Below are 127230 nucleotides of genomic sequence, written 5' to 3'. Positions count from 1 at the left end.
ACCATCTTTGTTGGGTTAATTTGCATAGTCACTCTGATTGGCTGGTGGGCATAGCGGAGTGACACCAATTTGCATGTTTCTCTTTTATTAGTGTAGATCGTAATGATTTAAACAACTGAATACAGCATTTCTGCAAACATGTACATACATCCATTCATATATACCTTTGTGTCTGTAAGAAAAATCCCTGAAGTGTGCTAGGTTAAAGGGTCTGTACATTGGTAATACTGATAACTATTGTCAAATTTCCCCTCATGGACTTTGTGTTAATTATTCACTCCTACTTGTAATGCATGAGAACACTTGTTTCCTTACAACCTCACTAACCAAATATATTATAAAGCTTTTATATTTTTACCAATCTGATAGATAAAAATAGTATTTCATTATGGTTTTATTTTTTATTTCTCTAATATAACTAAAGGTGAGCATGCTTTTATATGTTTAGGAGACATTTGTGTTTCCTTTTCTATAAATCCATGTCCCCATTTTTCCATTGGGTTTTGATCTTTTTCTTATTGAGTTGTTGGAGATCTTCATATATTAGGGATATTCGTCTATTGTTTGTGATGTTGTAAAATGTCTCCCCAGCTTGTCATTTGCTCTTAATAGCTTTCTAAAATTATTATATTGTGTTCATTATATCTTGAATAATACTTAGTGGCTTAAAGCAACTATAATCGTTTAGTATCTCTCACATTTTCTGTGGGGTGGGAATTCAGGCAGGGCAAGCAGAGATGGCTTGTTTCTGCTCCATAATGTCTGGGGTTTCAGAAGGAAGACCCAAAAGCTAGGGGGCGGGAGAGTCTGAAGGCATCATCTGGTGGTTGGTGCTGAAGCTGCCAGCTGGGAACCTAGGTAAGGCTCTTGACCAAAATACCCACCCGTGCCCTGAACTTCCTCACACCATGGCCGCTGGGTTCCAGGAGAGAGCCAGGCTTGGGCTGCGTTTCTGCTATGACCTGGCCTTGGAAGTTATGCAGCAGCACCTCCACCTCATTCTATCAGTTGGGAATGTTGCAAAGCTCCACCAGGAGCATAGACTCGACCTTCTGGCGAAGGAGGGTCAGCTTCCGAAGAGTGTCTCCTTCTGGCATTGACTGGCTGTGAGGCTGCAGACCTGCTGCAGGCATTTTGCCTAGAGCAAGATTCGCCTGAGGTCATCCCACAGAGAGGAAAGGGCAGAGGAGCCTGAGCCATGCACTAGTCCACCCTGAAGCGTGCTCTATTCTGGCTCTCCACCAGGTGAGCTGATACCTACCCTTATTGCCAACACCCCGTTTATGTTGGTTTGTCTATTTTCTGCAGCCAAATGCATCTTAATTTATGTGTCCAGACAATTTAACTGCACTGAATTATTTTCAACCTCATGGCAATGCTGAAATATGGGTATTACTTTTCCCATTATACAGATGACGAAATTGAAGCCTAGAGGGCCAGAGTAACTTGCTCAAGGTCAAATGGCTAATTGATGACTAGGTCAGAATTTGAACCCAGTTTTGTCTGTTGCGAATATTCTTTTCTGTATGCCAAGCCAAACTGCCTTATGGGCAGAAATGTGGGGAGCCCTTGGGAGGTTGGGAGGTAAGGCCTTGGGAGCAATAGCTCATGTACAGTTTTATTTGCTCTCTTTTGATCTGTTTTAACCATAATATTTCATATAAATGCTCAAAAGGATGCTGACAAATGGAGGAGGGAATAATAAAAGTAAAGGAAAAACTGCCTTCCGGACAAAGCCAGCCCACATTGCCAGAGTGCAAACAGTGAACCCGGACCATAAAAGTCTCATTAAAATGTCATTGTTACATCTTTGTACTTCAACACTGAATAGGAAATCACGCATGCCCCATTATTTATGGCTCATCAATAATACATTAGCTCGGCTCCCAGTAAAGCTCACATTCAGGCGAGGACAGACGTTTTTGTTTGGTTTATTGAGCAGCTGACAGGGCAGAGCAAGTTCATTTCGTTGGTAGAGCCACTCGGTAAAGGCCTTAAACCAGGGACAGCCAACTCCTCACTCCAATGCTCTCCCCCTTCCCACCCCAAATCAACCCCTTCAGCTCATTTATTACGTTCCCTGGAAGCCTTCCTTAAGTGTATGTCAGGGCTCTTTCTGTTACCAGTGACAGAATGGATTCAAAAGTGGGCAAAAAATTTTTTAAAAATAATCTATCATCTATTGAGAGAGGATTTAGCCACAGCTGCATCTAGGTGACAGGTGATGAGTTCAAGATCTGGTCTCTCTTTGTTTCCTGGTTCTCTCACTCTGTGTTGCCTCCATTCTTAGCCAGAATCTCTTCATGCGATGGAAAGGCTGTCATCTTGCTCCCAACTTGAGCTTAGTGCCAACACATACTGTTTTTGTTGCTGCTGTGTCATCCCCATTGGCCCGGCTTCAGTCATGTGCCCATTCTTGAGCCAATCACTGTGGTTAGTTGGTGAGGTGACTCTCCTCCTCCAGGCCAGGGTCATGTGCTCACTCCTGGGCTATTGGTGGTGAAAGCCCCACCCAAGCTTCCGTGGTCTGAGAGCGGGGAAAGGGGTCTTGTATCAAAAAAAAAGGGAATAAAGTCTGGCCAGACACAACCAAACGACTGTTAGGTTGAACCTTATAAAATTGTCAATATTCATGTATTTTACCTAAAATACTGTGATCGATATGACCCAACCTAAGACATTACCAGGCTTGTTCTGGTCCCTCAGTACATGCTCCCATAGAATTTATCAGTTTAAGCATCATCCACCATACGTTCTGCAGTTGCTTATTCCATCCAACCGATAGATTTGTTCAATGTGTGCCTATAATAGCCTCTGAAGTTTTAACCACCAGCCTCAGTCATCTTTCCAGGGCTCCCAGGAGGGGGCCCAATCATAGCACCTCTGGCTTTGTGCTTGGGGCTGAGGTTACCAAGGGCAACTTCCCCAGGCCGCTATCATCCTGCACACAGCAGAGTAGGTACTCCATAAATATTCATTGAATGAATGTGCTTATTTCGTTTTCTAACGCTGTTTATTGCTATTGGAAATATGCCAAAAAAAAAAAAAAATGACATGACTTCTTGTTGGAAAAATAATTAAAAACAAAATCTCCTGCAAACCAGATGAATCCTCTCCACAAAATGAAGAACAAACCAGTTTTATTATTGGATAAGTGTTAAACTAGACTGGGAAGCACATCACCAGCAATCCACAAAAGAGATTGCAAAGACAAATAAAAATCTTACCCTTTTATATAGCCAGGCAGATACAATCCATGGCACGCATTTGCTAATTGCCTTTGTCTAAAGGAAAAAGAGGAACTTCGCATAGCTCTTCCACAAGCGGGAAATTACAACTTGGAACTGCATGCCTGGGCCACTCTCCCACAGTGAGAGGGGAACGGAGCTCCATCTTCCTCAGGCTCACATTTCACAGAGGTGACAAGGCCTTCGAGAAGAATGCCCGGGTGCAAAACTGGCAAGAGGCTTAATCAGCTTTTAACAAGATTTGCATGGGAAAGGGAAAGCATTTCTAATGGCAGTTTTCTAAAGAAAATGCTGAAAGAAAATGGAGAGGAGAAAAGATGTCTTTCCCTTTTGACAACAAGGAAATTTTTAGTTTTTGAGGGAATTTGTATTACAGAAGAGGAAAAATCTCCCCACCTCACCCCCTGCTCTCCCAGGTTCAATGGTGGAGGGGAAGAGGGTTGGGGAGAGGGCTGTAACAGAGAGATAGGGAAGGAGGGCTGAAGAGCCCCCAGCTGCTCCAGCCCCAGACATAGGAGTCTTTCTGGCCAGGCTCAGATATTTGAGAGACCATATCTTGGGGTGACTCTGGTCCCAGCCACCATCTACGTAACTGTGTGAGAGAAACCAAGTGAGAACTACCTGGCTAAGCCCAGTCAACCCCTAGAACTGGGACATGATTAAAAACAATAGCTGGTTTTTCATTGCTGGACTTGGGGTTAATGGGTATAGGAGTGATGGAAACAACTTATGTCTGGGAATCAAAAGCCCCAAGTTTTAGTACTAGCAGTCCTACCGCTCAGCTGTGTAATCTTGAGTTACAGATTCATCAAATCTCAGTTTCTTCATCTATTAAATGGGTGTAATGATATTTCCAAGTAGGGTTATTCTCTGTTTGCCTCATCCCTCCCAAACCCATTTTCAACCTTCTCCACCCAGGAGATTAAACTCTGTGGAAGTTTCTTCCTGTGGCTTCACTCCCCATCTGCCTGCCTTGTCTCTGGGTTTAGGTTGGGTCAGCTCTTGGAAGACATTGCTGGGAGACCAGTGGACAGGGGAAGAGCGAGTTCAGGGTATTTACCCCACCACTGGATGCCCTTGCCAGGCTGCATTTTTGACAGTGGCTACATTTCTCCATGGTTAAGCTCATATGGGTGGCTCCTCTCCTGAGGGCAGTTCTTGCCAGCTTCTGAGAACACTGCTTTCTCTCCCTGCCCTTTATTAAAAAAAAAAAAAAAAGGCCTGCCCATGTGGCTCATTGGTTGAGCAAAGACCTATGAACTAGGAGGTCACAGTTCAATTCTTGGCTGGGGCACATGCCCTGGTTGTGGGCTCAATCCCAAGTAGGGGGCATGCAGGAAGCTGCCAATCAATGATTCTCTCTTATCATTGACATTTCTATCTCTCTCTCCCTCTCCCTTTCTTTCTGAAATCAATATTATATATATATGAAAAGAACATTATTCTGACACTTGATAAAATGTAAGATTTTATTCCAAAATTTAATAAAGGAACATTTTATTCAAGACTATTGCAATAGGGGAGAAAGATTGAACTCAGCTTGAAATACAAGAAAGGACGAATGGGGATTTATAGAAAAGAAGTAGGTAAGGAGTCAGTGGATGGAGGATGACTAAGAGGAGACATCAAGCATCAAGAATAGGGGGGTTCTTGCCCTAACCGGTTTGGCTCAGCGGATAGAGTGTCTGCCTGTGGACTGAAGGGTCCCAGGGTCGATTCCGGTCAAGGGCATGTACCTGGGTTGCGGGCACATCCCCAGTAGGGGGCGTGCAAGAGGTAGCTGAATCGATGTTTCTCTCTCATCGATGTTTCTAACTCTGTATCCCTCTCCCTCTCCCTTCCTCTCTGTAAAAAATCAATAAAATATATTTTTAAAAAAAGAATAGGGGGGTTCTTGATAAACTGACAAGATTTAGGCATGAAAGGTGAGGGATGAGGAACTTGATCAGATATGAAGGGTGATCAGATATCAGGAGTAGGGGGATTCTCACAAAACTGATGGCAGGGCTCTTACTGAGACCCGGCTAGGCAGGCCAAAGACAGACAGCGCCAAGGCAGAGACTGAGTCAGAAGAGGACTCAGAGAACTGGAGTGAAATTTGGTCAAGAGAGTGTCTTTGTCAGCCGCAGGCCCATTGTTGCTAATCCCTGGCTCCTCGGCTCCCTGTTGGTTCTCTTAACCTCGCCCACACCTCTGCACACAGTCCGGTTCTTGAACTCTCTGAGCAATGGTTGCTCCCTCTCCTGCCAGCACTGACTGCTGGGCCCTACCTAACCCACAGACTTGCTTTGAGGACCACATGAGATGACGTGTGCAAAACAACTATGGAAGGCCAGCATTAAGGGAGTCATCTTCATGATTGAGAGGAATCCTAGTACAGTGGTCTGTCCTGTGTTCAAATCTTGGACTTGCCCCTTTTTATTTGTGTTGTTGGAGGCTAGTGCTTATCTTCCTCAAGCCTAAATTTTTATCCTCCTAGTCAAAGGAAGGATTCTCTCTCTTGTAGTCTTGGAGGATCCAGTATGACAACACACCCTAAATTCCTACAAGCCTCCCGCACACATGACAGGTATTAAGTATGGTGTTCGTTCCCTACCTCTTCCCCCAACCCATTATGAAATTGTTTTCTCAGTGGGTTTTACAAAGCCACTGATGCATCCCAGGCTTCTAAAAGGGCTTCTCACACAGCACTTCAGACCCTTTTCTCAATGCTCTGAGAGCAGAGCCTCCCGTTATGGAAGAACCAAGGCTTGCCACAGGCCAGGAATTTATTGAATTGCCCCAAACAAATGTTGTTTTGCTTTTTCACTGAAGATCATGAGGTTCTGGTATAGCACACTAATTGCATTTTTGTGTTGTTTTCTTTTTATCTCTTTCCATAAAAAAGAACAGATACATACAGTGGTTACAGAAAATATTCGAGCAACAGAGAAGTCTATACAGTAAAAATTGCAAGTCCGTACCTCATGCACTTTCTGATGCACATTTAGGGTGTTGGAGTAACAGTTTTCTTTCCAGTCTAAATGTCAAACCAATTGAGAAATTAGATGAAGACAGACGGGACCAAACATCACTTTTATTAGCAATGATGTCGGCCTTGGAGAATGTGGTTGACAGTCGTGGGCAAGTGAACCCCAGAATCAGATAGACCACCACCCTGTCACTGATGTTATTCGATCAACACAGTCAGAGTCTTGGCCACCAAGGACAGCCTGGCCCAAGGCAACTCAGCTACGGGCTGTCTGCAGGTCGGAGTGCTGTCAAAGGAAGGCGAGATTTGGGGTCAGAACTTCATGCCCGTCCTTATCCCAAATGCATCCGTCATGTAAAGCTGGCCTCACATGTGTGTGTGTGTGTGTGTGTGTGTGTGTGTGTGTGTGTGTGTGTGTGTGTTGGGAGGAGGGGGATTAATGAGATGGGTAGAGAGAGGCCAGGAGGGTTATACTCATGGCTGTTCTCCATGAGGAAGGAAACTTCAAGGAGGGCCAGTGCTCCCCTTCCACATGCATTATCTCCCGTTTTCTGCTCCTGCGATGGTGCTCCCACAGACATCCGCGTGCATCTTCCACTGGGCGCTCGGGTGAGCATTTCTGTAGTGAAAGTTCCTAAAAGTGAGATATGTAAACTTTAGATGGACATGTACTAAGTACTGACTGTGGATCTGGGAGCTGAAAGTGGATTTCCCCCTTTTTTTTCCTCTGTAGTTTACCAAGTCCGCCATACCTGTTGCCTCTTCATGCAGGACGGCTGCTGAGGCTGCAGCATCTTCCTTGAACAGCGGTTTAGCCATCTGACCAGAGGCCAGTCACCGAGTCGGGTCAGCAGAGCCAGGCTGTCCCATCTCACCTTCTGAGTCGCATGTATCTGGACATGTCACTGATCCTCCTCCACCCTCCATGTCCTCCTCTGTAAAACCGATATAATATCACCAAAGGGTTTCGGGGGGGAATTAAATGAGTTGATGTATAAAGTGCCTGGGGAAAGGCCAAGATGGAAAGAGAGAGAAGAGGAAAGGGAGTGGACACAGTGCAGAGGGAGTAAAAATCGGGTGTACAAGAGCCTTTTGAGGGTACCTTACACGGAGAGGCCAAAGGCCATCCTTGGGAACATCTGCGCACTCGGACTCGGGTTGAGCAGCTCCTGGGAAAACCTGCCTGGTGTTTAATAGCCTCCAGCAGCGCCTGGAAGCAGCAGCCTTCCAGGTGGCTCATCTTCAGCGCAGCCCCAAGTGCCCCGGTGGCCCACAGGGTCCTCCTTGGTCCACCTGACATCAAAGGCTTCTTTCCAGAACGGGCCAGTGTAGCTTTAATAGTAAGAAGAGTAGAGTGAGAACCAGAAATGCAAGGTGCCTGCCCCAGGGCCTCAATGCAAGAGCCACTGACAGCACCTGTTGGTCACGGGCACTAGCACAGCCTTCTCTCTCCCGAGGTGGGTATTAGCACAGGTGCCCTTAGGCAGGGGAACCGAGGTTCTGGAGGTGGCTGGGTTGCTCATTCGTGCGCAGCAAGGTTGTGGCCGGGCTGAGCGCTCTTTCCGGAACTGGGGGTGTTGCTAAGCCCTGGTGCCCTCTCCCGGTCTCCTCCGCCTGCGGGAGCCAGCTTCGGGCTCTCACCCTCCCTCCCTCCCTCCGCCTCCTCCCCTGCCAGCCCGGGTGCCTGCCCGCGGCCAGTGAGGCTGGGTGGAGGGCGGAGGAGTGCGGGCAGCGCGCGCCTTTCTCAATGGGCAGGGCGGCTTAGCGCGCCGCTCCCTCTCCGAGAAGGCGCAGCTCGGGGCTTTCGCGGGGTGCGGGGCCCGTCATGCCTCCTCGGGGCGCAGCGGCCGGCCGGGACCCGGGACCCCCCAGAGGGCGCTGAGCTGCGGCGCGGGCGGTGCGCTGGGAGGGCAGCCGTCGGGGCGCTCGCTCGCGGAGAGCCGCCGGCACCATGCGCCCCTGTCCGGCGCTGTGGCTGCTGCTCGCCGGCGCCGCGCACACCGTGAGTACCGCGCCCTTCCGCGGGCGGGGGGCCGATTCGGGGACAGGCGGGATGGGAGGAGCGGGGAACCCCCAGATCTTCCCCTCAGGATAAAACTGTGTGCGCCACGAGAAGGCAGCTCTCAGATGAGCCCCTGCCCCGACCGCACCCCTTCCTGAGGACCCCCGCACTGCGCCCCAAGGCCCCTGGACGGAGATTCGGGCGCCGTCGCCGCGGTGCTATTGGGTGCCGGGCGCTTGGCTTCCGTTATTTTATGGAAATCTCACAACCTCCTTACGAGGTGGATATATCAGCCTCACTTTACAGACAAGGAAACGGAGACTTGGGAAGACCAAAAATATTGTCCCAAGTGCAGACAAATGGAACCCACATCCGTCTGCCTGAAGCCTTGACATTTTCACACACACAGGCTGCGGGTGGGAAAACCTCAGAAAGCTCGGAAAGGCAGCTTCCGGGGCTGAGACGGGACGGCGCTGTGACGGGACCTGCGGCTCCCTGCCCCTCTCCTGGGGATTTGGCTCCCTAATGTCTGCGTGCCTGGGGGACTCCTGGGAGCAGCTGCTCTCCCCAAACCAAGTCCAGGGAGGAGCTGAAAGGAAAGCAGAAGGCCGCAGAGTGGGTAGCTGGTTGTTCTTTCCCACAGAAACTCCTGGGAATCGCAGAGGCTCTCCCTGTGGGATTTGTGAAGGAGAGAGTGGCTGCACCCAGACTGGTGGAAGGAATGGGGAGGCGGAGGGGTAGAGGTAGGGGTGAGGGGGCCAGATTTCAGAGCTATTTCTTTCCACCAACATTCCAGACTGGCCTCCAAGGCGTCTGTCCCAAGAAATTCCCCAGGGACAGCACTTGGGGACCCCGTTTAGACTCTCTAATCTCTGTCCTGGGCTAGTCCTTGCTGGTGCCCAATGACCTTGCCCTCTTGTAGTCCTCTCCTGTTGGATCCTACGGAAAACCCCAGCTCCCTGAGCGCTGGGAGTGCTGACAAGCCATAGATGCCACCTTTCTGCAGGCCCCTGGCATCCCAGCAGTGGAAGTTGGGAGGAGTGGAATTTGGGGATTTTGTCCCCATCTCCCTGGTAACCTGGAGCCTCAGCTAGAGCAACAGCACCCACTCCTTGTCTGAACTACAAATTTGGGCACTGGGGACAATTCAAAGCCAAGTGCAACTGAGAGGGGTGTTGCTGGGCAGCGCCCCGGGTGGGAGAGGCCTCTAGTTTCCCCTTTGCGACCCTCCCAGCCTCCTTCTTAAGTATTTGCAGTAACGTTGAGGTTATTCCCCAAAATCAGCAGGTCTGGGGTTCAACCTACATTTTAATCTCAAGGGGACCCCCCCACATTATCTCAAGAATAAGCAGGGGGGTGGGGAGTGAGAGCCCTCACTTGGTTCAAGTATTCAGTGAGCCTTGGGAGGATGCTCCATTGTGCTCTAGCCCAATTCCCTCCCTTTACAGAGGAGCAAACTGAGACTGCAGAGAGAAGGGACCTGCCCCAGATCTTCAAGTTAGTGGTAGGACTGGGACTAGAACCACCCCGGGCTCTGCCCATTACAGCCCTTGTCCTTACATGTCTTTTTCATACACTCACTGGCACTGCCTAGTATTATTACCAGATAGCTCCCTGGAAGTTTTGGCCCTCTGGTTATTTTATGGGCTTATTCAGACCTAAGGTAGAGAACTTTTTGGTAGAGAACTCCTTTAATAAATAAGAGTGGAATTGACATACATTGATTGGCATATTTCCCCGTCTATGAAATTCTATTTTTCTTCTGTGTGACTGAGTGGTTAGGTACTTGATTTTGAGATGGAAGGGTATTCAAACAATTCTTCATTCATTTGGGTCTCTCCTTTGAATAAGAGCACAGACACCTTCCTAATGGGAGGTCATTAAGGCCAAATTGCTTGTTATGACCCCCTCCCCCACCCTTGCCTTTCCAGAGGTGCCAAGAAGGAACCTTGCAAGTGGAAACCAAAAACCTTGCCACAGGAAACCCTGAGCACACCTCCCTTTGCTCCCCCTGCTCCCATGTATCTATCTCATGAGGACAGTGTTGTAATTGTTCACTAGCACAGCTGTCCTCCCCTCGTCCCCAATACGTACACTTTGAACTTGAGCACGGAGACTTAGTTTTCTTCACCCTTTATCCCTAGACCCCATCACAGTGTAAGAGGGAGCTCAATGATTTGTATTGAATGAATGAATGAATGAATGAATGAAATGATGATGATATCCACAGGGACTGTCTTAAACTGTGGCAGTTTCATACAGGAACAAGTAATGAAGAATGACATCTTGAAAGCAATCACTGCTTACAGACTTGTACATAAATGTATCAGGCAAAGGAGAATTAGTCATTCAAGGTAGGGTGTTTAATCCAGGGCATATGGCAAGCTGCCAGTTTGATAATCTTAGTGAGTTAAGTGGGTGTGGGGGACTCCTTTTTCCTTCAATCGCAGTTTCTTAACTTTGACACTGTAATCTTGGATCTTTTACCTGGGATTTCAGTGTGCGGTGCCAGAAAGAGAGCGATGGCCTCCCTTGGCCTGGGTGGAATGGGGCGGGGATGGTGGGTGGAGAGAGGGCAGTTGGATGATTCTTTGTTGTGTGTCCTGTGCATTGTGTGATGCTCAGCAGCATCCCTGGCCTCTACCCGCTAGCATCCCTCCAAGGTGTGATAACAGAAACGTCTTCAGACATTTCCAGAGCTCCTGGGAGACAGGGAGGGCAAAATTGCCCCTGGCTGAGAACCATTGCCTTAAAGGCTGTCAGGTTTCTGGGGCGATGCATTGACAGGAATAATCGTAGGTGTCACTTGCACGTTGGACTCCGGGCAGTGGGGTTGGTGACAGGGAATCTGAGTTGGAGGACGGAAGCAGGTACACCTACTGAACTCCATGTCGAAGCCAGAAAAAAAAGCTTCAGCGGGCCTTTTACTCCTTCCCTTCCCACTTTCCCCTCCTCTGTCTATCCCTCTCCAGTTGACAGCTCAGAAACATAAAAACTCCAAGTCTGGTTCTGGCATAGAAGCCTCCGGCGCATGGTGGTCCTGCCTCTTCCTGTGGTGCCTCTGGACCTGGAGGCGGACAGCTCTGTGGGGGTCTGGGAGAGGGTTTTAGGAAGCCTGCCCAGGCCACCTGAGGGCTGGCTCTTGAGAACTCTCCAAAGGAGGGTACCTGGGGTTTTGTGTACCTGAAGAATCACTTTCTGAATTTCTGAGGAAGTACTGTAGATTTCTATTAAGAGTTTTACTCTCCCTAAAATTACTGTGAATGATGATGCTGGTAAAGGCTTCCCTTGTTGGGCACTTACTTCACACTTAGTAGGTAGTCTGCTAAGTCCTTCCCAGCTCTCCCTGATTTAATGCTCACTTCCAGCACTAGGACCCCCAGGCCAGTGCAGCGAGGACGCTGAAGCCATTTGCTCAGGTCGCCCCGCTGGACGCAGTGAGAGGACTCACACCGTGTGCTGAACCAGCGCTGCGCCTGCTCCCCAGAGAGGCTGCTCTGCTCCCTGGTGCCCAAGGAGCTGTTGTACAATCCTGTCCCCAGCCTCAAAATGACATTAAATTCACTTTAATCTAATCTATAATAATAAAAAGGTAATATACTAATTAGACCAATTGTCCTTTTGGATGTCTTTCCGGACGACCTTCCGGATGAAGCCGGGGCTGTGAGGGAAGCCTGGGTCCCGGGTACCTGCTGGTGGCTGGAGGGAAGCCTAGGTCCCGGGTGCCAGAGGGAAGCTGGTGCAGGCAGCTGGGGGAAGGAAGGCCTACTCTTGCATGAATTTTGTGCATCGGGCCTCTAGTTGCTTTATAAAACATAAAACAAATACTGAAACACACACAACATTTTATTGAGGGAGCCAGAGAGGAGCTTGGGGTCACCAAATCAACAAGCAGGAGGTATACTTCCTGGACTGTTTAGGGGAGTCCTCTTGGCTTTGGCATCACCTTTTTGGGGCTCCTTTCCCTCCTCCTTGTCCCCTTAGACTCATCCCATTATTACCTCCCTTGACCAGGGAGGCACAGCCCTCTTCCTGGCACTCCTGTGGAAAGCCCAGATTTAACATTCAGGATTAGAGCTCCATGACCAGATCGGCCGCCTCCAGTGACCCCTGACTTGGTCCCTGCTTCCCTGCCCTTAGCAAGCTGGAGTTTCTCACCACTGACCTTCACTCAGGCTCTGGGACAGCCTGCAGCCCAAGGTAAAAGCCACAACACCCAGATCCTATCTACTTGCTTACTACAAACAGAGGACTGCTCAACCTTTGTGTGGACCTGAGAGAATGAGAGTATCCTGGGCCCACCCAGCCTCACTGTTCTGTGGCTGACAGATTCCAAGGGGCAAATGGGGTAGGGACGCCCCTGGTTGATGGCCTTCTGCAATCAGCTCATGTGCTGCCAAGACTCCAAGTTTCCCACGTCTTCAGAATCCCCACACGTCCAGCGTCAGTTCCCTCACCCCTGGCTCTCTGAGGTGGTGTCTATGTGTCTTTTCAAGTTCTTGACCTTATCACCTCCCCTTTCATTTTCAACACACAGGTTTGCCTCCCATTTCCTGAGAGTCTAGACCAGTGATGGCGAACCTTTTGAGCTCGGCGTGTCAGCATTTTGTAAAACGCTAACTTAACTCTGGTGCCGTGTCACATATAGAAATTTTTTGATATTTGCAACCATAGTAAAACAAAGACTTATATTTTTGGTATTTATTTTATATATTTAAATGCCATTTAACAAAGAAAAATCAACCAAAAAAGTGAGTTCGCTTGTCACCTCTGACACACGTGTCATAGGTTCGCCATCACTGGTCTAGATCAAGCATGTCAAACTCAAAGGCTAACATGGGCCAAATAAACAAGGTTTAAGTTTATGTGGCCGCAAAAAAAATGAAAGTTTCAATTTTCATAGAAACGTAGGTTTATTTCGATAGGGACATGCTGAATACAAAGAGCTGAAATAAAAGAGCAATCGTTAACATAAAATAATAGAACATTTTAATAAAAATTAATATTTGTTCTTGGACATTAGCTTACCAGACACTGAATAACTGCACAAATTAATAAGTGTAATGCAAATAAACCTATTTTTCTTGTTCTCCAAAAGCAAAATATTTCCTGATGCACGCACCAAACAAGTCAGTCCAAGACTAATGATGTGGCCATCGGCTGCTAAAATATTTGCTGCTAGTATTAGTGGAGAGAAATGGTGCGCCTGCACATAAGGTGCGTAAGGGAAATGAATGCAACACGATTATAGTAATCAGTCATTAACGAATGCTGTACTAGTTCCTTATTAATAATTATGTATAAAAGGATATTGTAAAAATTGAGTTACGAAATTTTTATTAAAATGTTTCTTACATACATTTTGTAATATTGGCTGGGACGCAAAAATATTTGTTGTGGGCCGATGCGGCCAATGGTCCGCGAGTTTGACATTCTTGGTCTAGACCAGTGGTTGGCAAACTCATTAGTCAATAGAGCCAAATATCAACAGTACAACGATTGAAATTTCTTTTGAGAGCCAAATTTTTTAAACTTAAACTATATAGGTAGGTACATTGTTATTAACTTAATTAGGGTACTCTTAAGGCTTAGGAAGAGCCACACTCAAGGGGCCAAAGAGCCGCATGTGGCTCACGAGCCACAGTTTGCCGACCACGGGTCTAGTCTATGTGGATGAACTTCCTCTGACCAATATCTTATAGGTGTGTCTAAATTATACCCCCTGTTCTCTTCCTTCTGTTAGCTTTCTAACCCCCTATTAGCTTTCTCAGTCAGCTTGGGCTGCCATAACAAACACCACAGACTAGGGGCCTGGAACAGACACATTTCTCACAGTTCTGGACACTGGAAGTCTGAGATCCAGGGCCAGCATGGTGAGATTCTGGGGAGAGCCCGATTCCCTGCTTGCAGATTGCTGCTTTGTGCTCACATGGCCTTTCCCTTGAGCAGCTGCAGACAGAGAGATAGAGAGTGAGCTCTCTGCTGTCTCTTAGGACACAAATCCCATAAAATTAGAGCCCCACTCATATGACCTCATTTAACCTTAATTACCTCCTTATAGGTTCCATCTCTGAATACAGCCATGCTCGGTGTTAGAACTTCAATATATGAATTTTGGGGAGACACAAACATTCCACTTATAACATCATCTGAGTGAAATAGATACTCTACTCCTGCCCAGGGCCAATCCCCACACCTGTGCTCCTGATCCCTGCCCCCACCACCTTAGCTACTTCTGTTCTGAGATGACACAATGCGGCCATTGTGCCCAGTCTTTACCAGCTTCTTCGTGACTGGCTTTTGCCATCAGCTGGTCAACTTGCCCAGGTCTGTCCAGCCCAGGTGGTAGAGAGCCTTCCCTCTGCACGCTGGGCCTTTCTAGCCACAGTTCCACCTCTGCCCCCTCATGGCCAGCTTCTTGGAAGTAGCGTCCCTGATCATTGCTCCAATGTTTACTCCCTCTGCAATCGGGTTTCCATCCCACCTGAAGTCAGTCTCACAGTGGCCTTCATTGCGCCATATTCATGATAAACGTTTCAGTCCCGGTCCTACCTCATGTGATCACGTGATTTATGAGAGGGATGCAACATTATGAATAATGACAATGGGACAGCAGGCATCCGTGTAGACTCTACTCCATGGGTAATGTGCAGCATGGGACCCGACCTCTTGGAGGCATTGGGTGCCAGGACCCTCCTTCCTTTCCTCTTTCCCCTCCTTCGGCTTCTGCTTTTTGCAGTCTCCTAGTTCCCACCCTGCCTCTCGTGTTGTCCCTCAGTCTCCTTAGCCTCTGAGGCTCACTTCCCCAGGCTCTGTCTTTTGCCCTTGCTCTCTGCATTCTGCTTGCTCTTACCCTGTGATCTTCCATGGCAGTCCTACCATGTCATGAATCCCATCTTCCTTTAACCAAAGTTAGCTCACCCCAACCCCCAGGTCTGTTTGTTTTCCCTATTCTTCAAACTATCGAGGCACCCAAACCAGACTCATGGGAGCCACACTGTCCACTGCTCTCACCCCCACATTCAATCCACCTCCTACAGAATCTGCCTACTCTCTGGGCTCTCTTCCTTAGGGGTGTTGCTACTCTGAGTACAACAGTTCTTCCTCACTTCTTGCCTAAATGGTGGAGCCACCTCCTAGGAATCCCCTGCTGCCACTTTTGGTCCATCGTGATCTGGCCATTGCCTTCCCCATGCACTCGGCTATTGGCCTCCTGGACCCCCTTGGAGACCATGAGCTTCAAAGGCAGGAGCCATGTCCCTTTTACTTTTGTGTCCCCAATGCTGAGCAGATGGCTGGGCACATAGTAGGTATCCAATAAAAGTTTGCTGAAATTTTGTGTTTGAACTGGTTGTAGGATAATGAGTTCCTTCTTCTTATTTTTCATTGTAGGGACTAAACTAGTATTCCTTGTTTTTCTAGATGCCAGTTAACTTTATTAAAAAAAATTTTTTTAACCACAAAGTAAAATTCTTTCCAGTCTTACGTTGGCAAGCAAGTAATTATATTATAAAATGTGATAAGCAAAGTGATGTTGAATCTCTTCACCTTCTTCAGAATTCAATAGGTTTTTATTTTATCTCCTCCCAGATTTACCTTTTCAGATTTGAGTCCAAAATTGAACTCTAAAATAGCTTCCAGAACTGTCTTTTGACATCTTTCTTCTCTCACTTTGGGGTTTGCTTCATTATTCTCTCTCTCGTTCAGCAGACTGGAGTTTTCTGTTGCTTTATTTAGGACAGACTATAGCTGCCCCATAGCTTCGAAGCTTCACACGCTTCAGGAATTGGAGAGATAGACGTTACTCCCAATTCCAATAGCAAATATCCGAGAGGAAAGCAGACTGTTTCTGAGTGGGTGGGGTTGTCTCTCTTGGTCTGATCGGTGATATGGGACCTCACAGCATAAACCAACCTACTTGGCGATGGAAGGGTCTTGCCTGGATGGGAGTGGGCAGAGTTGTTGGCTGAAGGGCTAAGAAGACATCTCAAAGTATGTTAACCATCTAAGCACATCCCCCAAAGAGAGGGACAGTGGGAGCAGTGGGCCAGCCATGACTGGGTGCTGAGTGAGAAAACAAAGGGTGACACTTCCTACCAGAGACACTATTAGACAAACAACATCTTAGAAGGTTTAGAACACACGTGCCTTTTCTGAAAAACAACAACTGTAGGTTATGCCCTAGCAAAGCTGAAGCTGAACCTATAATATAGGATGCAGGAGTGGAATTCACCCAGGATGGCCATAGGCAGGTATCCGTTCCATGGTTCTGCAACAGACCAAAGAGGATTTCGTTTGGAAAGTCAAAAGGCTCCTTGGGGCAAGTCTCAGAGAAGCTAGTTGTCAACATTGCCTGGTGGTGTTCTGTTCAGAGCCTGGGAGTACAACGAGGACACGTAAATTGATGTGGTGAAGGCCTATGAATTTTGTGATCAACAAGAAGAAAGAAGGTCAACTTAAAGCACCAGAAAAAGACAAAAGTTATAGAAAACTTTTGTGGTCCAAGTATTTTAAAAACTTTGACATGACTTTAGCAATATTTTAAAAACTCTAGATATAAGGATGGCTTGGACTCAAACTCTGAAACTGAAGAGGAGCATTGCTGTATGTTTTTATTTGGTTAATTTTTAAAAATAAAGAAAAGCACCAGTTAGTAATTTTTTCTGACACTCACTTTTTAAACCTAAGGGGAGTATATATTTTCAAAGATTCTTAGGGCTGAGGTTCTGTTTTTACTACCTAACAGCATCTCCTTCTTCATACCAACTACTTTGGTATTTTTTGCTCAGAACATGTCACAATTACACCAAATAGATGAGGTGACTGACAGCTAATTCTTCACCCTTCCGGACACCAGCGAGGTGTCCTACAATTTAACTCAATTCCGAAACTAACTACCTGGAGTTACACAGACCCCACAGGTAAGGACTCGGTCCCATGAGATGACTCCTGCTTCAGACACTGATTCCAGGTCTGGACCGCCCATATTTCTGACCGACTGGCTATATATCGGGGTTCCCATGACCTCCTCCTTGGGTTCAATAATTTGCTAGAATGACTCACAGAACTCAGAAAAGCACTTTACTTACTAATACTGGTTTATTTTAAAGGTTACAACTCAGGGACAGCCAAGTGGGAGAGATGCCTAGGGCGAGGAAGGGCCACCTGGAGCTCCCTCCCAGCAGCTCGATGTGTCCACCCACCTGAGAGCCCTCTAAACCCTATTGTGTAGGGTATTTATGGAGGTTTCATCACACAGGAATGACTGATGAGATCATTGCCCAATGCTGATCAACTCAGTCTCCAGTCATCTCTCCTCTCAAGTGGTTGGGAGGATGGGGCTGAAAGTTCCAACCTTCTACCATAGGCTGGTCTTTCTGGTGACCAGCCCGCAAACTCTCTAGGGCAGGGGTCCTCAAACTTTTTAAACAGGGGGCCAGTTCACTGTCCCTCAGACCGTTGGAGGGCCGGACTATAGTTTAAAAAAAAAACACAACTATGAACAAATTCCTATGCACACTGCACATATCTTATTTTGAAGTAAAAAACCAAAACGGGAACAAATACAATATTTGTATTTTCATGTGGCCCGCGGGCCGTAGTTTGAGGACCCCTGCTCTAGGATCTCAGCCACCAGTCATCTTATTAACATCAGTTGTCACTTTGGAGATCCCAAGGGTCTTAGAAGCTCTTATATCAGGATCTGGGGGTTAAGAACAAATATTCAATAAAAGATGCTCCTCTCACCCCATCACTCAGAAAATTACAAGGCTTGCCCTACCCGGTGTGGCTCAGTGGACAGAGCATCGGCCTACAGGCTGGAAGGTCCTGGATTCCATTCCAGTCATGGGCACATGCCTGGGTTGTTTACTGGTTCCCCAGCAGAGGGCGTGCATGAGGCGGTCGGTCAGTGATTCTCATCATTGGTGTTTCTGCTTTTCTCTCCCTCTCCTTTCCTCTCTGAAATCAATACAAATATATCTTTTAAAAAAAGAAAATTATAAGGCTTTTTGGAGCACTGTGTCAGAAACCAGGAACAGAGACCAAATAGATATTTTTATTTTATCACAATGTCACATTAGGACATCCAGTTTAAAATGGCAGATCAACCACATGTGTTAATCCATGCCCAGGTTTCAGGCTCTATGCCCAGTAGAGGGTGTGCAGAAGACAACCAGTCAATGATTCTCTCTCATCACTGATGTTTCTATCTCTCTATCCCTCTCTCTGAAGTCACTAAAAACATATTTTTTAAAAAGTGACAGTAAAGGGATCAGAAGACAAGAGACAAGGAAGCAGAGATTTCAAGAAATCTTTGGGAAATGGAAAGCGACTGAAGTAGCGGTGGCCATAGGGAAGAAGAACAGCCTAAATGCCTGCAGTGGGTGTCGAGGGCATTGATGAGAAACTGTCCGGTTGGCCTGCAGCACCCAGGAAAGGCCCAGCCACGGGGGAGAAACCCTCCATAGCTGGCAATGCGGTCCTTCCCCATCTGGTTTTTTTCAGAGAAGGCCACCAGTCAACAAAGGGTTCAGGCCCAGCGTGGTTCCAAAGGCCACTTTAGTGTCTCAAGCCTAAATATGACACGGAGGGGCCTCCAACATGGGAGCCAACAAATTGGGGACAGGAACTTAGAGGAAACAGAGACCACGAAAAGAGGAGGAAAAACTTCAAACACAAGGTGAGAGCCAATATCCTGTTCTTTTAAAGATCTTTAAAAAGGGTGCTGGAGCCAGGAAGAGGAGGATGGAGCCAGAACAGAGGATGCTATGGAAAAGGATTCATCAGAGAATAAGAAAGCCTGTCTGGAAATTAAATGTATGAAGAATTAAACAGAAGAATTATGTAGACAAAACGGTGGAAGCGTAGAGAAAGGTGAAGATTAGGGGGTCCATCCAGGCTGTTCACTGTTCAACCTACATGAATCCCAGGAAGGCAGAATAGAGAAGAGGATTCGGGAAGTAAAATAAATAACAATATTGTTTAAATTCCCAGAAATTAAGAACACACATCTTCAGATAGAAATGCCCACTGAATATCTAACTAAGAGGTAAAAAAGGAACCATTTCCTCACAAAGTTTTAACATAACTAAAAACAAAGAAAAATCCTAAATATTTCTAGAAAGAAAAAAGAGCCATATACAAATGATTTAGAATCAGAAATAAATTTCTTAACAACACAGAAGAGAGAAGGGTGAAAGCCTTGAAAATTTAGAAGAAGAGTTATTTTCAACCTGGCGTTCTCTCAAACAAGATTCAAAAGTTCACCTCCTATGTACACTTTCTTAGGATGTTGCCTGAGAATGTGTTTCTATCAAAAAAGGAAGCAAAGCCAGAAAAAGACATGGGATCTAGGAAACAGAGCTCCTGCCAGGAGAGATGGGGAGACGATACCCCAAGTCATGGCCAGGTATCAGGCCCAGACTGAAGCAAGAGGGAGAGGGAGTGTAGGAGAGGTCTCCAGAGGTAAAACAAAGAACCGCGGATTGCCGTCTCACAGACCGGTTGGAGTACTTGGAAATTTAGCCATACAAAGGAAACTAATCAAATGAAAACACAAAGTAGTTATTGACCTCAGGAAAGACAAAATGTACAAGAAGAGACATAATCACTTTACAGACTAGACTCAGCAGTGGACCATATTTCACAGTCAAAAGAAATCACTGGAAATACAGATCATGCATTTAGAAATTAGGTCAAAAGGAGGATATGTAATGCATGGGAGAGAGAAGTATATGTGGGGAGATTGAAAAACATCTAAATCTTTACCTCTCATAAAAGACAGTTTGGGATAATGCCTTAAATTAGTAAACCAAGAAATAGCTGTATAGGAATATATTTTTGAAGTAAGGAAATACAAATGAGAATCAACAGCTCAAAAGCATTGAAAGTGACTGCTGGGAGCAGGTAGGGTTAGGGAAGGGAACAGCTATTTTTCATTAGAAATACTTTGATACTAGTACAAGCAAAATTTTTAGAGTATTTACACAAACTTGATATTTAAAAAAAATGATTTAAAATCAACTAATGACAAATGCTGGCAAGGATGTGGAGAAAAGGGAACCCTAGTACTGGCAGGAATGCCGACTGGTGCAGCCATTATGGAAAACAATATGGAGTTTCCTAAAAAAATTAAATATGGAACCGCCATTTGACCTAGTGATCCCACTTCTAGGAATATAACCTAAGACACCTGAAACACCAATCAGAAAGAATGTATGCACCCCTATGTTCATAGCAGCACAATTTACAATAGCTAAGATCTGGAACAGCCCAAGTGCCCATCAGTAGATGAGTGGATAAAAAAGCTGTGGTACATTTACACCATGAAATACTATGCAGCAGTAAAAGAGAAGGATCTCTTACCCTTTGAGACAGCATGCAGGGACCTGGAGAGTATCATGCTAAGTGAAATGAGTCAGTCAGAGAAAGACAAATATCACATGATCTCACTCATATGTAGAATCTAATGAACAAAATAAACTGATGAACAGAGTGGATCCAGAGACATGGAAGCATGGGGGGAAGGCAGGGAGGGTGGGTGGGTGGGAGGTAATCAACCAAAGACCTTGTATGCACATATATGAATAACCCATGGACACAGACAATAGGGTCATAAAGGCCTGGGGTGGGAGGTGAGGGTGGGCTGGAGGGGGTCAATGGAGGAAAAAAGGGGACATGTAATGCTTTCAACAATAAAGAATTATTTTTAAAAAATGGTTTAAAAAGAGCTTTTAAGGCAGTGGTTCTCAATCTTCCTGATGCCGAGACCCTTTAATACAGTTCCTCATGTTGTGGTGACCCCCAATTTCATTGTTACAAATTGAACATAATTAAAGCATAGTGATTAATCACAAAAACAATATGTAATTATATATGTGTTTTCTGATGGTCTTAGGCGACCCCTGTGAAAGGGTCATTCGACCCCCAAAGGGGTCCCGACCCACAGGTTGAGAACTGCTGTTAAGGGCTAATAGCACTTGTTTTGAGGAAATTTTAAAATAAATTTTAGCAATTCTGCAAATTTTAAATAAAATTATATTTCTTTTAAATTTAATAAGTATATAGAATTACTGGTATATGCATAAATGTACACATGGCTGCTAAATGTCAGTTTCTCTTTCCCCTCTGGCACTTAATTTAGATCATAAGGAGGCTTCTTCCCATGCATTCTCCAATCCAGGCATCTACCAGGTGGTTGCTCCATTGAACACACCATCTTGCTAGCCACTCCCAGGAACTCTGAGGTCCTCTTTCCTCCACTGCTGGTCCCCATTGGGAAACCGTGGACTCAGTCTTTTCAGGAGAATACCGTTGCTGCCACATATCAAGGGACCCACACACTTCTTTAGTTGGAATACCACTGCACAAAATTATCTTGATTTATTATTTTTTAATGGAAGGATCAAGAGTAATAGAGATGTGGGCTGTTATTAACACAGAAAAATAACCCGGGTAGATGAGGATGTAAAGAAATTGAAACCCTTGTACCCTGCTGGTGGGAATGTAAAATGGTGTAGCTGCTGTAGGCAACAGTTTGGTGGTTCCTTAAAAAAAGTAAACAGAAAAAAAAGTATAATGATATTACCTTATGATCAAGCAATTTCACTTCTGGGCATACCCCCAAAAGAATTGAAACAGGGACTCAAAGAGATATTTGTATACCCATGTTTATAGCAGCATTATTCACAACTAGTAGCCCTGTGCATGAATCCGTGCACCAGTAGCTCACCACCACCCTCCTGTAGCTCCCCACCCCCTCCCTCATAGCTTGCTGCCCTGCCCCTCCTGAAGCTCTCCGCTGCCTGCTTGTAGCCAGTAGCTCCCTGCTGCCCTACTGTAGCTGCCTCGGCCCCCCTGCCCCCCCTCATAGCTTCCTGCCCTGCCCCCTCTTGTAGCTCTCCGCCACCCACTTGTAGCTCACTGCCCACCCTCCTGCTGATCCGTGATCCTGTCGTTATGTGGTCGGTTGTTACGCTTTACGGTGTAACAAACATTTGCATATTACATCATTATTATATAGGACAGCCAAAAGTGTAAACAACTCAAGTGTCTATAAACAGATGACTGGATAAACAAAATGTGACATATACATGCAATGAATATTATTCAGCCTTAAATGGGGATGAAATTCAGATAGATGCTTCAACATGAGAGTGAAATAAGCCAGACTCAAAGGAATAAATAGTGTATGATTCCATTTATATGAATGATTTAGAATAGGCAAATTTATAGATTTAGAAAGTAGAACAGAGGTTACCAGGAGCTGGGGGGAGGAGCAATGGGGAGTTAATGGTTAATGGAGACAGAGTTTCTGCTGGGATGTTGAAAAAGTTTTGGAGATGGATAGTGATGATGGCTGTATAACATTGTAAATGTACTAATGCCACTGAACTGTATATCTAAACATGGTAAAATGGTAAATTTTGTCACATATTTTTATTACAACTTTAAAAGAAGAAATGTAAGACGAGAACTTTTCCTGGAGGAGGTGGTTCCCATTGTAGGTGTTCTCTCATTTCTAATCTTCTTCACTGCTTTCAAGAGACTTCTTTGTGGAATGCCCCCTTTCTTCAGTCTCCAGCAGTGCAAATTGCCACTCACTTTGGGGAAACTTCACACCCTCTTTACTCACCTTGCTGCTGCATAATCTACTTCCCACCCTGTCAGTCAGTGATGCTGTGTAACAAAAATCCCAGTGGCATACAGCAACAGATGCCACTTCTCTCTTAGTGTTTGTAAGAGAGCAAGAGTTTGATTGATCAACCATAATATTGACAGTGATACAGTCAAGGGACAGAACATTTCTATTATCTAAGGTTCCTCATGGTGCTCTATTATGGTCACACACACTTCTTTCCCATTCTCACCCTTTCCTTAACCCCTGACAACTGCTAATATGTTTCCTATTTCTATGATTATGTCATTTCAATAACATCATATAAATGTAAGCATGAAGCATGAAACCTTTTGGGATTGGCTTTTTTTTTCATTCAGCATACTTCTTTGGAGATTAATCTAGACTGATGCATGTACCAATAATTTGTTCAGCATCTTGGATCTTTAAATTTATGTCTCTTGGTGAATTTGGGAAGTTTTCAGCTCCACCCTCTTTCTTTTCTCTTTATCAACTTGTGAGCATTAGTGTAGTGTTAACAAGAAGGTATAAAACCTGGTCCTTCACTGTTGGAAGGGTTGCTTCTGAAATGGAGAGATTCCTGGGTGAACAACCTTGGTCACATCCACTAATCACCATGGACCTTGGTTTCCTTTTCTGTTTTTTTTTTTTCCATAGGGCTGTTTTTATTTTAAGTTTATTATTTATAAAGTTTATTATTCATTTCAAGTGGATAGAATAATGATTAAACATTTATATAATTTATGAAGTGACCCCCCCCTTAAGTCTAGTACCCACCTTGCACCATCCATAGTTATTATAGTATTATTAACTATACTAGAGGCCCGGTGCACAAAAATTTGTGCACTCGGGGTGGGGGAAGAGGGGGGTCCCTCAGCCTGGCCTGTGCCCTCTTGCAGTCTGGGACCCCTTGGGAGATAATGACCTGCTGGCTTAGTCCTGCTCCCAGGTGGCAGAGGGCAGGCCTAATCCCTAGGTGCAGCCCCTGGTTGGGCTCAGAGCAGGGTCGACTGGGGAGTTGGGGCGCCGCCCCCTGTCATGCACAGAGCAGGGCGGATTGGGAGGTTGTGATGCCACCCTCAGTCACACTCAGGGTAGGGCCGATTGGGGGGTTGGGGCACCGCTCCCTGTCACACTCAAGGCAGAGTCGATGGGGAGGTTGTGGTGCCACCCCCTGTCACACACAGAGCAGGGTCAATCAGGGGGTTGGGGCGCTGCCCCCTGTCACGCACAGAGCAGGGCCCATCAGGGGGTTGGGGAGCTCCCCCCTGTCACGCACAGAGCAGGGCCCATCAGGGGGTTGAGGAGCTCCCCCCTGTCACTCACAGAGTGGGGCCAATAAGGGAGTTGGCGCACTGACCCCTATCACACACAGAGCAGGGCGGATCAGGGGGTTGGGGCGCCACCCTCTATCACCCACAGAGCAGGGCCGATCAGGGGGTTGGGGCACCGCCACTCTCACACTCAGGGCAGGGCCGATGGGGAAGTTATGGCTCTACCCCGTCACACACAGAGCAGGGCCTGTGGGGGGGGGGGGGTTGAGGCACCGCACCCTGTCACACACAGAGCAGGGCCAATCAGGGGGTTGGGGTGCCGCACCCTGTCACACACAGAGCTGCAGGGTGATCAGGGGGTTGGGGAGCTCCCCCTATCAGGCACAGAGCAGGGCTGATCAGGGGGTTGGGGCGCCTTCACCTGTCACGAACAGAGCAGGGCCGATAGGGAGGTTGTGGCCCCACCCCCTGTCACACACAGAGCCACAGGGCGATCAGCGGGTTTGGGCGCTGCCCCCTGTCACGCTGATCCTGGTGCCGGGAGGCCTCTCAGCTCTGCTGATCCCAGTGCTGGGAGGCATATTACGCTTTTACTATATAGAGTAGAGGCCTGGTGGATAGATGGGGGCTGGCTGGTTTGCCCTGAAGGGTGTCCTGGATCAGGGTGGGGGTCCCCACTGGGGTGCCTGGCCAGTCTGGGTGAGGGGCTGAAGACTGTTTTCAGGCTGGGACTGAAGCTCCCAACTGCTCCTTTTTTTATTTTATTTTTTTATTTTTTTATTCTGGGCCAGTTTTAGCTCTGAGGCTCCAGCTCTTAGGCCTCCACTCCTGAAAGCAGGTATCTGGTTTGTTTAGGTTCTATAATCGAAACTCTGTATCAACTCCAGCTCTGAGATCCCAGCTGGCTGAAAGCAGGTTTCTGGGGTTTTGTTTAGCATCTATATTTGTTACAATGTTTGAAACTGCAGGCTCAGAGGCCTGCAGTGGCAGGCGGGGAACATTGGAGTCCTCTGTCACTGAAGCGAGCAAGCCTCATGTTAGTTTCAAGCTGCCTGGCTGCCGGGCTGGCAGTTAATTTGCATATCTCGCTGATTAGCCAATGGGAAGGGTAGCGGTTGTACGCCAATTACCATGTTTCTCTTTTATTAGATAGGATTTCCTATACTTTACATACAGTGACTGTTTTATAACTACCAATTTGTATTTCTTAATCCCTTCAAATTTTTCACCCAATCCCCATACTCCCCTCGCATCTGGCAGCTATCAGTTTGTTCTCTGCATCCATAAATCTGTCTCTGTTTTGTTTGTTCATTTATTTTGTTCTTTATATTCCATATATAAGTGAAATCATATGGTATTTGTCTTTTTCTGTCTTAATTCACTCAGCACAATACCCTCTCAGGATCAGTTTGTTCTCTGCATCCATAAATCTGTCTCTGTTGTGTTTGTGCATTTATTCTGTTCTTTGTATTCCACATAGAAGTGAAATCTTATATGGTATTTGTCTTTCTCTGTCTTATTTGACTCAGCACAATAATACCCTTTGGATCCATCCATGTTGCAATAGTAAGATTTCATCCTTTTTTATGGCTGAGTCATATTCATATAACATCTTTATCCAGTTGTCTACTGATAGGCACTTAGATTGCTTGCATATCTTGGCTATTGTAAACAATGCTGCAATAAACACAGGGGTGCATATATCCTTTTGAAACAGTGTTGTGGATTTCTTCAGATAAATATCCAGAAGTGGAATTGCTGGGTCATAAGGTAGTTCTATTTTTAATTTTTTTGAGGATCCCCCATGCTGTTTTCCACAGTGGCTGCACCAATTTGCAAGCTCACCAACAAGGCATGAGGGTTCCCTTTACTCCAAATCCTCACTAACACTTGTTGTTTGTTGATGTATTGATAATAGCCATTCTGACAGGTGTGAGTTTTAATTCTCATTGTGGTTTTAATTTGCGTTTCTCTGATGATTTGTCTCATCTGTATGCCTCTCTTTAGAGAAGTATCTATTCAGGTCTTTTGCCCATTTTTAAATAAGTTTGTTTGGGGGTTTGGGGGTATTAAAATGTATTAGTTCTTTATAAATTTTGGTTTTTAACTTTTTATCAGGTGTATTATTGGTGAATATCTTCTCCCAATTGGTAGGTTCTCTTTGCATTTTGCTGTGCAAAACCTTTTCAGTTTGATGTAGTCCCATTTGTTTATTTTCTCTTTTGTTTCCCTTGCCTGTATATCAGAAAAAATGTTGCTATGAGAGATGTCTGAGATTTGACTGCTTATGTCCGTGGTCGGCAAACAGCGGCTCGTGAGCCACATGAGGCTCTTTGGCCCCTTGAGTGTGGCTTTTCCACAAAATACCACATGCGGGCATGCACGTACAGTGTGATTGAAACTTCGTGGCCCATGCGCAGAAGTCGGTATTTTGTGGGAGAGCCGGCATTTTGTGGAAGATCCACACTCAAGGGGCCAAAGACCCGCATGTGACTCGCAAGTCGTGGTTTGCCAAGCTGCAGTTTGCCGACCATTGGCCTATGTTTATTTTTTTCTTCGAGGAGTTTTATGGTTTCCAGTCTTACATTTAAATCTTTAATCCATTTTGAGTTTATTTTTGTATATAGTGTAAGAAGGTAGTCTAGTTTCATTTTTTTGCATGTATTTGTCCAATTTTCCCAACACTATTTACTGAATAGACTGTCTTTACTCCATTGTATGTTCTTGCCTTCTTTGCATTGACCATATTAATTGACCATATAGGTGTGGGTTCATTTCTGGGCTCTCTAATCTATATGTCTGTTTTTATACCGGTACCATGCTATTTTGATGACTGTAGCCTTGAGGTATAGTTTGATAACAGGTAGTATGGTACCTCCAATTTTGTTCTTTCTCAATATTGCTGTGGCTGTTTGGGGTCTTTTGTGGTTCCGTATTTTAGGATTATTTGTTTGAGTTCTGTGAAACATACCATTGATAGGAATTGCACTTAATCTATAGATTGCTTTGGGTAGTATAGACATTTTACCAATGTTAATTTTTCCTATCCATGAGCCCAATATAAGCTTTTATTTATTTGCATTTTCTTCAATTTCTTTCCTCAATGTCTTAAAATTTTCTGACTATGGGTCTTTTATCTCCTTGGTTAAATTTAATCCTAGATTTTTTTTTTTAATACAATTGTAAATAGGATTGTTTTTTTAATTTCTCTTTCTGATAGTTTGTTATTGGTGTGTAAAAATGAAACCAATTTCGGATTATTACTTTGTATTCTGCTACTTTACTGAATTCATGATCAGTTTTAATAGGTTTTTGGTAGAATCTTTAGGCTTTTTTCTATGTAGTATCATGTCATCTGCAAATAATGACCATTTTACTTCTTCCTTTCCAATTTAGATGCTCTTTATTTCTTTTCCTTGTCTGGGTGCTGTGGCTGGGACTTTTAATACTATGTTGAATAAAAGTGATGAAAGTGAATATTCTTGTCTTGTTCCTGACCTTAAGGGCCACACTTTTAGCTCTTCACCATTAAGTATGGTGTCAAACATGGCCTTTATTATGTTGAGGTATGTTCTCTCTATTCCCACTTTGCTGAGAGTTTTATAGGGTTTTGTTTTGTTTTGAGGATTGAATAAGCCAATGTATATGAAAGGAATCTGTAATATTATAATTGTATACTCTGTAAAAAATGAAGTAGGAGTTTGATTTAGCTATCTGTTTAGTTGTTCATTCATTCACATATTTTTTTAAGTCTCAGGTACAAATGAAAGAATGAAGCCTTGCTTTGGAAATTCACTCTAGGAAGAGCTAGGAAGCCAGGACTGTGTGACAATTGTTCCTCAGCCCTCCCGTTCAACTCCTCCCTGAAGTCAGCTTTCAAAACCTGAAAAATAAACACAGTTGGAGTGGAATACGTGAAGTCCTACAGAATAATAGTGAGGTGCCCAGAGAGCAAATAGCTTGTTGGACTGGAAGCCTTTATAAATTTAAGGGCAAGATTTGCAGTGGACAAGCTGCAGATTGCTGTTCTGAACTCCTTCCTAGAAGTGGCTGCCTGTACCTCACTATGGACTAGGACAGTGATGGCGAAACTTTTGAGCTCGGGGTGTCAGCATTTTGAAAAACCCTAACTTAACTCTGGTGCCGTGTCACATATAGAAAATTTTTGATATTTGCAACAATAGTAAAACAAAGACTTATATTTTTGATATTTATTTTATATATTTAAATGCCATTTAACAAAGAAAAATCAACCAAAAAATGAGTTCACGTGTCACCTCTGACACGTGTGTCATAGGTTCGCCATCACTGGACTAGGAGATTCTTGTGGGCAGGGCTTTGTCTCCCTGAATTTGAATCCCATTGTCTAGCACCATTCTTGCTCACAGTAAGTCCTTATGGGGTAGAACCAACTTAGCTGCAACGATGAGCATTCTTGGTTTTGGACTTGCAGGTTGGAGCCCTCCCTCGACTGTGCGATGTGCTGCGGGTGCTGCGGGAGGAGCGGGACCAGTGCCTGCGAGAACTCTCTGGAGAGAGGACAGGAGACCGTGGCACGGTGCCGCCAGCCCCAGGTGCGTAGCCCACCTTAGTCCACTGTGTCAGCGGAAGCTGGGCCTCAGGGCCAGGATGGGGATGTAGGGGCTGGGCCAGCTGTATTCAATCAGGTAATCAGCTCGTGATTAGTGTATGCGAATCCCAAAGCCAGATTACCACCATTCTTTCTTTCTCTGGGCTTGTGCACATAGCCAAGGTTTTTGTACCATTAACGTCTGCGTGATAATTTCACCAAGTTTGGTAAGAATTCCTTGTCAAGGCATATACCTCTCGTCCATTCTTTCACCTCCAATGCTAGTTTGATGAGTAAGGTAGTCAGAATGGCAGGGTTGGGTCAGAAAAACCTGGGGTCTCTAGTGTGCGACCGTGGACACATTATTTAACCATCTGGGCCACAGATTCCTGGTCTATAAAGTGGTTGTCTACTTCAGAATTATAATGATACACGAGAGAAAATATGTCAAATTTATCAATTTAAATATTAATTCTTATTACTAATCAAGACTTTAAATATTATTAATTTGATATTTAAATGTTAATTTTATTTCCAGTCCCTTCCTTAACATATCTTCTTTGCTTTCCCTCATCTAAGGACAAGGAAGGGTTGCATTAAGAAAACAATCCAATCCTGCCGAAACCAGTTTGGCTCAGTGGATAGAGCGTCAGCCTGCGGACTGAAAGGTCCCAGGTTCGATTCTGGTCAAGGGCATGTACGTGGGTTGCAGGCACATCCCCAATAGGAGATGTGCAGGAGGCAGCTGATCGATGTTTCTCTCTCATCGATGTTTCTAACTCTCTCTATCTCTCTCCCTTCCTCTCTGTAAAAAATCAATAAAATATATATAAAAAAAGAAAATCCATTACAGGTATTCAAATAAAAACTTGTACACGTGTGTTCATAGTAACACTAGTCTAGAGATGGAAACAATCCAAGTGTCTGTCAGCTGATGAATGATAAACAAAATGCATGTATGTCCAATGGAATATTATTGGGTCTTAAAAAGGAATGAAGTACTGATACATACTACGGCATGGATGAATATTAAAACATGTTAAGTAAAGAAGCCAGTTATAAAAGATCATGTATTGCATGTTTCTATTTTTTATGATATGTCAACTTAAGGTAAATGTGTAGAGACAGAAATCAGACTTACATTTAAGTATTTAATCCATTTCAAGTTTATCCTTGTGTCTGATGTAAGTTGGTGGACTAGTTTCATTTTTTTGCATGTACCTGTCTAATTTTCCCAACATCATTTATTGAAGAGATTGTCTTTATTCCATTGTATGCTCCTGCCTCCTTTGTCAAATATTAATTGACCATAAAGGTGTGGGTTTATTTCTGGGCTTTCTGTTTTGTTCCATTGATTTATATTCCTGCTCTTGTGTCAATACCAGGCTGTTTTGATTATAGTGGCTTTGTAGTATAGTTTGACATCTGGTATTGTGATTCCTCCAACTTTGTTCTTCTTTCTCAAGATTGTTGAGGCTATTTGGGGTCTTTTTTTATTCCATATAATATTTTTTCTAGATCTGTGAGATATTCCATTGGTATTTTAATAGGAATTTCACTGAATCTATAGATTGATTTGGGTAATATGGACATTTTAATGATGTTAATTCTTCCAATCCATGAACACAGTATATGTCTCCACATATTTGTATCATCTTCAGTTTCTTTCCTCAATATCTTATAATTTTCCAAGTACAGGTCTTTTACCTCCTTGGTCAAATTTACTAGTATTCCTAGGTACTCTATTCTTTGTTGTTGTTGCTATTTTCTTAATTTCTCTTTCTGATAGTTCATTATTGGTGTATAAAAATGCCACCAATTTCTGAATATTAATTTTTTATCCTGCTACTATGGCAAATTCATTTATTAGACCTAGGAATTTTTAGGAGTTTCTATGTACAATATCATGTTATCTGTGAATAATGACAGTTTTACTTCCTCCTTTCCAACACAGTACTTCCAGTACCATGTTGAACAAGAGTGGTGAAAGAGGACATCCCTGTCTTGTCCTGATCTTAAGGGGAATGCTTTTAGATTTTGCCCATTGAGTATGATGTTGGCTGTGGGTTTGTCATATATGGACTTTATTATGTTGAGGTATGATCCCTCTATCCCTACATTGCTGCGAGTTTTTATCATTAATGGGTTTTAATTAAATTCTTTTTATTGCATTTATTGACAACATCATGTGATTTTAATTTTAAATTTTGTTTATGTGATGTATCATGTTTATTGATTTGCAAATATTGCACCAACCTTGCATTTCTGGAATAAATCCCACTTGATCATGTTGTATGTTCTTTTTAATGTATTGCTGGATCTGCTTTGCTAATATTTTGTTGAAGATTTTAGCATCTATGTTCTTTAGGGATGTTGGCCTAAACTTTCCTTTCTATTCAAGTCCGTTGCCCATTTTTAAATAGGGTTGTTCAGTTTTTTGTTGAGTTGTAGGAGTTCTTTATATATTCTGGATATTAGCCCCTTGTAAAATATATGATTCTCATATTGTGTAGATTGCCTTCTTACTGTGTTGAGTGTGTCCTTTGATTCACAGAAGTGTGTAAGTTTGCTGTAGCCCCATGTATCTGTTTTTACTTTCATTGTCTGTTCTTTTGGTGGTGTCATATCCAAGAAAGCATTGCCACATCCAAGCTCACTAAGATTTCCCCCTATGTTTTCTTTTAAGAATTTTGTAGTTTTAGCTCTTATAGGTTCTTGGTCCATGCTGAGTTAATTTTTGTATATGGTGTGAGGTAAGAGTCCAACTTCATCCTTTTGCAAGTGGATATCTAGTTTTTCCAGCACCATTTATTGAAAGACTATACTTTTCCATGGAATAGTCTTGGCAAATCTGTCAAAATTCACTTGACCATATATGTGAGGGTCTATTTCTTGGCCTTCTTTTCTATTCCATAGGTCTTCATGTCTCCCTTTATGCCAATACCACATTAATTTGAATACTGTGGCTTTAGTAAGTTTTGAAATCAGGAAATGTGCGATTTCAACCTTGTTATTTTTTTCTTCAAGATTTTTCTGGCTATTTCCAGGTCCCTTGAAATTCCATAAAAATTTTAAGGTGGATTTTTCTATTTCTGTAAATAATATTAACTAAATATTAAATGAATAAATATTAAGTAAAATATTTCTATCACTGGGATTTTGATAGAGATTGCTAAATCTGTCAATCACTTGGGTAGTATTGACATATCTAGCAATATTCAGTCATCAAACCCATAAGCCCAGATATCTTTACATTTATTGCATCTTCTTTAATTTCTTTCGGCAACATTTTATAATATTCACACGGGTTAGTTTATTCCTAAGTATTTTATTCTTTTGGAAACCATTATAAGTTGGATTTGTTGCCTTTTTAAAATGTTGTTTCACACTGCTTTACTTAGGGGGTTCTGTTTTCACTCCTCAATAGGTTTTATGTATTTCTCACACTTCTTCATGCCTTGGCTCATCTGGTTCTGAAAGTTATTCAGTGTCATCTTGATCAGCCAACCATCTTCATGACAAGATTTGTTGACAAGCCCAAGATTTTCTGCACGAGCTTCATTCATTCCAGTTACTTCTGATAAAGGAGAATAGAGTTCACTAGCAGCTTTCACACTTTCCAAAGCACCAAACTCATCTTGTTTGTTCAATTATGTCCCAATTTCAGGCAGACTTCATGAAACAACATTTCCCAAAGTTTCCTGTGCAAAAATTGCTGATTCCCACTGTTCCAGGGCTATTTTCTGTTGCTACCCATTCATGTTTCTCTGTGAATTTGCTCACTTAGAGCAGACTGGGGCCCCTGGACAGCATCCAGATGGTGCTCGCCCTCAGGCCCCAGGGCTGGGGGGCAGGAGCAGTGGGCGCTGCCTAGGTGGTGTGCAGGCTGCAGACCACGACCTGCACACCCCACGCTGCTTGCAGCTCTTTGTTTGCTGGAGTGTGGGAGTCACTGCACAACTCCCTGGCCACCCGAGCCATTGGGGGTGGAGGTGAGTTGGCTCCTTGAATCTGTTTTTTAATTTCCTTTTCAGGTTGTTTCTCATTAGTGTATAGAAATGCAACTGATTTTTGTATGTTGATTTGATATCTATCCTGCAACTTTGCCGAATCCATGTATTAGTTCTAACAGTTTCTTTTGTAGAATATTGAGGGTTTTCTACATATAAGATCATGTCATCTGCAAACAGAGGTAATTTTACTTCTTTCCTTCCAATTCAGATGCCTTTTATTTCTTCTTCTTGCCTAATTGCTATAGCTAGTACTTCCAGTACTTCCAGTACTTCCAGAAAACAAAAGCCCAAAGCAGGCATTCTTGTCTTGTTCCTGGTCTTACAGGAAAAGCTTTCAGTCTTTTACCACTGAGTATGCTGTTTGCTCTGGGCTTTTCATATGTGGCCTATTTCTAGCTTAAGTTTTGTTTGTTTTTTTCTTTTTATCATGAAAAGGTATTAAATCTTGTCAAATGCTTTCTCTGCATCTGAGATGATCATGTGATTTTTGTCTTTCATTCTGTTAATATGGTGCATTACATTGAATGATTTTCATATGCTGAATCACTCTCACATTGCAGGAATACTTTTCAATTCAATTCAGTTTTCTAGTATTTTGTTGAGGATTTTTGTATCAATGTTTATCAGTGATGTTGGTCTGTAGTTTTCTTGTAGACTCTGTGTGGCTTTGGTATAGAGTAATGCTGGTCTCATAGAGTGATTCTGAGAGTGTTTCTCCTTTTCAGTTTTTTTTTTTTTGGAAGAGTTTGAGGAGGATTAGTGCTGCTAATTCTTATTTAAATGTTTGGTAGAGTTCATTAGTGAAGTCATCTGGGCTTTTCTTTTTCGGAAGATTTTTGTTGTTACAGATTCAACTTCCTTACTGATTAGCAGCCTGCTCAAATTTTCTATTTGTTCATGCTTCCATCTTGGTAAATTGTGTGTTTCTAGGAATTTATCTATTTCGTCTAGGTTGTCCAGTTCGTTGGTATATAGGCCACACGTATCTTTTTGCAATACTCTTCTCTCCAAGTCATGACCTTTGTTCTTCAAATTCTTGAGCTGTTGGTTGTCGGGTTTCCCATTGTCCACCACGGCCAGTCTCATGACTCCTTCCCTGGCTCCAACCACGGCACTGTGCCAGCACTTCCAAGAACGTGGTCACTGTGCCCACGGTGCCACTGTGCCTCCCTCCTTTCCCCTGCCTCTGCAGAGCCTTGTCCTCTACCTGCTGCCCTGCTTCAGCAGCTCAGGGGAAGACTACTGCCTGACCGGAAATGTGCTGTAGCTGGAAGGGAGAAAGAGCTTTGATCTCTTATGTGAATTTTACCCCATTTTTAAAAAGAAAGAAAGAGGACGAGGAGGGTAGAGAAGGGGTTCAGCCCTTTAAATTATACAGGCTGTGTGATCTTGAACAAGTTGCTTGATGTGTCTGGATCTCATCTATTTTATGGGGCTAGTGTGAAATTAAAAGCATTCATTCAAAATATACTTAGTGCTTACTTTTATGAGGTAAGTATGGTGAGAATAAAGGATACAATGGTGAGAAAAAAGGAACATAGACTCAGCTCTTATCACTTAGGAATGTATTTACTGCCTATGACAGATTAGCTTTATCAAAAAGGAGCTGATTTTTTGTACTTTACAAAAATCCAGAACTGGTGCAAAGTTCCAGGATGTCATCAGATTCCAGATTCCTTCTGTCCTTCTGCTTCATGTGTAGCATTTACCTAATGGTCAGATGATGGCTGCTATACTGCCAGAGAGGAGAGGAGAGCACCTGTTTTTTCTGACAGGAAGAAGAAGGTACAAGAAGGAAAGGTGAGATATACTGGAAGCCAAACTTCCCTAAAGCTCTCCAGGTGGCTTTTGTTTATACTTCATCAGCCAGAACCGGACTGCATGGCCACCTCGCTATGCAACAGAGGCTGGAGACTGAGATTGTTAGCTGTGCATGTGGCCACCTTGAAGGAGGTCTTGTTCTTTTAGTGAGAAAGGAGAATGGGCAAGGGACCATCTCTGCCTCAGCCACTGTAACTCTGGTGAGGTAGACATTGGCACACAGCCTGGGGATGTGAGCTCAAAAAGCGGCAGGATCACAGCACAGAGGACCTCATTGAACATGTGGAGGACTTTTATCCTGATCCTAAGAGCAATGGAAAGACCTGGCAAGTCTTAAAGGGGAGTGATGTGGAAGGTGCATTGGAGTAAAATCAGAGACCCACTGTGAGGTCTGCACAATATATAATGGTCACTGGGACTAGAAAGACTGTATTCCTTTGAATTACCCAGAAACACGCCCTGAGAGAAGGATTCAAATATGAGTAGCTTGGCTTCTAGCAAGCTTGATAGCAGCATAGGTAAACACTATACTCGCCTCCTTCCACAACCACATCAGAATTATAACTAAACTACAAAAAACCCTCATGCAGAACCCCCTGAAGCCTAGCTGAACAGCAATGCTGAAAGTAAGGATGTACAGAAGTCACGCTAAGGCTGGTCAGAGGGGTGGAGATGCAGAATGGGCTGGTCCCACATGCGTGTGTGGTGGATAAAAATGTGGAGGGATATCTCAGTTTTGAAGGTCCCCCTGAGGAGCCAGGGGTCCCAGCCCCACAACAGATTCCCCAGCCCAGGGTTCCAGTGCTGAGAAGAGAAGTTCCCGTAACTTCTGGCTGTAAAAAACAGCAGGAATTGTAGCTGAGTGAGATCGAAAGCTACTAGAGTCCCAGACATTCCTCTTAAAGGGCCCACACATGGATCCTTGGATTCACTCTCTGTGAGTTCCAGTGCTGGGGCAGCAACTCAAAGGTGCCAATGATATACCAGGAAAAACTGGAGTATCTGGCATGAGGGTATGAGCTGAGGGGCAGCTTTCTCCCAGATGGCAGAGGCCATTGTTCCTTTGCTGAGCCCACACCCTGCAGTACAAGCAGGTGCCATATCTGAGTCTCCATCAACCTGACTAACACTGTTCACCCCACCCTAGAGATTCCCTGAGACCCTGCCTCACCTATCTTGTAGGCCCACCCAGGCCACTTCCAGTGACTTCTTTATAAATGGCCTGTCTTGGCTCATGCTGCAGACTTTCCTAAAATCTCTCAAAAGTTCACAAACTCTAAACAAGCAGAACCTGGCCTTGGCATGCCCTCTACCTCTTGCTAAGTGGCCTTGAGCCTGGTACTAGCAGCAGCCAGCCTCAATTCACAGCTTAGCTTTTCCCAGGCACCTCCGAGCCCAGCCCAAGTGGCAAATATCTGCAGATCACTTCGTAGCTCAGACTGAGTGGCCCTGGGCAATGGATGATCTTGGCCTGCAGCTCCCACAAGCTGGGGTAGCAGTGCTTATGCCAGCTAAGGCTCAAGAAGCAACATATCTGGTGGCCAGCTCTAGAGCACCACCTAACCACCTCCACAAACCACACACCCACAGGACAAACTTGGCAGCCACCAGAGTCTTGATAAAGGGAATCCTGCTCTGTAGGGTCAGCCTCTGATAACAGCTGTAGTCACGACCAGTTCTCATAACCAATCAGCCTGAGAGTCAATCCCTCCCATTGAAGTGCCAACAGCACTCAAGGCTGAACTACAACAGGAAAGCACACACTACCCAAACAAGGGACATACCTGGAGCACCTAGTTCAGAGCGACTGTACCACTGAGCCCCATAGGATGCTTACTACATAAAACCACTCTACAAGACCTAATTCATAGAAACAAACAGAGAAGGCCATAATAAGGAGACAAAAAAATATGTCCCCAATGAAAGAACAGAATAAAACTCCAGAAAAAGAACAAAACAAAGTGGAGACCAGCAATCTACCAGATGCAGTGATCAAAACACTTACTAGTTATAAGGATACTCAATGATCTTAGTGAGATCTTCAACAAAGAGATAGAAAACATAAAAATGGAGATAGAAAACATAACGAAGGGTAAGAAATGAATATAATAACTGAAATGAAGAATACTGGTACATTAAAGGAAATTTATTGGGTAGTAGATTAAATGACTCAAAGGATTAAATCAGTGATTTGGAAGATAAGAAAGCATCCAAACAGAGCAGCAAAAAGAGAAAGGAATTTTTAAAAATAAGGATAGTTTAAGGAGCTTCTGGGGAAACATGAAGTGTACCAATATTCGTATCATAGGGGTACCAGAAGGAGAAGAGAAAGAACAAGGAATTGAAAACTTATTTGAAAAAATAATAACAGAGAACTTCCCTAACCTGAAGAAGGAAATAGACATACAGGAAGTGCAGAGAGTCCCATACAATATGAACCCGAGGAGGCCCACAACAAGACACATAATAATTAAAATGCCAAAGGTTAAAGACTAAGAGAGAATCTTAAAAGCAGCAAGAGAAAGAGATACCTACAAGGGAGCTCCCATAAGACTGTCAGCTGATTTCTCAACAGACCAGAAGAGAGTGGCAAGAAATATTCAGTGATGGAAAGCAAGGGCCTACAGCTAAGATTCTTCTACCTAGCAAGGCTATCATTCAGAATTAAAGGACAGATAAAGAGCTTCCTAGACAAGAAAAAGCTAAAGGAGTTCATCACCATCAAACCAATATTACATAAAATGTTAAAGGGACTTCCAGAAGAAGAAGAAGAAGAAGATGAAGAAGAAGAGGAGGAAGTAGAAGAAGAAGAAGAAGAAGAAGGAGGAGGAAGAGGAGGAGGAGGAGGAGGAGGATGAGGAGGAGGAGGAGGAGAAAAAAATATAAATAGTAATTTGGCAATGACTAAATATCTGTCAACAATTATTTTAAATGTAAATGAATTAAAAGCTCCAACAAAATACATGGGGTGGCTGAATGGATAAGAAAACAAGACCAATACATATGCTGTCTATAAGAGACTCAATTCAGATTGAAAGACATACACAGGCTAAAAGTAACGGGATGGAAAAAATATATTTCATGAAAATGGAAACAAACAAAAAAGCTGGGGTAGCAATACTTATACCAGACAAAATAGACTTTAAAACCAAAGCTATAACAAGAGACAAAAAAGGATCTAGCAACTCCACTTCTGGGTATTTTCCCAAAGAAACCCAAAACACTAAATAAAAAAGACATATACATCCATATGTTCATTGCAGCATTATTTACAGTAACTAAGATATGCAAGTAACCCAAGTGCCCATCAATAGATGAATGGATAAAGAAGTGGTGATATATACAATGGAATATGATTCAACCATAAGAAAGAATGAAATCATGCCATCTGCAATACCATGGAAGGACCTAGAGGGTATTGTGCTAAGTGAAAGAAGTCAGACAGAAAGACAGATGCCAGATGATTTCGTGTATATGTGGAATCTAAACAACAAAATAAACAAACAAACAAAATGGAAACAAACTTATAGACACAGAGAACATTTTGATGGTTGCCAGATGTGAGAGAGGTTGGGGAATGGGTGAAAAAGGTGAAAGAATTAAGAAGTACAAGTTGAGCCCTAGCTAGTTTGGCTCAGTGGATGGAGCATTGGCCTATGGACTGAAGGTTTCCGGGTTCGATTTCAGTCAAGGGCACATGCCTGGGTTGCAGTTTCGATCCCCAGTAGGGGTGTGCAGGAGGCAGCTGAACAATGATTCTCTCTCATCACTGATGTTTCTCTCTCTCTCTCTCCCTCTCCCTTCTTCTCTGAAATCAATAAAAATATATTTTAAAAAAAGAAGTACAAGTTGATAGTTACAAATCAGTATAGGGAATATAATCAGTAATATTGTAATAACTATGTATGGGGAGATGTGGGCAAGGCCCTGACCACACCCCTCTCATCTGGATTTCCCTTTCCTCGTGTGAGAAAAGGGCTGTGCTGGACTTGCAAGGTTTGAGACTGTGGGTGGCAGGGTGGCCAGGCTGGCCCCACCCGCCACACCTGGCTCAGGCCACTTGGACGTGCTTTGCATGTTGGCCTTTGCAATTTTCGTCTAGGAGAGGGGTCTGTTGCTTTGAAAACCTGGTTCACAAGTCCCTGAGGCAGAGGATGCCCGGCCGCTGGGAAAGGCTTCAGGCTGCTCTGCTGAGAAGTTGGGAGGCAGAGCCAAGCACCCAGCATGGAGTTTAGAACAGATGTGAGGGGAAATTCCAAAGACAGAAGGGAGCAGAGCACTGGCAAAGGGGCAGAGCCGTGGGGCGGGCACGCCCACCGTGTCCACATCAGAACCCAGCTGGTGGCAGCCCAGCAGCCCCCGAGGAGCAGGACCCCTGGAGTCCAGGGCCACCGCTGCCCAGCCCACAGGACCGCCGTGCTCAGCAAGGTCTGCCCGGCACCTACGGCGGAGAGGGCTGGTGGCCTCTTCCTTGGGGCACGGGGTTAATGGTTAAACTCCTGGTCCTCTCTGGGGAGGAAGTTAATGTTTGAACACCAGACGAGTCACAGGAAATGCCACTCATGGAACTGTCACCAAGCTCAGCAACTTATCACAAATAAAAAATTAACTCTCCGGCTATTCCGGGTTCCGCAGCCAAGGCCTTCACAGCGTGCTGTGGGAATGTTTCAGGGTCACCCTGCTAGCCGCACGCCTGCTCTCCCGAGCTATTTATTGCTCTGTTTACAGAAGCCGATGCCCCTCAGAGCTGGCTGGCGGGAGGCCTTTGGCTCTCCTGAGGGAAGAATGTTCCAGAGAGACGGTGCGGTGGCAGGACAGATGTGGGCTTGGCAGTCAGACAGATCTGGGCGTGTGGATGGCTGTCACGTAGAGGCCTGTGACCTTGAGCAAGACACGATCCTCCTTGGACCTTCGTGTCCTCGCCTTTAAGATGGGGACATGCCGTCCCCTTTTGTTTTTTGCCTTTGCCAGCTGGTCGTTCACTCCCAAGGACCATGGGCAGGAAGGAATGGCTGGCTATTTTTGGGGGGAAGGGGGAGACTTTTTCTCTTGAGGTAAAATTCACATACATTTAGAGTGAGCAATTAAAGGCATTTAGTTAATTGTAAATATTAAACCCAGTATGTTGCATTACATTCAATTTTTACATGTGATTAACCAGTGTTTAATTCTTTCATTTTATGAATGTGATTTAAGCAATCTTCATTTATGGTCAAATGACGTTTTCTATATTGTTTCTTTTTTAAAAAGAATATTTTTATTGATTTCATAGAGGAAGGAAGAGGGAGAGAGAAACAGAAACATCAATGATGAGAGAGAATCATTGATCAGCTGCCTCCTGCATACCCCCCACTGGGGATCGAGCCCACTACCCGGGTGTGTGCCCTGACCGGGAATCGAACCCTGACCTCCTGGCTCATAGGTTGACGCTCAACCACTGCGCCACGCCGGCTAGGCTCTACATTTTTTCTTAAAAAACAAGTATTACTTAGGTTTTGATATCAGTTGCATACTTACAAGTATTATTAGGTTGTATGTTTCATTAACCGAGAAGAGGATCTGTTAAAATATCCCATTCTGGAGGTCTAACACATTTGTATAATTGTGTCAATATTCTGTATATGTTCCGGTGTAATAGTGCTAAATACATACACCTTTAGACAAAAAAAAAATAATAATGCTGGAGTTAACATTCACAATACCATGTAGCTACCACCCTATCTAGTTCCAAAACTTTTCATCACCCCAAAATAAAACCCCATACCCGTGAAGTAATCACTCCCCACCCTCCCCTCTCCCCTGGCCCTGATAACCACTAATCCACTTTCTCTCTCTATGCATTTGCTGACTCTGGGCATTTCATATAGACGGGATCCTACAGTATTTGACCTGTTGTGTCTGCCTCCTTCCACTGAGCATACTGTTTTTGAGGTTCGTCCATGTTGTAGCATGTTTCAGTATTTCATACGTGCTAGCTTTAAATGCACTTTTCTCTAACAAACATTCCCGGGTCCTTTTCTTGATTCTTCTTCTGGCTCCTGGTGTCTTTGTGCAGCCGAACCCTTCCCCTGCCCGGGGACATCCCCTGACCTGCCCACAGCGCACTCTCCACCCTTTCCTTGGCACAGCTGATCTTGGCTCCTTCTTCAGAAACAAGTAACTTACGTTTGTATAACATTTTAGACATTTTCTTGTTTACTTCTTAGACCAAGCTGCACAGTCAGTACCACTATCCCCATTTCACAGATGAGGATGGAGGCTCTGAGAGGCCCGGGAGCACTCAGAGCTGAAACAGGACTCTCAGCCCAAATCTTTTGGCTCTGAATCCTGAGGATTTTCTAGTTCACAATCCAGACCAAGACGGCCTTACCCTCCCAAGAAGGGATTTGCTTCAGAAAAAGAAGGGACTGTCGATACCAATTAATCTTTCATTGGTGTGACAGGTACACGAGGCTAAGAGCTTAGGTCTGGTGAGGACGAGTTCTCGGGCCAGAGGAGGAGGTGTGGGGCCGGGAACAGTGTGTGCAGATCCTGGGTGGGAAGGGCTCAGCACACGTGTTCAGAGCTCGCCTGCCTCACCTGGAGCTGGCCTCCTGGAGGGAGATTCGCGGGGGGGCCCCAGAACCAGCCTCGGCCTCGGCCTCCGGTTGGAAGGTCCTTTATCTCATTTAGTGCAGCCTCCATTCACTGCCGCCAGCCTTTCCCAGCCTCCTCATTCCGTGACCCTTTCGGCTGTGCTTCTTGGTTTAAAGAGAAGTACACCCCCGCCCCCCAATACCGTTCCTCCTGTGCTTTGCTTTTAAGTGCCCAGGAAACCCCCAGGCTGCTCCTTGGATGTGTAGGGACGGGCTGTGGGCGCTGAGAAGGGTGAGGGGAGACAAGAAGCAAGAAACCAGGGCTGCGCAGGAGCAGGAGCACCTCCTGAACTGCCGTGGGTCCGGGGAAAAGGGTGTGTGGGGGTGAGGGGGTCCTGAAGGTGCTAGAAGATGGATATGGCAGCTCTAGGCAGGGGATGGCGTTAACACTGACAGGGGCAGATCCTGGCCCCACCTCGCTGGGTCACTGCAGCCTGACACATTGCTCCTGAAATAGTCCAGATGATGGTCAGGCCATCCGAGCTTGTTTATAAATAAACCAAGGACTGCAGACGGAGCCCACGGTGGCGAACGCAGGGCAGACTTGTAGTGCACGCCCGGCACCCGGCTGGGGGCATCGAGAGACTGGCACTGGCCTTTGCCCTGTCCCAGCCCCTGCCCACGGCCAGCCCTGCCTCTGGGGCCACCTCTTTTTCTCAGGATGGTGGCAGGACAGAGGGACCCAATGTTCTCTGGGCCTGGCCCAGTGACAGGGGCTTCACACGTATGAAGGAAACAGTCCTTGTCCATAAACTCCAATGGGAAAAAATAGAACGTTCTCCGTTTTCTAGAACTTTAATTCTGGCCCCATTCTCCTGGGATGGCAGGAACCTTCCCCACCGAGATCCACGTGGCACATGTCTGAGGAGCCCAGAGCGGTGGCTGACAGCCTGCCCCAGGCCCGGCCACACCTGGCTTCTCAGGAGGCGTGGGCTCTGCAGCTGCCCGTGTGCTGCTCATGTGGACGTGACTCACAGCCATCTCGCCTCTCAACTACTCCTGTAGGTGGGCAGGCACCAGGGCGCTCAGCCTCTTTCTGGAACCTTCTATGTCCTGCTCATCACTTCCGTTCCCCGTCTCCCCAGTCTGAGGAAAGTCTTGCTCCTTTTGTGTCCTCCCAAGCATTTGGATTACACCTCTCATCCCGCCTCCCGGCCCTTTGGGGTTGCAGCCAGGAAGACTGTAGGTTTTCCTGCCGCCCGCACAGCTTGTGAACCAGTAATCTGAGGAGGAAGAGAGAGAGAAAGGGGAAGAAATACCAGGAGACAAAAAAGGAACAAAGGTTAATATATTTAAAAATATTGCACTGCACACATAAATCACTTATAATTCTCACTAAAATCCTGGGGTGTTACTATGCCCATTTTATAGACAAGGAAACTGAGGCTGAAAGGGGTAAGGGGCAAGGCCTAGGTGGATTGGGGTCCCAAGCTCACCCTAGCTCCACCACACCACCTGCCTCAAGCCAGTATCCCATGCTGAGCACTCGGGCCCGGGCACTCCGCAGGCACCGCTGCTCTCACAGATGGCATTTGTGGTCCGATGCCGTCTTTTCTTGTGTCCCCACTTAGACTTCCCCAGCCATTCATCCCACCCCCTCCAGCCAGGCAGGCATGATGACAGGTGACCATTAGGAATGGCGGGGAAGGTGGGGGTGGGAGGTGTGCCCTCACCTGCCCTGGGCCCTCCGCTCTCACAGCAGCTGATTTCTGTCTGTTTCAGCCCTGCCTCCCAGAGGAAGTGAGCCCCCCTGGTGGCTCAGTAGCAGTGGCCCTGTTTACAAAGCTCTCCCATCAGATGGTCCTCACCCCCAACTCGGCGTCCGGCTTTGCCACCATGTTCCTAAAACTACCAGGACCCCACAGTGGCCTGAATCCTTCACATTGTCCCTTCCTTCCAGAGCTCCCGGGGAGACTAGGACAGGACGCCCTCCGCCCTCCCCCAGCCCAGAGCAGGAGCTGGTTGGGGATGGAGCCTGAGACCCTCCCTCAAACCCTGGAGCTAAGGCGGTCCCTGCAAGCAGCCAGAGGTGCACAGAGCTCCCTGCTCCCCGCCCACCACACACACACCTTAACCCCCCCCCCTCGCCATCCCCCACCCAGCTGCAGCCGCTCCACCTGTGCTGGGATTTCCTTAGTGATTTTCCCTTTAAAACAATGGACTTTCCCCGCATCGTGCTGCACATGAGATCTTAGACTGACTCATCCTAGTAACCGCAGCTTGGCCTTTGCCCCAGCTCCCCCCATTTCTCCCACCCAGCCCCTGGACCACCCTTCTACGCTCTGGTCTATGACTCTGCAGTCTTTGGGCTCCACAGATGGGTGAGGTCACGTGGTATTTGTCTTTCTGTGTCGGGCCTATTTCATTTAGCGTAATGTCCTCCAGGTTCACCCATGCTATCACAAGTGGCTGGATTTCCCTCCCTTTAAGGCTGAGTAGTATTTACTGTAATTTTCTCTACCCGTTCGTCCTTCCATGGATAGTAGGTTGTTTTCCTTTCTTGGACATTGTGAACATGCTGCAGGGAATGCAGGGGCTACAGCTATCTCTTTAAGGTACTTACTTCTTTCCTTTAGAAAAATACCCGGAAGTGGAATTGTTGGATTATATGATAATTCCACAATTAACTTTTTGAGGAGCCTCCATACTGTTTGCCGCAGTGGCTACACCAGCTCACATTCCCACCAACAGTGCATGAGGGCTCCCTTTTCTCCAAATGACTTTTTACTAACTTAACCTCATCATAAACAATAGTAGCTATAAAACCACAAATGTGATATGCTAGTTCTATAACTTTTGGACACACATTTAAAATTCTCTTTAAGAATGTGTCACTGTTAAAAGTAAAGTGTTCTACCACGTCCCAGCTAACAGTGCTCGCCACGCAGGAGGTGTCCCTGACGCTGGGCGCCTGGTCTGACCCACACCGTTCGTGACCAGACGGGGAAGCCGAGGCTGGGAGCGAGTGTGGCATGTCGTGTGCTCAGGACATGAGTGATGTGTGTGGAGTTAGCATCCAGGTCTGCTGCCACTAAGGGTAGCCCAGCAGGTGGGGTCCGAGTTGCACCCTTATAAGCTCTGTCACCTGCACATGTCACTTTACCCCTGGAGCCTGGTTTTGTCCTCTCTGCTGTGTGGCAGTGACCCTGCCTGACCCCTACAGGCTCCACAGTGTCTGATCGTGTCCAGAACAGGCCAGATGGCCCCTTCCCCTCCCTTTTCTCTCTCCAGGGCTGCTGTGGAGGGCGTGGCAGTGAACCGCTGGCCGGGGACCCCACAGGGGAGTCTGCCCCCCTTTCTTCCTCACCTCTCACACCACCATTTCTACCCTGCCTTTTGCCAGTACCAGGCCACTGTCCCTGCGGGCCCAGCCTGGCATGACCCGGGTCAGGAAGCCTGCCAGAGGCCCTGGCACCCTCTGCATCTGTCTGGCCAGCCGGACATGGGTAGTCCAGCCTCGTGGACTGGAGCTGTGGGCCAGTGTCCTGCTGACCTGGTCAGCCCAGCCCTGGTCCATTTCTCCCAAAGTGAGGGAAGAGGCTCCTGCATTCTTTATAGCCGGGAAGGACGCCCTGCTTCTGATCCAGGCAATGCTGCGGAGCTGGCAGGGAGGCTGTGTCCTGGCTGAGGGCTGCACCTCCGGGGTCTCTGCAGGAGCGGGGGTGAGGGGCCAGCTCCGCCTCCAGGCTTCACTCGTGGTCATAGGTGAAGAGCCCTCCCAGGGGAATCTGGGGAGGCCAGAGCCCCGGGGCCTGCGAGCTCCAGGGCTCCTGCCAGGCCTGGTGAGTGGCGTCCACAGCTGGAGTCGAGGCAGCCAGTAGCCGGGCCAGTGCGGGGTTCTGGGGCAGTTCCAGAGGGAGAGGGGCTCCGCCCTCCTCAGCTGGGCTCCCTGTGAGAGCGGGGTGAAGGTTCAGGAATATCTAAGGGGCTCTCATCCCCCACATTCCTCAAAGGACAGACACGTGGCTCTTGGGTCCCATAGATGCGTTGACAGTCCTGTGGGAGCCACACCCAAACCTGCCTCTGTCCATGGCCTCTCCCTCCCTTCCCACACCTCCCTCCCGGGACCACAACCTGTCCTGTCATCCTGGGGCTGCTTTACCTCCAGAGCCCTCAGCCTGCATCCTGATCCAGGCCTGGCCTCCTTCCCGCTCCCCGCCTCTCCCGCCTCCCTCTGGGGGCTGGTCCTACTGCCTCCCCTTCCCAACCCTCCAGTCCCCTCCCTGCATCCTCCCCAGCCCACACCATTTCTCCTCTACCTCCTGGCCTCTCCCAGCATCCTCAGCCTGGCTCCCGTGGGGAGGGCTCTAGGAAGCTGGCATTGGTGCCACCTGGAGACAGGGCACGTGGGCAGAGCCTGTGCCGTGGCACCAAGCAGGGCGGCTAGCCGGTCCTGGCCTCCATTTCCTGGCTCGGTGACTCCAGGAAGCCTCTGGCTGCGCTGCCATGGATTGAATGAGCTCCCAGGTGTAACCCAAGCAGAGCTGGCAGGCAGAGGATGGAGGCCAGGGCCTGAACATGGAGTTTAGGTCAAGTGTGCTCAGTGCCTATGCTGTGCCCAGCCCGTTGCAGGTGCAGGCCTGCAGCAGTGGGGCCTCACACAGGCTCAGCTCTCACGGGGTCTCCGCCCTATGCAGGGAGCCGCCTGCACCCAGGCACCAGGTGGAGCTGCCCTGGGCAGGACCTCGCTGGTCCTGGGGAGGCTGCCTGTCTCACTATCTCAGTTTGCTGGTGGATCTGAGCACAGAAATAGGGGCCCCACGGAGGGGAGGGGAGATTGTCAAAGCAAGGCCGGCTGAGCACAGGCAGCAGATCTCTGGGGAGTTGCTGCGGCACATTCCCGGGTCCCAGAATGCCGCTAGCCTCTCCTGGGGGCGGCCGAGAGATCTGCAGTTAGACTGGGTGATCCTGGAGGACCAGCACCTCTGCGTGGGCCAGGCCTCCGGGGACCTTCACTTAGAGGAGACACGGGTCTCAATGACATTGATGCTTTGGGCTTGGTTGTATTCATGCCTGAGAAAAGACTCTGACTCTTTACAAAAGCCGGGTTTTGCCCTCCGGCTACAGGCCACACCCACCTCCCAGTCCCTGCGGCTGAAATTGCCCTGCAGGTCAGAGCCAGCCGGGCGGGCGCCTCCTGGTACCAGAATGAGACTGGAAGGAGCCTGGGAAGGACGGTGGCGGCTGCCTTTCATCTGACCCGCTGTGTGGGGTTGCTCTCTTCTTCTCGACAACCTGGGAAGAAGGCACTCTCCCACCCCGCCCCCCACGCCCCTGCCCCAAGGAAGAGAAATGGGCTGGGGAAGCTCCTGGGTGGTGAGGCAGGATGGAACCCAGGCCTGTGGGACTCAGAAACCGGGCTCTCCCTGGGGGTCCTGGGCTCTGGTGGAGAGGTCTGCGCTCTGTTCCCCAAACTGGATGAGGGCCGACTCTTCTCATGAAGCCACCTCAGCCCCATTCCCAGCCCCTCCTAACGCCGCCATGCTGCGGTCTCAGGGACCGGCCGGGGCCCCAGAAGCCCGGCACCGGAGCCCTTTCCCTGCGTTACTTTCCCTGCAGCCAACGCTGAGAGAATCGGTGGCTGGTGACGTTGAATGATAACTTTTAAAAGAGAGTACAGTCATAACTCACAAATCTAAAGTGAACACCTGCCAAACATTGTACTTCATTAATGAGAGAACCAGTACGATGTTGCCACTGGCTTGTAGGAAAATTCAAAGCACCTGACACAGAAGGCTGAATGGTGAAATGGATTTACAAACAGATGCAGAACTGGCTGAACACAATTTTGCCCAGTTGAAACCCAACTGGACAAAACTCATTGCATGCCTGTGGACAAGGATCATTTGCATTGCTATCGGGTATCGACAACTCAGAATTGCATGGTAGCTCAAGGACAACAAAAGTCCCCTAAGACAAGAAAAGTTGGGAGACCGTAGCATCAGATCACCCGGAAGGCTGGCTTAGAAGTGTCTTATTTTGCATTGAAGACACCAGCAATCTTCTGACTCCTTTCAAAGTCCTTCATCTACCAGATTTGGGCCACAAACGTGGCTCTGAGCTTCCTGGCAGCCAAGTCACAGAGGAAAACAGCGTCTCTAAGGACAGCTGTGTCGTAGTTGTTCACCATACGCTCAGTGTCTCCTTGCCTTGGGACCAGGTCCGTCTTCCAGGAGGGGCCTCGTAAAGGAAACCCGGTGAGAAGGAAGTCTTTCAGCAACATTCCCACGACAGAGGCAGTGGCCACACCGCTGCAGCTTCCAGGGGCCGCGCAGTGGCTCTCAGCGTGTCCCCGGCCAGCAGCAGCAGCCTCACCTGGGCACTTGTTCGAAAGGCAAGTTCCCAGGTCCACCGAGACTCTGGGGTGGGGCTCAGCTAGCTGTGTTGCAACAAGCCTTCCGAATGATTCCGATGCGAGCTGGAATTTGAGAACCCTGGGTACAGATTCTCAACCCCGCCATCTCTTTGGAACGACCTGGAAAGCTTGTCCACAACATTATGGCTGGGACCACCCCAGACCAATTAAATCAGGAAGGCTGGTGTAGGGCCCAGTTATGTGTATTTTTAAAGCTCCCCGTAGGGTTATACTGGTGGCCAGGATGGAGGCTCACTGCCATTGAGTCATTTAATGAGAGCCGAGGGCTGGAGATGTCTCTGCTCTAGAGAAAGCCAGACCTACACTAATGAACCTCCCTCCCTCCCATCCTCCCTCCCTCCTTCCCTGTAGTCAATACAGAGCTCATCTATGGCAGAGCCCAGGGCCCTGATGAAAAGACACTCAGAAAGGCAGTCCCTAATGGGAGCTCCCAGCAGCCAGGGTGTTGGGGATGACGGCAGGGCAGCGGGGTAGCCCTTGGCCCACGCTCCATCCCTGTCTGATGTTGCTGCTCTTCTTGGCAGGCTGCCCGCGGCTGTGGGAGAACATGAGCTGCTGGCCCTCCTCTGAGCCCGGACAGACGGTGGAAGTGGAGTGTCCGCGATTCCTCTGGATGTTCACGGGCAGAAACGGTAACCATCAGCCCCTGGGCTGGTGGAGAGGTGGTGGGTGGCCTCTGAGCGGGGCCTCAGCCCGGACCCATGAGGCCAAGGAAACTTCTCTGGGGACAAAACATGAGTGGAACGATGGGGGTGGGTCCTTGCTAGGGATTGGAAACCTTTCTTGGGTTGGGTGCGGGGAGTTGATCCTTAGGGTCCCAAGCAAGGGGGCAGGAGGCAGTGGACTGGGGACATGCTGAAGGAGTGTAGGCTTGGCTCCGCTCCTTCCTCCTATGCTCCTGCCCCTCAGGAACCAGGACCCTTGCTCCAGCACCGTGCTGGGTCCCAGCCGGGCACAGCCTGGCCTTCCAGGACACTTGCTTCCTGTGCCCCTTCTGCCAGGCCCTGCTGAGCAGCTGGCCTCCTGGGGTCTCTTGCCTGAGGAAAGCTACTTTTACAAGGACTTTCTCAATCTCAGGCAGGGAGGCGAGGAGCTGCTCAGATGGACGCTCAGGGACTAACGCTGGCTACAGCGCCATATGTGCCAGCATTGAGTCATCACAACCCCCTGCACATCACAGGCCTTGCCCCCATCTCTCTCCCCCCCGCCCTGCACATCACAGGCCTCGACCCCATCTCTCTCCCCCCATCCCCCCCCACCACCCCGCACTTGGCCCATCAAGAGTGATAATAGCAGACAGAGGGGTTTAGCAGTTCGCCAAAGGTTCACAGCTAGGAGATGGGGAAACCAGGACTCAAACCCAGATTTCTCCGACTTCACAACTGGAGCTCTGTTTGAGGCCGTGGTCAAGGTAGGCCGGGGCCCCAGTGGGGCTCACCTGGGTGGAGGCCTTTGGCCTGTTTGCTCAGTGGGCTCATTTAAAGCCTAAAGCCTGGCCTGGCCCTGCCACCCCTCCCCTCATCCTTGAGGGGCAGGAAAAGCTGCCCGATGCGGCCCTTAACAAGAATGAGCTCAAAACGGTGATTTAACACTAAAACCCACCAGCCTTCCACAGTCAGGACACTATGAACGGCACATGCCAAGGCTGCATGGGGGGCAGGAGTGTGCGTGCTGCACACCACGATTCTCAAGTGCACACACACATGCATATGCGCACACGCACGTGTCCACACACCAAGACTGCATGCAGGGCAGGGGTGTACATGCTGCACACCATGATTCTCTAGTGCACACGCACATGCGCACACACCGAGACTGCATGAGGGACAGGGGTGTACATGCTGCACACCGTGATGCTCTAGTGCACATGCAAGTGCCCACACACCAAAACTGCATGCGGGCAGGAGTGTACATGCTGCACACCGTGATGCTCTATTGCACACGCACGTGTCCACACACAGATTTGGGGAACAGGCTGCTGTAGTCACTGTTCCTCTCAGCCTCACTTGACGCCCCCGATACAGAAAGTGGAGGGGCCCAGGGAGTCCAGCTTGAACCCCACCCCTCTGTTTACTGCATGGGCAATGCTAGCTGTTGAAACAGACAACCCGGATCTTGCAGCCTCCTCCAGTGCCGTCTGCCGAGTCCCCAGCAGGTGCTTCCAGGGGCAGGAGGCTCCCTCCGCCGGGGCCTGGCATCCGGGCACCTTCCTGCTGGGTGCTGGCATGCAGCTTGCGGCTGACTGGGGAGATTTTGGTACCAGGCCTGAAAGGCATACCACTTCTGCCCATGTTGCTTCTGCCAGAGCTCAGTCATGTGGCGACTCCTAGTTGCAAGGGATGTGGGAAATGGGTACCAGCCTCTGCCTATTGGGTACCAGCCTCTGCCTTTGGGCCCAAGTTCCTCAAATGGTCCCTGAGCTTCCGGGTTCTCACCTGTAAAATGGGGAGAGCAAATAACACCAGCCCTGTGAGGCTGTGCTTGGAAATAACTTTTAAATACTTCCTTCGTCTCTTCTTTTCCCCTCATACCCCTTCTTGTCCTTCCTTTCTTCCCTGAAGTCCCACCACAGGCACACACACAGCAGCAAACTCCTCTACAGCCGTTATTTCCTGCATCCCTGCTCCTTGTCTGTCTCTGGGACACAGAAGGTTAATCCAGGCCTGACCTTGAGTAACTTGCTGGTCAGGTGCAAGGCCAGGACCAGACCCTGGTCTCAGAGGACTCCCTGTCCAGTGCTCCTCTCTGGCTGGCCGCGTTCTCCCGTTGGAGGAAGCTCTCCTCTTTTCCAGCCCTCCTGTCACAGCCCTCTCAGAGCCACTGTGCCTCTGCCTCCCCACCCTCCCACTGGCACTTCTGTAGAGGTGCCAGGCAGAGTGGGGCTCATGGCCACGTCCCTCCCCAAACAACTGCTGGAACCCCTGCATGCCTCGTAACTACAGTCCAACTGTCTCCTTCTTAAGGCTCCTCAATCTTAATTGCTCAAGACCCACCGGGGATCACCCATGGGGTGCAGTTCCAGGCCTGCTTGCTGAGGGAAGGAAGCAGGGTTCCTATGCCGACCTCTGCTGCAGTTTCTTCTTGCTGCCACCTGGTGTCGCTGTAGGGCTACAGGACGGACCCGCTGGCCACACTGAGGCTCTGCCTGCTGGGTGCTAAGCATCGGCCCCCAGGGGGTGGGGTGGGATGTCTCACCTGCGGGGAATATTGTGCTCATACCCAGCCCCAGGCCCAAGGCATGGGCCAGTCCCAGAGCAAGGTCAGGCCCAGTCCAGCCTCCCACCTCCCACGACTACCTTCCCTCCCCACAGATCCATGGGGTCCTGTTAGGTCCCAGCCCCTGTGTCTCCTCTTAGGAGAGAAGGCTTCCCTCACTGATCTCCCACAGGTTTCCAGGGCTCCCCACCCCGACCCAGGAAGGGTGCCCAGTGAGGACAAGCCGGTGTTCTGGAGCCCTCTTTCATTTATTTATTTGTTTATTTTTTAAAATATATTTTTATTTTCAGATTGGAAGGGAGAGGGAGAGAGAGATAGAAACATCAATAATGAGAGAGAATCATTGATCTGGGGGCCAGGCTGGAAGGCAATACAGTGATGGGACATGTCCTGGCTGGGCACTGTTACCCCATTCTGAGCTTTGGTTTTCTCATCTGTAAAATGGCCAGCAGCGCCTGCCTCACTGGGCCCTCTGACGATTAGATCAGCATCCGCACGTTCGCATTGGCTGGTCCTGGAAATACTAGTTAGTACACTCGTATTTCTCCAGCTCAGTGGAATCTGCTAGAGCCTAAACCCTGAGAGCCAGTGAGCCAAACCTGGAGCTTGTCAGAAGGCACATGCCAGCCCAGCTGGGGGGCTTCAGGGGCCCCCGGACAGGGTACAGATGAGAGCAAAAGCAGTGTCAGGGCTGTGGTCAGCTCCCTGCACCCCTGCAGCACCCAACCAGCCAGACCCGGGGACCGGAACTCAGCCCTCTTGGCAGCCAGAGTGGCGATGCAGCTGAGCCTGTTGTCCCAAGGAGGGAAGCTCCTGGTGGCTCTCCAAGGCCCCCCCTTGGCTGGCAGCTCCCCTCCCCCAGTGCTCCAGCTCCTGCTCTACAGGCTCTTGGTGGGCAAGGTCTCCCCTCTCCCCCATGGAGAGCTCAGAGCAGGCTCTTCACCCCTCATCTGCTTCTCCAGCCAGCCAGCCAATGTTTGGAGACCAGGGACTCTGGGCTGGCGCGAGGAGCCCTCAGAAATCACCTGCTAGGGGAGGCAGGGAAGCCACTGCACCCCATGTAAGGACATGGGGTACAGCCTGTGCTGGAGCTGGGCAGGGAGCTCCAGATGCCAGTGGTGCAGGTCAGCCAGCGGCGGGGGGAAGGCAGACAGAGGAAGTGAGCATTGAGGGACCTTGGAGCTGAGTTTGGGGCCTGCGGAGGGAAGGGTGAGGGGGCAGGTGGGAGTGAACAGGGGTCTCAGAGAGCCTTGGAGTGGGCTGGCCCCGGAGCAGGGACCCTGAAGGCTGCTGTGGCCGGGACACCTGGGGCCTGGCTCTGGTTGAGTTGTTGTTGGGGCCACTGAGTGCTGCGCCCTGGCCAGTCCCTCCTCGTGCACCCTGGTGCCTGGCACAGTGGCCGTGAGTGTGGGTGAGGCGGTGGGAGGAAGACAAGTGGTGACTGGAGGCTGGGAGGGATGTTTGCTAATTTGTAGATCAAGTGTCAGGGATCAGCAGCTCTCTCTCTCTCTTTCTCTCTCTCTCTCTCTCTCTCTCACACACACACACACACACACACACACACACACACACACACACACACACCAGGTCTTTGCCCCTTCTAGGCCCAGCTGCCTACTAGCTCTCCCTCCACTTCTACTGACGGACAGACCTATGTATCCTTCAAGGATCAATTGAGCCAACTGGAGTGGACTCTGGTTCAGAGCAAGGCAGCTGGGGACAAAGTGGCAGAGGAAGCTGGTCCCCACGGCTCACACATAGCATGCTTGGCATCCACAGGTTCCATGTTTCGAAACTGCACGCCGGGCGGCTGGTCAGAAATCTTCCCCAGGCCTGACCTGGCCTGTGGGGTTAATGTGAATGACTCGTTCAAGGAGACTGATGAGAAGCGGGTAAGCCTGTCAACCTCCCTGGAAGGGCCCTACAGGGGGAGAGGTCCCAGCACCCGGCCAAGGACAGTGACCTGGGCTGCGGCTCCCACCCACTTTTGTCTGGCACATCACCTGGGTCTCTGTGGGCCATGGCACAGGTGGACTGCCATATGCTGCCATGAGTCGGGGGATTTGGTCATGAAACCAAAAGAGAAGCTATCTGGTGGCTACACGCTCAGACCAGGCTGGTGAGTCTCAGCCCTGGCCTGTGACCTTGGTGGGGGTGTGGGCGACTTTACTCCTCTGTGCCTCATTTCTTCATCAGGGAAATGGGGTTAATAATCATTCTGACTTCACAGGCTTGCCCAGAGAACTAAATGAGTTAATCCATGGAAGTGGTGAGCTGGGTGCCTGTCCATAGTAAGTGCTCAATCAATGTTCGCTCTCAAAAGAGAGAGCCCAGCCCCAGTGTAGTCAGTCCTGGGTTGAGAGAGGACACTGTGAGCCATGGGCTGAACTTCTCCGGGTGCCTCCTGAAGGAGCTGTCAGTTTCAGAGAACCCTTCCCTCCTCGCTTTTCCTGACTGGCTCGTACACAACCTTTAAAACTCCACTCCAGAGCATCAACCCCAGAAAGCTGCTGCTGCCTGTCCCCCAGGAGGGGCTCCCTGACCGTGTTAGCCTCCAGCCATTACCATACTCTATGAAGTCATCAGCATGTCCATGGGCACCCTTCTCGCTCACTAAAATATGAGCTCCTCAAAAGCCTCCATTCAATACTTGACAAACATTTGGGCAAGGCCCGGGGCTAAGCATGGAAACACAGATTGCAAAGAGTCATTTCCCGGCCCCATCGCCCAGCACGATGCCTGGCCCCTATCAGGTGCCCACTAATGCTCAGTGTTGGGCTGAACATCCACCTCGTGCCAGCTGCTTACTGCACAATCACCTTAATGCTGAAAAGCGTTCGGTGTAAGTGCATCATGTGAGGAAACTGAGGCGGAAAGGGGTTAATGCAAAGTTGGACTTACCCAGACAGTGATTGTCCAGAAATAGTGGAAAGGAGACCTACTTGGCTTCAGCTCACATTAAGAAAAAATAAAAAGCTCCTAAGATTGGAAGGGTTCCAGACCATATGACTCACAATGGCCCATAAATGCTGGTCCACAAATCAGCACACAATTTCTTTTATTCTGAGATTTGAACCATCCTTCTTATTTATTTATTTATTTATTTATTTATTTATTTATTTATTTATTTATTTATTTTTAATCCTCTCAGGATGATATGTGTTTTTTCCCATTAGATTTAGCAAAAGAGGAAGGGTTTTATTTTCCTTCTTTTTAATCCTCACCCAATGGTATATTTTGCCTATTGATTTTTGGATAGAATGGAAGGGAGGGAGAGAGAAACATTGATGTGAGTCAGACACATCAATTGGTTGCCTCCTGCACGTGTCCAGACTGGGCATCAAACCCCCAACCTGGGTATGTGCCATGACCGGGAATCAAACCTGCAATCTTTTTGGTGTACAGGACAACTCTCTAACCAACTGAGTCACCCAACCAGGGCTGATCATCCCATTTATTATTGCTGAAATTCTTTTTTCTTTTAATCAAATGATGGTGAAAGTCTGGATTTGTTGGTTTTCTCTTAACTTCCTTACTTGGCACACACCTCTCTGTTATTGACAAATATTATTGACAGAGTGGACTCAGACTGGCAGAAAGACCAGGCAAAGATATCACTTGAAAAAATAAGATGGGATTTGCTTACCTACAGCAGAGGTTGGCAAGCTACAGCCCTTGGGCCAAATTGGATCCACCACCTGCTTTTGCAAATAAAGTTTTATTGAAACACAGCCACATCCATTTGCACTACAAGGATAGAATTGAGTTAGTTGCAAAAGAGATCTTATGGCACCCAAAGCCTAAAATATTTACTACTTGCCCTGTATGGGAAAAGCCTGGTGACCCCAATCTAGAGGATGCAGAAGGAAGGTGGCCCAGTCAGAATACAAAGCAGAGCGATAGGTAACTTGACCCTTGATGGACAGCAGTGAGGATCCTGGACCCGCGTTCTCTGGCAGGCGGTGCAGTAGTTGCAGAGACACTGAGGTTGCATCAGGCCACCTGGGGACAGGACTCTTTCTGGGTCAGACCTTAAAGACACAGGGCAGGACCAGGTCTGCATGAGAGCTGGCCCATGTGTCCTGAGGGTCAGAGGTGGACAATGACCCCAGTCACAGGCCAGTACAGAATACTCAGCCTGAACACTGCACTGTCACCTGGGCCTCCTCATGCTGCCATAGGCTGCCCCAAACTGCTCCTGAACTGAGGGCTGTGAAACCAGGCGTCCCCGAGGGTGAGGCCAACACCCTCCGCTATGGGGCTCGTGTGGGTCCTCCAATGTTTTGATACTTCACTGCTCTCTGATTAAAGGTCTAGGAACCATTAATCTGATGCAACCTACTGCCCTTCTGGCTCTCTGCCTTGTGCCTCTAAGGTGGCTCCTGGCTCCTGGGACTGCAGTGGCATCAGTGGGGAAGCTCGATGTCACAAGGCAGCCATCCTGTCAGAGGTCACCTCTTGCTGCCAGAAAGTTTTTGGTCACTCGGAGTCAAACCTGCTTTCTGGTAACGTGCCCCCACCAGAGCTCACACATTAGGTCTTACTCTGCTTCTACTGCCCATCGACCTGAGAGTGTCCTCCCCGGGGTTTGTTTATCCCTCTGGCTGTAGTGTACGCAGTGTGATCATGTGCTCTTCAGGTGACAAGATCAGCCTTCTCTGGGAATACTCCAGTTTATTAATGTGCCTCTTAAAATAACACGCCCAGACTGGACCAAACACGCCAGATGTCCCAATGTGGCCGGCTGCTCCCCAGCACTCCGCTGTGTAACCGGGAGCAGGCAGGGTTTTTCCAGCAGCTACCTCATACCTCATACTCCGTAACATAACCTCGAACAGCACTTGCACAGTGCTGGGTCATGTTGAAGGGTGGATGATGGGGGTGGAGGGTGGAGGTGGGGAAAATTAACATGCCCCGCCTGTCTTCTAAGTGCCAGCCATTGTCTATTCTAGACACTATACCTGATACCTTATTTGTTCTTCCAACAAGGTAGATATTATTCCCATTTTGCAGATGAGGAATCTGAGGCTCAGAGAAGTTAAGTAATTTGCCCAGGGTCACACAGCTGGTAAGAGTCCTGAGTTTGGAACCCTTGTTTCTGGCTCTGAAGCCTGTGTTCTTTCTGCAGGACACTTCCCTAGCACTTGAAGCTTTGGCCATTCGGCCTCAAGGTCATTTTCATATGAATAGCTGTCAGCCAGCCGGTTTCCCCAATACTATTCCTGCGCCTGTTTTGTTTTTAAATCAAATACCCCTTTTCTTCCGGTTACAAAGTATGACTGACCCACTGTAGCAAAATGAAGGGTGTAGAAAAACACAACTGAAAACAACAGCGCTATCCACCAACTTATTACCCAAAGCGAACCGGTATTGACCTCTAACACATCTCCTAACTATCTCCTTTCTAAACACGTGTGAGATTGGACTACATGAAACGTCCGTATTTAGTCATTTTTTATCTACAACAAGGGGCGATTTCATGTAACTTGACATAACACTTTTTTGCAGAGAGGGTATCTACTGTCATGTGAATTGTATTCTGTCTTTCCCATGACATTACGGTCTTAGCATGTCCTGACATCTTTTCAAACTCTTGGTAAACAGCATTTTAGTGGTGGCCTAACATTAAAATAATTTGGATTTAAAATAATTTAGTTTAAAGAATAAAATAATTAGTTAACTATTCTATTGTTGGGCATTTGAATGTTTTTCATCAAAATAGTTCTGATAAATATATTTATATATAAATATGCATTATATGTCTGATTAATTCTTAGAATTAATTCCTGTTGGTAGAAGTAAAGCCTATTTCAAAGGTTCTTAGTCCCTGATACTTTCCAGAGAGACTGAACAATTTCCACTCCCACCGTACCTTCACCAGCACAGAATATGATTACTTCCAAATATTTCTTAATTTGGTTGATTAAAAAATGGTATAGTATTATTTTTTAAATTTTTACTTCCTTGATTATTTTTAAGGCTGTTGTACAATTTTTTTTTAACCTAAATGCAGGTCTTTACATGTATCTCTATATGTCCATTTATTCTATTCCATTGAGATCTTTTTGAATCAAAGATGAACCAAGAGTGTGAAGTGGCTACTGGACAAGTAAGTGCCTGCTTGGTCACATTAACAGGAGTGCAGTGTGTAGATCAGGGGAGGTGATGGTCCCATTCTACTGCTTCCTGGTGAGAGGATACCTCTGGAGCTTTTTAGCTATCTAGTTCTGGGTATTTTATTTAATAAGGACATTGACAAATTGGAGCATATTAATTGAGCAAAATGGTGAAGGAGGTGGAAAAAGATTAAAGACACAGGGAACATTTAATGCTGAGAAGATAAGTGAGTTACAGATTGGTGGAATAGCTGTATTATAAATGACAGGCCTCTCCGTAAGGTCTTCATAACTTTTCTGTTATACTAAAACTATTCTAAACTGAAAAGCTTATTTTCTAAAAATAAGGACAGGCCTTGGGTACAGTTTATTTTAAATGGTTTAAGAAACAATAAGTGCAATTCAAAAGATAATAGGTTTTTGCTTTAGATGAGAAAAAATACCTAGTATTTTGCACTGCTGTATACCAAACGACTTCCTTATTCCTTGGAAGGCAGTGAGCACCTCGTCCCTAGAGGTATTCAAGCAGAGCCTTTAAATTCAGGGTGAGGTAAGAGGGATATAAGTTTGAGTTCCAAAGCCAAGATGTTGTGAGTCTATGAATTGGTGCCCTTGGCAGTTTGGGTTGAAGGGATTCAAGCAGCCTGAGGCAGGTGCACTGCGAGGCAGAAGAGAGCAGAGCCAGCCAGGTGGGCGGGTGGGGCTGACACATGCCTCTCTCTGCAGCACGAGTACCTGCTGAAGCTGAAGGTCATGTACACCGTGGGCTATAGCTCCTCCCTGGTGATGCTCCTGGTTGCCCTTGGCATCCTCTGTTCTTTCAGGTGAGAACACGTGAGCAGCTCTCCATCTCCCCAGCCTTCCCTGGACACAGACTTTGCATCTCTTTTAACTGCTCGGGCCAGAGGGTGGGCCACTTTGTCACCTCTTGATCTAAGCGGACCTGTGGCAGGCGTTCCTGTGACTGACCTTCCTGTGAAGTTTGTGACCCTGTTCATTCCTTTATTCACTCAACATTTACTGAGCATTGCTAGGAACTTACCATATCAGTTGCTTTACACGTTGTTATCTCTAATGTTCACTCAATGCTATTGCCCTAACTTTACAGGTATGTTAGCCAGACTCTTGGTTGCAAGAAACAGAAACCTTCAAACAAAGGTGACCTGACACACATAATTGACAAGTTCAGGGGCATCTGGCTGAATCTAGGCGCCCAAGGGTATTGGCACAACTAGGTTGGTCTCCCTCCATTTTTCCACTTGCACTGGCCTCATCCTGGGGTAGACTTTCTGCAGGGGAGCAGAGACAGCCACCAGCAGCTGCAGGGGTACATTCTATCATTCTGCAACACCAGCACAAAGAACGTCTCTTCCCCATTAGATGCAATGAAAGTCCTGGGGGAATTCTCATAGGCCCAACTTGGGTCACATGCCCAACCCTGAGCCAATCACTGTGGCCAGGATTGGAGAGCTTCAATTGGTCAGGTCTGTCATGAGGGTGGAAGGGTGGAGTCAAACCCACAAGAGTTGGAGTGGGTTCCCCCTAAGAAAGCCTGGTCTGGTACCTGGCCAATGGGAACAAGTAACAGACCTCTGTCCCTGACAGCAGAATAGGAAACAGGCTATGGAAGTGAAAAGACTAGCTCCAGGTCATATAACTAGGAAGGCTAGCTCCAGGTCATATAACTAGGAAGGCTAGTTCCAGGTCATATAACTAGGAAGGCTAGCTCCAGGTCATATAACTAGGAAGGCTAGTTCCAGGTCATATAACTAGGAAGGCTAGCTCCAGGTCATATAACTCATAAGATTAGCTCCAGGTCATATAATTCACAAGGCTAGCTCCAGGTCATATAATTCACAAGGCTAGCTCCAGGTCATATAACTGACAAGTCTAGCTCCAGGTTATATAACTGACAAGGCTAGCTCCAGGTCATGTAACTCACAAGACTAGCTCCAGGTCATACAACTGACAGCGGCAGAGCCCAGGTCTGTCTTCTCCCTGAAGCCTGTGTTCTCTCTGTGCTGCTCTCCTCTTGGACCCCTCTCCCCCATCCCTTCTGAACAATTCTAGAAGCTAGAGATGCTTAGGTCAAGGAAGAATATAATGCTGCCCCTGTGACCCAGCTTTTGTTAATATTATTATTACAGCATGAGACAGAGTAGACTGAGCACCTGGGGACCTGGGTTCTTATGCAGATTGTACTAACAAAGCAATACAGAGAAATGTGTCACCTGGGAAGAACTGTGTCCAGGACCTGGTTACCCTGAGCACTGGGGGAGGGGTGGGCCTGCTGCACCCTGGCTCCTCCCAGCTCAGGCCCCTATGGCCCTGCTTTCTCTCCCTCCAGGAGGCTCCACTGCACCCGCAACTACATCCACATGCACCTGTTCGTGTCCTTCATCCTGCGTGCCCTGTCCAACTTCATCAAGGATGCTGTGCTCTTCTCAGACGATGATGACCACTGTGAAACCCACAGGGTAATGTGCCTCCGTGCCCCAGCGCTTGGCTCACTTTGGAGAGGGTGGTAGCCTTGTTCCTCCCAGAGTCCCTGCTGAGGCTGCACTAATGCCCATGGTAGAGGGCCAAGAGCTGGGGCCGGGTCAGGAGATGCAGGGAGAGCTCCACGCCCCCACATGCAGGCTGGGTCCTGTATGAGCTCGGCTTATGGGGAAGCCACTGGGGGTTGCCACTCACCTCCCAGGTCCGGGATTAGACCCTCTGAGGCTGAGATATATAGCAAGGATCCTCCTTTCCCTACTCTTGCCAAGTCCCGCTGTAGACAGATGGCTAAGTCTAGAGAGGGTTGGGTTGGTTGTAGAAAGAAGGGGGAAGCATATGCCTGTATGTCTGCACACACAGGTCTGCAGTGAAACCATCATGCTTGGTTCAATCTAACCCTCTTCCTCTTCTGAATGTGCTCAGATGCGTCTTTATTCATTGTTGTATCACTTTGTGCCCATGGGAACCCCTTTAGTGCACGTAACAGAAAATTATCCACCCGTGGCCTAGACAGGGGGGTTGTTCCCCACGTACACAGTCCATAGATGGGCAACCCAGGGCTGGACGGTGGCTCCATGACGCCATGAAGGACACAGTCCTTGTCCCTCTTTGTGCTCTGCCATTCTTGATCCCATGTTTATACCACGTTAGCATATGGCTCCTGCAACCCCAGGCCCACATCCACGTTCCAGACAAAAAGGAGTTAAGTCGAAGGTTAAACCCTTTTTCTCTTTGGGAGGCTTTGACTTTTTGTTTGGGAAAGAACACCCTCCCCAAGACTCCTACCTACCTCTTACTGACTAGAACTGGGTTGGGTGACCATACTTAACAGCAAAGGAAGCTGGGGGATTGAGTTTTTTACTAGTACAGTCTCCAAAGCAGACACAAGTGAGGGAGAAGGGGTTTGGAAACTGAGATTGGTTCAGTCACCTGTCTGCCACTTTCCAGCATTCACATCTGGAATTCCTTATTGACCTGTTAGGTTTGTGTTTATAGTTTTTGTGTGTGTGCTTGTGTGTGTGTGTGTGTGTGTGTGTGTTTCTGACTCAAACTACGAGGTCCCTAAAGTGGGAACCATGACTCTCAGAGAGGTCTCCAGGATGAAGTAACAGTAGCAGACTGGGGGTCAAGACTCATCCAGGCCACCCCCTCATCCCTGACCAGCAGCGGAGAAGTCCAGCTGTGCCCAGCAGGGAAGCTTCTTGAATTCTGCTAACATCAGACTTTTGAGCCAACCATGAGCCACACCTGGAATCAGAGCCTCTGGGAGGCCACAGGGCGAAACCACAGATGGCCTGCAGTGCAGCAGTGGGAACGCCTGCTCTCTGGACTTGACCTTGCAGCAGTCCATGCAGCAGCCCTCAGGCCAGCCCAGGAGCTGTCCTGTCCCTAGGGGACAGCTCAGTGAGAGGAAAGGGGACCCTCATGAGATGCGTATAGGAGCCATGCTGGCCTAGAACCCCACAATCCCACAGGCATAGCTCCCAGGGATCCCTCAAGGGCCATGCTTGCTGTAAGAGTCACTGCATCAAGCAAGGCCAACACTGTGGCAGCCTCATCAGGTGTTAGAGGGCTCCGGTCCGGATTGCATGTACCAGCCAGGGGCTGTTTTCACTATAATCAATGTTGCCCCATCATACTTGGCATGTCCCTTCTTCATCCATTTCCAGGGATACTGAGCTCGGAAGGATTTTAACCCTTTAAATGTGCCTTTTCCTCTCTAGTTCAGTTTCCTCATCTGAAAAATGAGGGAGTTAGGGGTTGGGCAATATCTGACACAATTTTACAGCTGGTAGCCAATTCCAAAATGTGAATGCAGTTCCTGCTTCCACGATGCCGTCGTGACTGAGCCTGCCAACTGTGGTCTTCTGATAGTGGGAGGCCACAGGGGATGGCCGTGAGGCCCAGGGCTCACTCTGTGGCCTGGCCCCTGACCCCTACCATACCTTGGCACTGCCTGTGAGGCGGCCACCAGAGGACAGCCCACACTCGCCCATCCTGGGACTCACCTGCCTCTCTCTGTCCAGGTGGGCTGCAAGCTGGTCATGGTCTTCTTCCAGTACTGCATCCTGGCCAACTACGCCTGGCTGCTGGCGGAGGGCCTCTACCTTCACACCCTCCTCGCTGTCTCCTTCTTCTCAGAAAGGAAGTGCCTCCAGGGCTGTGTCGCCCTCGGATGGGGTATGTTTCTCTGTGGGGACAGTGGCCGAGTGGTATGTGGGAAAGGGCGCTGAGTCAGAAGAAGTTGGTTTCTAGTTCCAGCTCCACATTTAAAGTTAATTAACTTGTATAATCTTAGGTAAGTTACTTGCTGTTTAACCATCAGGCCTCAGTTTACTTATCTGTCAAATGGGAAATATTGGCTAAAATTTAGCCCACTTTCGGGCACCCGAAGCCGTTTACAATTTGATACTACTACCAAACACTTGTTGCCTCATCTTCCTTAGACATTCCATATAGATGTCCTCATTTTTGCTTCCTTTCTATATCGGTCAGGGTGCTTTTGACTGTAGATATCATCAAATCTGGCTTATATAGGATTTAAATATAAAAGAAATTAATTGGCTCACGTAACTGAGAAGCCCAGGGGTCACTAACTTCAGGTGAGGCAGAATTCAGCAGCTCAGCAGCGTTTCTTTGTGTCTTTCTGCTTGGCTTCCTGGTAGTGCTCCCAGCTTCTGGGCTACCGGCTTTCTTGTTACATCTAACGGGGCACAGCATCTCCACTTGCTGGGAATGCTATGTCCTAGCATTCCCAGCAAATTTCCTGAGGTTCTGATTGGACCAGTTAAAGTCTCATACACATCCTTGCACCAATCACAGAGGCCTGGGGGAATGGAATACACTGATTGTCTTAAGCTATTCAAATCACATAGCTTCTCAAAGGAAATCAGGATTAGAGAGAGACACATCAATTGGTTGCCTCCAGTACAGGCCCCGACCAGCGTAACCGAAGCATGTGCCCTTGACCAGAATCGAACCAGGAACCTTTCAGTCCAAGGGCTAACACTCTATCCACTGAGCCAAACTGGCTAGGGCACAGCTCTCATTTCTTGAGCACTTACAATGATGAGAGAGAACCATTCAACAGCTGCCTCCTGCACACCCTCTACTGGGGATCGAGCCTGCAACCTGGGAATGTGCCCTTGACCGGAATCGAACCCAGGACCCTTCAGTCCGCAGTCCAATGCTCTACCCATGGAGCCAAACCAGCCAGGGCGAGCTCAGCACTTTTCATGCATTATTTTATCATCAGAGTCCTCTCAGAGAAACCTTGGCTTAGAGATGTGACATAAAGTGCTCAACTCACACTGTAGACATGGGCAGATCCAGGACTCAAACATGGCCTATTTTTAAAGCCTCTTCTATCCTGCCGTTAATGAACATCCATCCATCCATCCATCCATCCATCCATCCATCATCAGTTTTTCATTTGATAAACATATGTAAGTTGCCTACTGGGCTCTGCAGAGAGAACCAGGTTCCTAGGGGTGACTCACAGGCTTACAAGGATAGTCCTGTGTACCAGCCACTAGCTTCCCCTTCTTTCTTCTTGGTGCTTGTAATTAAGAAGTGCCCCAACCAGGAATGCCCTGCACTTCTTTTCTGCTTGTCTAAATCCTACAGGGAAGGGCCCTGTCTCCTTATCAGACTGTCAGGGAAGTCCTCCTGCTTCGGAACAGAATGCTGCCCGATTAGCCCATGACGCTTGGCTGGCAGCGGCTGTGGGGCTCTGTGATCTCTGAATATCCTCATGGGCCACTAGTCCTGGAGTGCCCGGGGAGCCAGGACTTGTCCGCTGCAGCTGACTCTGCCAATAGAACACCCAGCTTGGAGCCCAACTCACGGAGCCTTGACGCCAGATCTGCCAGGATTTCGCTGTATGGACATGGGCAGTTTCATCCTCTATAATATCAGGAGCATAATTTATTCATTTTCTTCAAGCACTTCTTTATGCTCAGAGGGGCTTACAGAGATTACAAAAACAAAAACAAAACCATTTCCACAGCTTAGAGGGTTGGTCATCTAGCAGGAAGACAAACTCGCATTGTGGTATCTCCTACAGGTTTCTAGGAGGTTTAAATGAGATAATGAGAGCCTTCCTTTCTTTCTCAAATATTTAGTGAGCATCTTCTATGTGCCAGGCCTAGGGACAGAGCAGCACATGAAACAGAAGCGGTGTTCTCTCCGGGCTCTCTGCCTACACAGCCCCAGGAGAGCGTGCAGGAAGGCCTGCAGTTCTCCATCTGTGACATGCCTTTCTCTTGCAAAAGCAGCGGCCCCTCCTCAATTTGTACTCAACTTGTTTCCACAGAGACAGGTTGTTTAACTCTCGTGCCCACTGTAAAACTTTGCAAAAAAATTTTTTTAAGCAGAAAAAAATGTACCCTAGGCCCATCTATTGAACATTTTCTGGGGTTTTCTTCCAGGCAGTTCTTCCTCTTCCCAGTTTCCACCACACAGTTGTGGTCATTCTGCAAGTAGAATTGTGAGCCTTGCTTCTTTCCATTAACACACAAGCATGCTCTGTGTTCTTCCAACTCTTCCATAAACACCTTTCCTTCTCTGTGGATGTATTTAACCAAATACCTATGATTTGGACATTTAAGTTGTTTATAAATTTTCACTATTAAAAATAACATACTGATGAATGGGCAAAGTTTATTCCATGTGTTATACAGAATTCTAGAAGTGGGTCACTGAGTCAGAAGGAATGAACACTGTGGAGGTGCTTAATACTTATCCACTCTACAAGGTGGCTGGGGTATCAGCCTGTACCCAGAGAAGAGTGACACGTCTGGCTTTTAAGGGCATGAACCAAGTTCCCACTCCTCAGTGAACTTAGGCTGGTGGGGCTGCAGCTGGGGCTGGCACCAGAGTCACGTGGAGGGCATGTTGAAGGCGTTCAGAACAGGCTCCCCAAGATGAGCCACTCTGACATGTGGATTATTTTGAGCTGAAGGCAATCAAGATGCTGTGGGCTCATAAGGAATTTTTATCTCTCTCAAATTTAAATTTGGGGCCTTGCCCATAATAAGAGTTATTATCAGAAATAACTTTTTATGACCTGTTTACAGGGCAGGGCAAACTTCTAATTACTGAATCTCTGCTCTTTCTATCATCTTGCAGTGACTTCCTCCCCTCTGAAGCTCCAAGACACCTTGCCTCATCTTTGTCTCTGACTGCCATATGTACCCCAGCTCCCTTTCTGTCTCGGAGCCTCTCATGCATGTGGTGTCTCTGACTCCCATGTCTGTGGGGTTTCTATCTGTAATTAAATTTGGTATTTTCTGTTGCTGATCTGACTTAGGTCGATTTGATTATTACACCAGCTGGAAGAGCCAAGAAGGATAGAGGAAAATTTCTTCCTCCTCCTCAGTGTCAAACCCAACTGGCCCCAGAGTCTGAGCCAGCGGCCAGCGGTGGAGCCTGAGACGCTGCATTTATAACACTGCTGGTCCAGGGACCACACTGAGCCCTCACTCGAGCCATTGTTACTTTTTCCCTTTCCCACCATCTCTCTATTGAAGATGGAAGACAATGAACAGGTGGTCCCCAAAATCCATACTTTGCCCAGAGCCCCCCCAAATGGAGGCCGGGAATTTTTGAAATTGCTATTTTTATCAAAGTATATATGTTCTTGGTTTAAAGAATTACAAAGGACTACAAGGCTTATAATAATAATAACGAAAAAGCAGTCTCCTGCCCTCACTTCTCCATCCTTCAACTCTACAACTGTTCCTCTTATTATGTACTCTCTTGCTTTTAACAATAATCTACTATTTTTTAAATTTATCCACATGAAGCATTATTTATTGGCTCCTGATGATAGAAGATAAGGATATAAAACGTCTTCATCCATTACCTCTATCCCACCATTAGAGCTTTTCACAGTTTTTGGTTAAATCATATTCAACGCAAACATCATTTATCTATGTAAATATTGTTTATCACTGAGCCAAGTGGTGTACAATATTTTCCAATATTTAGCTATTTATTTTTCATGGAGTAATTTTTCATTTACTTATTTGTTTTATATTGCTGTACTCATTCTTCCAAATTGTCCAACAGAACTGGAAAATTCTCCAGTGCTATTTCCCAAACCATCAAATTCAACACCACATCTATTAGTTCGCACCTGTTTGTTTTTGTCCTGTTGTATTGGTTTCCTAGGGCTGTTGTAACAAACTGCCACAAACTTGGAGGTGTAAAACAACAGGGGTTTATTCTCTCACAGTCCTGGAGACCAGAAGTTCTCAGGCACCAAGGTTTTCACCAAGGATTCCTCCTGAGGGCTCTGAGGAATGATACGCTCCATCCCTCTCTCCTCGCTTCTGGGGATTGCTCGCATCCTTGGTGTTCGCTGGCTTGTAGCTGCATTATTCCAGTTTCTGCCTCCATCATTACATGGTCTCCTTCCCTCGATGTCTCCTCTCTTTCTGTGTCTCTTGTGGTCTTCATATAAGGATGCCAGTCATGTTGGATCAAGGTCCCAATATGATTGACATTCTTATAAGGTTGACCTCATTTTACATAATTACACCTGCAAAGACCCTCTTTCCAAATAGGTTCTAAGGTTCTGAGTAGATATGAGCTTCGAGAGCACACTATTCAACCAAATACACTCACTGTTAAAGAACAAAATTCAATGGATTCAAAATGGAAGGTTTTTATAGGCAGAAAGAAGGTGGGCAAGAACTTTAAGAGTGGATTATTTCAGGCAAGGTCGCCTTCTCTTGGGGCAGGGATGGGGAACATTTTTCCTGCCAAGGGCCATTTGGATATTTAGAACATCATTCACGGCCATACAAAATTATCAACTTAAAAATTAGCCTGCTCTATTTGGTCAAACATTTAATTAACTCACCCCTAATGCCTGGGCAGGGCCAGACCCAATGATTTTGGGCCATATATACCCCACCCCTCAGGTCTTATCAGGCAGATGACCTCACTAGTGTTGACCAGGGAATTTCAGATTGACTGGCTTAAAATTTCACTTGTGGGAGAGGCTGACACTGTAATTAGTTTAGGAATTAAGTCTTGGTGGGGCCTAGCAAAAAGGACTCCATTTTAGGTCTGTTCTGTCTTTTTTTTTTTTTTTTAATATATTTTATTGATTTTTTACAGAGAGGAAGGGAGAGAGATAGAGAGTTAGAAACATCGGTGAGAGAGAAACATCGATCAGCTGCCTCCTGCACATCTCCTATTGGGGATGTGCCCGCAACCCAGGTATATGCCCTTGACCGGAATCGAACCTGGGACCCTTCAGTCCGCAGGCCGACACTCTATCCAAACCGGTTTCGGCTGTTCTGTCTTTTTAACTTCACCAATGTTCTTTCTAGAGACTTCTGCCTTCCTGCTCTATTTGGGCTGTTTTTTCCCTAGATTTGCTCAACTCCCTTAACTTCTATGCTGAGAATCTCCTTCATTTTCCTCCACAACTTTTATCCCTTTATTTCTTGAAGCCCTCTCTTTGGTTTACTCTCTGGTTGTGTTGGAGCACAGCCTCCAGTATCTGCCTAAGAAAGAGTTCATGGGGGGGAAAAAGAAAGAAAGAGTTCATGGAAAGTATATTTTTTTGCATTGCATATCTGATAATACCTTTGTTTAATTTTCACACCTAATTGTAGTTTTACTGAACATAGAAATTAGATTGAAAGATCATTTTCACCCAGAATTTTCAAGGCTTCTGTTTTGGCATCCGGTGTTAGGGACGTACCATGTCATTCATTTCTTGAGCCTTTTTATACATCTCTCTATATATATGAGCAGAGGGATCATCTCTCTGTAGGACCAGACCTCCAGCAGCTGGTCCTACCTGCTCAGCTGTCACCTCTATCCCAGGCAGGAGGCTGACGGGTTCTTCTCTGGAGGTGAATGGATTCGAAATGGAAGGTTCTGATTGGCAGAAAGAAGGTGGGCAAGAACGTGAAGAGTGGATTATTTCAGACAAGGTCACCTTCTCTTGGGGCAGGGATGGGGAACCTTTTTCAAAATGTCACAGGGAGGTGTTCATCCTTTTTGCTGGCATCTGGTGGCTCTTCCGTCTGGAAACTCACATCCTTCATTTCTTAAGCAGTATTCCTACATTATCTATTTGACCGTTTTTCCCCCTCTGGTTTTTATCCTCTTACTGACACTTTTAATCCGAGAATGCATATCCTAGAATCAACCTCTAATGTTCTCATTGTTTCTTCCTACTTTTAATTTCACTCTTTGTGTCCTGCTTTCTGGGCAATTCCTAGTCTTTATCCAACCCATCTATGAATTTTTTAAAAATCTTGGTTATCCTATATTTCATTTCTGAGCCCTCTTCCTTGTTCTCTGCATGCTCCCTGCTTTCAGCATCCTGTTTGTGTCTTGCAGACGTAATCTTTTATCTCTCTGATGATATTCCTGAGGGTTCTTTGTTCAACTTCCTCCCGCCTCCTCTATGGTCTGTTTCCTCTGAGTTCCTTTTCTCTGATTGTTTTGGTCCTTGTCTTTTATGTCACCAGCTTTCCTCAGATGCCAGTGGCCTTGCCTTTTCATATGTAAGCATGAGTCACTTCAGAGCTGACTGAACGCCATTGTCGGGGGGCATATGTCTCTAAGGAGACTGGGCTAGGAGCGGCCACTGTACTGGAGGGTTGCCAGCATCACTCTCTATAGGCCCTTTGTCTGCGGCTATGTGGTTCCTCAGCCTCCTGCCTGGGGTAGAGGTGACAGCTGAGCAGGTAGGACCAGCTGCTGGAGGTCCTACACGGAGCAGCCCAGGGTGGGGCACCTAGACAAGCATGTCCACTCGAAATAGCATCAGAGCCACACACGTAACGTAAAATTCTCTAGTAGCCACAGTAAACACAGTAAAAAGAAATACACGAAATTAATGTTAACAATATGCTTCCTTTCAACCCAATACAACCAAAATATTATTGTTTTAACATATAATTAATATAAAAACTGTGAATAACATATTTTACCTTCTTTGGTTTGTACTAACTCTTCAAACTCTGGTATCTATCTTGCACCTCCCGCACCAACACATCTCCATGGGACCAGCCACACATCAAGCTCTCAATAGCCACATGTGGTGAGAGGCCACTGTCCTGAACCACACAGGCGTCGGCCATCACTTTGTCCCCTCTCTTCTCTGAGAGGCCCTCCAGGGTCTGGCCCAGGCTCCTGGGAGACCGCAAGCCTCTCGTGGCTTCAGGATCCGTCTGATCCTGCCCATTCCCGGAACACCCCTGGTTCCCGCAAGCCTGAGGCTGCACATCGGTGCAGGACGGATTGCCAAGCGGGTTTCCATGGCACTTGCTCCTACTGGGGCTGGGTGCCTGATTGTCCTGTTCTTCATACGGGCCCCCCTTTGTTTCCCACCCTCAGGCTCCCCGGCCATTTTCGTTGCTTCGTGGGCTCTCACCAGGCACTTTCTGGAGGATGCTGGGTAAGCTGTTTGAAGGAGAGGCAACGAGAATGCACTTCCTATCGTCCAGGTCTTCAGGCAGGGTGGGCATTTCTTGGAACTTTCTAGGCGAGGCCTGTTCCTCACACTGGGGCCACAGGGGTCCTGCAGTGCCAGGCTGCCCAGGGCCCCGCCCTCAAGGCCCCTCCCTGCTGCCGGCCCCAGCAGCTCTGTGCTTGGGTCCCTGCCAGACAAGAGCTTCACAGCTGCCGGTCGGTGCTGCCCAGGGAGGAAGCTGTAAGGGCCAACGCCGCTCTTCCTCCCTCCTGGGCCCCCTCCGCTCCTCCCTCTCTACTTACTCCACCTGGGAGAGTCCTCCGCAGCTGCTGCTGGGGACAAGGAGACCGAGTCCTGTTCTCTGAAGGCGGGAGGCGGCGGGAGGCGCCGGGAGGGAGATGAGCCGGCGGCCTGGCCTTCGGGACGGGGACAAGGCACAGGAAAGGAAGCTGACAGGAGCCAGGGAGGAGGCGAGGCGGCGGGACAAGGTGGGCCGGTCCTCACTGTCACAGCGACACCCAGGCCAGCACGTGGACCAGGTCGGCTGGGCTTACAAGGGTCTTGCAGTCCAAAATCGGCCCCAAATAGTGGTTTCAAAATACATTTTTTTATTGGGTAGATTCATTAAAAAATCTGGATTTTCAGCTCCTTTAGAAAAAAATAGGAAGTTCTATTAACATTTCCACTTCCTTTTATGACAAACCAGCTGGAACAGAGTGTGGCTGCCTTAGACCAGGCATATCCCCTCCAGTTTGCCAAGTATCTGCCACACCGACATCCCTGGGGTCCTAGGTCACATGTCAGTCACCCAGCCCCTTCCCTCATGCATGTCACCTGCCTGGCTACTGTTGGCAGTTGAGTTTTGAGATCTGGAACCTCTGGCTCCCAGTTCCACACCTGTCTGCTCCCCCAACACTGACCAGGCATGCGCGGAGACGGCGCTAATGCCTCAGCCCCAGCAGTGCTCCCGGGCAGCAGGAGGGGCAGCAGGAGGGGCAGCAGGAGGGGCAGCAGGAGAGGCAGCAGGAGGGGCAGCAGGAGGGGCAGCAGGAGAGGCAGCAGGAGGGGCAGCAGGAGGAGGAGCAGGAGGGGCAGCAGGAGAGGCAGCAGGAGGGGCAGCAGGAGAGGCAGCAGGAGGGGCAGCAGGAGAGGAGCAGCAGGAGGGGCAGCAGGAGGGGCAGTAGGAGGGGCAGCAGGAGGGGCAGCAGGAGGGGCAGCAGGAGAGGGGCAGCAGGAGGGGCAGCAGGAGGAGCAGCAGGAGAGTAGCAGCAGGAGGGGCAGCAGGAGGGGCAGCAGAATGGGCAGCAGGAGGGGCAGCAGGAGGGGCAGCAGAATGGGCAGCAGGAGGGGCAGCAGGAGGGGCAGCAGGAGGGGCAGCAGGAGAGTAGCAGCAGGAGGGGCAGCAGGAGGGGCAGCAGAATGGGCAGCAGGAGGGGCAGCAGGAGGGGCAGCCGGTTAGGGCCGGTTCCCATGTGCTGAGCACCCAGCCACAGGAGCAGGACCAGGAGTATGGCTCCTTCACACGAAGGGCACCTCGGGGAATGAGTCTTGTCTGGTCAGCCAGCTCCTCACTCCTAGCGATGCCTGGCTGTGCCTCTGTAGGTGCTGGGACATCAATGCCAACGCATCCGTCTGGTGGGTCATCCGAGGGCCTGTGATCCTCTCCATCCTGGTGAGTGGCCCTCCTCCCCTGCTCTGGGCTTAAGGAAGAGAGACCGAACAGTGACTGGCCTGTAGGGACAGAGGAGACAGGGCTAGCCCCCCCCCCCCTACCCCCCCGGCCCCCTCCAGGTGCCGGAGCAATGAAGCTCAGAGCTGCCGGAGGTCTGGCCTGCAGCAGGGCGGCTGGAAGCCCCCCTAGAGAGTGGTGAGGGCAGTGGGGCCAGGGACAGGCGGAGGCGCAAGAGCTCCTATGACTCATCTTGCCCGTGTGTAGGCGCTGCAGGCACTGCGATGCGGTGAGCAGAGCTCCTTGCCCCAAACTGGCTGGCCCCATGGCGGCCTCAACTCCACCTTCACCGCTTCAGCTTCGGGTCCTGGTCACCTGGAAGCCTCCTCTTGTTAAAAGGGAAGAATCGCTGAGCTGGGATGGTGAGGGAGGGGGCGGGTTGTGGCTGGGAGGCTGTGGGCCTGGGCACTCGTCTTAACTCTAAGGTGCTTCTGCTGAGCGGGATGTGGACAGGAATACGGGACAGAGGAAGGGATTCATGGGGGGATGCACTGGGGTTTTCTTGTGACTGAACCAGCCCCTCAGCTGCGCACAGTGCTCAGAGGGAGGCCAAGGCTGCAGGACCAGCTGATAGAAAGTGCCTCCCGCGGCCTCGCTGGAGCGGGGAGAGGGCGAAGGACATGCAGGAGCCCACTCCTCTCCCGCTGGCTACTGGGCGGCCTCCGGGGGAGTGGGAGGAGGTGGCCATCCCATGGCTTTCTTCTCTTTTAAAAAAAAAAAGAAATTGTATTGATTTTTACAGAGAGGAAGGGAGAGAGATAGAGAGTTAGACATCGATGAGAGAGAAACATCATCAGCTGCCTCCTGCACACCCCCCACTGGGGATGTGCCTGCAACCCAGGTACATGCCCTTGACTGGAATCGAACCTGGGACCTTTCAGTCTGCAGGCCGACGCTCTATCCACTGAGCCAAACTGGTTACGGCGGCTTTCTTCTCTTTTTTTGGAAAATGATAGAATGTGTATTTAAAAAAATAGGAAGACACAAAATATATTTTTTAAAAGGGAATAAAATCACCCGTAAATCACCCTTTAGCATCTAGATACACATTATGAATACACATGCTTTTCCTTATCTCATTTGACATTTTTATTTGATTGTTTTTTGAGAGGAAGAGAGAGAGACAGAGAGAGAGTCATCAATTTGTTGCCCCACTTATTTTTTTGAAATATATTTTTATTTATTTCAGAGAGGAAGGGAGAGGGAGAGAGAGATAGAAACATCAATGATGAGAGAGAAACATTGATTGACTGCCTCCCGCACACACCCTGCTGGGGCTTGAGCCTGCAACCCGGACATGTGCCCTTGACCGGAATCGAACTTCAGTCTGCAGGCTGGTACTCTATCCACTGAGCCAAACCGGCTAGGGCTGCCCCACTTATTGATGCATTCATTGGTTTCTTGTAAGTGCCCTGACCAGGGAGTGAACCCATAACCTTGGGGTATCAGGACGACTTTCTAACCATCTGAGCTAACCGGCCAGGGCTCCTTCCTATCTTTTCTCTGAGCACGCGTCCTTCCCCCACCCCAAATGCGGAATAAGGTTCTGTGGCCTCGTTTGTTTGTTTCGCTTAGCAGTAGATGTGAGCTCTCCCGGGTCCCTTGAAGCTATTTGACCAACCAGTGGCCACGGCTGCATAGTGCTCCCCCAGGAGGAGGTTTCCTCACTCAGTCAAGCGGTTTCCTTTCTGGGACTCTGGGACTCTGACAGCCCCGCCCGGTGGACCCCAGCTGAGGGGCGACCAGCCCCAGTGTCCAGGCTGACTTCACAGGACTGCGGTCTTTCGTGGTTAAGGGATGTGGAATGAGCATTCCTGATGCAAATAACTCCCTCCCAGCCTGTCACGCAGCCTAGAATTACATCATTTACGTCTCATTCTTGGGATCTTAAGATTTTGTTTCTTTTGCCTACAGTGCTCCCTATTAAATTAAATACAACTCCAAGACAACAAAATAAAATGAAATCGAGAGCCTTTCTTTGGTCACCCCATGCACAGCCAGCTCAGAGCAAGATGCATAACAATCCGAGAAGCAGTGTCCCAGAGCAGCAGTGCTGGGCGAGGAGTCCTAGATGGGCCACTAGTCCTGTGTATTGTGGCAAGTGTCCCCAGGCCCCAGGCTATTTGTACGAAAAAGAGGGTGCCTCGCTGGGTGATCCTACTCATCTCTGCTTCTGGAAATGGTGCTGGAGCTGGTGATGAGCGGGGAGGAGAGGTGCCACCACGTGGGCAACTTCATCATGTTCTGGCGCTGGGCACCAGGGTTGGGGAAGGGGCACCAAAGAAGCGAAGCAACTCCATTCCTGTCCTTTAGGAAGTGATGATCGAGTTGGCAGACAGTGGACAAGCATACAACTTGGACAGATGCATGCATTTGGCCCCTCTCAAATATGCAAGTGCTCTTATGCAGTAGCATGACCCCTACTACAGTGCATTAGGAAAGGGAGGTGATCAAGGATGGCTTCCTGGAGCTGGTGGTTGAGCTGCCCAGTGACCACAAGGCCCTGAAGCAGTTCTGTGTGATCCCTACACCAGCAGCTTCAGCATCGCCTGGGAGCTTGAAAAATGCAAATTCTTGGGCCGTACCCAGATGCAGCAGTCTGCACTCTAAACTTTGAGAACCTGTCTGTAACGGTTCTACTCAAAGCGTAGCCCAAGGGCCAGCTTTAGCATTCCGGCAGCCGGTTGGAAATGCTGGGTCTCAGGCCCACCAGACCTGCACTTGAACAAGCTCCCAGGGGTTCCATGGCTCCGGGTGTGAGGAGTCCTGCCGTGGCTGAGCCGACCTTAGGCTCCTGCAGCGCTGGGCAGGAGTGCTGGGCTGCACGGCTCCACACAGCGTTTCACCAGGGCGAGGTGGGGGTAGCAGGGGAGCAGTGATGTGTCATCCTGGGGCGATCCTGGGTGTGGTCTGCAGTGCCATCTCTGCCTTCAGTTCCAGGGGCAGGGCCAGGAGAGGTGATGGGGATGTAAATCACCTTAAACACCCCTCTGTCTTGTCTTTTACAGATTAATTTCATACTTTTTGTAAACATTCTAAGAATCCTGATGAGAAAACTAAGAACCCAAGAAACAAGAGGAAATGAAGTAAACCATTATAAGTGAGTGGGGGCAAAGTCTTAGGCAAGCTCAGCCAGCACACATTTACTGAGCACCTACTCTTCACCAGCTGGTGCTAGGCACCACTGGACACAGGGGAGAAGGGAAAACCGTGACTTAATTCCAGGGAGTTTATATTATAAATGGGGGCAGGGGAACAGGTCTGGGGTGAGGAGATAGGAAATCCCAGCAGGACCCAGGAGTCAGGGATTTCACCCTTGGGAAAAGGCTAGGTGGGTGTATTTTTCAGGGAGAGTGACCTCAACTTCCATCAAATTTTTAAGATGTGTAATCCAAGAATACTTTAAAACTGTTGAGATGTTAAAGAGAGATGCTGTATTAGTTTGCTAGGGCTGCCATAAAAGTCTGAACAAGGGATATGAAATTTCTCACAGTTGTGGAGGCTGGAAGTCCAAGATGAAGGTGTCGGCAGGTTTGATTTCAACGGAGGCCTCTCTCCTTGGCTTGTAGGCAGCTGCCTTCTAGCTGTGTCCTCATATGAACTTTTTCCTGTGCTCACATAAGCCCCACACTAATGACCTCAACTTAATCACCTCTTATAGGCCCTATTTGAAAATACTATAGTCATATTCTGAGGTCCTGCAGGTTAGAGCTTGAACTTGTGAATTTGGGCGGGGACACAAGTCAACCCATGACAGATATTAAAGGCAAAACAGTGTCTCCCAGAGACTTTCTCTGCTGTGTTCACAGTGTTAAGAAGCTCGCAGCAGCCCGGATTGCTTGTTAACAGATTCCTTAGAATGTCCGCAGGGCAGTGGGCTCCAAAGCAGGGTGGAGCTGGGCATTCAGGATAAAATGGCCGGATAAGCCCAGGCTGCTCAGTTCAATTTGAATTTTGGATAAACAACAAATAGTATTTTTAGTACTTACACCCCCCCCAAAATCCATTGTTTATTTGAAATTCAAATTAAACTGGGCATCCTGTATTTTTTTTTGCTAAATTTGGTCAATCTAATCTGGGAAGAAAATGAAAGAATTTCACCTTATTATCAAACAAATGTGAATGCTGGCCTTGCTGATACTATATTAGGCCTAGAGTGGCAGTCATAATTGCACATCATTACGAGTAAATAGTTATTTGAGCGGGCCCATGTTCTGATTTCTTTACTGGTGGGATGCCTGGTCAGGAAGTTTTGGGACTGGCCATGTGTCGGTAAGTGTTGTGTCTCAGTGATGGGTACATGAGAGTTGAAAATTTTCCAAAGTAAAAACAAAAAGTTTGGGGACACTGCTGCTATGCCTCCTGCAAAAGGCGAGACGGGGTGTGCAGAGCGGGGCGCCCACGGGCGGGCGAGGGACAGAGACTGCAGCGTGTCCCTGCGTCCGCAGGCGCCTGGCCAAGTCCACCCTCCTGCTGATCCCTCTCTTCGGCGCCCACTATATCATCTTCGCCTTCTCGCCGGATGATGCCATGGAGATCCAGCTGTTTTTTGAACTGGCCCTGGGCTCATTCCAGGTAAGTTCAGGCCTGTGACTTTCAGGCGAAAAGAGTAGCTAGCTCCCTGTTTCCTGAGAGCAGCATGCAGGCCTAGACTGCAAGCCCGGCCTTCCGGAAGGGCTGAGCTGTGCGCTTGGGGAAGGTGGGTGCCATGGCAGAGACCCAAGAAAAGCAGGGGCAGGACCCCACTGTGCTGTGTGACCCTAAGGGGACCCAAGTCCCCACCAGTCAAGTGGGGGTGGGAGTAAGACTAAGGAGAGAGAGACCAATTCCAGGAAACAAAAGGGAAAAGTAACCCTAACACGCAATATTGTGCAACTTTCAGCCTCCACACAGTCAGTGGTGTGAGCCCCGAGGGCTATGGCTGAGCCATCAAAAAGTGGGGCAGGATGTTGAGCATTGCGGGAGGGTGTTTGAAAGAATAATATCCTCATATTCATATTGGGAAGTCCATAGAAATGCCCCAAACCGAGAAGCCAGAAGTAGCAGCATCAGCATATTGTTTAGAATCAGTTAAGAGTTCCAGCAGTTGCCCCTGAGGAACAGGAAATGGGGGCAGGGGTGTCAGCAGGCTGCTGTTATGTGTGACTAGAATCATTTGACTCTGAAACCATGAGCATACACAACTTATTGAAAATAAAAACCAACTTAAAAGGGAAAACAATGAAGGGAGAAATTGCCTACCTACGAATTCAACATAGGTTGTGAGGTTAAAGAAAATAGTAACCATGTTTGGCAGCAGAGGCCCCCAGTTTCACAGGTCACTTGCTTATCTGCTCACAGTTGTATCCTTCCACAAACAATGTGGTGTAGCTTTCAGGGAAAACAGACAGAGGGCAAAAAATAAGTCATGAGGGGTCAGCGAAAAAAGAAAATCAAGCCAAAAGAGTTCATACAGAAGCAAGCTCCATTAAGTCCTGTAAAGGTGGGACAGGTGGGTCAGAAACTTGGTCTGGAGCTCCCCAGGAGCCAAAGCAAAGACAGAAACACAATTTGTTTCAAGATTTACAGTATCCACAGATGAAAACGAGCGAGTGCCCTGGAAAGGCCTCTGGACTACAGGCTTTGGGGCCTGAGGGGAATTGTTCCGTGGGTTTTCCTAGAGAAGCCAGCCTGTTCCCAGCAGGCTCCAGCAGGCCTCCGTCCTCTTCCCCGGCTGGCCAGGGCCGGCGAGGGGCTCAGAGCCGCCTCACTCCCAGGTTCTGTGCAGGGCCATCCTTCTGTCACTCTCAGGTTCAGGAGGACACGTCACTGGGAGCACATGATGGAGTGGAGTCAAGTCTTGCCCTGAGCCACGCCCTCAGACACCCCCCCCCTCCAGCCCCCACCCCCCGCAGGGCTGTCCCCTCTGCCCTACCCTGAGCCTGCCTCTGCCCACAGCACACAGCAGCACGCTGGATCTCCAGGGAACCCAGTCTCTTGAAACCCAGGCCAGAAGTGCTGAGCCCACTGTTCTTGGAATGTATGGGAGGCCCATTTAGCAGATGGGGGGTTCCCAGGTCCAGGCAGATGGAAGGCCTGACCCAGCTGAGAGGGGTAGTGGCCTCTCTGAGAGCACAGACCCAGGTGGCCCCCTGCGTGGACAGGGACTCCCTGCCCTTGGGTGCTGGGGCTTGTAGTTGGGGCTGTGGACACCCAGGAAAAGGCTCTTCTCTGGGGAAATGACTTGTCCAGAGAAAACCAAGAGCATTTTCTGCATTCCATAGAAATGCTTACAAAGAAAAAGGATCTTGAGTGGTTTGTTTTTTTTTTAACAGAACCTTTGTTTATATACAAACATATATCATTGTATCATGCATTATGCATTTATTATATAACATATTTTTTAAATTTGTATTATGGAAAATTTCTCCAATATGTATATAAAAGTGAAGAAAATAGTGAACCCCACATGGCCATTGCCAGTGGCATATCCCGTTTCATCCCCAGCCCTATCCACTCCCTCCACCCACCCCGCCCCCAGCATCTTAAGCAAATCCAAGACATCATTTTATTTCAAATGTAATTATTTTAGTATGTATTTCTAAAAGATGGAATTAAGAACACACACAGGACCACAATACTATTACCCCTGTCAATGTTTTTAAAAACCAAAGTTTATTCGCTCTTTCCAATTGTAGAAATAATACTTGCTTATTGGAGGAAATTTGGAAAGTAAGGAAAAGTTGAAAGAAAAATTCATTCATAAGCTCAGAACCCACAGATGACCTCTCTTGAGGTGTGGGTGCTTACTTCTCAGTGTCTTTTCTGTGCAGGAAGACACACACGGGTGAACCCCCAGACCCCTGTATTTGGGATCAAGCCGTGTTTTTGTATCCTGCTTGTTTGCTTAGTTCTCTACCAGGCCCATCATGAACAGTTCCCCACGTCATTAAGTCTTTAAAGACTCCCTTTTGAATGACTTCAGAATTTCTCACAGTGGCTGGCTGTGCAAGGCCTGCCTTATTTGTACCTGGAGCACATCTAACTTTCCCTGGCCCAGGGCTCCTGCCCTCACCTGTGAAAACGTGTCTCTGGATCTTTGGGGCCCAGACAGGTGAAGCCAGGCAACCCTGGGCCCAGGGAGGTGGGCAGCAGCCTCAGCCGGCAGCCTGACTGCCCCCTCTGGGCCAAGCACACACAGCTGTCATCCTGCCTGAACCCCCGAGGCCCAGATCACTCACCTGCAAAGGGGATCCTCCCACCCACCTCCTAGAGCTTTGGCAAGGATTCAGTGAAGCACCTGGCACCCAGAAGCCCACAGTTGTGCAGGCCAAGCTGTGCTCAAAGCTGCTTTATCTCGGCCTGCCTTTCATGCCCCCTGGCAGTGGTTCCTAAATGATGCCCACCTCAACCACCTGGGGATTGTTCAAAGCTGCTGATGGCCCACTCCCAGACATTCAGATTTGGGGCGCAGGGTAAAACCTGAGCAGGGCTCCCAGGTGTTCTAATGTGCAGCACAATTTCTGCTTTGGGTAAGTGTTCACCAACCCCCCAGCCCCAAGTTGTCCCCATTCTAGGCAGCAGTCATTGATGCCTGAAAATCTAAAGCAAGTCCCCCTAATTTTGTCACTAAGCCTGGTTAAATGCCAACACCCCAGAGCAGTCGTGGGATTAAGCCCACTATCGACGGGCTGGTTTCTTGCTCTTTGGGGTCCTTTCCAATGTAGTAAGTAGCTAAGGGCAGGCCTCGCTGGAATTGGGGAAGAGGCCTTGGCCACTGAGGTCAGAGCTGTGACACCTGGGCCTCGGGCAGGGCTTGTAATGGAAGGAAGAGCAGGGCGGCCCGAGGTGGGTCCCTGAGGTGAGCAGGGAATTTGCACTGCAGAGACCTTGCTCATGGCTCATGGTTCTCCGCACACCTATTAGGCTCAAATCCTGCATCAAGGCTGTAGTCCCTACCCTGGCAGGGCTCCATGCCCGGATCCCAGGGGGCACCATTGGGCAAACAGGAGATCCTGATAGCGGGAGGCATAGGCCGCACCACACCAGGGAACACGAATCGGATGTGGAGGCCCCCGCCCCAGGAGATGCATTCACCTGTCCCTTAGCAGGGAGGTCACGCCCACGGCTGGCTGAGTGCACACAGGCTTATTCTGACCACACATCGGCACACTTATTTTTCAGTTTGAATAGTTGGCCATGTTTAAACATCTCCAGCTTATCTTTTTTTTCCTTTAAATATTTCTTTGGGGGAGGGACACCACTCTTCTACTCAATTGAAAACAACATTTTGAACAGAACAAAGGTCTTTTGTTTCTTTACACCTGTCATGCCATGAGCTCCCAGGTAGGGGGCTCCCTCGGCCCAGGCTCCCTTGTGTTGGTTCTCACCGGGAGCTGCTCTGGGCGGAGCAGCCACCTCAGTTGAGCCCAGGCACCTTTTTGTTTGGCTTCCTTCTTGTTCTGAACATTTTCCTTTACGTTTCAGGAAGCTCTCTCGCTCTTGGAGGCTTGATATGCTCAACTCCTACTTTCATTCTCTTGCCCTTGTGTGTTTGCAATGCCCACGCTTGCTGGGTGATGCTGCAACCCTTCTTTTTGCCCTGGGAACATCCGTGGGGCATCCTTTTTGAACAGTGCCCTTGAAGGCAGCAGCATCACCTTTCTCATAGATTCGCATGTATGTGGCCCAAGGAGCAACTTCGTGTTTTCTAAGAGAACGTGTAGCAGGGCCTCTCTTTCCCTTTGTGTTAGTCATTTTGGCGAGTTACGGGAAGATGGCGGTTCCGGTCGGAAGGCCCAGCTTGTCTTGAACTTGAGCCCACTCAGGGCCCAGGGTGTCACATGAATGGCCCCAAGCCCTCCTCCAAGTGCTACTACCCCCTGCTTCTCCCAGGTGGCCCCCCTGACTAATCAGGTGGCTGGCCTTCCCCATGCCCTGTGAGAGCCCTTACTTCAGTGTCACTGATACCACATGTGCAAGGTCTACGCTAGACACTGGGGACAACAAATGAAAGGAACCCTGTCCTTGCCCCCAAGGAGCTGTCTGTGCTGGTGACACAGCACAGACAGAAGAGGCAGCCCATCCCCCTTGCGGTGAGGGGTGTGAGAAGGCTCTGGAGCACTCCGGGGGGGGGGGGGGGAGATGGGGGGAGCCTGGGCTGGTGATGGAAGAGCTGAGGAAGAGGTCAGAGGGAGGCGAGTGCTGGGCACTAACCTGCTGCCCTGTCCCTCCGCAGGGCCTGGTGGTGGCCGTCCTCTACTGCTTCCTCAACGGGGAGGTGAGTGCTCGGGCTGCCTAGCGCCTGGAGGGGGCTGCCAGTCACTGGATTCCAGGTCAGAGCGAGCTGCCTGGAAAGGGTGGTGGGGTGTGGGCAGGGCAGGCTGGGGTGTCCGGACTTGGGCCTGTCTTCACGAGTCTGAGTCACTTTATGGGAGCAACAGAATCACCTGGAAGGCTTGGTAAACAATTGCTGGGCCCTACCCCCAGTTTCCAGTCAGCAAAAATGGCCTGGGTTGGAGCCTGGGATGCTTTTAACAAGCATTACAGCGGATGCTTATCCTGGGAAAGTCAGGAAGTGGAGGAGAGTGCAGGCACCCCCCTGAAGCCGGGCTCCAGGCTGGACGATGACCTGTCACTGCCTCACTGAGCTTCAGTCTTCCCATCTGTAAAATGAGTAACTCAAATGACACTTCTGCCAACTCAAAGGCTCCCAGTGGCTATTGACTCCTTGGGGCCTGCTCGCGTACCTTGAGGCCTGTGCCCTGACCCAGCATTTGGGTCAGGACATGAGGTTCCTGGCACACAGAAGCTGGTAATCACTAGTGAACACGGCATGGCACGCAAGTCAGGCCTTTCTGTGACTGCTGGCCATCTGTCTGCTTTGCACACTCTAATGGGGATAACTTCCGGCGTTTCCCCAGAATGAGCCACCAAGCCCAGCCTCAAAGATTCGGCTGCTACAGTGGGTTCATGGGGGAAATTTCCAGAGCAGCTCTCTGTCCCTCAGATTAGCTCTGAGCTAGGGTGGCTTCCTGGGAACGTGTCCTGTTCCGTGGGATGATGTGGATGTTGGTGTCCTGGAGCTAGTGTGACAACGACAAGCCCTTCAGGACATTTGTAGTGAGATGGCAGGTGATCGTGCCCAGGGAAGGGCCCTTAGTACCCCCTGGACATCGGGGTTGGAGCTGGTCAATCTGAGTGGCCTGCAGGAGGTGGGGAGGCATGACTCCTGGGCAGGAGTAGCAGGACCGTGCAGAGGCCCCAGGGGGTGAGCAGGACTCTAGGCCCCCGGCCCTTCTTGCTGTTCCCTCCTGGGCTGATGGCTGGTCTCCGGGACAGGTGCAGCTGGAGATTCAGAAGAAGTGGCGGCAGTGGCACCTGCGTGAGCGTCCACTGCGCCCCATGGCCCTCAGCAACTCCTCTAGCATCGGCACCAGCAGCCTCACCCACAGCACCAAGGCCAGCCCCTCGGAGCCGAGCCGGGGCACCTGCAGGGCCAGCGTCATCTGAGAGGTCGGAGCAGGGCCACCGCGGACATAGGCCACGCTGGGTCCTGAGAGAGCAGGACACTGCTTCAGGACCGCCCACCTCCCCCCAGGCAGCATATGCTTTCTCCTGCGACTAGTGACCTCTTCTCCAGGCCCTGGGGTGGAGGGTGAGAGTCCCTCAGAACGCAACAGAAGGAACCTGGGCAGCATGGGACAGGGAGTGGGAGAGCAGCTCAGCGGTCTGAGAAGGGAGGAGGAAAATAAATGGGAACCGAGGTGAGGTTTGGTGTGGTCAGTCTCCTTGTCCTTGAGACAGGTGAGGGAGGATGCTCTGGTCCACTCCCTACTGCTTCCTGGAGGAGGGGCTTCCCTGGTCCCCTGCTCGTTTTCAGGGACAAACTTAGAAGCTCCGGAAACATGAGACATCACGGTCCTTGGCCCCAGGTGGACCCTCCCTGCCCCTCACCTGTTCAGGATCTCTCATCCTAGAGCAGTGGTTCTCAACCTTGGCTGCACATTAGAAGCACCTGGGAATCTTTTTAAAATCCTGATTTCTGGGCCTCATCCTCCAGAAATTCTGTTTCTTTGTTACTAATGTTGTGGCCCCACCCCATAACAAACAGAATTTCCGGAGGATGAGGCCCAGAAATCAGGATTTTAAAGATTCCCAGGCGATTCTAATGTGCAGCCAAGGTTGAGAACCACTGTCCTAGAGCCTTCAAGATGACTGAATTAATCTGAGCAAGTCCCAGGGGAGGCCAGGACAGCCCCAGGACCCAGCTCCCCTTTAGTGGCCCTGACATGGCCTGAGGCATCCCTCCGCCTTACTGCCCTGTCAGTCAGTTATCCTGGGCCCCCAAGGCAGGGAGAGCAGGAGAGGGGGCATTATACCATTTGATAGGAGAGAAACAGGTTCACCCAGGCCCTGTGACTTGCCCAAACTACTAGGCCAGGAGGGGGCAGAAGCCCAGGCTTTAGGTCTCAAGTCCCCATGCTCCAAGGCTGTCTCCTTTACCAGGGCCTGTCTCCCCCTCCCACTGGGGATTTTAGTCTCACCCTTTCCTCTCTGGATCTCAGTTCCCTTGAATACCAACACTCCCTCCCCACCAGCCTTGTGAGGATTAAAGAGCACTCAATATTTAAACCCTTTTACAAAACAAAAACTACCAGTGCTCTCCGGCCCATGCATCTGGACAGAGTGGAGACCCCGCCCCCGACTGTAGAGAAAGAGCATCTTGCTGGTGAGGGGTCCAGCTCTAGTCCCGGCTCTGGGTGGCCCTGGGTGAGTGCTATCCCTCTCTGGCCCTGGCCGCCCACCTCTGCACCTCTGCACAGACAAGGTCACCCTTTGCCCCTTGCAGTCTGCTCCTGGTGAAGGCCAGGTGCCCACTTCCAGAGCTAAGAACCCAGCCTACACGGTTGATGAGCTCTGCCCTCCAATTACCGATTGGTCCACAATACCTTTCTGGAGCCATCTCCACAGACTGTGCATTTTGGAATAAAAGTTTTTAAAAAAACACAAGAGGTAGGTACAAGCACCCAGCCCAGCCCAGGAAGGGAAACTGAGTGACCAAAACTCATACACCCCGTGGCAGGCAGGGTGAGCCAGGGCAGGCCAGACTTCATTCGGCGGGGGAGCGGGAGGGCTGGGGTGGATGAAGTGGGCTGAGGGCACAAAGGCACTGGAAAGGAGGCCATTTAATGCCCCAAACACTGGTCTGCTGGTGAGATGGAAATCTTCGTTGGTTCCTGGTCCCCTTCACCTGCGAGCACCTTTAGGAGTTTAACCATCACCCAGGGTCCAGCAGCTGCTCTCTGAATGTGTTCTGGGATCAGAGATGGTGCACCTCAGGCTGCCTGATCCTCACCAAAGCTGGGCATGCACACTTGCCTCAGGGAGTGAGCGCTGCGCATTAGAAGTCAGGTGGACTTTTCTGGAAGGCTTGCTCCAAACTCTACTCAAAGAGGTCAGGCAGGAATCCCACAGGCAGAGCCCCCAGAGGAGACAGCCAGCCGCTGGAAGTGGGGGGTTAGAATCCCCAATGGGAGGGATTATAGAGTTCCCCAAAGGGCAGGGGTCGAATCAAGTAAAATGGTTTGAAAAACAACCAGGTGCAAGAAATCCTGAGGTCATCCTGAATTCTGCCTCCTTGGCATGACCAAAGCTAACGCAGAGGCGTGCCCAGAGGTCGCCTGAGTTGGTGGAAGTCCTGGGCTCGGCTGGACACCCTTAGTGGGAAGGCGATCCACTCTTAGCCACGGAAGAGGCCCCAGGGACCCTGCAGCTGGTCTCCCAGCACAGAGCCGGGAAGCAGGTGTGAACAGCACTTGGCTGCACAGCCAGCCCAGGCACCAGTTACCTGAGCTGCTTCCAACTCGATTCCCGTCCTGGGAAGGAGGATTCAAGAAAAGGATTTTACAATGTGTTCTACAATCTACATCCTAATAACTTGGCTACACTTGTGCAGTTGGTGGCCTGGAGGCAGGCTCCTGGCCTCTGGCCCTGGGCACAGGGCCCTGGGCCATTTCTGGCTGACCCCCCAAAGGTTACTGGGTAAGAGGCAGCAGTTCCAAGGTCATTGTCCCACCCCTACCCCCACCAGAAGTCACGTCTTGACCACTTTGTTGTGGAACCCGATGTCCTTGGAGGAGGGCCTAAAATTCCCTCAGCTGGCCCCAGGGATGGCTGATGCTGTTGACATGAAGGCCGCTGATGGCGTTCAAGAAGAGGAGGAAGGAGGCAGTGAACTGGCACCAGAACATGAGGGTGAAGCCGGTGAGCGTGACCTGGTTCCTGAGGAGGATCACAAAGCTCAGGAGCCCCGCAGAGGAGAGGACAAACGAGACGAGGAGCAGGACGCAGCCCAGGGCCCACTTGCGCCGTGAGTGGAGGTCCTCGCACACCTGAGACACCATGAGGAGCTCCAGGCCAAAAATGGCGGCCACCACGGCCAAGGCGCCTGTGCTGCGGGCCAGGACCATGCCTTCAGCCAGCCCTGGCACGCGGGCCCGACTCAGGTCTCTGAGGCAGTGTGGCCCAGTCTGGTTGGAGCTGGTGCAGAAGTGCCATAGCCCGAAGAGGCGGTCCCCAGCCAGGAGCCAGTGACCGTCACAGATGGAGACAGAGGAGAGGACCATGGCCAGCGCAGCACACACGATGATGAGCGTCCGGATGAAGGATTCAAAGAAGGACCGGCGCGGCCTCCGTTGGCCCAGCAGCCTCTGGGCCTGGAAGATACACAGAGGTGGCATGTCAGGGAGGGCCCCGCCACCCCTCCAACCTGTGCAGGGAGGACCCTGACCACGCCTCCACTTCCCACAGCCACGACTTCTGCTCAGTCCCCCACGAAGCCTGGAATATGGCCCTTACTCAGCCTCCTGCCCAGCTCCTCCTTCTTGGGGGACCTTTCCCCTTCTACCTGTTCCCCGTTCTCCATTTGAGACCTACACGCACTGTCAAGTCATTTACCGGGCCCGAAGGCTTCCCTGACTTTTCTTCAATGATCTTCATGAGGAAGGAATCCAAATTCTATTGGCTGGCGAATCCTACTCCCTTCTGAATTTGGAGAACCTGTCTGGCCTGGCTAGTGTGACCTTGAGCTTGCAGCTGGCCTGGGTTTCTTTATAAGCAAAATAAGAAAACTGCCTGGAAGGCTGAGGGTTGTAAAATCAGCGGAACATAATCCACGGCCGTTTCCTCTCTCGCCAGGACTCCCCCAGTACAGGTCCAGGTTCCTCCTCACCCCCACCCGCCCCTTCTGCACTTTCCACATTCTGCCCTGGCCGCCGTCCCATTAACTTTTTCCTCAGTGCTGACGGTGATGTTTGCACCTTGCCCTTCAGTCTTGCTCAGCCCCTCCCTGGACTTGCCAACCAGACTTTCTGTTCTAGCAGCTTCTGGGGGGGGGGGGGGCGTAGGGAGGGGAGGGGGAGCCCCTGAGGCTCTTCTTTAGCCTCTGGTTTCGGCACAGGTGTCCGCCCCCCACCCCCATCCCCCGCCCAACCTCTCTGACAAGCTGAGCCAGGTACCCAGTGAGGTGTCCCTTATCTCACAGCCCTCAGACACCACCCAGGTGCCATTCCCAACCACCAGCCCGGGAAGCAAAAGAAACACTTCAGAGTACATTCCTTGCCCAGCCCCCAGCGCTGCAGATCCGCCCTGTCTCCCTCTCCAGCTTGGCCCCAGTGGACTCCCCCTGGCCACCTCACTCAGGCACAGCAGCTCTCCCTCCAGGCCTAGGCCAAGCCTAGCACTTTCTTCCCTCAGACCTATTGGCCCTCCACCTGAAAGGATCTGCTCCAGTTGCCCCCATTCTCCGCTCTTCAAAAATGTCAGACACGTCTTTTCTGCCTACCGGGTCCCCTTCTGAAACTTCCCATCAGGCATCTGTTTTCTCCACTGTTCTGATCGCAAGTTATCCATTCCCTCCTGACTTGTATTACATATTATCTACCTTCCCATGAGAAACTACTATGTTCCTAGTACCCGGCACACTGGGTGTGCAAGAAGAGCCATGGGATAAGTGAATGGTCAAGTTTGCCACCACTGTCACTTCCACCTGAATCTGCCTTTAAACCCAAGTCTCCTACCAGGCAGTGTATGTCAAAGCAGCCCGGGTTACACACCACTTGGGAAGGTAAGCAAAGCAAGACAGCTCATGACAGCCGATGCTGGGGAACTGAACCGGGCAGTGGAGACACCCTGCACCAGGTGCAAAGGGAGGCTTCCAGAGGCAAGTGCAAGCCACACCTCTCAGCAAGGGACACCAAGCAAAGCCACGCTCCTGGCACAGTCCTGTGGTTAGAGACCTAGAAGAACATCAGGCTGGCTGCTAACTTGCAGAGGTGAGCAGGAGCTACTGCTAAGTTCAGTCCCAAGGTTACATGAACAAGGACCTCGCTGGCTTTCTGCACTTCTGCTTCGGCAGGGTCCTATTTTACTCCTAAACCTGTGAGGCTGGTAGAGTAGGAAGCTCCATGCAAGGAAAAAAACTGTCATGCAGAGGTCAGGTGACTTGCCCAAGCTCACGCACCTAAATCACAATAGAGCCTGTCACAGCTGCCCAGACGACTGATCGAGTGCAGAGGATGAGGTGCTCATAAGCACCAGCTGGGGCCTTCCCAGTGGAGGGCCTTGTGTTAGGGGCTCAGTAGAGAGTGCGGAGGGGGACCCAAGCTGTCAGGACAAAGGCAGCCTTGAGGCAGCAAAGAGCTCCCAGGCAGGAGCCTGGGCTGTGGTTCTCAAACTGTGTCCCCTGCTTCTGATGGGGGCTTTCAGGGGAGTAGGGGAAGCTGCCTCCGGCCCTTCCTCCCTCCAACTAACAGATCCATTACCGGCTGGAGACCGTGGGGATCCGGGGGTCTATATTGGGAAGCTTTAGAAAAACTGGCTGTGCTGCTAAGAAACAAACCAAGGAAACTGAAACCTCTGTCTACAAACTGGTCAAGGTGATTGTCCTTGGGCCTTTCTTAACCTCTTTGGCCCTTGTCCTCTCACCTACAAAGTGGAGCTGGTGACTCCCGCAGAGCAGCAGTGGCCATAAAGGCACCAGGCAAAGTCACACCCTGGCCTAGAGGTTGATAAGGTCCTTGGGTGGGAAAGCCCCAGGGGCAGAGAACAAGTCACAAGCACATGGGGCCCAGAAACCTCCTGCCCCTAGACATCACGCTGTCTGGGAAACAGGCACGTCCTGTCCCTCTCGGCCCCACCTGTCCTGAGCACAGGCTGGACTTTCAGCCCTCAGCTATCACACCGGGGTCAGAAAGAGAAGACAGCTGATGTCAGTTCATTCTTCCCCTCCCACTACAACGCAGTCAGCTCTCCCACCACCAGGAAAACTCCTGAGGATGAAAGGGATCGTGTATAGAAAAGAGCTTGGCACAGGTGCAGCCCCCACGTCACCCTCTAGTAACATTAGTAACAATAATAATGCACACGAAGTCTTCATTCCTAACCACCTGGCACCACACCGGCTTCTGGCCTGCCCACTAGTGACCCCGAGCCTGAACCCTCTCCTGGAGGCAGCGTGGGCAGTGGACGCCCGGTGGGTAACAGGAGGTGAGGGCAGTGGAGTTCTGCCCCTGTCCTGCCAGCCCCCAGCTGTGGGACCTTGGGCGACACGTTAATCTCTTAGAGCTTTGACATTCTTGGATAAAAATGGGCAAACCTTCCCCTTTATTCATCTGTAAGCCCAAATGAATGATTTCTTGTGACTCACAAAAGAGTGTCCCTTGACACTCCTGGGCCTTTGAGTCCCAGGCCAAGATCTTATAACCCAGGACCCCATCTGCTCCCATCAACACCCAAGTACGTAGGTACTTTGGGCTGCTCACTAGTAACTCTCCACATCCCCAACACAGCCTCCAAAATCTATCCTCCTGCCCTGGACCCCCATCATCACCAGCTGGAAATGTCAATAGCTTCCCTAAGCCTTGGCTTGCTGCCATCCCGGGAGCCACCCGAGTGGCTGGACATGCAGCCCCAGGAGCCAGCCAGCCTGCTCTGCAGCTGTGCTTGACCTCTGGCAAGCGATCCCCTCTCTTTCCTCAGCTATAAAGGGAGATCGCAGAGGCTACCTCCTGTGGTGGTTGCGGGCTGAAATGAGTCACCCCTCCAGGTGCTCAGAGCAGTTCCTGGCACCTTGGTTAAGCTCCTAAACCACAGTTGCCATAGTCATACAAGGCAGCACCCTCCTCCTCAGGGCAGCCTGTGTCCAACCTCAGAGAGCCCCTGGCCTTCACCTCACTCCCACTGCTCCCCTCCCCGCGCGGGCCTCTCCTCTTCCCTCCTCTTCCTCCACTACCCACGGGTCTTCCCGGCTCCCCTCTTCCTAACCGCACAAAGCACCCTCCTCCCCTTCCCGCCCTCAGCTTTTGCACCAGTTAATTTATCACTCACTCCCGACCTCTTCTAAGTCCTTGTTTACAAGTCTCTCTCTCGGAAGGGGCAGTCAGTTCCGGGAGGGGAGAGCCCACAACCGGGCCTCAGGCTCCTGTCCCTGCCGCCCAGGGCCTGTCCCAGGGGGCTGCCTGGTCAGGAATCGGATTCCGCCGGAGCGAAGAGGAGCGGCATCGCGTCCCTCCTCCTTCCCACCCCAGCAGCTGTGGCCGCTAGACCCGGCCCGGGTGCCTCTGGGTGGGCTGTGCGGGCGAGGCAGGGAGCGCGAGGGAGATGTGGAGCCAAGAAGCCCTGGTTCTGAATCTCCATTCCTTCTCTTAGCCGGCCGCACGGTCAGGTCCTTCGCCTCCGAATGGCAGTCACCTCGTCGGTAAAACGGGCGGAGCGATGTCTACCCTGCCCGGCGTGGCGGGGTCTGAGACCTGCTGCCAAGTCGCGGAACCTCTCCTGTCGGCTCAGCCCGTCGGCGGGGTGTCTCCGCGTAAAGATCGCGCGCGGGTGGCGGTCCCGCCACCTGCTGGCTCCCCTGGGAGCCCCCGCCCAGGGAGGGCAGGAATGGGGGTTCTCCGCCACACACGCAGGGCGCCACAGTCAGAAGGAAACAAGACTAGGGGGCGGCCCGCTCCCCGCACAGACCCTTTGCTCTGGGGCGTCCGCGCGCCCAGCGAGTCCCTCCCCGGCCCAGAGCCGCAGGCGCAGTCATGGGGAGTAGCGGGGGGGGGGGGGGGAGAGTCGGTCTCGCCCCGACCCAAGAAAGCCGGCTGCCCAGGGAGGCACCTCGGGTCCCGGGAGGCAAGCCTCACTCCGCAAGTGGGTTCTGTCCACCCTCCACCCCAGGCGCACCTCCTTTTTGAGAAGGAGGGACCTCTTCGCTGAGCCTCACCGACCGCGCTGGGGGCTCCAAGGAGAGGCAGAGAGAAGTTGGGGAGTCCCGCGGGCTGGCGGGGCTCGAGCAAAGCCGGAGCAGACAGCGCTTCCCGACTGCGGTCCGCGAGCCCGCAGCCTGGGGCGGCGCGGCGGACACCCCCAGCCCCTCGCGGTCCCCTCCCATCCCCCCCGCCCGGCCCCCCTGCCGACCACCCTCCCAGCCCCCTCCGGGCCCCCCTCCCGGTCCCCTCATGGCCCCCGCCCGGCCCCCCTGCCGACCGCCCTTCCGTCCCCGCCGTGCGCGGTGCTAAGCCCCTTGCACCCCGCCCCTGGCGGCCCCGGCCCCGGCGCCGGGCTCGGGCTACCTGCACCGCGATGGCGGTCATGCTGCCCCGGCCCCGCCGCGCTCCCTCCAGCGCTCGCCGCGCGCCCGCGCCCGTCCTGGGACCTCTTCCCGGGGCGGGGCGGGGCGGGGAGGCCGCGGGGCGGGCCGAGGGCGGGGATCAGGCACCTTTCAAAGCGGAGCAGCGAGCCCCGGGGCGGGCTCGGCCGCCTTCCCGCTCGGTTTACGCAGGGTCAGCGGGGCGCCCGACAGAGCCCCGGGGAGCCAGGGGAGGGCGGTGCCGGGAGAAGGCCGGGCGCCCGGGAAGGTGCGGCCCCCCCGCAGGGGCCTGCCCCCGGGTCCCGGGGAGGAGGACGGGGCCCTGGGGGAGGGCTGACCGCTGACGTCGGGCGGGGAGTCGCTGCCTCGCTTCCGAAGCTCGGGGACCAGGTCTCCGGACCGACTCCCCGGGGGCCTGAGGCGCCAGCGGGGGCCGGGGATTCGGTTCCCGCCCTGGCTCCCCAAGTCTGGAGGAGGAGGCAGGGAGAGGAGGCTCGAACCCGGGCTCTAGGGTCTTCACCGCCTGCTGTGTGACCTTGGGCTGACTGACTAACGTCTCTGAGCCTAGGTTATAAACGAGTTACTTTTGAAAGGCTGGCGACTGGCGAGGCCCTCGGTGAGCGTGAAAGCAGTGGAACCGTCTGGGTCGGTTTTCTCTTCCCGAAAGGGGGATGTACAGATCTGCACCCCTCTGGCCTCCTCAGGACCATCCAAAGGCAACAGGACCAAACAAAAGTCATTCTTCGTCCTCGATTTCTAATGGGGCCTGAATTCTAGGAGGTCCTTTGAATGAAGTCTCCGCACCAAGAGGGATGGGAGTGGGCAGGAGGGCCCAAGGGTAGAAATTTCCAAGTAAGACTGTCCCCTGCCATCTCAGTTTGTGGGGAAGTGTGTGCTGTAAAGATGGGGATCCCTCTCTCCGTGACTAAATGGGGTAAATGACATTATTTGTATCTTTCAGACAGGCGGGCAGCTGCCCCCTGACTTCACCCAAGGATTCAAAACAACTCACTTATCTCTTTTCCCCCAGGAGCCACGTGAAAAAGGGGGAAAGTTGCAGTTATCTGCATGCCCAGTCAGATGGTCATGGGATTGCATCACCACTGCCCAGGAGGCCTTGTAAAAACCCTCAAACCCAGCCCGCAGGCCCCGGGGGCAGGAGGCCATGCCCTCAGCCTCCACATGTGAACCAATGGAGAGCCAGGCCTGGACTTCCCCCGCAGAACCAGTCCGGGCCTGAGTTCTTGCCAGTTTTGCATCAGAATCACCAGAAGGGCTTATTAAAACAGACTGCTGGGCCCACCCCAGAGTTTCTGACAGTGGATCTGGAGTGAGGCTATTTCTAACAAGGTGCTCCTCCTGCTACTGGTCTGGGGGCCCTGCTTTGAGAATCACTGAACTAAGGCAAAGGGGAGCTAGCCAGGCCAGCCCCTCTCTGCTAGGGGCCTTTCCCCAGTGGCTGCCTTCTCCGCAATCATGGGTCCCAGAAGCCAGGTTCTCCTCCCTCCACAGCCCTGGGCTCCAGAGCAGGGGCTGGCATGGGAATGGAGCACCTGGTGTTACAGCATAGTAAGAAGCTAGGAAAATTCCAGGACAAGCGGAGTAGGGAACCTAAGACAGGTAGCTCCCTGGAGCCATCAAGGCCCCAAACCCGAGCCCTCTGCCCCGAAGCATGCTGGGATGTGCTGACCCTGACTCAACTCTGCAAGCTTCCCAGCTGACAGCCTCCTTTGCGGGCGGGGTCCCCTTGCCAATGATGAGGGCCCCTCTTCTCTCCCAACTTTGCCCTGGATGGCGTTTTGACTCTGACCCCCGAACTAATTTGATTAGTACATTTCAAGATCTCTAAGTGCGCCATTCTCCAGCTCCTGCGTATTTTCTGGATATTTATGTGACTCTCAAGCTTTTCCAGCAAGAGACGCACCTCCACCCCATCCTTTGTTTTGAGAGATCCTGGCTCCGGACCCTGTCAGCCATTCTCTGACCGTGGCACGTGGGCATGATTCTTGCATTCAAGGTCCTCCTGGGGTGTCTTATTTTTCATTCCCCCGTTGGAACCCCCTCTGCTGTGTTGCTAGATGGGATGCTGCCCGATTCATGAATCACTTAATAAAGCCAATTGCATCTTCACATTTACTAGGTTGGATTATGTTTTTTTAAAGATTAAAACAGAACACTTTTATAACTTCAAAAAATTTTCAGAATTCTACATGATAGTTTCCTGATTGAAGAACATACATGCTTGCATGTGGATCCCTAGACTCCCTGCAAAATACTCCTGCCGTTCTGCCCTCGGTAGACTGGGAGCCGCTGTCTGAACTCCTGACTGACTAGCAGAGAGGCCATCGTGCTCCCTTGTCCGTCGAAGAGCCCCTGGCGTGCTCTGCAGGGCGTGGGTGACAAGTGCGTGGTAGGGGCGGAGGGGCCTCCAAACTCCCACGTCCAAACTCAGAGTGTAAAGGGTGGCGTAGGTGTACATTAAACAGTTTCATGTTTATCTGTAGGTGTAGAGAGGTCTTTCCTAGTCGTGGAGGTAGGATGTCCTAAACTCTCTTTCCCCCCAAACCTTCTCCTGGAAGTTTCTTGCTCTGACTCGGTGTGCCTAGAAGTCGGTTATCCGCTGTGGCAAAGTGCGCAGGCGGGCCGTCGCCGCTGCTGGGGCCCAGGGCTGCCGACTGAAGGATTCCGTGGGGCACGAAGGGAGGAAGAACGTTTTCGTCATTTCCCCTGAGCGTGGGCTGCAGCAGATTTGTTTTGAACTGAAGGCATTTGAGAATAGATTTTTTTCTGGAATTCCCTTGTCTAAAAGCAGAGCCTCTCTGTCTGGTTCATGGGCTGGGGCTGACAGAAGATGGAGGAACAAGAGAGCAACAGACACGTGTATTAGCTTGTGCATCGCACAACAAGGGAGCCCACAGTGACTAGAAACTCAGAGGGGCAGGTACAACTGGCCTGATGGGAACAGAAGGAAGAAGAATGCTTTTGTAGGAAACAGACAAGACAAAGGCAGGTTTCAGATTCCCAGGGTGACCAGTGGGAAGGTTAAAGGGAGGGAGGGCTAGTGAGCAGGCTGTTATGTGGATTCCTCTGGTGCCTTCGCCAAGCTGATAAGGGTCTAGGGTTATCTCAGGTGAATAAACTTTGTCCTTTCTGGCAGAAAGGGGAGGGGACAGATGTATGTCCTGCTGTGAGGTAGACAGGGACAGGGCCCAGAGCTCTACTTGGCTCTGCTTCTCAGTTGCCATCAGCTCAAAATAATCCTTACACCAAAGTGCAGATTTGGGGTTTGACATATCTGCCCCCCCTTCAAACGCAGTTGTTATAAATTCCTCCCCAGAGGCGAGCAGGGAAGATGAACTCCATCGCCAGAAACTGGGAACCCTCATGGCATCACTCCTAAACAGAAATTGTCACGATGTCTTACCCCTTCCTCTATCAAGATGGCATATAAGCCCCCAGTTCTAACTACTCCCTCGAGTCACATTCTTTTTCTGAATTTCCATTTGTAGATGATTAAAGCCTGTCGTCTCTCTTGCTAATCTAGTTTTCTGTCTGTTTAATTTGTAGCCCCCCAATTACTTAACCTAAGAGGGCAGAGGAAAAGTTTTTCCTCTCCAACAATATCTTCCCATCGCCTTTCTTATACAATCTATTTCTTTGTGACTTTCTCCCTCTAGATCAGTGATTCCCAACTTTGGCTGCTCAATGAATGGAGGTTCAGGTGTAATAGTCTGTCCTAGACTCTAAAATTGTGACTGGGATACATCCAACCCCGGTACCTCCCCTAATATTCTTGAACTTTCTTCATTGACTTAAAATTCAATTGAGTGTGAGGAACTAGTTAATATTAAGTTGTAATATTAAGTTGGGGAAAGTTGATTTACTTTCGCCAAGGAAGTAAACATTGAATGTGATGACACACAGATCTCTAATTTGAAGACTATCTGGAAGCATAGAAAAAGTCAAGTAAAATAACAGAGTTTTAGGCTGAGGACAGACCCTGAGCCAGGATTGCCAACCCAACACTAGAATCACCTGGGAAGCTTTTAAAACCACATCAAGCCAGCCCCCACCCAGACCTGGCTAGGCGTCTCTGTGGGGCAGAGCCTGGGATTTGCTTTTTAAAGCTCCCAGCTGTTTCTATTATGCAGTTGAGGTTGGAAACCTGTCCTAAAGGCTTTCTGCTTAGTTTCTTGCCCTACCCTTTTCTCTTCTGGGCTTACAGATGTTTTGACCTTGGAGTTTTGTTAGTTTGTTTACAACTGCTCAGAGAGAGCCATGTGGGTTTAGAAGGGAAGGGGGGCGGGGGGAGGAGGAAGGCGGGAGGGAGGAGTGGATCCTATGGACAAAAAAGGGATTTTATGGAAAATAACTTCACAGGATGAGCTGACCATAACTTCCTCACTGGGCAGGTCACGGAGGGTAGTCAGTCCCAGGCCTGTAACTTCTTCAGTGAAAGGCTTATCGTTGCCTGAAGCCAGCCCTGTCCATCGCGCATCTAGGTTAACACACCTTTGACATGGCTCTTTCACACCCTCCATCTTGAGGTGACCGCTCTGGGTAATCATGCTAACCATCCTGTAATCCACTCCCGCTGCTTTCTCCCATCTTCATGTAATCTCCCTTATTTTCCCTCCTTACTTCACGTGCATAAAAGCTCCCTCTAGAAAGCATTTTTCTCAGCCTGTGGATCTTGCTTCCGGTGCATCCTCTGACTCAGGTAAACACTTCTAACATTCTCTACAGCAAGCATGTCAAACTCAAAGGCTAACACGGGCCAAATAAGCAAGGTTTAAGTGTATGTGGGCCTCAAAAAAACAAAAGCTTCAATTTTCATAGGTTTATTTTGATAGAGACATGCTGAATACAAAGGGCTAAAATAAATGAGTCATCGTTAACATAAAATAATAGAACATTTTAATGAAAGTTAATATTTTTTCTTGAACATTAACTTACCAGACACTGAATAACTGCACAAATTAATAAGGGTAACGCAAATACAGTGGGGTCTTGACTTACGAGTTTAATTCGTCCGGAGACCAAGCTCATTAAGGAGCTCGTTAACTCAAATTACTCTATCAACTCAATGCAAAAAATCCGCCAAGAGACAGCTGGTATCTCAAAAAACTCGTTAGTCGGGACACTCGTAAGTCAATGCCCCACTGTAAACCTATTTTTCTTGGTCTCTGAAAGTGAAATATTTCCTGTTGCGTACAGCAAACAAGTCAGTCCAAGACTTTGACGTGGTGATCAGCTGCTAAAATATTCGCTGCTGGTATTAGTGGAGAGAAATGGTGCACCTGTGCGTAAGGCGCATCAGGGAAATGAATGCAACACGATTATAGTAATCAGTCATTAGCGAATGTTGTAGTTCCTTATTAATAATTATGTATAACAGGACATTGTAAAAATTAACTTTCAAAATTTTTATTAAAACGTTTCTTACATACCGTTATATTGGCTGGGCCGCAAAAATATTCTTTGTGGGCCACATGTGGCCCGCGGGCCGTGAGTTTGACATGCTTGCTTTGCAGGTTTGGACATTTCTTACACCAACACTTGCTTACCCCACATGTCACTTACTTGGCAATTTCACACGTCTCAAATGCAAGTGAGAACCAAGAAATAAGCCTCCAAAAGTTCCTCACCAGTCAGTCCCTGAAGTCACTGAATTGGCATTACATTGACTGATGTTCCCATCAGTCAATGAACCCTGACCTCCTGGTTCATAGGTCGACACTCAACCACTGAGCTACACTAGTGGGGCAAGCCCGTGTTTTTAAAGAGTCTCAGGCACTGAGGTTTCTAATTTTTACTGATGGAATGTTGTTGCTCAAAGGACCGAACGCAACTACTTGAAAGACTGATTTTTGTCCATTCAGATAAATAGGGTATTATTGTGTGCTTTTTTGCTAGGGGTGTTAAAGAACAGAATTCAACGAGTAAATTTGAAGACCTAATTGGCTTTATTTAGCAGTTCATGAATTGAGAAGCATCTCATTTAACAAATGGAAGGGCACCATAGGGGCTGTGCAAAATGTAAAGTTTTTATAGGCAGAAAAAGAGTGAGACAGAAAAGTTAAAAGAGTAGATTACCTCAGGAAAGGTCACCTTTGCTCAGGTGAAGGTAGGGCTCTGATCAGGCAGGTGACCTCACTAGTGCCGACCAGGGAATCCAGATTGATTGGTCTAAAATTCCGTTCCTGGGGGGGCTGGAACTGCAGTTACCTCAGGTGTTATGTTTTGGTTTGGTGACATGGCTTAGCAAAAGTGACTTCATTTTGGTTGTTCTTTTTTTCTTCCTTTTTTTTTTTTTAAACAGAGGGCATAATATATATATTATGCCTAAGTGACCGTTTGACCTTCCAACCATTCTACAGCTGCTATGATGCACAGTAACCACCAGGGGGCAGATGTTCCAACCGGTAGGTTAGCTTGCTGCTGGGGTCCAGCTGATAGGGCAGCCGTGGGCAAACTACGGCCCGTGGGCCGCGTGAGAAATGAATAAAACTATTGAAATAAAAGACCGTACCCTTTTATGTAATGATGTTTACTTTGAATTTATATTAGTTCACACAAACACTCCATCCATGCTTTTGTTCCGGCCCTCCGGTCCAGTTTAAGAACCCATTGTGGCCTTCGAGTCAAAAAGTTTGCCCACCCCTGGGATAGGGACTGGGCGAGACAGGCTGGACATGCCCTGGAGCCCTCCCTCGGCCCTCCCTGGCCCCAGTCATGCACCGATGGGGTCCCGGATTTCGAGAGGGCACAGGCCAGGCCGAAGGATATGTAATATTGGTTGTGCACATGTTATGTACTAGATACCATGCCAAGCATGCTAGAATGTATTATTTTATTTATTCCTCTCATCAATCTTTTAAAGCAGGTACTATTGTCTCCATTTTAGAGAGAATAAACAGAAGCACAGAGAGGTTAGACAACCAACCCAGGCACACATAGTCAGCAATGGCAGCATGGGTGTTCCTATCCAGGCCTCTCTGCAGGGCCAGCACTCCAAACCTCAGCACGACACCCACACCCTGGACTAATTGTTCATATCCTGAGTGCTCTGCAAAGGCCTGTGTTATTGTTTTTGTTTGTTTGTTTGTTTGTTTGTTTGCTTGTTTTAAAATCTGCTTTTATTGATTTTAGAGAGAGTGGAAGGGAGAGGGAGAGAAAGACAGAAACATCAATGATGAGAGAGAATCATTGGTCTGCTGCCTCCTGCATGTCCCCCTCTGGGGATCGAGCCCACTACCCGGGTGTGTGCCCTGACCGGGAATCGAACCCTGACCTCCTGGCTCATAGGTCGACACTCAACCACTGAGCTACACCAGTGGGGCAAGCCCGTGTTTTTACAGAGTCTCACAAATACAACACAGATGTTTTCTGGAGACTATTCAGAATGCCCAGCTGCTAAGATGGTGAGCAGAGAATGAGGAAATGCCTCTTTCTGGAGAAAATGTAAGCAGAAACTTGCCTGGGTAGGCAGACTGTGGATCGGTGGCCCAGCCTCCCTCGCCCACACCCCTGGGCAGGCGGAGCAAGGGAGGAAGCATCTGTCTCTTTTCCCTTCCTTGCCACTTACCAACAGAGCTCTGCCAGCTGGGAATACCTTTGGTTCTCAAGTCTTGTCTATGGGCAGAGGACTCCACAAATCTCAGCAAATCACAGCATCTCCCTCTGCTGGCATCTGCCTGGGATTACAGTCAAGAACTGATGTTTTATTCCCCCACCAAAGCCTGGCACCCTACTGCCTCCCTGGTAACACTGCCCAGCTGTCTAGGGAGAGATTGGTCCTCATGTCACTCCATCCCAATGGAAATATGATCTCAAAATCCCATGCCCCTTGGGCATAGCAATGGGCACATGGCCCAGGGTGGCAACAGTGAGGGGCCCAAGGGGTGCGAGGGGACGGTCCTGGGCATTATATGTGTACGCTGTGGAGGTCCCCTTCCTCTTCGGTGTCCCCCGGTGGGGCTATCAGCCTGGGCCGTCTGTGGCCTTGGCCCTCCTTCCGGAATAAGGACGCTTACCACGGCAGGAGGGAACAGGCCAATGGCAGAGAAACCAGAGGGAGGGAGCAGGAGCCTCATGTGAATTTTTAGATCCAGTCTGAGCTGGCTGATCAGTTCCTTTCTTGAGAGCAGGGTTTGCTGTGGGAGTGGACATTTAAGTGAAGGAAAGGCCCCACAGGAGGAAGCTGGTGGCTCCCTAGAGAATTTCCCACCTTCAGTCTTCCCCGTGGATGTGGCAGGACACACTGACCACCCATAACTGGGAGTACCCTTGATCGGTTTCCGTTTGCACACTATTGTGGGAGTTCAGAATGAGCACCCCAATATGTGCCTCTGTGGTAAGCAGATTACTTTGAGCTAAAGGCGGTTTTAGCTTCAGGCTCAAGAGAAATATCTGCCCCCTCCCCACCAACTACCTAGAAGAACTTGAATCAGGGGCCTTGCTCATCATAAGAAACTAGCAGAGGTAACTTCTTTTGACCTATCTATAGGGCAGGGCAAACTTCTGCTTACTGCACCTCTGTCCTTCTTATCACCCTGCAATGACCTTTGAAGCCCCCAAGGTACCTGACCTCATGCCTAGCCCAGAATGTCTTATGCACCTCAAGCCCCCTTTCTGTCTCTGAACCTCTCCTGCATGTGGGGTCTCTGACTCTCATGTATGTGGGGTTTCCATACATATGTACGGAGTACATTGGGTTACTTTCTCTTGGTAATCTGCCTCATTAGACCAGCTGAGAAAACGTGAGGGTAGAGGACAGTTTGTTTGTCCCCCACAGTATCCATGTCTCATATATGTCCTTTGGTCTAGCCTCTATAGCAGCGGTTCTCAACCTGTGGGTCACGACCCTTTGGGGGTCGAACGACCCTTTCACAGGGTTCTCCTAAGACCATCGGAAAACACATATATAATTACATATTGTTTTTGTGATTAATCACTATGCTTTAATTATGTTCAATTTGTAACAATGAAAATACCTCCTGCATATCAGATGTTTACATTATGATTCATAACAGTAGCAACATTACAGTTATGAAGTAGCAACGAAAATAATTTTATGGTTGGGGGTCACCACAACATGAGGAACTGTATTAAAGGGCATTAGGAAGGTTGAGAACCACCGCTCTATAGGTTAAGCTCTCTAACTTTTTCCTGAGCAGGGACAGATGCTTTCATTTTACCCAGCAGTCCTGGTCCTATGTTTTTAAAATGGGAGGATCTCAAGCTAAGCCTCAGTTTACCCAGTGATGTGTTGGGGGCCTATGGCAGGAGCACAGCCTCCCCTCCTCGTCTCTATACAGCTGCTGGCTGCAGAGGTGGTGGACCCTCCAGAGGCAGGATTGCCCAGGGGCCCCTCAGGGGCGGACAGAGGGCAATGGTCTGGCTCTCCTTTCCCTTAGTGCCGGGAGCCCCAGATGCAGCTAGACCAAGAGAGAGTGCACATTTTAAGACCTGTGCCATTTCTGCATTCTAGGCATGGTGGCAAAGAAAGAATACTCTTTCTTTCTTAAAACCCTTCCAAACAAAATTGTCATTTAGACTGCAGAGGTTGAGCCAATGATAAACCACTGAACTTCTGCAGGTCATCTGATGTTAACCTTTTTTAAAAAGCAATCTCTCCTAAGATATTGAAAGTACAACTAAAACATAGAACAACCATCATTGAGAACCCCCTGAAATCTGGCTGAATGAAGTCCTACAACCACAGAAGGAAAGAAGAACGCACATTGAGACTGGTGGGAGGGGTGGAGACACGGAACGGGCTGCTCTAATACCCACGCGTGGCATTTCTTTAATCCGAAGGGATATCTCCAAGACCTCCCCTGAGAAGCAGGGGACTCCAGAGCCATACCAGACCCCAGCCTAGGGTTCCAGAGCTGGGAAGAGAAGTCCCCATAATTCCGGGCTGTAAAAACCAATGGAACCCTAACCGGTTTGGCTCAGTGAACAGAGCGTCGGCCTGCGGACTAAAAGGTACCAGGTTCGATTCTGGTCAAGAGCATGTACCTTGGTTGCGGGCACATCCCCAGTAGGAGGTGTGCAGGAGGCAGCTGATCGATGTTTCTCTCTCTATCCCTCTTCCTTCCTCTCTGTAAAATATCAATACGATATATTTAAAAAACAAAAACAAAAACAATGGAGATTGTGGCTGAGTGACACAGAGGTTGCTGGAGATCCAGGTGTTGCTCTTAAAGGGCCCGTGCACACAAACTTACACAGCCCTGATTCATCTGAGCTTCATCACCAAGTGGCAGCCTTGGGGGAATCCAGAGATATAAGGGGAGGAACTGGACTGTCTGGCATCAGGGCAGGAACTTGGGGGTGGCTTTCTACCAGACAGGGGTGCTTACAGGGGTCATTGTTCCTATGTTGGGACCTCCAGCACCACAGAGCCGACTGGCAGCCATTACTGAGTTTCTGTCGGTGTGGCCCACACTGTTGGCTCCGCCCTGGTGATTCCCTGATACCATAGGAATGCCTTGTCTTGGCTCAGGCTTCAGACTTTGATGAAATCTCTTCAATAAGCAGACTCACTGGACGTGGCGCCCCCTTCTCCAAACTGACACTAGGCTTGAGTGGGCAACACACATTATGATTTAAAGACATTTTTAACGTAGGAAGGGGCAAGTTTAAAACTGTTGTTAGAAAAATATGCCATGCACTTCTGCCTCACTCGCTGGAATCCTCACTCCTGACACCTCCAGCTCATATTCTGCCTCCGAGGGACAGGAACGCTGCAGCTGGAAGATGGCCGTTGGGAGCAGAGCTGGTGTGGCTGGTGGTGATGGTGTGGCTGGTGGTGATGGTGTGGCTAGTGGTGATGGTGTGGCTGGAGGTGATGGTGTGGCTGGTGGTGATGGTGTGGTTACAAGGAAGCCCCTGAAGCTTTGCTTTAAGGCCTCTCTCTTGCATGGGTCTTTTCTATATAGATATTAACTTTCAAACCCAATACTGGGTGAATCATTTCACATCTTCTGCTTTAAAGAACCCACTGGGCCCCCTGCCACTAAAATGTTTAAGCCCACAGAACCTGCCACATCCAGCCAGCAGGGAGCACCTAACCTGACATAGGGGCTTCGAGTCTAACATTCATATTTTTTTAGTCTTTGGTCAGAAATGTGGGTGTTTCTTGTGTGGTGGTTGCAGTCAGATGGTTGAATGAATGAAAAACGGACAGGCAGCCCTCTGACTTCCTGTTCTCTCATGGCCTCTCATGGGGTTTGACCGTGTGGGTGAGCTTGGGCTTCCTAACAGCATGGCAACCTCTACAAAGTCAGACTGCACGCATGGCAGCTGGAGGTGTCAGGAGTGAGGATTCCAGTGAGTGATGCAGAAGTGCACGGCATATTTTTCTAACATCAAATTTAAACTTGCTCTTTCCTACATTAAAAATGTCTTTAGATCATAATGCATGTTGCCCACTCAAGCGCAGTGTCAGTTTGGAGAAGGGGGCACTACGCCCAGTGTGCACAGGGGGCAAACCCACAGCAGTATAAAGAGGGGGTATAAGGCTCAGAGAAGGTGAAATCTCTCGCACAAACCCCAGCAGGACACAGGGCCTCCTCTAGCTTCAGGGAGGCCGGCCTGGGAGTCCCGGGATAGGCTCAGGCCAATTCTGGTTCTTCACCTGGGGCTGGGCACACTAGCAAGCCTGGGGCAAGGAATGGCTCTTGACTTGGCTGCTCTCTGTGACAGCCACGGGCCCCCATTGGGCAGAGCCTCCTGAATTCCAGCACCTTCCAGAGCACGATGTACACAGTGTGGGGACTCCAGGCTCTTCACCAGAGTGGCCAGATTCCGGCAGAGTCCATCGAACCTGGGCTGGCTCCAGGGGAATTGAGCCCATGAAGTTCCAGGGCCCCGTGCTCAGGAGGGCCCGGCTGGTTCAATGCTCTACTGTCACCATCTTGAAATTCTTACTACTTTTTGAGCAAGAGGCCCTGTATTTCCCTTTGGCTTTGGTCCCGCAACTTATGCAGTCAGTCTTGCTTGTGTAGGAGGCACAAATCTAAGGGCAGGGCCAGGCCAGAGCCAGCTGTGTGGAGCTGGGGTAGACGAGGGCTGGGCTTTCCTCCCCCCACATTTCACGGATGAGAATGGAGGCCTGGGTGGGTGGGTGGGGGGAGGGGAAGGCTGGAGGGAATTTGGCTAGGGGCAAAAAGCAAGGTCCCCCTCCCGCCCTTTCTTGTTCTTCCCCTCCCTTCCTTCCTTCCTTCCTTCCTTCCTTCCTTCCTTCCTTCCTTCCTTCCTTCCTTCCTTCTTTCTTTCTTTCTTTCTTTCTTTCTTCCTTTCTTTCAATTAAAATATAGTTGACATACAATATTTATCATGTTCAGGTGTACAACATAGTGGTTCAACATTTATATTCCTTATGATGTAATCACACAGTAAGTCTAGTAACCATCTGTCACCGTACAAGGTCATTACGATAATATTGACTATTTCTCCTGTGCTGGTCATTATATCCCCGTGACTTATCTATTTTATAAGTGGATCTTTGTATCTCTTATTCCCCATCACCTTTTTATCCATCTGCCACCCCTCTCTCCTCTGTCATCTGTTTCTGTGAGTCTGTTTCTGTTTTGTTTCCTTGTGTGTTGCGGGACTCTTCGTTTCCACATGCCTGGTGCTGCAGCAGCTCCCAGGAGTGTCCCGGTGGCACAGGCCCAGCGGCTACTCCCTGCAGAGGCTGCCAGAGCGAGGGGCAGCCCAGCGGTGGCCTCAGATGGACTGGCATCCGATTCCTACCCGTGGGATCTTGGAGGACACTCAGTCAACCTGTGTCCTCATGGGAAAAATGGAAATGACACAGCTAATGTGAGGACTCCGTGGAGCCTGGGAGGGGCCAGTCACGTCCTATAGGCCATTTTGTAAATGTTAGTTCACTTTGTTCGTTCCTCCCCAGGGACAAGCTGCAGCATCGAGAGGGGTGGCTGCTGGACCCAGAGCATGCGGTGGACTCCAGGGTCTGGGCCGGGGGAGGTCTGCTTGGGCTAGCCCTGTCCCTACACTGTGAGGTCTACTCGCTTGGCCATCGTTCCCATCAGCACCTATGTCTCAACTGCGCTGAGCTGGCATCACTGATCAGGGCCTTAACCCTTTGTGGCTGGATGTTGGAGACCCCTCAGGAGGGAGGCTGTGGGGAAGGGACCTGCAGGAAGTTTCCACTGACCAACTTGTGCTAAAGCAGCTGAACTTGGGGGTGGGAACGGCCGGAGAGGTCAATGGGGGTGGGGGGGTGTAGGGGGGGAGGAGACATAAGTAATATTTTAAACAATAAAGAATTTTAAGAAAAGAATAAAATCAATACAAAGAAAGCAGAGTCAAGAGACAGAGAAGACAGGTGTTCTCCAGATGACGCTGTTCTAAGCTCTGCATGTAGTCATGCAAGAAGCCAGGCCATCTCTTGATCTTCTTAGGTACATGTGTTAACGGATATTCTTTTATACAAGTTTGAATTTTATTTTTATCACTTGTAACTGTTGTGCCCAGATTTCAAGATTCCCAAGGGCCCACCAGGGAGCCAGCGAGTCCGATGCAAAAGCAAAGAGTCATTTATTTCAAACCTAGGTCTGGCTCCCCTGCCCCCCTTACTGGCACAGCAGCAGGTGGCAGAGAGAGCCCGAAGCCTGATGGGATGGGGGTTTTTATAGGAGGGTGGAGTAAGGGCAGGAGAGGGGACTGTGGGCCCTGCTGATTGGCCAGGCGCGTCGGTGTCTCATTACACAGGATGTGGTCATAGTGATGGCGTGCACTTCCCTTGATTATCATTGGCTAGTCCAGAGAAATCCTGGGCGTGGCCAGCAGCGGCCTGGGCCTCCGGGAAGAAGCCCCCTCCGAGCACATGGCTCTGCCCAAAAATGGAGGACCCAGGGCAAGATGGAGGGAGCAGTCCTCGCCCCTCGATAGGCATCCCTCCCCGAAGGCCGCAGGCCGCTCCCCAGCACCCAGGAGCCCGGGGCGCCGTTCCCCTGCTGGAGGGGGCTCGTGCCGCCCCTGCTCCCCCAGAGCCCCGGGCCTGCCCCCTCTCCGCGACCCTCGGTCTTCCCAGGCAGGAAACCAGACCGGGGGCGGCCAACCCAGCGCCGATGCCGGGAGACGGGCAGGGACGGGCTGGCGGGAGCCCACCTCGGGGAACGCCGGGACCGACCGTGGGGAGCACTGGGCATCAGGGCCTCTAGGTTGAGGTCTCGCCCTTTCAGTAACAAGCCAAATAAACTGTAACACATTGCATATTAAACCAAAACCAAAACCAAACCAAAACCCAAAACACCCATGACAGGGGTACCATTATTCCTGTTCTATAGATGAGGCAAGGGGAACAGAAATGTTAAGTAACCTGCCCAGTGGTGTCATCATGGTAGAAGTGGGTACCTGATGGAGCTATCACTTATATACACTTAATATGTATTCACCCAGGTGGCCACCTCCCAGATCAAGATTAGGACATTTTCATCCCTTTCAAAACTTTCCTCATGCCCCTTTCCAGCAAATATTCACCACCCCTTGCTCCCAAGGTAACCAATATTCTGACTTCTGTTCTCAGAGATTCTTTTTATGTATTATTAAACTTCATATGAATGGAACCATAAACAAACAAACAAACAAACAAAAAAGCAGCTGAGCTTTCCAGTTCAGTGGGCGACACACAGCAGTAATCCGCAAATGCTTAAGGAGTGAGTGAATGGAGAACGGAACAAAGCTGGGGCGGGGGGAATACACTTGCCCCAGATGACTTCAGGCTGTGCTCCTGTCTTTCATGCTGAGCACAAATTCCCCTGAGGCTCCTGATTGGAGTGGAGTGAACTGGAGGGGTCAGACCCTGAACCCGTCGCCCTGCACCAGGGGTGCTCTCTAGACTCCAGGTTTGTGACAGTCTTTGGTGCTTAGGGAAGCGCTGCCTTATCCTCCCTGCCCTTGCCCTTTGCACCGGGGAGTTTCAGCTCCAAGCTTGCACGGTTTCTTCCTGCGGGTGGTTGCTGCAGGATGGGCCAGAAAGGAGCAGCAGAGTGTAGAGCCCAAGTTGCAAACTAGAGTGTGTGCTGGGAGCACCAGGGGGCTGCTGAAACTCAGGTCAGTGGGCCCCATCCCAAGCCTTCGATTCAGCAGGTTCGGGATGGGGCCTGAGAATTTGCCTTCTACAAGGTAATGCCGAGGCTGCTGGTCCAGTGGCCGCACTTTGGGAAGGACTGGTAGAGGCTGGATCAGGAACGAGGAGACACTGCTGAAAGTTCCCTGGTGACTCAGTAACTTACCCATCCTCTCTTTTCTCCAGCTTTCTCATCTGGGAAGTGATAAAACAACCCAAAACTCAGAGTCATTGTAGAATTAAGTGTGGTAAGATGGGTAAAGCATTTGGCACAATGGCTGGCACATCGTAAGCGCTCAATAAATACTAGCGATTATTACCTGTAGAATGAGGGTGGGCTAATAAGCTTGGGGTGGTGGGTATGTGTCATGTGGGCAGGCCTCTGACCTCTCTCAGGTCGGGCTTCACTAATTAGCGCGTTCTTACCCAGCCTGAGTCTGGCGTCAGAATCCTCCTCAACACAGTCTCCAGGGGCCACCGCCAGCCTCTCCCTTGGGCTCAGCACTCAAGTTGAAGCCCATCTTCTCCTTGAATGTGGAGACCACAGGCCCTTCTAGTGCTCACAATCAGATGCGAGCTGAGCCTCTCTGAGGGGACACCAGTCACCATGACAGGCAACAGGTGGACAGAAAGCCCACCGGGGGGAGGAAGGAGTGCCTGCTTGGCCTCGGGGATCAAAAAACTGGTCCAGGAAGGACTCCCCCAGAACCGTGATTGATGCACCGAATTGCCTCATGTGACACAGAAGGAAGAACTAGTAGGAAACCTGGCTCATGCGATGAAGATAGGGATGGATGTCTGGGACACCCACAGCCCATGAGTCTCTCATGGAAAAACGGGCCATCACACTAACAATCAGAATTTTCTCAGTTTTCCATTAAAAATAATTTAATTCATTAAAAATTCTTAAAATTGTTGCTACTAAGAAAAACTTACAGGAAAAGCACTTAAAATTGAGAACATTCTATTCATGTCTAAAAAGTCATGATTCGTGCTGGAAAGAACCTGGGCCCCCCAGGCATAGGCTCAGGGTGGCCAGTCATCCAGGTTTGCCTGAGGCTGGGCAGGTGTCCAGGATGCCAGGACATTCCTGAGCAAACCGGACAAGCAGGTCACCTCTGCGGGCTCATTGACTGAACCACTGTGAGCACTGAAGGAGCACAGGGCCTGAGACCACATGCTCAGCAAGTGCCCCCGGGGAGCAACCAGCAGGCAGTGTGTGAGCTCGGCCTCCACCAGGCTCCGGCATTGGCACCCCAGGTGTCAGGAGGCCAGAAGTTCTGGCTTTCCTGGGGAGCTGTAGAAATTTCGGGAAAGCTCAGCTCCTGATGGTGGGGGAGGCCTGGATCCACCTACGGAGAGTCAAGCTGTAGGACTGGTTGCAATTAGGGTCACTGGTTATTTACATGCCCGGGCCCTGAATTCCATTTTACATGTCAATTATTAAAATGTCTATACAAAAGCATGTACCCATCACCTACCCATCATCGACTCATGGCCAGTCTTCTCTTATCTATATGCTGTTACCTACTCCCCTAACCCCCATAGACCCTTGAATGATTTTGAAGCAAACACATCATATTTCATTCAGAAATACTTCTGTATGTATCTCTAAAATGTAAGCATAGAACTAAAACCTACCCTCCACAGACTACTACAAAAAATTCAAGAGGAAGGAACACTTCCAAGCTCATTCTATGAAGCCAGCATCACCCTAATACCAAAACCAGGTAAAGACAACACAATGAAAGAGAATTACAGGCCAATATCCCTCATGAACATAGATGCCAAAATCCTCAACAAAATCTTAGCAAATCGGATCCAGCAGTACATCAGAAAGATCATACACCATGACCAAGTAGGATTTATCCCAGGGATGCAAGGATGGTACAATATCCGCAAATCAATAAACGTGATACATCACATAAACAAATTGAAAGAAAAAAACCACATGGTCATATCAATTGATGCAGAAAAGGCATTTGACAAAATTCAACACCCATTTTTGATAAAAACTCTCAGTAAGGTGGGAGTAGAAGGATCATACCTCAACATAATAAAAGCCATATATGACAGGCCCACAGCCAACATCATACTCAATGGACAAAAACTAACACCATTTCCCCTAAGAACAGGAACAAGACAGGGATGCCCCCTCTCACCACTCCTGTTCAACATAGTACTGGAAGTGTTAGCCATTGCAATTAGGCAAGAAGAAGAAATAAAAGGCATCTAAATTGGAAAAGAGGAAGTAAAACTGTCCTTATTTGCAGACGACATAATATTATACATACAAAACCCTAAAGACTCCATCAAAAAGCTACTAGACTTAATACATGAATTTGGCAATGTAGCAGGATACAAAATTAACCCCAAGAAATCTGAGGCATTTCTATACACCAATAGTTAACTTTCAGAAAGAGAGATTATAAAAACAATCCCATTTACCATCACACCAAAAAAATTAAGCTACCTAGGAATAAACTTAACTAAAGAGGTAAAAGACCTCTACTCAGAAAACTACAGGACGTTGAAAAAAGATATAGAGGAAGACATAAACAGATGGAAGAACATACCATGTTCATGGATTGGTAGAATCAACATCATTAAAATGTCCATACTACCCAAAGCAATCTATAAATTCAACGCACTTCCCATTAAAGTACCAACGGCATACTTCAGAGATCTAGAACGAACTCTCCAAAAATTCATCTGGAATAAAAAAAGACCCCGAATAGCTGCAGCAATCCTGAAAAAGAACAAAGTAGGTGGGATCTCAATACCAGATATCAAGATGTATTACAAAGCCACTGTTCTCAAAACTGCCTGGTACTGGCACAAGAACAGGCATATAGATCAATGGAATAGAATAGAGAGCCCAGAAATCGGCCCGAACCAATATGCTCAATTAATATTTGACAAAGGAGGCAAGAACATACAATGGCGCCAAGATAGTGTCTTCAATAAATGGTGTTGGGAAAATTGGACAGATATATGCAATAAAATGAAACTAGACCACCAACTTACACCATACACAAAAATAAACTCAAAATGGATAAAGGACTTAAATGTACGACAGGAAACCATAAAAATTCTAGAAGAATCCAAAGGCAACAAAATCTCAGACATATGCTGAAGCAATTTCTTCACTGATACAGCTCCTAGGGCACTTGAAACTAAAGAGAAAATGAACAAATGGGACTACATCAAAATAAAAAGCTTCTGCACAGGGCACGACATCTGAGATACATAAACTCCTGAACAAGGTGTTCCCTCTCTTGCTCTCTCTTGCACATTGGGCTCCCGGACCTCTTGTTGCAAGGGGCACGCTCCTCTGCATTCACCCACATAGTTCACCGCTGGATGGACCACTCACGACGGACTGATGGACTGCAGCTCTGCCAGGCCCAGCTCCCCCGGGGGACAGAAACTCTGGACGCTGGCTTCGCGTCTGGCTCTGCTGAAGCCCCAGCTGCACCTTTTCCAGGACCAGTTTAAGGGAAATGGGACTTTTGAAACCAAGGGATATAATTCCATGCAGATAAAGCTTCTGCCACATCTCACTCTCCTGTGGGGGCCTCCGGAAATGCTTGTTCCAGTGGTACCCAAGAGCCCCACTCCCACTGGCAATGGGGAAAGGCCATCCATGCAATTCTCTGCTCTGATAACCGGGACTCCTCATCTCAGGCACAGGTTATGGAGGCCCTGCCACACAGGTGAGTATGCCTGTTCCTGCTCTCAAGCCTTCTCAGTCCCCTGAGAAAGAGGCAAATGGAGCCACTATCCCACCTCTGGGTCCTTAGCCCAGTCTGATCACGCTCCAGGCCCATCAGTTTATAGGAAAGGTAGGACATAGAGGAAGAACATGTGAAACCATCCCATGGGGATGCAACCAGCAAATCCAGCAGGTACAGATGCCATAGGGCAAAACTCCAGTTTTGTCAGGAAGATGCAAAACTTTGGGGGAAATAAAGACGGAGGAAGAACTCCTGAGAGACAAATCAGCCAAGTGCAATGGATGGACTGTGTTTGGATCCTGAGTTGAGAAAAACAACTCTCTTTAAAAAGAGATAAAGCCCTGGCCGGTGTGGCTCAGTTGGTTGGAACATCCTCCTATCGGGGCACATATGGGAGGCAACCAATCGATGTTTCTCTCACCTCTCTCTCCCCCCCTTCTCTCTCTCCTCCCACCCCGTATCTATCTCTCTCCCTTCTTCTCTCTAAATCAATTTCTTTTAAAAGCTAAAATAAAAATATATCCTCAAGTGAGGATTCAAAAATAAAGTGATGAGATAACTAGAAAATGTTAATACTGATAGAACATTCGATGATATTAAGGAATTACTATTGGGGGAGTGTGATATTGATACTGAGTTTTGATTTTTTTTTTTAAAGAATTCTTATGCTTACATTTTTTTTTATTGCTTAAAGTATTACACCATCCTGGCCAATGACCTGCTCCCAGTTGTGATGGACAAGCACCCCTCCTACATCTCCGAGACTTCACTGGGCGGGCCTATCATATCCGGCCTCCTCTTTGTGTTTTTGTGTTTTTTTCCAGTTAATTAATAACTGGGTTAAATACAACAATATCATCAGCTGTGGCCTTTCCGGAGGTGAGAGCCTGGCCTCCGTTTGCATCAGGCTCCTGTGTGCACCCCCTGGTGAGGAAGGCATCCCCAAATGCCTTCTCCCCCAGTGTGGTGCTCTGTCTGTGGGCAGACCCTCCTAACCCAGAACGCACCCCAAGCCCACGCATGGGGGTGAGTCAGACTCCCTGTTGCCAGGGTGGGCAGAGGTGGGGGCAGCAGGTCTTCCAGAGCCACCGTTTCTTTCTCTTGGCAAAAAGCCCATGAGGAGGCAATGTGGAAAGTTGGGGTGAGGGCTCTGGGGCTGGCACCTGGGTCACAGCCAGCACTGCCCCTTACTGTGCACCTTGTGCCACTTACTGAAATTTTTGGTGTCTCAGTTTCATAATCTATCAAGTGGGGACAATAATAGTATCTACTTCCTGGTGCACGGCTCCTACTTGTTCCCCATCGCCAGCTATTCCATCGCCTGACCACCCAGGCAGTGCCCAGGCCCCTCAGGCAGCAGGTGGGCAGGCAGTGACCCTGGGAAGGCGGCATCACCCCAGCATCTTCGCTTGCTCTGACTCCCACAGACGTCCTGGGAGTGAGTCACCTCTTAGCGGTGAGCATTGCCTGTCCCTCATTTCTCCTTTTGAAAAGCAAATATGTGTAGAAGCATTAAATCCTAAGTAATTCTGGGGATGAAAGTAAGAGGGGGAAAAAATCCAGCAAATGGAGGCTTGGAAGGGGTGTCTGTAAAGGCCAGTTCCGCTCCCATCTGGGAGGAGCAGCCCACATGGGGAGAAGCTCTGAGGAGATTTAGCTCCTGAGATAAGCAGGGGTTGTGGTCCCAGGATGTCCCAGAGAACGGCCACATGGCCAGGGGCCTTGCACAGTCATTCTCAGAGCTGTGTGTGTGTGTGTGTGTGTGTGTGTGTGTGTGTGTAGATCTCAGGGTGGGATGGGGCATGTGTATTTAGAAAACACATTCGGATTGTAAGAACTTTGTTTGACAGAGGAAAAGAATCCTACTGCAGTGCAACCAGCCGCCTACAGAAGTAAAGCCGGCCACAAAACCCTGGGGAAACGGTGAAGAGCTTCCCAGGCACAGGAATGCTTCTGAGGCCTGAGGCGGGTCCTGGATTCAATGAGTCTGAGAAACACCAGCTGGCTTGGTGAGTGGAGGCCGGGTGTGCCCTCTATCGTCCAGGAGCCCAAAGTACACCGGGAGCCAGTGTCACAGCCCTGCCCCCTTGCTCCCCTCCCTCCTCTGAGGGCCCTCCTGGAGTCCACAGCCAGAAAATGCCCACGTTTATCGCGGATGTCTATGTGGGTCTGCAAGAGTATGAGACCCAGGGACAGACCTGGCAGTTGAGGCTTATAAGTCAGTCTGGAGCGAGGAGAAGCGGGAGGTGTTTGCGACTTCAAAGGGCAGGGAGGGATTTGCAGTGGGATCAAAGGCAAATGTTTGGTAATGAGGTCTGTGGGCCCTCTTTAACAATGGACACAGAGGGGCTGTGAACAGATGGGCCCGCAAGGCTCCTCCCTGACTATCTCACACTAGTTTTCCTGGAGCAGGTCCTCTTTGGGGCAGTTAGGGGGAAAGGCAAAGGTTTATCCCGAGTCTTTTGTTTCCTAAAAATACCTGGTTTAAGACCAACGTCCCCAAAAGCATATTCTGGGGAAACTCTGCTGCTCTTCCTCTCTGAAGGAAGAGTACGGACTGCCCAGACTTCATTCCGTGAGCTCTGGGAGCTGAAACCTCTGTGTCCTCGTGAGTTAGAATGAGTCCTCCTCATAACGTGAGGTATTTCTGACAGGGGCTGAAATAGAATGTTGGGGACCAGCTAGAATTGTAAGCAATATGAATCCTGCTCTGTTAACTGATTGCTTTGTTCTGATTAAAGAAGGCACATTCTGACCTGGCTGGGAGATGCACGTGGAACCTGGGAGCTCACCTGGAAGTGCGGCCCATCCTCCCCCTCAGGGAGCTGCCTGTTATCATGGAAAGGTTAACAACCTGTTGCAGAAACCAGAGCCGCCAGCCCTTTGGAGACCCCCAGTCCTTGCATATCACTAATCCTTTGAAGATCCCCAGCCCTCTGCTTACCTGTTTACTATTTGGCACACCCTTTGCCTACTTCCCCATGAAATCTTTGTCCTTCTACTCAATATAAGCAGCTGGCTTATGGGGGGTGCAGAACAGATTTTTCTGGATGGCCTGCTGCTCTCCCATGCTGCTGGCTGTATCGGAATAGACGCTCATATACGATTCAACCCCGTCTCTGCTTAATTGGCTCAAGTAGTGACAGGCAGCATGGACCCTTGGTTATCTGGGTACATCTCCTCCTCTCCCTCTTTCCCCTCATCGTTTCTCTCCTTCTCTTCCATCTTCTCCTCCCTCCTCTGCCCTTTCCAGGGTCTTTTTATTGTATTCCTAGAGGGTATTGAAACCAATTTTCTGTTCAGATCCAAGTTCGCTGTCTCCTGAAATCAAAGGACTTCATGGACAAAGAAATGAGTGAAAGCAAAGTTTTATTACAGAAAAGCCACCTGCTGCAGGGAGGGGACCCGGGTCAGTTGCCAAAGAAGCTTCTTTGGGTTAATAGGTGCCCTGCTAACTTCCCATTGGTTGGTTGGAAAAATGTGGCCCTGCAACATCCATACATTTTAAACTTCAGGCTTCCCACTCATTTCCCCTCCCTGTGTGTCCAGCCTGTGACCAGGGCCCTTGGTTCTTGCGCTTTTACATGGGACAGTGTGTGGCTGACAACTGGTCCTGCCCACGCCTGCAGGGTTCAACTGCATCTCCCTTTCACCCCAGTCCAGCCCCTTACTGCCTAGCTGCTTCTTACTCCTCGTATCAAAGTAGCCCCCGCCATAACCCTACAAAGGTAAGAGAACAGTGTAAGGGTGATGATTACAAGATAAATCCCATGTGCCGATATTTTAAATCAGTTTTTCATGTAAATGTAGAAATTAGCTTTGTAGTCTTTGTATTCATGGATATTTTATTTCAGTCTAGATCAGTAGTTCTATACCTGTGGGCCGCGACCCCTTTGGGGGTCAAACGACCCTTTCACAGTGGTCGCCTAAGACCATCAGAAAACACATATATAATTACATATTGTTTACAGTAGCAAAATTACAGTTATGAAGTAGCAACGAAAATTATTTTATGGTTGTGGGTCACCACAACATGAGGAACTGTATTAAAGGGTCACGGCATTAGGAAGGTTGGGAACCACCAGTCTAGATCATTGCAGAGGAAAGGCAGCCACAGATAACCTCTGATTGACAGGCAGGGCTGTGTGCCAATAAAGCTTTATTTAGAAAAGCAGACAGTGAGCTATAGTTTGCTGACTCGTGGACTAGGATATCTGAAGTTTCAAATGTCAGTTGTGGATGAAAAGGGGCCACATGCTAACCTGACAAGGTCAGGGAAGACCTGTGTGGCAGCCTTGCAAACTCGGAGACCTAAAGTAACCCAAAGGATGGTCTGAAATTAAAACTTTTAAAATTAAAAAGCAGTTTATGATGGGTAGTCATGTCCTAGGTCGGTATCTTCCCTGACAAAGGTCAATCTTTACCTTAATTGAGCCTATTGTCTTTTTGCATCTATGATAACATATCATTGAGATGTCAAAGTAATTTTCCTTTTCTCCATATCCCTCAAAGCACAGGCACCCCTCAGCAGAGACCACAAATCCCCTCGTTGTTATTGAATTAATTGTTGACTGTTACTATCCTGCACTCACCTAAGTGCAGGAAGAAGTAAGTGTGCGTCTACCATTCTACTTTTATCCAATCCCAGAGGTTCCCGGCTTTGCTTTCTCCCGCCTCTCTAATCTATCACCAGTGGAGTTCATGTAACCACTTACGTCTCCCCCTTTGACTGTAATGTATGAAACGAGGTGCAAACTACCATTCTCTGGAGCACTGTCCCCATCTGTTGAGATTCTGCTTCCCAGCAATCGTCGACAGTTTGGCTCAAATAAACTCACAAAAATTCTTTATAGGTTTGAATGTGTCTGAAGTTCGCACAGCCATGATAAGACTATAATTGTAGTTTAAATTGTTCAGGAAACTTATTGAATTAAGTCTGTAATAAGTGTTCAAATGTTTATGAAAAAATGTTCTCTGGTTGTGGTTTATTAGAATTTTATTGTGTTTCATAAAGGCAGCATTAACTCCCATACAAGTGGTGAGACGTGTCCCTCTCTTCTTGCCAAAGCCCTTCTGATATTAAAATAGTCTGTCTACCAAGGTAAAGGGCAAAGCTGATTCTAACTCCCCACGCCTTTCACTGGGTACAAGCATTCCCGTTCAGGTGAACAGCAGAAACTGGCTAGCAGTTAAGCAGACCGTTTCCTCTTCTCTCTGAGCACACACGGCCAGGCTACCTCCCGCCCTCCCTACAGGTAGGTACACATGGCAGTTCTAGCCAGTGGAATGTCACACGGGCCAGGCATATCAGCCCCAGACCTGGCCCATCAAAACCGCCACTCTTGCCCAGGGCACAGGCTGAACACGGAGGCCTCCAAGGCTGCAGGGAAGGGCAGAGCCAGCCACGGAGCAGAAATCTGTTTGGGGCATCCCACGGGTGAGCAATAAAATTCTATTCAATTAAGCCACTAAGATTGTAACTGTTATCACAAATGACATTACCTTAATTGTGGCATTAACTATGATAGCAATGAAGCTTTATTAACATATTTTATTTTGAAATATCTTTGAAGGGGGTAGGATGAAGGAAGGCGAGAAGAAGAATGAATTTTGAGGGGTCCATTTAACAAATGTTTATCGAGGATTTATGTGGGTAAGGTCTGAGGATACAAGGATGTCACCCAGAAGAAAGCAGACAGTTGTGCTAAGAAATCATTCTAGTACAGCACGTAGAGTCCTGTGATAGAACTATGGGCTTGTGGTGGGTGGGATACAGGACAGAGTTACCAGCTGGAGAAAAAAAGGAACAACTCTTCAAGGGCATACGAGGATGCCACGGCCTGGGGCCAGCTGGATCTATAGTTGGGCAGGGAGAGGTTGGGGTGGGAAGGACTACTGGGAGGTGGGCCGAAGAAGCAGATACCCCATCAGTCCCACCAGGCAGGTGAGGCAGGTGGGTGGGGTACAGGATTGAGCTCTACATAAAACGTTCAAGATTGGGCCCAGCTGGTGTGGCTCAGTGGTTGGGCCGCTGTCCCATGCACCAAGAGATCGCAGTTCCATTCCCATCAGGGCACAGAGCTGGGTTGTGGGCTCGCTCCCCAGTCGGGGGTGTGCAGGAGGCGGCTGATCTATGTTTCTCATTGATGTTTCTATCTCTCCCTCTCCCTTCCTCTCTCTCTAAAAAATCAGTAAAAATATATTTTTTAAAAAGTTCAAGATTGAGCAGAAATCTACCCTCAGAGTGCCTTTTCCAGCCACTGCAGGAAGAGGCTGCGCAGTGAGCCGGGCAACAGGACTGGAGTGAGTTTGTGGGGACCCCTGCAGTGATGGTTGGCATCATCAAGAGCTTCCCTTGGCCTCCAGAGGGAGCCCTGGTGCTTCCTATAAAGGTTCATTCTTTCACTTCACACTGACAGCAGGGGTGCCAGGTCAGCTCCAATCCCACTGCCCAGTAGGCAGCGGATGAGAGACACAGAAACAGGTCATTGAAATTCCATGCGTGTGATTAGCCCACCCAGAGGCACACATGTGGGATTCCAGAGGAACTCAAAGGGGATGGCTATGTGTCCACCATCGGTAGGGAATTCTTGCCCCTCCTTCTGGAATTTTCATACCAAGTGCTCGTTCGCTCCACACAATAACAATTGTCCCATTTATTGAGCAGATGCTGGGGGCCAGGCACTTCATACACTTCACTCAACGCTCATAACAACATGTGTGTTTTTTCCCCAAAGAGTAAAGGAAGTCCCGGAGAGGGTAAGTAGATAGTGACAGAGGCAGGATTTGAATCCAGGCCAGCTGGCACTGAAGTAAACCCCATGCTGTAAGCCCTCTAACCTAGGGCTCCTTCCAGCGGGGGTGTGCACACGATGACTGGTCCCCAGGCCTTCCTTCCTCCAGACCTGCACCCACTCCACCCCAGGCGCGGTCTCACCACCTCTCTCCGTGCCTCTCTGACAACTGTAGCTCGCTCCCTCTGGACTGTCTCGTCCTACTCTGCCTTCCTATGCAGTGGTGGGCAGAATTGCCTGTCCTCTCCCTGAGGCACTGGGCAATCAGGTCTCCTGTGACAGCTCAGCCTTCTTCTACTGCTGAGAGGTCATGGCCACGGTCATGGTGCAGCTTCAGGTTTAGGTTTTCTCCCACCTCCAATGTCTCCTGGCTCTCCCACAAATTCTATCCAATGTACTGGCTGCCTCAATTCCACTTTCTCTGGGATATTTACTTCCTGGCCCACAAGGACCTCTGCCTTCGAATTACCTACTATCACCACTGCTAGAGCACTAACTGAATGATCATAAGTTGCACCAAGACACCCATTTCCTATACTACCTATTTCTAGTATATTACCATATATACATGCTTTTCTTACTTTAGCAAGACTGTAAGTGAATCTAATTTTTAATAGGCTTAAAATGTAAAGATGCAATTAAAGTACAACTTTATTTTTGTTTCTATTAGTGCTCTTTTGGTTTTGTTACTTTAAAAACATTAACTGTATGAGGTATCATTTAAAACCAATAAAATACACCCATTTTGAATGTACAGTTGATGACTGTTGACAAATTTACATCATTGTGTTAGACCACCACAATTGAGATACAGGACATTTATATCACCCCCAAAGAATTCCCTGTGCCCCATCTCCACCAGTTCCCCACCTTCATCCTGGCTGCAGGCCATCACTGAGCTGGTTTCTGACACTATAGATTAGATTTGTCTTCTCTAGAGTTTTATATAAGTGAAATATAAAGCATGTACTTTTGTGTCTGACTTGTTTTACTCAGCATAATGTTTTGAATATCCATTCATGTATCAGTGGTTCTATGCTGTTGCTGAATAGTAGTTTTACTATATTAATACACTATAATTTGCTTTTCCATTTCCTTATGTTATGTTGTTTTCTGGCTATTGAGAATAAAGTTGCTAGAATCTTTGTGTATGAGGTTTTCTGTGGACATGTTTTCATTTGTCTTAGCCAATACCAACAGAGAGGAATTGCTCGGTCATATGGTGAAGGTTTGTTAATAAGAAACTATTAAGTGGTTGCACCATTTCACATTTCCATCAGCAATGTATGAGAGTTCTGATGTCCAGTTGCTGAACATCTTCTCCAACACTTAGTAGCATTAGCCTTTTTAACCTGAGCCATTTAAAAAAATTTATTGATTGATTTTAGAGAGAGAGAGAGGTAAGGAGAGACAGAAACATTGATTTGTTGTTCCACTTATTTATGCAATCATGGATTGCTTCTTGTATGTACCCTCATCAGGGGTCGAACTCACAACCTTGGTGTATAGGGATGCTGTTCTAACCAACTAAGCTACTCAGCCAGGGCAATCTGAGCGATTTTAGTAGATATATATGATATCTCATTGTAGTTTTTACTTTCATCTCCCTAATGACTAATGATGTTAATCATCTTTTTGGTTTTTATTGGCCTTTTGTATATCTTATTTTGTGAAGTGACTATTTCAATTGTTTGCCCATTTTTAGAAATCAGTTTATCTTCTTCTTATTGAGTTGTAAGAACTCTTTATATTCTACATACAAGTTTTTTGTCAGATAAATGTATAGCTAATAAAGATAGTTCTTCTTCTTCTTCTTCTTCTTCTTCTTCTTCTTCTTCTTCTTCTTCTTCTTCTTTTCAATCTCGATGCCATCATTTCTTTTTCTTGCCACATTGCTTTGCAAGAACCTCCAGCACGCTGCTGAATGGGGTGGTGAGAGTGGATGTCTGGACCTTGTTCCTAATCTTAGGGGGAGAGCAGTCAGTCTTTCATCATTGGGTGTATTATCTACAGTTCTGTTGTTCATGCCCTTCATCAAGTTGAAGATGATTCCTTACAGGCTTTGGACTGTATTCTCTATGTTTATCTATTCCACATTATTTATCTATTCTCCTGTTGATGGGCATTTGGGTTGTTTCCAGTTTTTGACCATTATGAGCATTTTTGTGCAAGTCTTTTCATAAATGTAGGTATGCATTTCAGGTGGGTATATAACCAGGAATTGAATTTCTGGGCCATCGGGTATATATTTAGCTTTAGTAGACACTGCCAAACAGTTGTACAAAATATTGAACTGTGGTTTTAAGTTCCCCTGGTGACTAATGAGGTTGAATACCTTTGTATGTGTTTATTGGCCATTTGAATAGCCTCTTTTGAGAGGTTCAAGTCTTTTGTTCCATTTCCTGTTGGCGTATCTGTTTTTTGTATTTTTTAATTTTTATTTTTAAAATTAAAGAGAGAGAGGAAAAGACATTGATTTATTGTTCCACTTATTGGTTGCTCCACTTATTGGTTGATTCTTATATGTGTCCTGACTGGGGATCAAACCTGCAACCACGGTGTTCGATACAATCCTCTAACCACTGAGCCACCTGGCCAGGGCTGGGTAGCCTATTTTGAGAGGTTCAAGTCGTTTGCTCATTTCCCCATTATCTGCCTTTTTAAAATTATTTTTAATTATTACTTTGTTTACTGATTTTTAGAGAGCAAGAGAGAAACATTGATTTGTTGTTCCACCTATTTATGCCTTCATTAGTTGATTCTTGCATGTGCCTAACCTGGGATTGAACCTGCAACCTTGGTGTATTGAGGCAACGCTCTGACCAACTGAGCTACCCAGCCAGGGCAGGTATCTGTCTTTTTATTATTAATTTGTACGAGTTCTCTATATGTTCTGGATGATCTTATAGGATAGACATATTACAAACATATTTTCCCACTCTGTGGCTTGCCTTCGTACTCTCTTTTTTTAAAAATATATTTTTATTGATTTCAGAGAGGAAGGGGGAGGGAGAGAGAGATAGATAAATGATGAGAGAGAATCATTGATTGGCTGCCTCCTGTACACCCCACACTGGGGATTGAGCCTGCAACCTGGGCATATGCCCTTAACTGAAATTGAAGCCAGACTCCTTTGTCTACAGGCCGACGCTCTTTTCACTGAACCAAACTGGCTAGGATGCCTTTGTACTCTCTTAATGGTGTTTCCCACTGTCACTTTCAATGTTGTTTAACGGGAAAAGTTGTTCCCTTGTCCCTGAATGAAACGGGTTTCCAGCAGACCCTATAGTTTGCCAGTTTCCTCTTACTCAATAAAGTGTCCTTAAAGGTCCCTGCTGAGAGGTTGAGTGATGACCTAGGAACCAGGAAGTCACAGTTCGATTCCAGGTCAGTGCACTTGCCCGGGTTGTGGGCTTGGTCCCAGTAAGGGGCATGCAGGAGGCAGCCGATCAATAATTCTCTCTCATCATTGATGTTTCTCTCTCTCTTCCTCTTCCTACCTCTCTCTGAAATCAATAAAATATATTTTTCAATTTTTTAAAAAAGTGTCCTTAGATGGAGGGAAAGAAGTCTTACACAAAGAATACAAATATCTGATTCCATCTCTAGTAAGTGGTAGAACAGGCAAATACAATCTCTGGTGAAAGACAATAAAAGCTGTATTTGCCTCTGGGAGTGTGATGACAGGTAATGACTGGAAAGGGGCATGAAGGAACTTTCTGGATTGATGGTAATGTTCTGTATTTTGATGGGGATCTAGGTTGCACAGGTATATGCATTTGTTAAAACTTATCAATTGGTACATTGAAGATTTTGCATTTTATTGTATATAACTTTTACCCAAAAGAAATAATAAAACTAAAAAATGTTGGACTTTACTTAATAATATATATGCCTAAGTATTTAGGGGGACGCTTACTGATGTCTGCCACTTACTTTGAAATGCATCAAAAGTAATTTGGGTTGCTGGGTGGACAGAGTTAATGGGTAAATTGCTATTTAATAAAATAATTAGAGTAAAATGCAATAAAAACCTGTGTAGTGGGTGCATGGGTGCTCACTGTAAAAGTCTTACCACTTTTCTGTAGGTTTGAAAAGTTTCATAACAAAATGGGCAAAAATAAATGAGTAGAAAGGCCCGAATGTCCTTGGAAGGTTGGTGTGGCCAAAGCATAGTCTGCTCTGGTGCAGGCCAGCTTTTCTCCTCCGCAGTCACCTGCTTCCTCAGACGGGCGGCCAGACGCAGCTTCCTCCCTCGGGGCCCGGAACACCACTCCCTTTGCCCACGCAGCAGATCGGGTGCCTGCACAGGCCTTTGAATCTTGTGAGTGTGTGTGGGTCAGGAGGGTTGCTTCCTCACTTGCTATCTGCACAGAGGCCAGAAAAGGCTGGCCTTTGGTTTTCACGTGAGTGTGTGTGTGTGTGTGTGTGTGTGTGTGTGTGTGTGTGTGTGTGTGTGTGTGTATGTGTGTGTGTGTGTGTTTGTGTGGTGTGTGTATATGTGTGTGTGTGTGTGTGTATGTGTGTGTGTGTGTGTGTGTGTGTGTAGCAGCCCCACTCAGCACCATTGCTGCCTCCAGGGGCTTCTGGGTAACTATTTAACATGCAGGACCGTGGTTAACAGAAAACATCTGGCCACTGCTTCCTGGCAGAATTAGACTTTGGAGAGCAGAGCTGGAACTGAGAAAGAAAAAAGTCTGTGAGAAGAGCTCCAATCTAACAGGAAGGAAAACAAATGATCAGAAATTATAAAGTATGCAAGATTATGCAAGATGATGATGATGATGATGAGAGAGAGAGAGAGGCTGTGAAGGAGTAGAGGCCATGAAAGAAGATCTTGGAGAAGGCAACTCTCAAATTTTCTTCCCTGTAAGGGAGGCTGAAACTGCAGGACACTACATTTTTTTCCCTGTCAAATTATAAAAACAAAACAGAATTTTAAATAATATTCAATGTTGGCAATTATGTGATGAAAACACTTTTATAAATTACCAGAAAGAGCTTTTCTTTTTCCTTAATCCTCACCTGAGGATGTTTTTTTCCATTGCTTTTCAGAGAGAGTGGAAGGGAGGAAGGAAAGGACAGGGAGAGAGTGAGAGAGACATCAATTGGTTGCCTCCTGCAGGAGCCCCGAGGGGGGGCGGTTTGGAAATTGCAACCCAGGTACCCTTGACTGGGAATCAAACCCACAGCCCTCTGATTCACAGGCGGTCACTCTAACCACTGAGGAACACCATCCAGGGCTATGCAGACATATTTTAGGGGAGAAAATCAAGTTATAGAACTTTATACACTGTGTGTGCACCAGCAGATTATGAGACCCTTTGTCCTCTTTTCATAGTTTTAAAGGCAGCGCTCTGGAACTGGGATATAGATGTGTCCACCTGGGAATTTGGGATATGATATATTTAAAGAAACTACCATAAAAGGTTTGTGTGGGGGTTCAGAATAAGTCACCCCAAGATATGCCTCTGTGGTATGCAATTATTTTGAGCTAGAGGCAACTAAGACCTTGTAGTCTCAAAAGAAACTCTGTCCCACTTACCTACCTACAGAATTTATGTGCTGATAAGAGATTATTAGAGATAACCATTTCCTTACCTATCTATATGTCAGGGCAAACTTCTAATTACAAGTGGCTACTCTTATCATCCTGCAATGACACTCTGAAGCCCCCAGGGCACCTTACAGCACCCCCTCCCCGCTCAGGTTGTTAAAAGTACACACTTCTCCTTTTGGTCTTTGAACCTCGCATGTATGTGGGGTTCCCATGCATATGTCCACATTAAGTTTGGTTATTTTCTCTTCCTTCTCTGTCTCATGTCTTTAGATTATTAGGTTAGCTGAGAGAACGTGAGGGTACAGTCTCTTTCTCACCCACGCTAACTGTTTAGCAAGCTCTTAAAAATCAGTTTGAAAACTCTTTTCCTTATAATATGAAGATAGTGAGATCGCAGTTTAGGATCAATTGATGGGAATGTTAAGTCAATGGGTGGAAGGAACAAAGACGACTGCTAAAGCGTAGGGTTCTGTCTGCATTGGGCTGGAACAAATGTATTACAAAATTCCCGAGAGTGGAATTGCAAGCCAGGGCTGTGAAATGTCTATAGTGGTAAAGGTTGCTCTGCTGCCATCTTGCAACATCAGTGGCATTAGCTGCAATTTCCCTCTATCCACAGGGGAAGGGAAGGGTCACTGGGAGGGAGGGAGCTAGGGAAGGAACTTCCACTAATTGCGATGTGGATGTTGTATGCACTATCAGTCATCCAATTCTTACAGCAAGCCAGTGAGATGCGCATTATCATGTTGTTGAACCATTAAAGAGGGATGTAATGGCTCAGTTATCCAGAAAGGACAGCTCGATGGAGGCCTCATGGGATAAGACATGAATCTCTGGCAAGTTATATTTTCCCCAAATGGCTGCAACAGTGTCTCCCACCCCACAGGTCTTTCCTACAAGTGACGTTGATATTCAACCCATCAAGAAATGGGGTCTTGGGGCGGAAGTGGGGAGGAGGAGGCCAATGGGAGTGGGAGGGGACATCTGTAATAACTTTCAACAATGAAGATACATTTTTTAAAAAAAGAAGTGGGGTCTGTGTTCTCTCTCCTTGGATTTGGGTGGGCTTATGACTATGGAGGAAGCGATGCTATGTGAGTTGTGAGGCTAGTTATAGAAAGTGATACAGATTCTGCCTGGATCTCTCGAGACACTTTGGGAACTCAGCCACCATGCTGTGAGGACACCCAAGCCACATGAAGTGCCGAGGATAGGTGTTCTAGCTGACAGCCAGCATCAGCCACCAGATACGTGACTAAGGAAGGTGTGAGATGACTCCATCCACCATCCTCTAGCTGCAACCACATGAGCTGGGCTGCACAAGAGCCACTCGGCTGAGTCTAGTCAAGCTCAGGCCATGAGAATAATGAAATTATTGTTGTTTGAGGATATTGATTTTTGAGGTGACTTGTTACACAGCAACAGATAACTTTTTTCTTCCGGTGTCTAAATACAATCACAGGTCAGAGCTAGTCTGTGAAGTCACATGCCCACCCTTGGATAATCACTAGGGCTCAAGGAATGGAGTTTGGTGACCTAGTTGCCACCTGCCCACCCCAATATACACTTTTCCATTCCCTGGTTAACGACATCCCAATTTTATTTTTAATATATTTTTATTGATTTTGGGGAGGAAGGGAGAGGGAGACAGAGATAAAACCTCAATGATGAGAGAGAATCATTGATCAGCTGCCTCCTGCACAACCCCTACTGGAGATTGAGCCTACAACCCAGGCATGTGCCCTGACAGGGAATTGAATCGTGACCTCCTGGTTCCTATGTCGATGCTCAACCGCTGAGCCACACCGGCCAGGCCCAATTTTATTTGGGTTGACAATGTGCCCAGTGTCTCCCGTAGCTAGGCATGGATAGGTGGTTAAATTCTGGCCAATGAGATACAAGCAGAAGTGTGTGTGGTTCTTTAAGGACAGATCCTGCATTTATTTCTATAACCCTGCATCATCTCTTGTTGCTGTAACAAGTCACTACAAATTTAGTAGCTTAAAACTACACACCCTATTGTCTTGCAGCGCTGGAGGTCAGAAGTCTGACAGCGATCTCACTGGGCTCAAGCCCAGGCGTCAGGAAGACTGCATTCCTCCCGGTAGCTCCAGGGGAGAGTCATTTCCTTGCCTTTTCCAGTTTTTCGAGGCTGCCGCGTGCCTCGGTTCATGGCCTCTTCCATCTTCAAAGCCAGCAATGACCAGGTGAGTCCTTACGTTGCATCACTCTGACATTAACCATTCTCCTTGCTTCTTCCGCATTTAAGGACACTTGTGATTACACTGGGCCCACCGAGATAATCCAGACTCATCTCCCTATTTTAAGGTCAGACAGAATATTAACAACTTTAATTTCCCTTTGCCTTGTAGCCTAACATATTCACAGGTTCCGGGGATCCGGACATAGACACCTTTGGGATGCTGTCAGTCTGCCTACCACAGATACTTAGAAGGGAAAAAGTACCCTTTTGTATTTTCCTCCTCCTTCCTGCTGCCTTGAATGGACTCATGATATGTCCTTCTCTGGGATGAGGTTCTGTTGTTGGCAGCCTATCAGAACCACCTTTTGGCAGTTGCTCAAATGAAAGACGAATTGTTACCAGTAGAACAGGAGACAGAGTATTGCAAAGGCAAAAGCACCAATGCCTCCACACAGATGCCTTCTATGATCATGCTGCATGACCAACAGCCCCCAGACCCAGGAGCTTAATGTGTTTACCCATGTCTGGCTCATAGGTCTTCAGTTGATGGTGGTTCTGTCAGGCTTGTCTGGGATCAACTAGTCTTGACTTGAGGCTGTGGGTTAGGCTCAGGTGTGCTCTACTTGGCTCTCTTTCACCTGGCACACTGCTTCTCGGGAATATTCTCATGGCGACGGCAGAAGTACAAGAGGGCAAACCAAGCCAAGTCAGCACATGTACAGTTCTTGCTTACATCATGTCTGATCACACTTCATTGACTAAAGCAAGTCACACGACGAAGCCCAGAGTCAATGGCATGGAGGTGAGTACTCGCCCATTCTACTGGGAGGGTCTTCAAAGGGACACAGCAAAGGGCATGGATATAAAATTCCATCACAAGGAGGGTTAAAGGGTTGACCACTGCGGCATAAACCAAACAACTCCGCTCACCTGTGGGGAAGTTTGTCGGATTAGACTTTGTGATCTGAATGGGTACTAAAGGGATTTTCTTTTCCTCCCACTCTTTTAAAAGATATTTAAACATATAGAGAGATGCAGAGACTAATATAACACATACTGAAATATGTACTCACAGCCCCAATTTAAGAAATTTTTCTTACTCAAAAAAATCACCTAGATTTTTATCTTCTTCTTTTTCAATTTTTGGAACATAAAATTTTAAGGCCTTCAGATAACTATAAATGCAGTAGTTTCTGTTCCAGAATTTGGATCTCATACATTAGAATTTTACCACATTTATCTTATATGGACAGTCCTGACTAATCATAGCATCTGTACTATTGTAGGCAGTTAGACAGACATGAGCTGAGCAAAGACGATAGGCCAGGTACAGAAGGTCACCAGGGTGGAAAGTCCCAGATGCCCAGCAATGGACAATCAATTGTAGGGCAGGACCTTGCCCCGAGTGTGACTTTTCCTCCCCTAGTATGTCATGGTCATGAGGTTAGACCCCTGACCTCTCCTCCCTAGAGATAACATCTAGGCTTCAAGTTGTATTTCAGCTCCAGGCCCAGATAAGCAACAAAACCAGCCTCAGGGCCAGCTGCATGGAATAATAACCTCCTGCCCAGGTGCCAGCCAATCAATCAGTGGAGACCACAACCCTGAGTGGACACACCTGGAAAACTCCTGAATATTCTATTGAGATCTTCCCCTGGTACCTCTCCTAAAATCTCCACCCTTAAAACCCTTAGGACTGAGGACCCAGTGTGCTCTACCTCCAGGGAGCACACCCATGCCTTCCCCTTTCTCCTCCCCCGCCCCCTAGGCACTTTACCATTAGCTTCCTCACCCCCAAGCTCCAAGGGCCCTTCCTTTACCCCTATTGTTTCCCAAGCTCATTTCTTCTAACAATTACTTCTTCTATCTCTGTAATTTACCAAATAAATGTTCTCTTACAGTTTGGGTCTGGACTTTGAATTCTTTCTTAGCCAGAACCCAAGTACCAACGTTGTTGAACCCAGGTTTGGTCTGACCCCACCTGTCAGACACATGGTGCCGTTTCCACCTGCCTACAACAGCACCACTGGGAATTGTATTTGGCTGCAAGTGACAGTGCCAGGGAAAAGGTAGTTCAAACACACAGGGACTATTCTCTTACAGGAAGAAGTCTTCAGGTAAGCAGCCCCGGGATAATTCAGCACTTCTCCAGAATCATCAGGAATCAGGATCCTTCTATCTTTATGTTTCCATCCTCACGTTCTCCTCATGATTCAATATAACTGCGGGAGCCCCTCTATTATGTCTACTTGGATGGCCCTTTTCTCCCCCATCATTCCATGTATATTCTTCTGAAATTAGTGAGTTGGTTGGAAAGGATGATCTCTACAGACAAAGGAGAATGTCTTTTGGTCAAAGCATGATGGATGGAGCTACATTTGTGACCTAGGATTTTCCAGCTCCCAAGCCTATCCTCTTTTCTAGACTATTATTCTCAATTTCTCTCTTCCTCCCTTTAACAGAGTAGTACGTCTATGTCCGTTGTCATGAGACTCTGCAGTGCCTCTCATTGGAGTAAGCAGAGTGAATATCCCCAACCATTGGGCTTGGCCTTGAAACTTGTTTTTATTTTAAAATGTGACCCAAGCAGAATCTTTGAATGTGTGTACACACCTGGACTCGACCCCTCGAAATTTCTGCAATCTTCATGGAGAAGAACATGCCCAGATAGATGCTCATTCAAGAATGAGAAGAAAGAAAGAAAGAAAAAAGCCCTAGCTGGTTTTGCTCAGTGGAGAGAGTGTCAGCCTGTGGACTGAAGGGTTCCAGGTTCGATTCCGGTCAAGGGCACATGCCCAGGTTGCAAAATTGGGTTGTGGGCTCGATACTCAGTGGGGCGGGTGGGGTTGGGGTGGGAGGGCATGCTGGAGGCAGCGATCAATGATTCTCTCTCATCATGGATGTTTCTATCTCTCCTTCTCCCTTCTTCTCCGAAATCAATAAAAAAATATATTTAAAAAAAAGTTTTGTGGTTTTTTTTAAAAGAATGAGAAGATATGTGGAATAGACATGGACACAAATTTCAACTTGGAGTCAAGCTCAGCTAATCTCAAGAAAATACATCAGGGTCAGAGCTAAACTACTGCAGACTCGTGAGTAAGAAATACATGCTTGTTTTTATAAGGTAGACTGTGGGGATTATTTGTTAAGAGCATTATAATAGCAAAAAACACTAATACACTCACCAGGCTGGTCAACTCAGGAGAGTTAAGAACACTGTTTGTTACTTTTTCTGTGGAAAATGACAAGCTACCTCAATATGAAAAGCGCAGGGTACATCTGACATCTTATATGGCTGCATTCAGAACCCAGATTATATTGCAGAGCTTTGTGTTTCTGCCGATCCCTCGCCTCTGCTTCTCTTTGCATATTAACATCATTTTATTTCCAGGGCACACAGCTTCCTCCATGCCACTGGGTTAAATGACAGCAAGCAACTCTAGCTGATAATATCCCTACAACTTGAGACTCTGGGAGGATGGGTTTGGTTCAGACATGGTCAGGCAACCCAAGAAATCATTCTTCCCTAGGATTTTCTTTTAAATTATTTCTTATTTTTCAATTACAGTTGACATACAATATTATATAAGTTTCAGGTGTACACCCCAGTGATTAGACATTATATAACATACTAAGTGATCATCCCAATAAATCTCATATCCATCTGACAACATACATTGTTATTAGAATACTAGAGGCCCAGTGCACGAAATTTCGTGCACTGGGAGGTCGGGGGGTGGGAGGGAGTCCTTCAGCCTGACCTGCACCCTTTCACAGTCCAGGAGCCCTCGGAAAATGGCCATCTGACAGCTTAGGCCTGCTCCTATGAGCCTGGTTTCTGGCTGAGCGGTACTCCTCCTGTGGGAGTGCACTGACCACCAGGGTGCAGCTCCTGCATTGAACGTCTGCCCCCTGGTGGTCAGTGCATGTCATAGCGAATGGTTGAGTGGCCTTAGCATATCATTAGCATATTACGGTTTGATTGATTGAAAGGTTGACCGGATGACCTGACACTTAGCACATTAGGCTTTTATTATATAGGATTATTGATTATATTCACTATGCTGTACTTTACATCCCCATGACGATTCTGTAGGAACCAATTTATAGTTCTTAATCCCTTCACCTTTTTCACCCAACCCTCCAAAAACCCTCCCCTCTGGCAACCATCAAAATGTTCTCTATATCTATGGGTCTGTTTCTGTTCTGCTTGTTTGTTTACTAATTTATTTTAGATTCAATTGTTGATATGTATTTATTACCATTTTATTATTACTATTTTAAATTATTTTTTCCCTTCTTTTTCATAAAGAAGAACCTTTAACATTTTATGTAATACTGGTTTGGTGGTGTTGAACTCCTTTAGCTTTTTCTTATCTGGGAAGATCTTGATCTGTCCTTTGATTCTAAATGATAGCTTTGCTGCGTAATCTTGGTTATAGGTCCTTGCTTTTCATCACTTTGGATATTTCTTGCCAATCCCTTCTGGCCTACAAAGATCCTGTTGAAAAATCAGCTGACAGTCTTATGGGAACTTCCTTGTAGATAACTCCTTTTTTTGCTGCTTTTAAGATTCTCTCTTTGTCTTTAACCATTTGCATCTTAATTATAATGTGTCTTGGTGTGGGCCTCTTTGGGTTCATATTGTTTGGAACTCT

General features: G+C 48.5%; 2 protein-coding genes across 5 annotated transcripts; one reads left to right on the top strand and one right to left on the bottom strand.

Moving 5' to 3' along the window:
* The first annotated feature begins 7887 nt into the window (after positions 1-7887).
* On the top strand, positions 7888-81302 carry SCTR (secretin receptor). 2 transcript variants are annotated; one of them, XM_036320499.1, is made up of 13 exons: positions 7888-8221; positions 28587-28707; positions 48073-48180; positions 52544-52656; positions 57607-57704; positions 59228-59357; positions 61407-61560; positions 68749-68809; positions 70427-70496; positions 73562-73653; positions 75002-75128; positions 79771-79812; positions 80874-81302. In XM_036320499.1, exons 1-13 carry the CDS (start codon positions 8171-8173, stop codon positions 81042-81044), a joined length of 1338 nt encoding a protein of 445 aa, XP_036176392.1. In that variant the 5' UTR covers positions 7888-8170; the 3' UTR covers positions 81045-81302. The 2 variants fall into 2 exon arrangements, with proteins under 2 accessions (XP_036176392.1, XP_036176393.1); XM_036320500.1 differs by having other exon boundaries at positions 79771-79867; positions 80874-80982.
* A 347-nt stretch (positions 81303-81649) lies between these two features.
* Positions 81650-89253, bottom strand: TMEM37 (transmembrane protein 37). 3 transcript variants are annotated; one of them, XM_036320548.1, is made up of 2 exons: positions 84492-84878; positions 81650-84250 (listed from the first exon to the last, which is right to left on the bottom strand). In XM_036320548.1, exons 1-2 carry the CDS (start codon positions 84531-84533, stop codon positions 83678-83680), a joined length of 615 nt encoding a protein of 204 aa, XP_036176441.1. In that variant the 5' UTR covers positions 84534-84878; the 3' UTR covers positions 81650-83677. The 3 variants fall into 3 exon arrangements, with proteins under 3 accessions (XP_036176441.1, XP_036176443.1, XP_036176442.1); XM_036320550.1 differs by lacking the exon at positions 84492-84878 and adding an exon at positions 87928-88268 and having other exon boundaries at positions 81651-84250; XM_036320549.1 differs by lacking the exon at positions 84492-84878 and adding an exon at positions 89153-89253 and having other exon boundaries at positions 81652-84250.
* Positions 89254-127230: the final 37977 nt, after the last annotated feature.

The sequence above is a fragment of the Myotis myotis genome, unplaced genomic scaffold (assembly GCF_014108235.1).
Source record: "Myotis myotis isolate mMyoMyo1 unplaced genomic scaffold, mMyoMyo1.p scaffold_m19_p_8, whole genome shotgun sequence".
NCBI lineage: Eukaryota > Metazoa > Chordata > Mammalia > Chiroptera > Vespertilionidae > Myotis > Myotis myotis.
Note: the sequence above shows the minus strand (reverse complement) of the source record. Positions and strands in the feature narration are given on the sequence as shown.

What these genes read in the sequence shown, in the direction of transcription:
- SCTR (XM_036320499.1), top strand. Translation starts at nt 8,171, where the DNA reads ATGCGCCCCTGTCCGGCGCTGTGGCTGCTGCTCGCCGGCGCCGCGCAC. An exon ending in TGGCCCTGGGCTCATTCCAG is followed by an intron (nt 75,129 to 79,770) that starts GTAAGTTCAGGC and finishes GTCCCTCCGCAG; the next exon opens with GGCCTGGTGGTGGCCGTCCT. An exon ending in ACTGCTTCCTCAACGGGGAG is followed by an intron (nt 79,813 to 80,873) that starts GTGAGTGCTCGG and finishes TCTCCGGGACAG; the next exon opens with GTGCAGCTGGAGATTCAGAA.
- TMEM37 (XM_036320548.1), bottom strand. Translation starts at nt 84,533, where the DNA reads ATGAAGATCATTGAAGAAAAGTCAGGGAAGCCTTCGGGCCCG. An exon ending in CAGGGAAGCCTTCGGGCCCG is followed by an intron (nt 84,251 to 84,491) that starts GTAAATGACTTG and finishes TGTATCTTCCAG; the next exon opens with GCCCAGAGGCTGCTGGGCCA.